Consider the following 144,179-nt stretch of genomic DNA (forward strand, 5'->3'; position numbering starts at 1 on the left):
GATCAACATATGGTCTTGTCTCTAGAATCCTTACTATACTGTATAAGGGTTAAAATAGGGGTTTTAACAAAATAAGAGTACTTTTAATAATTTAAGTTTTAGTGAGAATATAGTAGAGTTGTAAATTAATATTATCCCTTTAAGGCAGAAAAAAGAAAACTTCTAGCAGCTTTTAACAATTAACAATTTAGTTTAATTAAAAGAGGTAGTAAAAGAATATAGTAAAGGAGGGAAAGATAAGAAAAGAGGAAAGAGAGATTACTAATCTTAGACCCTATAAATATTCCTAAAAGTTCTAATAACTACCTCTAACTGTCTTCTGAGGACCGTTTCTTCTTGCGTGGTAAACAGCAGGCCTATCTAACCTACACTATATATAAATGATTCACTAATTACCTAACTCCCTAAAATAATAGACAGCTGCCACTCACTCACTCCTTCAATCTGTTTTTTTATAGCAGCCCAAAATGTCAGTAGCCTACTGACAGCAGATCCTTGCCTATGAGACAGACCTCTTCCTCTCTACAGATCCCAGAGGCAAAAAACCCTTTAAAGGCTAAAGCCAAAAGTCCTCTCAATAAGCTCAGGCCTGCCTTTATATTCCAGCAACTAAATGCCAGCCCATACTACCAGCAACCAACCCCAGCTCCCAACTCATGCCCAGCAGCTAACTTCCCCACAAATGCCAGCCCTAACTATCAGCAACTGATGCTCAGGTAGCATGAGACTCCATGGTTCTACTTCCTGTCACTGTGAGCTGGTTAATCCCTACACATCTCTATGGTAAAGAGGACCTCCAGGTCCCCCATTAATTTAAAGAAATTAAAGAATTCCTTTTTTACAACTGGTTATCTTCCTCTAGATTAAATTTATCCTAAACACAGTGCCTTAGTATTCTTATAGCCCTTCTTTTTGTCCTTCCACTAAGTCCATGTTGGGAAACCTATGGCATGTGTGCTAGAGGGAGGTGCTCCCTTTCCCCTCTCCATTGTGCCTGAGGACATTTTTTCGTATTACCCATTCCTCTGCCTAGAAGCCCAATGGGAGTGCTTCCTCCCTCCCCTGTCTGGGGTAAGGGAGCAGTTCACAGGTGGTGTGAGGGTGATGTTTGGGCACTCAGTCTTTAAAAAGTTTGCCATTACTGCCCTAAGTCATCCTGTTTTGGACTAAACCAAATCTCAAAATCAGAAAGTGACCACCCTGAAGTCCCTATTAGGTGATACTAAACTCAAACTATTCTAGACAAACAGCTGCTTTTTCTTTTTCTTTCTTTCTTTCTTTCTTTCTCATTCTTTCTTTTTTTCTTTCTCATTCTTTCTTTTTCTTTCTTTCTTTCTTTCTTTCTTTCTTTCTTTCTTTCTTTCTTTTCTTTCTTTCTTTCTCTTCCTCCCTCCCTCCCTTTCTTCCTTCCTTCCTTCCTTCCTCTTTTCCTTCCTTTATTCCTCCCCTCCCTCCCCTCTCTTCTGTTTTGAGCCTAGACATCTCTTTTCTCCCACCAGTATGATCAATCATTCAATGAAGAAGCATTTGTGTGCTAGGTACTGGGTCAGGAAGCCTTTCCCAACCCCTTAGGACCTTCTCTCTGTTAATTATTTCCTATTTTTTCCTATTACAAAGTATATAGGTTACTTTGCTCATATTTATTCACCTGTTATCTCTCCCATTAGATTGTAAGTTCCTTGAAGGCAGACTATCTTTTGATTCTTTTTGAATCCCCAGTGTTTACCACAGTGCCTGGTGCATAATAGGAGCTTACTAAATGCTTACAGATTAATTAGGACAAAAATATGAGACCAATAGATATCGTGGGCTATATTTATATGTAAATGTTTAATATATGTATCAAATAAAATCACATGTAACCTGCTTTTAAAATCTCAATGACAGCTATTGGTTACATGTGTATATGTCTGTATATATCTGCATATGTGTATAGAGGTGCATACAAGTATATACATCCACATATCCATATACCAAGACTCTCCATTCCATATCTTCTTCAGGCTTGAGGAGTTCCTTATGAGTTCACAGTAAAGGATATGGGATGAACTATAAGGGGCTTTCTGTATCCTATCTTCTTCCTATGACACTAAATTGGCAAACTGAAAGGGAGTACACATGCATGTGTGATTTGTAGTATACAGAATTGGGGGTTATAGTTTTTTCTAGCTTTGGCTGAGTTCCAAAAAGCTGTTAGAGGTTTTAGAATCTTGAGAGAGGCAGTTGACTGATCTTCCGTGAAGGGAGGAAGTCAATGAGCGAGCTCTTAGATTATCTAGCTTCAATATTGAAATTTAGCCTAGCATTAATATATTTACTAGAGAAATTATTATTTTAGATAGACCCTTTATATCTTCCTTTCCTAATACCACCCTGCCTTCCCTCCCTTACCTTAGTGGCTGTGGAGTTTATAAGGAGAGAAATTAGAGAGGAGTTAAATCTGTGAAGAGTTATCTAATTGACAGCATTATTTATAATTTAATCAAATCATCATTTATTTTCTTTAGATAGATTTTGTAAAACTGAGTAAGGCAGGTCCTTACTCAGATTCCATCTTCACTTCCCTTCCCCCACCTGAGGTTCCTGAGATAACTGATAGGGCTTTCCTTTAATCCACCTTCCTAACAACATCCTTCAAATAAATAAATCCTTTGTGTTTCAATAGTTCTATTTAGTGTAATTTTGTCTGTTAGTTAACAAGAGGGAAGAAGAGGGAAAGAGAAACATACTCTGGGTTTAGAGGGTAGCTGGGCATCCATCTTGAAGGAAGGTGTTACTTCAAAATAGGTCCCTTCCTGTGAAATTAACTAAAGCCTGTTTGTTAATTTCAGTCTAGTCTATTTCCTTCAACTTGTGTTTGAGTCTAAGTCCCAGTCTGTAAGCCTGCTGTGTTAGCCTGTTTAGTTTAACTTCTTTCTCCCAAGAAGATCTCTGTTTCCCTTCTGTGTTATGCTCCTGACTTCAGTCCTATTATACCCTGAATCTCCTTTAATTTCAGCTTATGTATGTGCATATACACACATATAAACATGTATATGATGGAGACATGGTTAGGCAGAGGGGGTGGACTTATTTGTCACAAATGGCAAAACCAAAAATTTGGGGCATAAATAATAATAAGAGGTTGGCTATAGCTAGCCAAAAGAAGAATGGGCTGTGCCAGCAATTAGAAGATTCGAAGTGGAAATTAAACCTATTATTTGTTCTCGTACAGTTTGGGGCCAGTAACATGGGGAGGTATATAGGGAGCTTCTCTTTTATATGACTGCTCAGAGAAAAAAGTGTGAAACCAAGTAGTTTCCTTTTCTAGATCTTGCATAGGAAGCTTTCAGTTACAATGTGGAAATGTATTTTTGTCCTCTTTCACACTGTGAAAACCCTAAGCTATTTTAACATCAAACAGGATCTTTCCCTGTTTAAACTCTGTGTTGGGACATTGAGGCTTCTGATGAAAGCCTGGCATTTAGGCCAAGATCAGAAATCAGCTCAGTGAACTAAAATAAATCAATTTCCCGCTGAGGAGAATATCAGCTGACTCTAAACCAAGGTTCCAAAACTTTAACTGAATTTTACTTTTATTCTAGACATAGAATTCAATAGTCAATAGCTCTTACTAAGTGCCAGGCATTGTGCTAAGTAGAAATGCAAGTTTTAAAAAATAGTTCCTGCTTCAGGGAGCTTATAATCTAATGGGGAAAGACAAAACATGAACTTTATTGTTTGGGATGTTACTTTGAGGAATTAATGTATTATTCTCCTCCACATATCATTTTTCCTGACCCAACCTGGTCTGCAGAAAGTAACCAAAATTTTCATTCGATCAACAGACATTTCTTGGATCCTAAAGCTGTGCCAAGCACTGTGCTAGGTGCTGGGGAAGATGCAGAAAGAAACAAGGGGCATTTGGTTTGTTCTTGAAGAGCTTACAGTCTAAGACTTCTCTGCATTTTTCTCCCTATGCATTTGTCTTCCCTATCAGCTCAGAAAGCAGTGAGCAATCCAAGAATTCTTTGTATCCAAGGATACCAGACAAGCTAAGTCAGCATCTATACAGTAAGCTAATAAGGAAATGTGGTTAACCACAGATGCAAGCAGTTTTTACAGTCCTGTGTGGACATCAGGTATCTTAAGGGTATTAATGGAGAGAAATCCAAAAATGCTAGGGAAAGAGGGCAAAGCATCAGTTAAAAACAAAACAGCACCCTCAGCCTACTTGGGAGGCTCCAGTTGCTCCTCTCTCTCACCCCCAGGTACCCAGTTACCTTGCAAGGGAGGAGTAGAAGAGTTGAGAGTGTTTAGCACAGATCTTTATTCAGCTAGGGCCAATATTGTTCATTCACCTCTAACTCCATTTGAGACATTGGAGCAGGTAGGTGGTGGTGGATAGAGGATTACACTTAGAATCAGGAAGACTCTTCTTCCTGAGTTCAAATCTAGTTTACTAGCTGTGTGACCCTGGGCAAGTCATTTAACCCCATTTGCCCAAGTTTCCCCATGGGTCAAATGAGCTTGAGAAGGAAATAATCCATTTCAGATTTTTGCCAAGAAGTCCCAAATGGGGTTATGAAGAGTCAGACATGACTGAACAACAAAAGCCCTTTTACCCTCAACAACCTTATTTCTTGATGGATTTAGGATAAAATAGAGGAACAGAAGGGATCTTAGTCCAAACCCTCATTTTACTGGTGAAAGAAGTTAGCTGATTTGCCTGTGGTCACTCAGGTAATATAGGAATGGGGTTTCAAAGGTCTCCAGAAAGCAGTATTATAGCTCTGCCTTCTACAAGAAGCCTATCTTGACCTTCTCTGGGTTGATTATCTCCAAATTATCCTGTGTGATTATACAGAGTTTGTGTGTTGTCTCCCCATTAGACTGTGTGTCCCTCAGCAACAAGGACTAATTTTTTCTTTTCTTTTTTCTTAAAATGTGTTTGTTTGCTACATTAAAGTTCCCAGGGATCTCCCTCCCTTTCTCTCCTCTCCCCATTAGAAAAGGCATCATTTGACAAAAAAAATGTGTATGTCTTGTTTATTTCTAGTTGTTGCTATATAGAAATGTTCTCTTGGTGCTGCTTGTTTCACTCTTCATAATTTCATGCATGAAGGTCTTTCCATATTTTTAAAATTAACTTGCTTGTCATTTCTTACACACAGTAGCATTCTATCACATTCATATGCCATAACTTATTTAGCCATTTCTCAATTGATGGACATCCCCTCAATTTCGAGTTCTTTCAAAGCCTTCATTGTACTATAACCCACTGACTGACAAATTGGGAGAACCTTGATTCAGTTAACTGGGGAGGAAACATGAATTTATAAAGTGTGTACTATGTACCAGGCACTGTGCTATTAGGATCCCCATTTTACAGTTATAGAAATTGAGGCAAACGGGTAATGATTATGCTCAGGGTCACATAATTAGTAATGAGTCAGCCCCACTCTTGTCCCTGTGTCCTCATTCTTTTTGAGGACTCTCAGAGTTTGCAGTCACAATATCTGATGAGTCAATGATGTTAAGGGAAGAGATCACGGAAAGTTCTTCCCTCTGAGACTATGTGGCCATGTGAAATAGCTCTTGGTCCTTAGCTTCTGTAGTCTTTTTCCTTTTTAGGTGAAAGGATAGAAGCTTCTGATCCTATGAATTTCAAAAGATCAGGAGGGCACCTCACATTTTCACATTCCAGAGTTTGAGTCTGTTACCAGGGGAGCATTACTGCCAGGAAAAGCAAGAAGTGAATTTTGGTACTCAGCCCAGTGTGGCTGAGATAAAGACTTACTCGGCAATCATTCCATATCTAGATGTGAACTTGGCGAGACCAGTGCTTTGTAGGAACTGAGCCAAGTTTGAGCCCACTCCTCTCTGAGTGGTATAGGAGATAGTATAGGGGTATTATAGGGGGGAGTCTTGAAGTTTTGGGAGAAATGTTTGTATATTGGTTCTTGCTATATCTTTGAAGTAACTATCCCTTTGTAAAAGCTAATTGATGTTAAGTGATTAAATAAAATTGGAGTTAATCATTTGCATTAAATGGTGAGGAACCAGGGAAGGCAGGAGTTGAGGGAGATGGGGGTAGGGTTCTGAGCTGATGACAGTAGAGAAGAGAGGCATCTCCATCCCCACTCCTTCAGAGCCAGAGAATACTTGCTAAACTTTGCATCACAATTCTGTCCCAATTGAATATTGAACTATTTCAATGCATGGTTCCTGCCAGATCTGTTAGGAAGCTGCAAACTGAATTTAAGTGACTTTTTAAATTACCAGAAAACTGTGCAGAGGTTTCAGATGAATGAAATATATAATTATTCAAAATCCCTCCCCACATTGAATCCATGTGCATCTTTCTTTTCTTCTTTTTTTTTTTTGGCAACACTATCAGCATCTCTTCTCTACCCCACACCCCACTGCCAGCCACAACCAAATTTCAAACCACCTTTATAACATGAGCAAAAAACTTTTAAATCCCAATATATGTCTCATTCTGCTTCTTGAATCAATTATATTTCTATCATGAGGTTTGTAACATGTTTCATCAATGGTCCCCTAGAGTAGTGGATAGTTATTGTATTGCCTGGGATTCTTTTTCAAAGTGATTTTTATTTACAGTGTTGTAGTTATAGAAATTGTTCTCTTGGTTCTGCTCATTTTACCCTGCATCAGTTTGCGCAAGTTTTCCAAGATTTCTTTGAACCCATTCCTTTAAGTCATTTCTTTTGATGCAATAATATTGTTACATTCACATACAATTATTTGTTCATCAGTGGGTATCTCTTTAGTGTCCAGTTCTTTGCTACAACAAAAAGTGCTAGTGTAAATGAATAATTTCCCTTTTTTTCTTTGATTTCTTAAGGAAATATGCATAACAGCAGTACTTCTGACTAAAAGAATATATATCATTTAGTGAACTTTGGGATATAGTTCTGAATTGCTTTGGGGTATAGTTCTGAATTGTTGGATCAATTCATAATTCTACTGATAGTTCATTAATGTGTTTATCCTCCCACAGCTCCTCCAATAAATGTCATTTTCATTTTTTTATTTCATTGCCAATGTGATGGAGATGAAGCAGAGTTATTTTAATTCTTATTTCTCTTATTATTAGTGATTTGAGACTTTATTTACATTTTGTTCAACCAACCGCTCCCAGATTGTGTTATTTAAAGGATTTATTTCTTGCTCTGCTAAGCTGGGTATTCTATATCTTTGGAAATATTCATCCATTTGATTTAAATTGTCAGTGTTGTTGGCATATTTTTAGTGATTTCCTTTTCCCATTTCTTTTAGATATTGGTAATTTGGTTTTCCTTTTTAAAAATCAGGTTATCTAACAGTTTATTTATTTTAAAAGTTCCTCTACCCCCCCCCCCAAAAAAAATCAGATCCCAAATTTATCAGTTGCAGGATTTTTGCTTTAAATTTTGTTAACCTCTTCTTTTATTTTCATAATTTATATTTTTAAATGGTTTGTATTTGTTTTTCTTATTCTTTTTAGTTGTTTACCCAAGTAATTAATCTATTATTTTTCTCTTTTGTTAATGAAAGTATTTAGAGATATGCATTTCCCCCTAAAGATTGAGTTGGATGCGTCCCAAAAGTTTTGGTATGGTATCTCATTGTAATTTTATTTGGTGTTTGTATGATTTGTTCTTTGACTCACCATTTTTTTTTTTTTAGGATTAAATTCATCCCTAATCTTTTTTTTCAAAGGCTGTTGATTTTAATTTTTCTTGCCTCAGTGATTAAAGGATGCTTAATATTCTTTCTTTTCTTCTTTCATTTGTGAGAATTTTATGCTCTAGCATAGGGACAATTTTTGCAAAGGTATCAAACAACTGACAATACATACAGTCCTTTCTGTTCCCATTCAGTAATCACTAGAGATCTATCATATATCTTTTTAAAAAACCTATCCAAGTCACTCATAACATCCTTTACTCTGAGCATTCTGTCCTGTTTGTATTTTTGTTGGATTTGTCTAGCTCTGAAAGGAGCACACTGAGGTCTTCAACTAATATGGTTCTGCTGTTAATAGATGCATCAGAACTCATATTTTTGCTTTGAAAACAGTATGATACTCATCTAGAATAATAACAATAGATAGCATTTATGTAGTGCTATAGCATTTGCAAAGATTTTTACAAGTGCTATCTCCTGTGAGTACATAATATCAACCTAAAAAGGGTTTCAAGTAGGACTGTAAAAATTATTTCTCTTATTAAACAAATATTTTGTACAAAGCATGGTACTAGGCACGAATACAAAAAAATGACAGCATTTTTCCTTCAAGATCTTCCACTTTAGCATAGAAATATTAGAGAAAATTACATAGGAGAAAACAGAAACATGACATATTGGTCAGGGAGAGAGTTCCTTCTCTAGTTGGAGAATTTGAGAAAAAGGTCTCTATGGAATAGTTTGCTGTTGAGCTAGACTTGTAGTAAGCAGAGAGATAGAGATCCATTTTAATGGATTGTGTGTTAAGAACACTGGATTGGAATTTATAATACCTGTATTTGTACTCTAATTCTTCTCCTTTAATTATTTGGGTGACTTTGGGCAAGTACCCAGTGGCCTCAGTTTCCTCACTTGTAAATGGAAGAGTTTGAATAGATATTTCTAAGGTCCCTTCCAACTTGAAATCTATGATCACAATAATGGGGGTGGTTTGTGCAAATGCATGGACATTTAAACTGGAGTTTAAGAGTTTGTAAAGGAAAGTAATGGTATGAATAAGGCTGGAAAAATTAGATCAAATAATAAAAGGCCTTGAATACTAGAAAATGTTTTTTTTTCTATAGGTAATGTGGAACCAGTGAATATTTTTGAGCATAAGAGTAGTCAAAAATGTGCTTTAAGAACATAACTGATAAGTATGTGAAGAGTAGATAAAACAAAGGGAAGAATGCAAACCAGGAATATATGAGGATAAATAGTATCAAGATTTCAGGGTATTTGAATAACATAGTAAGTCATATTTGATAACTATAATTAATTTTTTTCACTTGTTCCAACATGGCTTCCAACTTTATCACTCAACTGCAACAGCTCTCTAAAGGTTACTAATAATTTCATGATTCCTTAATTTAATGGCTTTTCTCAGTTTTCATCTTTCTTAATTACTTTTCAGTGTTTTAGGCTGTTGACCATTTCCTCCTCAGGGACACCTCTCTTTCCTTGGTTCTCTGCCAGTCTCTCTGCCCTCTCTTCCTCTCTGTCAGTCTCCTGTGAAATGTCATCACCCACTTCTAGCTCTTAATTGTGGGTATCCCTCAAAGCTCTATCATGGACCCTTTTCTCTTACCTCTAGGTGACTTAATTGGCTCCAACTGGTTTGATTATCATCCCTGCGAAGATGATTCCTAAATCTATATATTCAGCTAGCTCTAGTCTCTCTCCTAATCACAAGCTACATATTAGACATCTCCAAGTAGGTATTCCATAGGCATTTTAAACTCACTATGTCCCAAATGGCTCATCTATGTTCCTTCCCAAATCTACCTCATTTCCTTTAAAAAATAAACAAACCAAAAACCTTACCTTCTATCTTAGAATCAATTCTGTATATTGGTTCCAAGGCAGAAAAGTTGCAAGGGTAATGGGGGTTAAATGACTTACTCAGTCACACAGGTAGGAATGTCTGAGAACAAATTTGAACCCAGGACCTCTCGCCACTATGCCTGGCTCTCAATCCACTGAACTACCTACCTGCCCCCCAGAGTAGGTAATTAATAAATAAATCCTTGTTCAATAAATGGATGAATTCAGAGGTCTGAGGTAGAATCAGCCCTGGTATTCCTCTCTATAGTGATCTTGGCAAACCTGTAAAATGGGCATCAAATTTGCACAATCTCCTATCCAAGTCTGTGGTGAGGAAAATGTCATGTAAACCAGAGATCATTTTCTACATGAGTTTTATTTTGGATAAATTTTATTTAAATACGAAAATTTCATTTTACTTATTTCCACAAATATTTATAGATTTATTACACATGCAACTATGAGCAAAGTACTGTGCAGTATTGCATCTGTATGTGAAAAGACCAGGAATATGGGTTGGGTGGTGGAAGAGACAATGACTAATCCCCGACCTTCATTGATTTCTCTCTGTGCCTTTTCTCCACCCACTTATCTACATGGGAAAACAGGAGAAACAAAAGGTATAAAACTGGGGAATCAATCAGTAGTTATTGGGCAAGAATGGTTCCAGAGATTAGAATCTAGCCTTCAGAGACTGAAAATATCGAGTGCTCACCATCAGCTGGGGTGAGGTTTATGAGAGAAGGATCAGGATGAGTTTTCCAAAGGAAGGATTAAGCCTGAGTGCATTAGCTAGCTGGACAGACTCTGCTCTCTCATCTGAAGAATCTGGCACTTGGGATGCAGAATATTTTGTTGTAGAGGTGACAGAGGGAAGCATTCCCCACCCCCCCTCTATGCAAATGTATGCCTTTTCTTTAAAGAGCCAGGAAAAGCCTGTGGGCTTTATTTTAGCTGAAACAACTTGGCAGCCCTTATTCCTGAAGATCTTAGTAGAACAGCAGCCACAAAGCACCATCCAGTGAAGCAGTGTCTAGAGAAGAGTCGCCCACAGCGACTCTAAGACCCATCCAGCAGAGACCAAAAGACCAGGTCCAGGGCAGATTGCAGGATCAGTGGTCTAGAGGTATCCAATGGTGACAGGAAGAAAACTACAAGACCAAGGAGAACAAGTAGTGATAACATCACTAAGAAGGCAATGGTCCTATGGCAAAGGAAGCAGGTAGATGGCACAGTGGATAGTGATGGGTCTGGAGTTAGAAGACCCGAGTTAAAATCCATCTTCAGACACTTTTGAGCTGTGTGACTCTGGACAAGTCACTTGACCCTTTTGCCTTGGTTTTCTCCTCTGTAAAATGAGCTGGAGAAGGAAATGGCAAACCACTCCAATATCTTTGCCAAGAAAACCTCAGGAGTCATGGAGAGTCAGTTGACTAAACACTATTGGCAGCAGGAATTGCCTCTCCATCTTTGGGTCCTTTCATTCCCTTTGTGTCTCTATTCTTTCCATTGAAGTTGTGGGCAGTTGAGGGAGAACATTGCCCAGATTTACTCTGGCTATTTTTCACGCATGTAAGGCACTCGCTTTCAGCATTACCTTTTAGAAATCTCTTGCTTCAAGGCTCATGGCTCAGCTCAGACACCGCCTCCATGAAACCACCCATTGATTCCCATGGATGTCTCCTTTGCCCTCTCAAACTCTACCTTTCCTTCTATTAATTTGTGAACATTCTGCATTATCAGTCTTTGTGGTCACCTGTTACATTTCTTATTGGCTTCTGATTACATTATTGTCATTTCTCTCATATTAAAAAAGCCAGCTGACAAGTGTCTGTGGTCTTTTACATCCATTACCTCACCCAGTCCTCACAATAACCTGGAGAGTACTACACCAAGTATTAAAAGTCATTTTAGAAGGTGCCTCTCACTTTGAAATGGGAAAGATGGAAAATTTAGATTTAGAAAAAATTTTAAAAGGAAATCAATTTTTAATTTCTACCAAACCTTAAATTACGGAGCTCTCTGGACTGGGTAGGATGAGGACAGGAAACTGGGGCTTCAGAATCAAGACTCTGCTCACTAGAGACTAAAGGGGGCAAAGTAGATAAGAGTCCTGAAGCTAAAATCAGAAAGCCTTTCAACTGCTTGCACGACCCTGAGCAAGTCACTTAACTTTCACCTGCCTCAGTTTCCTCAAATACAAAATGGGGATATTAATAACACTTACTCCCAGGGTTACTGTGAGGATCAAATGAGAGGATATTTGTAAGACTCTGCAAATCTTAAATTTTTATATTAAATTTATAAAAATCTTATATTTTATATTTACATATAAATTTATATACCATATATTAACACACGTTATATCAATATATTATTAAACTGTAAAGTCCCTAATTTGTAATCAAAGATACACCAAGTATAGTATAGGGTTGCACCTCTTAAGCACTGGGATGATTCATCCTTCTTTGGGGCAACAGGGGAGGGAAAAAAAGGGAGCTTTGGGTCCAGAATGGATTTGGGAGCTTGATTCTATCTGTCACCATGTGGCACATTTGTTGAAACATTTATTCTCTATCTGCAAAGTAAAAGGGGAGACTATGTTTACCTTATAAGAGAGCATCTCTGGGGTTACAGAAAGCACAAACCCAGAATGTCTAAGAGCCCCACCACAAATGCCCACACAGCATCCAAGATGAGGGAAGTCGTACAGGTGATGTTTCCCCAATAGCGTTTTGGTGGAAGAGAAGGAGAAGCTGCGTGCAAACAAGTGTTTTCTTGTGGAGAACTCAATCCCTGAAAGGTCATCTAATTGCATCCCATTTGGCCCCAGCTCTGAGAAGTCTACCACTCATTCCAGTTGGGTGAGAATGGAACATTTTGTTCTGGAAGATACTTAACATATCACTAGCAGCAGATTCAGATGTTTCAAATTCTCCATCTCCTTCGTAACCTTAACCCAACACCCTGACCCAGATTCATGCAAGTGACTCAAATTGATCCAGAACTGACCAGTTCACCATTTTGGTGGGGAGGGATTAATATGTAATTCTGGGATGCTGATCTGCATTTTCTATTCAGTTTTGGCTAAGGCAGAGTTCTCAAAAGTGTGGTCCAGGGGTCCCTGAAGATTTCTAAGACCCTTTCTGGGGGGAGTCCATGAGAACAAAACAATTTTTACAATGTTTTCGGTTCAAATTTGGTCAATATCAATAGATATAACTCAGAAAACCAAAAGCTCTTTGGAGCCTCGATGATTTTGAAGAGTGTAAAGGGATCCTGAGACCAAAAAGTCTGAGAACCACTGGCCTGAAGTACAGTTCCAAAAGCAAAGTCAAAGATCAAAAATGAAAAGGGCCATTTCTCCCAATTTTAAATGCAAAAAACGTTTCCATAGAAACATATTGTAAAAATAATAATAGTTAGCATTTATTTGGCACTTTAAATTTTGCAAAGTGCTTTACGAATTATATTTAATTTTATCCTCACGATGGTGGAGGTTAGGTGCTATTAATTATCACCCTCAATTTACAGATGAGGAAGCTTTGATTCCAAATAAATATAAAAACATGAAAGTGCATTATAGGAAATATGGCTTTATTGTCTCACTCAAAATTGATTTATTTCATTCACTTTCCATTTCCTCCCACATAACTATATCAAATGATTTTTGAAAAGCTTTTTTCCCCAGGACCTTAATTTTTAAAATTCAGATTTAGCAACAGGAAAAAATGTAGCTAAAGCAATGTTAATCTAAGGTAACTTACCCCTACCCTGGCTCCAAAGTAGCTTGAATTTTTGACTCCTTGAGCAAATCAGTGATTTGGGGAACCAGTAAAAGAGCCGGGCTATCCTTCGGACGGTTTTGCTAAAGTCATTTCTTATGGCCATAGCTATAGCTAGGAGCAGTCCAGGGTGACATCAAGAATTACTCTACAGAAAGGATAAAGGAAGAAAACCCATAAACACCCACATATGACACATTAGCTGTGAACTAAGCTTCAGCCAGCATGTCTCTTGACCACCTGTTAGCCCTAAATCCCTTTCCTCTTGTCATTCTTTTGGTTTGTCCTTTAGACCTCGCTCCTTGTAACAAGAAGTTGTATTAACAGATGTTCTTTCTAAAGAAAGATTTTAAAGCTTCAGAAACTCTAACCTGGTTCAACCGTTTAAGAACATTTTAAAGTAAAGTGCCCCCTGTTTTTTTTGGTTTTTTTTGCATGCATGGATGTACTGGTCATTCTAGTGAGAAATTCAAGAAGTCAGTAACCCATAAATCCAGTTTTGAAGCAAAGAATTGTCCATAGGATTTATTATTATTCAAAGCCACAGAGAATCAGTTCATCCTTTTTTGTGCATATAAGGCTCCATAAAAATACCTTTTTGGACCATCAATACTATTAGGAGTGGAAGAAAGTATACAAATAATCCACTTGAATTACAAAGCACTCCAAGGATTACAAAATATGTTCCTTTCCATTCAATGAGGAAAGGCATGGAAGCATCACTACCTCTCTTTTGTACCAAGGAAACTGGTTTGTTAATGAAGAATATGCAAATGGTAGCAAGACTGGAACTCAAAACCAGATTCTTTTTAGTTGGTAATGTATTGTGAAAGGAAGACAAAAAAACTTGGTGAAATCTATTGTTATCATGTATGCCTGGAGTTGGGAAGACCTGGGTTCAAAAGTGGCCTCACTTTCTAGCAGTGTGGCCCTGGGCAAGTCACTTAACCTTGTTTGCATAGCCCTTGCCCTTCTGTCTTAAGGATTTGAAAAAAAAATTGTATTGTATTCACGCGTCCTGTTTCCTTGTAAGGACATTCAGATTTCATTCTTTTCCTTGTTCCCTTGTCCCAGTCTTCTTGGGTCTTCAGAGTTCTTCTAGTTCTTTATGACTATATTTTTCCTTTTCAAGCTGCTTTCTGCCCAGGGATTCAGTTTTTAACTCTTGATTCTTTCAGTGAGGCCACATTCAAAATCACTTTAATTTGTAATATCTCAACAGATAAACTCAACCAAAAACATTTAACAAGTATTTCTTGCGCACCTACTGTGTGATTCTCAAAATGATGCTCTATTGGTATTCTGCTATTTGTTTCATTGCAGGGCTTTTAAAAAATCAATTAATCGTATCTCTAAGATAGTCTGACATAATCTTAAGTTCTGTATTCAAAGATTTTGAAGATATGTATATATATATACATATATATATACATAAAAATTTTTTTAAGAAAAAAAAGGATGCAGCAATAGAGTACCACTGACTCTAGTTTATTTGCTTTCTTCATAGTTCCTTCAAGATTTAAGAATTTTGACCTTAAGTTTTAAGTGGAGAGCAGAGGGGAAGAAGGTAGTCTTTTAAAAAGCAGCTAAAACAACAGGGAAATACTTGAAATTTATTTTGAGCACAGACCTATTGGTTGACATCTCCCCCTGCCCTCTAAATTCCTACCAATTTCTGGCTTTTAAAAGCCTCTTTGAAGAAAAGAAATTATCTTGAACTTCCTCAGACATAAGGAAAAAACATCTTTTGTTTCCTGTGGATTTGGGGTAAAATCTAGAATTTAAAAAACAAAACAAAAGCCTGATTAGTTGGAGCTAAAAAGAGAAGGAATAACTCAGATTTGAGATCACTTGTTCCTGCTAAAGTTAGACTAGAACATTTTCTCAAATTTTCATCATCAATTTCTACCAGCATTAACCTCTTTGTCCTGTACACAATCCACAGAGAAGATAAAATTTGCTGCTTACAGAATAAGGCATCATGACTTTCTGGGGTCTTTAGCAATGGAGATAACTTCAGGATTTTTTGAAGGCCCTTTACATTTACACAATTAGGTTAAAATGTAATAATTCCTTGACACGAGTAGACTGAGATTTGCAAGGCAAACCACCTATCATTAGAATTTGGTGGATTTTAGCAAGGAATGTTTTTTTTTATTGGAATTATAAAATTGGAAGATGTTAAAGGATTTTTTCATATATTTCCATTCTCTGATATTACTTAATTGAAACTAGGTCAAGAAGGCATGAAGTAATACCTGTTTTCTTATGATTAAAAAGCCAGCCATCTCTTTTTGTGATGGCAAAGAATTGGAAATTGAAGGGATGGTCTATCCACTGGGAAATGGCTTAACAAATCGTGGTACATGTTGAAGATGGAATACTATGTGATATGTGAGAATGATGAACAGGATGACTTCAGAAGAAGCTGGAAAAACCTCCATGAACTGAGGCAGAGTGAAATAAGCAGAACCAGCAGAACATTATTCACAATAACAGAAATATTGTGGGATGATCAACTGCGAAAGATTTGGTACTCTCAGCAAGCCAAAGATCCAGGACAATTCTGAGGAACTGATGAAAGACAATGCTAACCACCTCCAGGACAGAACTATTGGGAATCAGATGCAGATCAAAGCATATTATTTTTCACATTAGTTTCCTTATGGCTTTGTTTTGGGGTTTTGGTTTTGTATGAGTATACTCTTAAAATGACTAATATGGAAGTATGTTTTGCATAATACATGTATAACCTAAATCAAATTGCTTACCACTTCTGGGAAAAGGAGGGAGATAATTTGGATCTTATAATTTCAGAAAATAGGTTAAAAGTTGTTTTTCTATGTATTTGGGAAAATAAAATCTTTGATAAGAGAAAAAAAAAGGCCTGCTAGTTTCTACTGCATTTATATGAATATTTAAAGCTGTACTATTTTTTAGGATTCTGACAATTTACTATATGCAAAACAAAAAAACTTCAAAAAGTAGGTCCAATTTTAGAAGAAAAAAAATCTGTTTTTTATTTACCTATTAAACACATTGTTTTCCTCATTAGGCCATAGCCAGTCTTTTAAATGTGCTTTAAAAAAAAAGTTATATGTAGAAACCCTTTTTGACAATTGTCTTTTGATATTTTAAAAATCAGGTTCTCTCCACCCATCCTCCCCTGCCCTGAGGCAGTAAATAGTTGGATATAGGTTATACCTGTACTTTCATATAATACATATTTCCCTATTGCTCATGTCATGATAGATACATCACACAGAACAGAAATCTCATGAGGGAAATCTAGTAGAAGATGCAGGCACGCTTTGACGTGTGCTCAAACTCCAACAGTCTCTGAGATCTGTTCTTTCTCTGGTTCAAAGCCTTGGCCCTCGTTCAGGCCCTGTGCTTGGGTGTAGCTACACCTGGCTACGTCCCAGACTCAGGGTCTTGTAGATCACGTCTCTCTATGTTGACTTGAGCTGAAAAAGTTTACTTGTACTTTTTTTCTTGTATTTCCTTTTCAGAGTCTGACACATTTTCAAGATCTTTATGGAAGAGTGATGGGGAAGAGCTTGCCTGAACAACTTCCTTCCCCACCACTTTGGATGGTCTCCCTGCACTCTGTGAAATTAAGTTTTAGAAGCAAAAAAACCACACATACAAAAAAAAATATAGAGCAGCTGAATGGTTCAGTGGATTGAGAGCCAGGCCTAGAGACATGAGGTCAGGGATGCAAATCTGGTCCCATACACTTCTTAGCTGTGTGACCCTGGACCAGTCATTTAACTCCTACTGCCTAGCCCTCACCATTCTTCTGCCTTAAAACCAATACACAGAGAAAAAAAAAACAAAAACCAATACACAGGGGGGCAGCTGGGTAGCTCAGTGGATTGAGAGTCAGGCCTAGAGACAGGAGGTCCTAGGTTCAAATCCGGCCTCAGACACTTCCCAGCTGTGTGACCCTGGGCAAGTCACTTGACCCCCATTGCCCACCCTTACCACTCTTCCACCTATGAGACAATACACTGAAAGTTAAGGGTTAAAAAAAAACAACAAAAAAACCCAATACACAGTACTGATTCTAAGACAGAAGGTAGGGTTTAAAAAAAAAAAAGGGCAAAAAACAGTCATAAATACTTTGGACTATAATTATATATTTGAGGGGTAGTTTACATGACACCAAATCCTGTAGTGAAAAAATTCATCAAGACACTGGTACAAATTCTCAGTCTACAGCATTTGCAGTCCTCCCTTACGATTGATAATATAAAATCTGAAGACATTTTTCATGAAATTAATTATAATAAAACAGAATATTCAATAGCATCAAGTTTTAAAACATAAAGGTAAAATTTATATGGCAAAGTGACCTTGAGAAAAAGTCAACAAAAGTAAATTGTGTTATTTGAAGAAAAAAAACACTCAGACCATAAAATTGATTGGCTGTCAATTTCAGCAAATAAAGCCATTCACTCATGCATTTATTTAATGAATACGTGGGCATCTCAGAACTGTCCCCATACAACAATGCATCATCTTTTCCAAATAAAATCTTAATACAATTTCAGTTTTTAAAAATGGTTTATTTTCCACTGCTATTTTTGTCAAGGAATCATGATACACAGACTAATGAAAACAACACTCACAGATCTGATATGTCTGAGACCAAACAAATCATTACAAAAATTATTGATGGAACAATAAAATTAAGTGCAGAACACAACCATTCAGTTTGCAATTCTTGGAATTCCTTTCAGTGAGAACACTCTTTCTGGATTACAGAATTACTTTTTCAAAGACTTAGTTTGGCTCCAAAGTAGCTTATGTTCCAGGCAAACTACTTGTCCCTTTATTGGGAGGACTCTTTTTGTGTCTTGGCCCTTTACCTGAATGCCCTTCCCCTAGCTGTACTTAGTTCTTATTGATTCCTCAAGGCTTAGTTGAAATGTCACCTCTTCCATGAAGCATTTCCTGATTTATTCCTTTCCATTTCTCTTAGCCTTCTCTTCACACTTTTTAAAAAAAGTCTACTCCATATTAGTTATGCATTTCAGGTCTAATCTCCCTTACTAGACTATGAATTCAGTGAGAGCAAGGATAGTATTTTTTTCTTTCCTATATTCCCTATAAGGTCAGTGCTCAATAATTATCTGTCGAATGAATGAATCTTTATGACATTTTCAAATCCTCTGGAGATATGAGACAGAAAATTGTTCTTATAGGACACAAGAGTATCATTTACCATCATCACCCATATCATATTATTTCTTTTAAAAAAATAAGAATTTTTCTCACATGAACTATACGCACATATACATTCTTCTCATAAAAACAAGTAAATTCACTAGTGTTCTTAAAATTTTGAGCAAAATTAGTTTTAGAAAAGATGATAGGAAATGACTACAATAGTTAATTTCAGCAGACCCTGTGTTGGGGTCTGTATTGAAATCACCACTAAGTTTTATGGCTATCAGAGGTGGATGGTTTTAATGATTAAATTGCTAAAAATTTTGCTTTAGACTTTATCCTAAAGTAACCAGATGATTTTCCTAAACGGGGATCTCGGCAACTTGTATCCTGAAAATAGTCATTTCATTTTCTAACTAAAAAGTCTGGTCCTAGAGATACACCATTTTGATTCCTCAATTCCCCACAAAACAAGTCAAGACAGGAGAAACAATTCGCAACCTTGCCCTTGTCCCCCAAATTACAATCCAAAGTCTGAACAGCAATAAAAACAGATTCCATCTCTGAATTTTAAGGATGCAATACAGTAATATACAATGTAGATTTGGTTCTGTCTAAAAATTCTCCCGCAGAAGCTAGAGTAAGCTATGGCTTATCTAGTCTTTTGTCAAAGTAGCTGAGAAACCTCAATGCCTGCATATTTATCATGGCCATGTACAAGTGCTCACTGAGGTAAATTTCCTCACTTGATTATAAATGTTAAAAGAGAAAAAGTACATTATAGCAGCAGCCAAAAATTTATATATTTTATGTATTTACAATATAGTACATATTTACATGCTTGTGTCAAATACTGAAATATAGAAACAAGAGGACACCTGCAGAGTCACTAACATTTAATGCCCCCAAAACATTTTTTTTCTTGTGCAAATTGAATATTGTTTTTTTTTTTAAACCTTCGCAGAAAGTTAAAGGCAATCAACATTCCGAAGGCCACCATCCATGGTCAAAGCGCCAAATCTGAAACAGAAGAAAAAGTAAATCTCCCAAAACTTAATTATTAAAATATATTTGGCAGGGAGCAACTAGATGGCTCAGTGGATTGAGAGCCAGGCCTAGAAACTAGAGGTTCTGGGCTCCAATCTGACCTCAAACACTTCCTAGTTGTGTGACTCTGGATAAGTCATTTAACCCCCATTGGCTAGCTGCTCTTCTGGCTTAGAACCAATAATTGATTCTAAGATGGAAAGTAAAAAAAAAAAAAAAAAAGGGGGGGGGATACTTATAGGCAGCTATATGTATTTGTATATCTATATCGATTAAGATATAGACATCGATGTCTTGTCTTCCTCAGTTCAAATTCAGACTTAGATATTTACTAGCTGTGTGACTCTGAGCAAGTCACTTAACCTTGTTTGTCTCAGTTTTATTATCTCTAAAATGAACTGGAGAAGGAAATGGCAAACCACTACAGTATCTCTGCCAAGAAAAGCTCAAATGGGTTCACGAAGAGTGAGATATGACTAAAAAACAACAACAAAATATATTTGAGAACAGCACATATTTCTGAAAATATGGTTTTTAAAAATGAAGCTTCTTGGAATTCAAGAACCTGCAACCAAGAAATTCAGTTCTTCCTAAGTTTTATCCCAAATCAGTCAGAATATTTAAAAAGATTAAAATCAATAAGGCTTCAACAACAGGTTACCTGATTTTGATAAACAAGCTAAAAATAAACAGACTCTGTTTATTAGAATCACTTAAGAGAAATGGTAATCCTTTTCCCTTATCTTGATAATTAAAATTGGTAAAATCATTTTAGAAAGTATCATTACCTAATATTTGTAAAACACCACATTATTTAAAAAAAAAAGAAAACATTTTTGAATATAAAATGTATGTCTCTTTTTCCACAACACAAGTAATATGGAAATGTTTTCCATAATTGCAAACATATAACCTGTATCAAATTGTTTATTGCCTCAAGAGGGGAGAGGAGGGTAACAATTTAGAACTGAAAAAAATTTTTTAAAGGTTAGAGTGTTTGTATATGAAATTGGGAAAAAAGAAATTATTATTATATTATCTAATTAAACAAACATTTCAATATTCAAAGAAAAAACATGGACTATTTACAAAATTGTAGACTTGTTTTATATTGTTCTTTCCCCTCACTTTGTATTCTATTAAACACATAATCATTAAAACATTTAGGGAGAAGCAGCTAGGTGACTCAGTGCAAAGAGGCAGGCCTGGAGTTGGAAGAACCTGGGTTCAAATCTGGCCTCAGATTTGTGTGAGCCTGGGCAAGTCACTTAACCCCCATTGCCTACTCCTTACTGCTCCTTCTGGCTTGGGGCTGATATAGATTTTTTTTTTTTTACCCTTGTACTTCGGTGTATTGTCTCATAGGTGGAAGATTGGTAAGGGTGGGCAATGGGGGTCAAGTGACTTGCCCAGGGTCACACAGCTGGGAAGTGGCTGAGGCCGGGTTTGAACCTAGGACCTCCTGTCTCTAGGCCTGGCTCTCACTCCACTGAGCTACCCAGCTGCCCCTGATATAGATTTTAAGACAGAAAATAAGGATTTAAAACAAACCGAAAACTTATTTACATATAGCCTGAGAAAATGTCTCATTCAGCATTTCCAATCCATCACTCTTATGAAAAGAAATAGTTGATTCTGTTTTCAGGATGTCTTAATTCATTGTTTTGATCATAATTCTTATCTCTGAAAGTTGTTTTTCGTTCTGGTATTTGTAATCATTGGGTAATTATTCTCCTGATTCTCCTTATTTCACTCTTAATGAGCCCATACAAATCCTCTGATTTCACAGAATCAATCCCTAATATGCTGTAATACTCTTTAAAAAACTTTTAATAGATTTCTTCAGTGAACAAGTATGTTTTGACCCTCTTGGGGGAGAACACACCTTTGTAAAAAATATGCAGCCAAGCAAAACAGATGCTTGCATCAGTCCTGTCTAGTTCTGCATCTCAAGTTGGTTGTCTTCTTCTCAGGGGCTGGCGCATGGGATGCACACTGGACACTAACTTAATTAGAGCTTGTATAAATCTGCCTAAGCTGTTGTGTTTATATTGTAGTTTGCTCCTGGTTTCACTCGCTCCCCTATCCATCAATCCATACAAGTTTTTAGGGAACTCTTGAAACTGTCCCTCTAGGCCAGGGGTCGGCAACCTTTTTGGCCTTGAGAGCCATAAACACCACATTTTTTAAAATGTAATTTCGTGAGAGCCGTACAGTGCTCACAGTGCGCGCTCCTGTAACAGTGCCTGAAAAAAAAATGGACTGTTATAAAGATTTTTCCCCAATTTCTTGTTTCCCTTCTGATTTTGACTACATTGTTTTTGTTTGTACAAAAGCTTTTTAGCTTAATATAATCAAAACCATTTAACTTACATTTTGTAATTTTCTCTAACTCTTGCTTGGTTTTAAAATCTTTCCTTTCCCAGAGATCTGACAGGTATACTATTTTGTGTTCACTTAACTTATTTATAGTTTCCCTCTTTATATTCAGGTCATTCACCCATTCTGAATTTATCTTGGTGTAGGGTGTGAGATGTTGATCTAGACCTAATCTCTCCCATATTGTTTTCCAAATTTCCCAGCAGTTTTTGTTAAATAGTGGATTCATCTCCCAAAAGTTGGGCTCTTTGGGTTTATCATACACTGTCTTGCTGATGTCATTTATCCCAAGTCTATTCCATTGATCCTCCCTTCTATCTGTTAGCCAGTACCATATTGTTTTGATGACTGCTGCTTTATAGTATAGTTTAATATCTGGTACTGCTAGGCCCCCTTCCTTCACATTTTTTTTTCATTATTTCCCTTGATATTCTTGATCTTTTGTTATTCCAAATGAAATTTGTTATAGTTTTTCCTAATTCAGTAAAGAAGTTTTTTGGCAATTTGATAGGTATGGCACTAAATAGGTAAATTAATTTGGGTAGAATGTTCATTTTTATTATGTTAGCTCGTCCTACCCATGAACAATTAATGGTTTTCCAATTGTTGAGATCCAGTTTTATTTGTTTGGAAAGTGTTTTGTAGTTGTTTTCGTATAATTGCTGTGTTTGTTTTGGTAGGTAGATTCCCAAGTATTTTATATTGTCTAGGGTGATTTTAAATGGTGTTTCTCTTTCTACCTCTTGCTGCTCTAATGTGTTAGAAATATATAGAAATGCTGATGATTTATGTGCATTTATTTTGTATCCTGCAACTTTGCTAAAGTTGTTGATTATTTCTACAAGCTTCTTAGTTGATTCTCTAGGATTTCTTAAGTAGACCATCATATCATCTGCAAAGAGTGATAGCTTAGTCTCTTCCTTGCCTATTTTGATACCTTCAATTTCTTTTTCTTCTCTAATTGCTATTGCTAGTGTTTCTAGTACTATGTTGAATAATAGAGGTGATAATGGGCATCCTTGTTTCACTCCTGATCTTATTGGAAAGGCTTTTAATTTATCCCCATTGCATATAATGCTTGTTGATGGTTTTAGGAATATACTGTTTATTATTTTTAGGAAGGGTCCTTCTATTCCTATACTTTTCAATGTTTTCAATTTTTGAATTTCTTTGAATGTCTGATAGAATTCACTTGTGAATCCATCGGGTCCTGGTGATTTTTTTCTTAGGGAGTTCTTTGATGGCTTGTTCAATTTCTATTTCTGATATGGGATTATTTAGGTATTCTATTTCTTCTGCTGTTAATCTAGGCAATTTATATTTTTGTAAATATTCATCCATATCTCCTATAATTGGGTGAAATAGTTTTTAATGATTGCCTTAATTTCCCCTTCATTAGAGGTGAGGTCTCCCTTTTCATCTTTAATACTGTCAATTTGGTTTTCTTCTTTGCTTTTTCTTATTAGATTGACCAGTACTTTGTCTATTTTATCTGTTTTTTCAAAATACCGGCTTCTAGTCTTATTTATTAATTCAATAGTTCTTTTAATTTGGATTTTATTAATTTCTCCCTTAATTTTTAGTATTTCTAATTTAGTTTTCATCTGGGGGTTTTTAATTTGCTCGCTTTCTAATTTTTTGTTGCATGCCCAATTCATTAATCTCTGCCCTCCTTAATTTGCTAATATATGCACTCAAGGATATAAATTTCCCCCTGAGTACTGCCTTGGCTGCATCCCACAGAGTTTGGTAGGATGTCTCATCATTGTCATTCTCTTCAATGAAATTGTTGATTGTTTCTATGATTTCTTCTTTGACAAATTGGTATTGGAGAATCATATTGTTTAATTTCCAATTGGTTTTTGATTTGCCTGTCCAGGTGCCCTTACTAATTATTATTTTTATTGGTTTTGATTATATTAAGCTAAAAAGCTTTTGTACAAACAAAAACAATGTAGTCAAAATCAGAAGGGAAACAACAAATTGGGAAAAAATCTTTATAACGAAAAACTCTAACAGGGGTCTAATTACTCAAATATACAAGGGGTTAAATCAATTGTATAAAAAAATCAAGCCATTCCCCAATTGAAAAATGGGCAAGAAACATGAATAGGCAATTCTCAGGTAAAGAAATCAAAAGCATCAATAAGCACATGAGAAAGTGTTCTAAATCTCTAATAATTAGAGAAATATAAATCAAAACAACTCTGAGGTATCACCTCACACCTAGCAGATTGGCTAAAATGAAAGAAGGGGAGAGTAATGAATGCTGGAGGGGATGTGGCAAAATTGGGACATTAATGCATTGCTGGTGGAGTTGTGAAATGATCCAACCATTCTGGCTGGCAATTTGGAACCATGCTCAAAGGGCTATAAAAGAATGCCTGCCCTTTGATCCAGCCATACCATTGTTGGGTTTGTACCCCAAAGAGATCATAGATAAACAGACTTGTATGAAAATATTTATAGCTGCGCTTTTTGTAGTGGCAAAGAATTGGAAAAGGAGGGTATGTCCTTCGATTGGGGAATGGTTGAACAAACTGTGGTATATGCTGGTGATGGAATACTATAGCGCTCAAAGGAATAATAAATAGGAGGAGTTCCAGGTGAACTGGAGAGACCTCCAGGAACTGATGCAGAGCGAAAGGAGCAGAGCCAGAAGAACATTGTACACAGAGACTGATATACTATGATAAAATCGAATGTAATGGACTTCTGTACTAGCAGCAATGCAATGACACAAGACAGCTCTGCAGGAGAGGAAACATAGAAGATAAACAACTGTTTGAATGCATGGGCTGAGGCGGACATGATTGAGGATGTGGACTAGAAACTACCACACCAATGCAACTATCAACAATATGGAAATAGGCCCTGAACAAGGACACATGTTACAACCAGTGGAAATGTGCGCTGGCCATGGGTGGGGGGGGAGCAGGGGCTGAAGGGGAAAGTAGGGGCATTAATAAATTTTTAAAAAATTTTTTTAAAATGGACTTCATGGCTCCTGCAGAAAGAGCCATATCTGGCCCTCAAAAGAGCCAGATATGGCTCGAGAGCCATACGTTGCCGACCGCTGCTCTAGGCATTTCTTATGGCACAACATTCCCTCATTATATCCTGTGTCTTGTACATGTCTTATATGACAGTTGGCTCAGCATTTCCCCCAACACCCTCATGGTCACTTAGCCGCTTCTGGCTGCACTTCCCTTCTGAGGTTTCTCTCAGCTCCCCGTTGTGATTTCAAAGTTTCTACTTGGCCCCAGCCTTTTTTTTTTTTATCAAGAATGACCCAAAGTCCTCTTATCTATTAAAAGAGCATGCCATCCTTGTAGGATTAAGCTCAGCTTTCAGCATACATTATTACTGAGCCATTAAAACAAACCGAAAACTATTACCTTTTGGAATACTGTAAGATTTTTCTCTTCTTTTTTGTAGCAATATCATAGGTCTCTGTGATCCTGACTGTGGCCCAATGGTGCTTAAATTCTTTGTTTCTGGAAGCTTTCAAGCATTTTTTTCTTTGACTCGCAAAGCTCTAGATTTTGCCTATGATATTTCTGGGTATTTTCAGTTTGGGGTTCCTTTTTTAGGAGATGGGTTCTTCCTAATTTCATTTGACCTCTGCTTCTATTAGAGCTAGGCATTTTTCTTTTATGATATTTGATTATCTTAAATTTATAAAACAGGGAATCTAGATTGCTTTTTTTAAAATGAAGTTATGTTTTCAAGGATTCTTATATTCTTAAATCATCTGGTATTCCTAGCAAGACTTCTCTACTTACAACTGCTTGGCTCTACACATCTTTTTGTAGAATTCTGGACTAAATGAGCAGCTTGCTTCTGTTTCTTTTTTATTGTCTTTATCTTAAGATATTTGCCTAGATTTATGTGGGAGAGCTGGACTTTTCTACATATTACTATCATATTACTATCATAACTAGAAGTCATTGCCTTAAAATTTTGAAAGCACTAAAAAGAAAAGTCAATATACATTATATAATTGTTTTCACAATGACCAAGTAGATGGAATAATATTCATTTCACTTTTAAGTATTCAGAAAGATTCACAGCAGTATAGACTTAGAAGAGAACTTAGAAATTATTTTGGTCTTTAATTTTATAAATGAGGATGCCAAGGCTTGAATTGTTAAATGATTTGTCCAAGGTCACATATAGCTATTAGATACAGAGCCAGAATTAGAACTCAAGTCTCTTAGAATGTTTTTCTATCACACTAGATTCTGAATTCTGAATTTATAATATGAGCTCAGGGTTTAGCTAAGGTAAGCCTTATGTTTACAGAGGTCTTGGGTATTAAGGTCTTTGATAAATTTCTACATATACTACATACAACTTAAAAAACAAGACAAAACTATTAAGTTGTTCTCTGTGGAACCCAAATCTTATCATTTTCTCCTGTTCTTAATAATTAGTTAAGAGCTTTAAGGACCAACAAAAATGTGTTCGAAAGCAGCCAAGGGATTATTCTGGTGGAAGAATCAAATGTGGTATAACAGTCTTGGGCTCAGGAGATCTATTTTAAGTCCAACTAGATGACATATAAGCTCCATGACCAAGTTTCTTTCTTCTTATTACAGAGGCAACTACTACTGGCATATTGACTGGCAGTAATAGATCCTCAATAACTACTTGTTGAAATCAATTCACGAGGGGCCAGGCCCACTTACAGAGAACTTTTTAAAGGTTTAGCACACACCAACAAGTGAAAACTGTGAAGTAAGCACTGCCCCAGACAGATGAGGGCAGCATACTGGCTCTTAATACTGATCTTTTTATACTTTTAAGGTGAACATTTAGTTGGCTTAACAAAATAATTGTGCATGCATACAATAATCTAGCACCAAACAAACCAAAGTATTCCAGAACAGCACCTCATAAGGAAGGAGCTTTGATTTCAGGAACTGAAAATGACTGTTCAAATGAGCACAAAATACATTCCTCAACTGACAAATGATCAAGGGGCATAAATAGACAGTTTTCAGATGAAGAAATCAAAACTATCAGTAATCACATGAAAAAATGTTCTAAACCTCTCATAATTAGAGAAATACAAATCAAAACAATTCTGAGGTACCACCTCATACTTAGCAGATTAGCCAATATGACAGTAAAAAAAAAAATAATAATAAATGCTATAAGGGATCTGGCAAAAGTGGGACACTAATACACTGCTGGTGGAGTTGTGAATTGATCCAACCATTCTGGAAGACAATTTGGAATCATGCCCAAAGGGCTTTAAAAGACTGCCTGCTGATCCAGCAATACCACTACTAGGTTTGTACCCCAAAGAGATAAAAAATGTTTATACAAAAATATTCATAATTGCACTCTTTATGGTGGTAAAAAATGGGAAAATGAGGGGGTGTCTCTTGATTAGGGAATGGCTGAACAAATTATGGTATATGATGGTGATGGAATACTATTGTGCTATAAAGAATGATGAACTGCTTGATTTCCATATGAACTAGAAAGACCTCCATTAACTGATGAGTAGTGAAATAAGCAGAACCAGGGTGACACTGTACACAGAAAGTGAAATGCTGAGGAATGATCAAATGTAATCGACTTTGCTACTAATAACAATGCAGTGATCCAGGACAATCCTGAGGGACTTATGAGAAAGAATGCTATCCACATCAAGAGAAAGAACTATGGGAGCAGAAATGCAGAAGAAAAACATGATTTTTCACTTGTTTATATGGGGATAGGATTTGGGGTTTTGGTTTTAAAAGATTACTCTATTACAAAAATGAATAATATGGAAATAGGTATCAAGTGTTAACACATGTATAACACATGTATAATCCAGTGGAATTGCTTACCAGCTCCAAGAGCGGGGTGGGAGGGAGAAAAGAGGGCAGGGAAAGAAAATGAACTACATAACCATGGAAAAATCTTTAAAAAAATTTTTTAAGTGAATAAAAAAAATGAGCACAACATTAAGATGGATTTGAATCAAAGAGACTGATTTAGAGAGCTGGTGTTATAAACAAATAATTATATTACATGTAATCTACTGTAAAATTGTTTATAATATGAATTTTATCCATGGCAACTGTGAGAAGTAGACAGGTATTACCATCTCTTAAGATAAATACTAAGCAGTGAAAAGGGTTAAATACTTACATCAAGTTAGAGAAAAGCCTGAATTAGACTTGTGCCCACATAGCCCCCATTACTGCTAAATGATCTAGGAATATGAAAGTATATGCCTATGTTTAATTTGGTAGAAATTTGGGGAGAGGGAGAGGGAGAGGGAGAGGGAGAGAGAAGAACCTTACCTCTCTAGAATATGATTATTTTCGGCAAGTTCTTTAACAACACCTTCCATCTCTTCCTTCAATTTCTTCATGCTATAAAACACAAACCAGTAAGTTATTAATATTTCTCAGAAATGAAGTTTCTCTATACAATGAAGTTTCCATCTCTAGATCTAACGAATTCATAAGTAATGCCAAGACAGTAATTCTCAAGCAAATGATCATAGAATTATTTACTGATATCAAATACTCAGAGTTAAAAATGATGATAAACTGAAAATTAATCACTCCAATGTGAATTTCTTACCCAAGAGTCATCTCCACTAATGTGTTGGAGCTTGGATAAATTGGGGCCATGGTATGTTTTATTCCACTGGAAGCTGCCAACAATTTCTGGGGCAAAGTTTCCTGTAACTGATATATAGAAAAGGTATGTATGAAACACAAAACAATGAGCCACAGAATTTTCTACTACAGAGCTTGTTATACTTTTTTTTTAAATTAAATTTTAAACATTTATTAATATTCATTTTTAACATGGTTACATGATTCATGCTCCTACTTTCCCCTTCACCCCCCGCTTCCCCCCCCACCCATGGCCGACACACATTTCCACTGGTTTTATCATGTGTCCTTGATCAAGACCTATTTCCAAACTGTTGGTAGTTGCATTGGTGTTATAGCCTCAAGTCCACATCCTCAATCATGCCCACCCCAACCCATGTGTTCAAGCAGTTGCTTTTCTTATATGTTTCCTCTCCTGCAGTCCTTCCTCTGAATGTGGGTAGCATCTTTACCATAAATCCCTCAGAATTGTCCTGTGTCATTGCATTGCTGCTGGTACAGAAGTCCATTACGCTTGTTATACTTTTTAGATAAACATTCTAATTATGTTTGGAATCAAAACTTCTAGTGTTAATATTTATGATTCATACACAAATCTCCTAACTTTTAAGATGAAATATATGGATAAACATGTTTCCAATCAAGAAATTTTAATTATACAAATGTTTTCTTTTTTGAAACCCCAATTCCTAAAGAACAATAATTATTTCTTTATAAAAAACTTTTTACCTTCTTTCTTAGTATCAATTCAACAATAGAAGAGTGGTAAGGGAAAGGCAATGGGAAGCAAGTGATCTGTCTAGGGTCACACAGCTAGGAAGTGTCTAAAAGTCACATTTAAATCCAGGTTCTCCCAACTTATTTCCCAGCTGCCCCAGTAATTAATTACTTCTAAATAGAATTGAACATCTGGATATTTTGAAACATAGGTATGGATGTAAATGATCCACCTTTAGTTCCTAGAGTATTATTCAACCCAATAAGCCTATTTTTTATTTCTTTACTTTGTTTTCCAATTACATATAACAACAGATTTCCACACAAATTTTCCACAAATTGTCTCCCTCCCTTCTTCTTTCCCCACTCCCAGAGCTGGCACATAATTTAATCTGGGTTAAACATGTATCATCACACAAAATGTACTTCCATATTATTCATTTTTGTAAGTGAATAATCTTATAGAACCAAAAACCCAAACAAACAAGTGAAAACCAGTATGCTTTTATCCTCATTCTGCCTCCAACAGTCCTTTCTCTGGAGGTGGATAGCATCCTTTGTCATCAATCCCTCAGAAATGTCCTGGATCGTTATACTGTTGAATGTAGCTAAGTCTGTCACAGCTGATCTTTCCACAATATTGCTGTTACTGTGTAATGTTTTTCTGAAGCCTATTTTCAGAGTACTGTGCCCAAGGTTGGAACCAATATAATATTTACATTAACAGTCTCTGCCAGGATCCTTAGATCACCATTGTCCACAGGGAGGAAGGACATTTGAGGCATTAGCTAGTCAGAAAATATAGGATGTTATGGGGAACAGAGTCACATAGTTTGGCTAGAATAAAATGAGATTTAGCTGGAAAGGTAAGGAGGTTAACAAACTATGGAGAACTTTCAATACTACTAGAAGAAATAGAAACCTTCCTCTGTATAAAGGAGCCATTAGTGATTTCTGGGCAGAGGCGAAGTATGAATATACCAGCCATAAAGAAGGCAGATCTGGCAAGAATGTGAAGGATGAATGGCACAGCAGAGACAATAGAGGCAGGAAGATCCTTCAGAGGTAGTTACCGCCATAGCCTGGGCTATAATTTTATTAGAGAATCATTACACTGCAGAGGTGGTCAATAATCTTTCAAGGTGATCTACGCCACCATCTCTCCATAGCCAGAAGTAGTCACCAAATCTCTGATGAGGCTTTGGAATTCCCACCCAGAAGCAGCCCACTTCATTTAAGAGCTGTCAGCCTGGATCTTTACTCAACCTATTTTCTACCTAACAGTAAAATGAACAGGCAAGGTGAAGATCACCCTAGGCTCTGGGGATGCTGCGTGTACATTTGTGAGTATCTCTGCTCCGTCATGCCTCCTGCCCGGTGCCCTCCTACCCTCCCTTCTTCTCTCCCGTCTCCTTTTCCATTTTTTGGTTATGTGCTGTTGCCCTCGTTAAAATGTAAATTCCTTGAGGGCAGGACTGCTACTGCCTCTTTTTGTATCCCAACTGTTTAGCAGTGAGTGGCAGAGTAGGTGCTTAATAAATGTTGATTAACTGAGAAATAAGAGTAAAGAGTTAGGCAAAGCCTGTGCTATTTCTCCTATTAATTGCTAAAATGAATATTCTTGGGACAGCTAAGTGGCTCAATGGATGGAGAGCAAATCCTAGAGACGGGAGGTCCTGGGTTCAAATTTTACCTCAAAACACTTCCCAGCTGTGTGACCCTGGGCAAGTCATTTAATTTTATTTATTTTAACTTTAATTTAATTCTCACTGCCAAGCCCTTAGAATTGATTTTAAGACAGAAGGTAAAAGTATAAAATGAATATTCTCAAACACTGACTATCCTCAGTGACCTCTGTTATAGGCGAATTTATAAACTAAGATTTTGGACATTTAGTGTAGATAGTCTTCAAGGAGGAAAGATCTTTTTCCCCCCCAACCAGAAAGACTCCTGTACCTCATTAGTATAGTCCTGGTACTTCGATACCTCTTCTTCCATATCAAAACACTGATTTGTCAGAGATGACAACTGTTTCCTTAGGTGAAGCATCTTTCTAAAAGTAAAATGAATTGACTTAAAACAAGTTATAAAATTAGATGCAAAATCTTTCTAGGAAAAAGTAAAATTATAAGTTGTCAAAAATCAATAAAAGGGTTCCTTTACCTCATCCACTCTTCTGCCTTATCCAAAAAAGTTTCATATTTTTCAACACATTCATCTGTGAAGTGGCTCATAGCTTTTGTTGCATAAAAATACAGTTTCTGCCTGTAATTTAAAAATAATCAATGGAATCTTCTCCCACAAATTTAGTAATCCCTATCATATACCTTAAAAGTTTATTAACTATATCATGTGAAAGAGTAAAATTACCATAAGGGGAAATGAGTTTTTCATCACCCTTAAAAAGGAGAAATGGGTGTTTCCATCAGCAAATCTTACATCAGTACACATTCCAACCTTTCTGCTTGATTTCTATACTTGAAAACTACTAGAAAAACACTAGAATTTAATAGGAAGAAAGAAGATTGGATCATATTTGGTCTTCTAATGATCTCAATCTGTTCTCGAGGGCCTGAGTGTATCTTTTTTAAGTTTAATTTTCTACTGAAAATCTGGCTGCCAATCATGTCATAACCCCAAAACCAGAAAAATAAAAGTTCCAATAGACATGAAGGGCACTGGCAAATGGTAAATGGGCTATACCAATATTGAATAACATACCAGAAGTGACAAAAAAATCTTCCAGGCATGTATAACTGGAAAAGGTAGGAAAGTCACCTAATGAACGTGAGCAATAACAGACTAACAACCAGAGAATATGAGACTCAAGAACGGCCAATCTGACTGGAACAGAATTTGGGACGAAGTGATCATACTGGAGAGGAAGGTGGGAGCCACACTATCAACATTAGGCTTTCAACATTAGGCTGAGGATTCAGTATTTTGTTTGGACAAGAGGGAATCACTAAAGATTTCTGGTTAGAGAAGTACATGAAATATCAATTTAGCAGCTGTGTGGACTAAGGATTAGGGATGGAAGCAGGGATACCAATCAAATCATATGGCTATGGGATAAACTTAGGCTACTTGCCATAGCTTCTTGGACAAGGATCTAGAGAGCAGCAAACATGCTCCTTTGAGTCATTCAGTCTCTGGCAGGACATTTTTTTTTTAAAGTATGTATGACTCAAAAAAACCCAAACCAAACTAAACCAAAAATACCAGGATGGTTCCTCATGTGATTTTATACCAGCTATAGTAGAAATCAAACGTTTGTGTTAATGATACTTGAAGCTTCAAATCTGACCTCACACAGTTCCTATATGGCCCCAGACAAGTCACTTTACCCCAATGCATAATCCTAATCACTCTTCTGCCTTGGAACTAATACACAGTATTGATTCTAGAACAGAAGGGAAGGGTTTAAAAAAAATTAGTAATCTGACAAAAATGTATTTTAGGCACTTACTTGTCAAATTTGTGAATCTGTTCTTCATTGTAAGCTAGTCCTAGAAATAAAAATTTATTATATTAATTTTGTTCATTGGAATCTCAAATGTTGCAGAACTTCTTCTGAGATTATGCAGGCTTAAAAAGTCTAAACATTTAAAATTTTCAAGAGACATTAATAAAATATTTCTCTTAAGCAGCCATTACTATTGCAAGTCATCTCTTAAAATAAAAACCACCATTAAAATCAACGAAAATTGATTCACCAAATATAGTAAGTTAAAATTTACTTACTACGTTCTGCTTTGTCTTTTTTGAACTGGTAGTAAATCTCTGTAATGCAGTTTAGCAGTACTTGCAGTTTTTCTACACTATTCAGGAAGAAAGATATCAACAGTTCTACTACAGTCAGAGTGGCAAAAGTCAGGTAACAAGGTAAAGCTGAGCAAACAAAGCTGTTACTTACTTTCGGTCTTCTGGATGTGTTCCTTCCTGGTTTGCCCAGGTGTCTGCCAACAACCCCCCAGGAGACAATTTGCTTTTGATATCCTGAAGACTAGTTTCTATTGTTCCCTGAGAGCTGGAGAGCTAGAGCAGAGTAACAGGTTTGAGATCAGAGTGGCCCAAGTCACAATAATGATACTATTGGAGACATGTCTGTGTGTTATTCGGCTTTTGCCTAGCAGACTTCACAATCAGTCATTTCCATCTGTAGGCACATGGATGGTCAGGACAAATTCATTATTTGTTTTCTTAAGATTTCTTCATTGCTTTAGTTTAAACTTTTATAGATAAGGAAGCCAAGGAATCTAAGGGAATACTAGACGAAGCCAAGAGTTGTTATATACACTGTCTAAGCAGTAAGAAGGCTGAAGTGGGAGCTGGAAGGCAGGTTCTGTGACATGAGGCAAACTACTTTTCTCTTTGTCTGGAAAACCTTGAAGATTCCTGTTAGCTCCAATTCTTGACCCATTAGTCTGTCAGAAGCCTGCACTGAAAGCCCTTCCAACCTGTGCTCCACTAACAGAGCCAGAGAGAACACAGTCTATTCCCTATGCCATGAGGCATTGAAACAGAACCTTGGATTAATTTCTCATTTATTATATGTTATTAATTTCTGGGTAATTTTGAGGAGTATATTCACTCCTGTCCATATGCTGGATTTATTTATCACAACAGGTTAAAATAAGGGAACATAATGGAGAGCATAAATGGTCAAGTGATTTGATACTGAGCAAATCACTGGCCCTTGGAGACAGTTTTCTTTTTTTGTAAAATAAAGGAGTTGGACTCTATGATCTCTAATATTGCCATCAATTCTAAAATGTTATAAGTTTAGGAAAAGGCTTAAATTGAATTACAATAGGAGGAACTTGGGTAGGAGAAAATATATCAATGAAGCTTTTCTTTGCTCTGGGATGATAGGGAAGACTTTTCCAGGTCTTTAAAATGGCTTAGATATAGGTAGACTAGGAACTAATCAACATGAATTCCCCCTATAGTCCAACAAGTAAAAGGCAGCCTATGGATTCATGATTTTAAGATTTGGTCAACTTACACGCAATAATTTAGTATGTATGTCTGAAACTTCACCCAGCTCTGCTGCTTCCAAGTCAATCTGCATCAATTTTTCATACCTGTTCATAACAAAATGTCACCAGAAAAAAAATTAAATGGTAATACATACATAGATATCGTTTTTAAAAGATATTTAGAAGAGTTACATTTAAAGTTTAATTATCAACATCAGATCCACTTACTAGTCTGTCTAAGAGTCAAAAAAAAAATGATACGTGCTGTTGCTACCAAACCCCCCAAAAAGAATGAGAGCTTTCTAAGAGAAAGAAAACTTCATATTACTCTAATGTAACCTTGTCAGTCAAGGGAGTAAAGTGGGCACATTAATAATAAAACAGCTTGAGGCTACATATTTGTTCAGATAGCTAATTTCAGGAAATATTAATGAAAGTGAAGGATAAACCCATTTTTAAAAAATTTTATTGTTGCCTCTGCCATTCATATAACTTAGATTATGAAGAAGAGTAAGCAATCATGGTAGTCTCAGATAGGGTTGAGATGAACAATAAGTGAAAAATCAGGATTATCACCCATCTCTAAAAAAAGGTATTAAAATTAGATTTTAGGGTGAGTATTCTATGAGTCAAGGCTTTAAGATTTTATTTTCAGGAGAGGGTTCATAGCTTAAGGTAGAAATAAAATGTCTGTTTTCAATTTTTTTTCCTTTTTAAAAAATGAAGAATGAAAACAAGAACCACGAATGCCTTAGTATTTAAATCTTCCTATATTTTATTTTCATATTATAGCTACTAGACTAACAGGAACTTTACCTTAAATACTATCAATAAAATAAATTCTTTTAAAAAGGTTATTAAAATGAAATTTCAGAAAACAGCAAATGATAAAATCAAAGTGATATGACAAAGATACCCAAGAAATGCAACTGAATCTAATATTTTAAAGACTAGAAGCAAGGAAGTGATCTTACTTACACTTTCACAGTTTTTTCAATGTTCCTGATACAGAAATCCAGAGCAATCACAACTTCTGTCTTTTTGTGTATGGTTTCATTATAATCTTCTTTAATCAGTTCACTGTAAAATAATACTAACTACATTAGCCTACTTAAAGAGTTATTAGATTTTCTCTTTCCTACCCCTTATAGTAACAACAGCTGTTAAGAGAAGTACCATTCTTACAGATAATATGATATACAGCAGGCATACTTTATAACAACATTCCTAACATATATGAAATCTGATTCAGATTCTGAGGATATTACTGAAAAAAAAAATTTACTTCTAAGCACAATTGTAGCAGTTAATTATGACATGTTTAATAACTGGCTGATTAATGTTTTAGAATTTGGGAATCTTATAAAATTCTATGAGGGTAAAGTTCACTAATGAATCTGCTTGGTATTCAATTTATGTTACTGTAGTTTATTTTCCCCCACTGGAAACACCTGACATTGTGATACACATTCCTTTTATAATTAAGCCATGAATTCTCCCTAGAAAAAGTAAAACCATATATGTAATATGAGTTTTCTTCTTTTCCATAACTTAAGAAGATCCTAAAATTTTCCTCCTCCTATGACTCATTAAGCTGATAAAGAAAAGAAAGAACAATTTCATTGGTCACTGGAAAATGCACTTGAGTGGAACAGGGAACAAGTGAAACTGAAAGTTTATTTCAACAGTATGACCTAAACGAATATAAAACCTTTCATGAAGTGTTTTCTTTTTCTGAATTAAAGGAATTAGTTATTAAAATCTTAGTGCAGATAAAACTTTCATTTCCTCACTACCTACTCTCTTCTTACCCCTTGTAATCAAGTTTCTGTTCCCACAACTCCACAGAATATATTCTCAAAGGCCACAAGACCATGACCTGATAAATCTAAAGGCCTTTTGGGGAGCTCATCGACTCTCATAACTTCAACAATCACTTCTATGCAGATGGTTCTAGCTCTCTCCCTCCAGTCCCAACTTCTGAATTTCAGGGCCTTACCTCTTGAATACCTACAGAAGGCTCCCATGTAACTGCCCCACTGACTCTTCAAACTCAAAGTCTTCAACACTGAGCCTTTTATGTTTTTCCCCAAATCTAAACTTTTCTGACTTCATTATCTGTCAGTGGTACCACCACATAGTCCCCTATTGTGAAACTTTGGTTTTATTTTTGGCCTTTTCCTCTCTTCCTTCACCATTCAACTACAAACAGCTGTCACTTTATAGAGATAATTCGGCAATGTTTTTCACTTCTATCCTTCTCATTGCCATCATCTTGGTCCCAATCACCACTGGCCTGGGCTACTACAAGAATTTCTTAACAGATTTCCTTGCCCATTGCTTTATCCTTCTGTCCAATAACCTTCACACTGCTGCCAGATTGATCAAAGAATCTGAAAGTTTGAAAGGAACACAAGTAACCCCACCCCATGCATGAAAGGAATTCTTATAATCACCTATCTGATGATAGCCAAGAAGGTGGAAACTTTCAACTCTCTAGGGAATCCATTCAACTTTTCCACGGTTCTAATTCTTAAAAGTTTTTCTTCAAATCAAGCCCAAATTATTACTCTTTTGTAAGTTCCACCCACGGGTTGTGATTCTTCCTTTTAATTACATATTTCCTTCATGCCATGATCTTTGGAAGAAATATTCTTGCCACTACATCATTTAAAAGAGTTAGAGACCCTTTAGATCAGGGGTCGGCAATGTATGGCTCTCGAGCCATATCTGGCTCTACCTCCTGACCTGCTAGTCTGGGCAGAGCTCCAGGATGTGCCCCAAGAGGCCTTCAGCTCCCGCCCCATATTCCAGTGCCTTCTGCCTCCATCCTCCTCCTTCCACATATGTTTGTGGCTCTCACCGCCAAAAAGGTTGCCGACCCCTGCTCTAGATGGAAACTTTTTAAGCATCATAAACTATCCATTCTCAGATTTGTATCATTTACAGATTTGAAGAGCATGAATAGATCATGGGATAATCTACTAAATATCTTATGTACTATATTAACAAAGTCTTTTTAAGTCCTAATATAAGTCTGGAAGGATATGGCCACAGTAACTTAATAAAAAGGATACTTTTTTTTTTTTTTAATACTGCAAGTCTAACCTTCTGAGATTGTCATGCTGGGGGATTAGCCTGCTTTCTAACAATGGCTGCTGGTGGCAGATTAATAGGAGGCACTTAAATGCTTGTTGAATGATGAATGAAAAAAAATCATACCTAATAGGGATATTTTCTTAAGAAATTAACTTAAGCAAGGCAGGTAGGTAGCTGAGTGGAAAGAGAACCAGGCCTGAAGTCAGGAGGTCCAAGTTCAAATATGACCCCAGATACATCCTAGCAGTGTGACCTCTGGCAATCACAAAACCCCAAATGTAGGCCCTTCCGCTCTTCTGTCTTAGAACTGATAATTTAGTGTCAATTTTAAGACAGAAGGAAAGGGTTAAAAAATTAAATCAACTAAGCTATTTATCTAAATTACTTGCTCAGCTAAAAGCATATCTGATTTGCTAAAAACCGAACAGTTAAGTGTAAAGTTCAGGGAAAGTATTTTGAGGAATTAAAATCATATCAAAAGGCAGCAATGAATAGACACTGAATTATCAAACAAAATCGTTTTCCAGTATGTACTCCATATCTGATAAGCAGGGACAATAAAGCCATGCCAATTTAATCTATTTTTTCTTATGACATGATCTGACAAAGATAGTCTTTCTTGATAAATGATCATTCTCAAAATTTAATGTATTACTTACATCAACCATCGTATTCCTTTTCTCATCAATTCCTGATAAAGCAGCAAAGAGCTGGCAATTCTACAGGCATAACAGACCACACCTGTTATTGTCTAATAAAAAAAAGGTTAGTGATAACTGGGCTTATTGTAATAAACTATAAACATGCAAAAATCTTCAAGCTTGTTATTAGTGTTATTGATATACTGAGTTGACTAAATGCACAAGAAACTTAAAAACAAACTTTTTAGGATACTAAAAATTAAAGTTTACAAGCACACATCAATTATTAAGAGAATTAAATCTGACAGGCATCAAAAGAAAGTCTAAGCTTTCCTTATCTTTAACATGATCTAAATATCTTGACCTGACTGAAGAGTATTTAAAATGAATGTTCTAAACTGAGAAGTTCATAATAAAATATGGGACAAAGTACTGGAAAGTGTATTAAACACTGCACAAAAGAGAAAAGCCAAAGGCTAGCAAAGGAGAATTTCCCTTGTTGTATCAGGAGTACATTTAATTTATTCCTCTTTTCCAAGGCTTTGGATTTTGGTCTCTTTTTCTTTTAACTTTTGTAACTGAGTAGAAAAATGTCTCTATTTTTGGAATGGTCTATATTTTAAAAATGAACTCAGAGCTCTGTTTAGAACATTCTTTTTTGTAGAATTGTACCTCAGGTAGGTCAATATATCTTTAAAGAATTACATTCTGGGCTGGGTAAATATAAGGACAAAGGTCATACAATGTTATTCATCACTTCAACAGATTATTTTTGAATTTAAATCAAAATCCTTAAGAATAAAAAAATTCTAATTAAATACTAACCTTAGCCATACTAGCATCACCATCCAAATCATAACGTGGATGTACTTTAGGGAGTGAAACTAAAACAGGAAATAAACAATGCTCAGACACTAAAAAAGTAGTGAACATAACTTCTAAAATGTTTTTTCCTCTGCCCAGTTCAGAACAACTTATAATGTAATTGATGTTAACTACACTCAAGTGAATTTCCTTAGGAAAAAAACAAATCACTTAAATAATACCATCATTAAATTAAATCTTACTAGTTATTTAAATACTTAATAGGTGCCTGTTATTTCCAAGACATTGTGGTAGGTTGTCCATTCAGAGATCCTATTCTCACCAATTCTCAAATTTACTTTTTCCAAAATTACTTTATAATTTCATTAATATCTCTAAATAATAGGCTCAACTCTACTGTTTAAAAAAAATGTAATGGAGGCAGCTAGGTGGCTCAGTGGATTGAAAGAGGCCTAGAGACAGGAGGTCCAGGATTCAAATCTGGTCTCAAGACACTTTGTGTGACCTTGGGAAAGTCACTAAACCCCCATTGCCTAGCCCTTGTCATTCTTCTGCCTTGGAACCAATACACAGTATTGATTCTGAGATGGAAGATAAGGGTTTTAAAAAAGTTTATGATGATGAGAACTGCATTTACAAATTATATTATATTCTAGGAGACACTTTAAGTCAACTATATGATGCAGAAAAAATTTAGCTCAATACTTTAGTTTTTATCATGGAAACTTTCCAATAATTTACATAAATGAATTCTTTACACAAAGTTCTACCTTTCTATCATTAATTCTTATAAGGCTCATGCAATAATTAAAAAAAAACAGCCCCCTCATCCCGTATAAAATAAGAAATCAGCATACTTTTTTCATACATCAATCCTACAGTGCTTATAGGCTCCCGGCTTACTACAATGATAGGATTTTCTTCAGTAGTTTTAGGGAAATTCTGTGCCAGTCTTCCAGGTTCAAGCATTAATCGCCGCCCTTCATAAATCAATTCTTGATTTGAAGAAACAATTTTGGTCTGTTTATAAACTAAATCATGGAACACAGTAGCACTGTGGGGGAAAATCCACAAAGATTATAATACAGTGACAAATTCTTACTAGTAGTATTTTAACAACCACACTAACCACACTATAACCTCTGGTTCTATAAAATGGGCTTATTTTCATATTCTGATAAACATATATGACACTGCTATAAACTGAACAAATTCTATTAAGTAAAAAAATAATCACAGACATAGTCACCAAGTTCCATTCATTTAGCAGACAATTTTGTTATACGAATACTCACATTATATGAAAAATCTTAATAGCTAAGGACTTAATAGCTAAGGATTCATCAATCATAACCACTTCTGTAAACAGACTTCAAAGTCACTAGTTCCAGGTCAACCAAAGGCCATCTCAGCTGAGGCTTTCTACCTGCTACCCCAGAGGCTCAGTCAGCATCATCTCAGGGGCCTTCAATAGGTCACAAGACCCTAGTGTTAAGGAAGTTGTGGTTTTAAAGCAAAGGTCACTTAGGGAATGGGCAGCAATGATTCACTGGGATAAAAAACATTGCTGCTATAATAACAAGCTCCAGGATTACAGACAACACGATTTTATCTTATCTACAATGACATCACAAATATATAATATCACTAATATATAGGTTATTTAGTTCCAATATACATAACTTTTAATCTAACAGTATATCTATCAATCTTAACTCTATTCAATCTAACAGAATCACTGATCCCCTTGAAATCACTATAAACCGAGGAAATACTGATTTAAACAAGTAAAGGCATCAAAATTATCCTCACAATTTAAGAATGCAAAATAAATACTTACGTATTACAACTATGAATATAAATCTTGTGGGCTGTCATTTGTTGTAATGAAAAAACATGCACTATCATTCGGTGAAGTATATCACTAGTTTCAGCAAAAAATTGGTCAAAACCCCAGCATTTTTCCTGGTCAGCTTCAAGAATGTTTGCCAGAACAGGAGTAAGCAGTACTTGTAGACCTCTGAAATAACATTGATTTATAAGTTCAATGTTTCATTTTTAGCAATAATAATAATATAATACACTTATAAGATACAGCTTCAAACCTAAGATAAAATGTCGATTTCAATGCTCCCAAAATCATTAGTGCTTTACATATACCAAAAATAATAGATCATTTAAAATGTTAAATTTATTCCTTTTTCAAGTGAGGCTACTGATAATCCCTCATGAAAATAGTTACCTTGGGATTTAGCACTCAAAGCTATTTAAATAACCTTTGAATAAAGAATGTGCTTTACTCAGGCACAGTATTAATTTTAAACATTTTCACAGCCAAGGATGTAGAGTTTAGTGATTAGCCATGGAACAATCTGTATGAGAAGGTAGACAGAGTCAAACTTTTGTGGTCTATTACATTTTTGGAACATATATTGTTATAATGATCCTGGCGTAATGAGGAGCTGAAGCTGAGTGTGTGTGGGTGATACCTAAGTGTAACACTTAAGTTGTGATAGTAAGAAACAAAGGACCCCACAGAAACAGTTGTTGTGAATCTGCTGAACTCAACTTCAGAACAGCGTCCCAGAATAGCCACAAATGAAGAATCTGTGATTAGAATTGTACAGCTACTTCTAACTGACTCTTCTAGCCTAGAAAGGATAATGCTAAAGTTGACTGCAGATTATATCTTGCTATGACTCATATTATTTTCCTTTCCCTCAAATGTCCCAGGGGTATAATCACTAAGCCCTAAGATAGAGTTGACACCAAATAAAGATTTAATGTTATCAGGCTTAGGAGGGGAAGCAAGGTAATAACTGGGAAGGAGGGAAAGGGGAAGTCCTTAACCTAAGCTAATGATAAAGATGGTGTAATCAGGCTTGTCAGTTGTCAGTTGCTAATTGCCAGTTGCCAGTCTGGCTGAGTCAGACTGGATTTAACCTAAATCAGGTTATTTGTTTCTAGATGTTGTTGCTTCTTCTTGGTGGACAAATCAGGATCAGGTTATTCAGTATAAGGATAACACAGGATCTGGGACTGTGAAATTGGTTGGTGCAGATTGCTGGCAACTCAAGTTGACCTATGGCCTATCCTCACCACCACAACCTTCCACTTCCCCAAGTATCTCAGATTGAGGTCGAATTCCCAGTTCAAATCCTTCCTTATATACCTGAGTTTTAACTGTCCTGGCACATGGCACTTCCTGCCAGGCTCAGCTCATTCTATGTTCTAGGTTCTAATCAGGTAACTGTCTGTCATCTTGTTTTCCATATTGCTGTGCAAAATATCATTACAATATGCACAGTCCATTTGAACCAGAAGACCCCAGTATTAAGATTCTGTATTCATGTATACATGCTCTTTGTAGCTGAGATATTCCAATTTTTATCACAGAACACTTACTGAATACCCAGTGTTATTTATAGATTAATTAGATAAGGTCTTATAGAAGTTTACTATATGTGCTTCATTGCCCAAATTGGTAGTCAGCCATCTATATTAAAAAGCAAGTTTCAATGCTCTAATTATTAAACAGCATGTTTTTATTTTAAGGTATTGAAATTCTATCAGCCTAGGTTATAGGTAAGTTATAGAGCAGACATAGATTTAAGTTAGGATAGAAAGCTGACAGCTAAAAGCAAGCCATGACTGAGTGCATGGACATTCCAAGGACAGAATGAAAAGTGAGGTTTGAAAAGGAGAATGGACTTCTTGGCTAAGCTGGAAGAAGGAGGGTGGATTTTGTGGTCCAGCTTGCTGAGCAACTCAAGTAGCTGTGAAGTTTTGGGATTTTAAAGAAGATTGAAGAGATCATCAATCAACACAGCCTAGGGTTGAGAAAAGGTTTCAGATCTGCAGCTGGTGGACGGCTGTCAGATAGCCTTTCTCCCTAAAGCTTCATTTAGATTTACTAGCTTTTAAAGGATTTGTTCCCGTTCCTGTCATCATCTAGAATCAGCCTGAGCCGTGAGAAAACCAAACTCCAGCCCACTCCAACATAGCTAGAAGCTGTGTGTTAGTGAAGTAAGGGAAGAGCCAGCTGAACTCCTTATATTCTAAAGGCAGTTGAGGCAGTTGGTTTGTTCCTTCAGTGTTAGAAATCCTTCACCCACTTTTCCACCTAATCCACATTAAAATCTGTTTTAATATTCTTCCTGTGTCTCCTCTACGCCAACAAGAACCCACTATTGAGTTACCTTAATATCCCTGGTATCCCTGGCTATTTGGTAGACAGTTAAACTGTCAACTGTCATTGCTCATTCCCACACATTCCCTGTGTGGTATATTCAGTATTTCTAGTCAATCTTTGTGGGGTGTGTTCCCATTATTCCCTGGCTGACACCCAGTCTAGTCCAGTCCATCTTACCCCTTCCACCTTATTTCATTTTTTCAGGGGCCAGTCCAACTTCTGTCCAATGCTACTTAGTTCTTGACCCTAATTCTTCAGACTCCTATTCCAACATAATGATCTCACCAGGTAGTGGGGATAGAGATGTTCCCTATTTCTGGACCAATGCCAGGTCAACATTTTCTGTTTCTATGCCCTTTTAAAAAAAAAAAGTCTGAGATTTTCAATGAACAACTTTAAACAACAAAAGGGAAATCCTATTAGGAGGATCTGAGAAAGGAGAGCTCAAGATAGGTTACAATGTGTTGTAATCTCAATTTTTTGCAGAAGGACATTAAACCATAAATTCCAAGTGATCAAAATGTTACCTTGGCTTTAATAACTAAAGACACTGTAATGTAATTCTCTATTATTTTAAAAGTTTCCTTCAACTTAGTGCTTTGTTGATTATTATTTTTATCTGACAAAATAATTTTTCTAGCTGTGGCAGCTCAATGACCCAACAATTACCAGAATGTGAACTATTAGAAAAGTTCTAGAAACAAAAAGTGCTTTATAATTTCTCAGCCTTGAGGAAACTTGCTATAGGGTTCTGGACAAATGTTTCGCAAAAATAAAAGCAGTGTCACAATCCTTTCTCTGAATCCCCAACCCCAAGCCTATGTACATTTATGGTGTGGCTGCTTTTGGCAGGCACTGTGCTAGGGGCTCCCTATTCTTATTGGATCTTGGATTTGACAAGTGTAGGATGCTCCTATAGAGGAATTCTTCTAAAACACAGACTGGCTCTTTCTGAAACTTAACTGACTTGGGGAGTTGTCTGGGGCACCGAAAGCTTAAATGACTTTCCTGGGGTCACATGATCAATAGTTGGCAGAGATGAGCCTTGAACCCATGCTTTTCTGACTTTGAGACTAGATTTCCATCTCATATATCTATGCCATGCTGCCTCAGAGGCCAGGGATAAAAAGATAAAAACTCCTGTGGAGAAAAAATGTGTATGTGGATAAGGAAATACAAAGTATTTTGGCAGGTTTTTTCTGTTTCTGTTTTTTTTGTGTGTGTGTGTGGTGAGGGATAGCGGGGAGGCCCACACTGCCAGGAAATAGAAAACACTAACTAGAGAGAAAGTTTACAAAAAGCTGAGCACTTGAGCTGGACTTTGGAGAGCTACAGTTACCTGGATACTTCATAAATTTTAAATAGTTGCTGAATTTGAATTGAGTAATATTATCTGTGGCCAGTCACTTCACTCAGGTGAAGTATGGGTCTACTAAGACTAGCATCCTGAGCTAACTTCCTTATTATTTCAAAGTCAGAACTTCAAACCCTGACTAGTCATTTCAGAAGTGTAGTTATAAGTCTAAGCAATCATGTGAAGGATAACTGCAAATCTATTACAAATGGAAAAAAAAAACAATTCAAAATAAATGCACTATAAATGGCAGGTGAGTAGCAACATCTTTAAAGGGAATAATATGGATTAGAGAATATTTGTAGATTTAGGAGCTGGAAAAATTATGGTGTTAACCAACTAGGGTCATGAAGATTAGTTAAGTGCAATATACTTACCTAGAAAGGCTACAAGAAATAGGCATGTCTGCACTCCAGTCAATTGGTCCATTTTCTGCTTTTTGTACTCCCGATATTGCACCAGAAGGTTTTCCAGTAATTATTTTATACCTTTGAGATAGCAAAAGCAGGCAAAAACAAATAGTTCATTATGTCATGGCTATTAATCAGTAATGTAAAAGCCTTTTTCATATGAGTGTCTCTGACAAATGTCCTAGAACTTTGTACTATGCACAAAAATCACAAATGGGTAAAAATATGTTGGCTAGGAGTGAAGGGCAAAGAGGCTATAATAATGTTTTCATTACTGTTATAAAGAAACCTTAACTCCACTAGAGCACTTAGAGGGAGAGAAGGAAGAAGCCTGTAGGAGGCAGCACTGTACTCTTTCCTAGAGCCACACTGCCTCCTCTGAGCCATTGTCTTGCTCTCCTCTTAATCCTTTCTTTTAATATAATTTTAGATTTAGACCTGGAAGGGACCTTAGAAGCTCTCTTATCCAAGCTTCTCTTTTTACAGATGAGGACCTGGGGTCCAGAAAAATTGAATTACCTGACTAAGGTTATATAGGAAGCAAGCTGCCCAAGGTCCTTGTAAGAAATAAAATGGATATAAAAGGATAGATTTAGAAATATTATGGTTTTTAGAAAAATGAAGCCACATGCCATATTAAAGAGTTAGTTTGAAAGACCCGCCATACTTCCATCACTATCTTCCTTCAGCATCCAAAGAGAGCATGCCCTTCCAGGCACTTCCTTTTTATTATTCTCTCTACGTCATTATACTTCCTGTCTACGTGATTATACAAGAGGAATCATGGGAAATGTAATTTGAAAGAGCCCTAAATGTCCAGAGGAAGTTTAGATCAGGGACCTCAAAATTAGTTCAAGACCCCCAAATTTCCAATATCACATCCTCTAAATGAGAGTTCACAAACAAAAACAATGCAACCAAAATCAGAAGGGAAACAACAAACTGGGAAAAAAATCTTTATAACAAAAAACTCTGACAGAGGTCTAATTACTTAAATATACAAGGAGCTAAATCAATTGTATAAAAAAATCAAGCCATTCCACAATTGATAAATGGGCAAGGGACACGAATAGGCAATTTTCAGATAAAGAAATCAAAACTATCAATAAGCACATGAGAAAAATGTTCTAAATCTCTAATAATTAGAGAAATCCAAATCAAAACAACTCTGAGGTATTACCTCACACCTAGCAGATTGGCTAAAATGACAATAGAGGAGAGTAATGAATATTGGAGGGGATGTGGCAAAATTGGGACATGAATGCATTGCTGATAGAGTTGTGAACTGATTCAACCATTCTGGATGGCAATTTGGAACTATGCCCAAAGAGAGCTAAAAGACTGCCTTTGATCCAGCCATAGCATTGTTGGGTCTGTACCCCGAAGAGATCATAGGGAAAAAGACTTGTACAAAAATATTTATAGCTGTGCTTTTTGTGGTGGCAAAAAACTGGAAAATGAGGGTATGCCCTTCAATTGGGGATGGCTGAACAAATTGTGGTATATGCTAGTGATGGAATACTATTGTGCTCAAAGGAATAATAAACTGGAGGAATTCCATGTGAACTGGAAAGACCTCCAGGAACTGATGCAGAGTGAAAGGAGCAGAGCCAGAAGAACATTGTACACAAAGATGGATACACTGTGGTAAAACTGAAAGTAATGGACTTCTGTACTAGCAGCAATGCAATGACCCAGGACAATTCTGAGGGATTTATGGAAAAGAACACTACCCACATTCAGAGGAAGAACTACAGGAGTGGAAACAGAAGAAAAACAACTACTTGAACACATGCGTTGAGGTGGACATGATTGGGGATGTAGACTCTAAATGACCATCCCAGTGCAACTATCAATAATATGGAAATAGGTCTTGATTGATGACACATGTTAAAATTAGTAGAAATGTGTGTTCGGCTATGGGGGTGAGGTGGGGTGGTGGTGGGGTGGTGGAGGAGAAAGTAAGAATATGAATCATGTAACCATGGAAAATTTTTCTAAAAAATAAAAATAATAAATGAATAGAGAGTCCAATTCAATTTCCATTATACAATGTTAGCAATTACCACTTCCAGTGTCTTCCAACTTTCTTCTTAAAAGTATTGCTGCTATATAAGCATGAATGCCTTCTCAATAATCTAGAAGCTTTTCATATTCTAAGGCATTCTGATTTCAGTTAGGAGAGTCTTGCTGTATTTTTCATGGAATTTCTTTACTACTTCCTCCTCTGCAGTAGATGCTGACTCATGTTGTTCCAGTGGTATATAACCCTTTGTGACCCCATCACCTTGTTGCTGGGCCTCAATGAAGTGGACCTTTTATATGTAATTGCAGCTCCTCAATTCATTTACAGTGATGTCAGTATTGATATGATCATTTCAGTAGGTGAGTCACCTAGCTGTTCACTGGAAACAGGCCACTGAGTGCCAGGAGCCATATTATTAGTGTTTGTAGGTGGCTAAGATCTCTGTAATTCTTAGCATTCTGTGTTTCAAATGCTGGAGGCACAAAATGGTTGCAAAGAACTGAAGGTCATTATATTTTCCCAGGTCCCCATGATCAAAAGCTCTTTATCTAACCCCCAGTATTTCTGGCAAAGACACATTCTGTTCTTAGACTGGTCTGTGGATAGCAGGCAGTCACCACACCCATACATAAAGATTTTTCAACTTAGAAGAACTTGCCAGTGCTTGTTTTCCATTTGCATAAAAAGTCTTTGAAAAAACAGGGTAATCATTGGGCCATAATGAGAAATCAAAGTATTAGTTCTGTAAGAAATGCATATGGATATGGACAGGGACTGACCCTTGATTTCTTTGGCAGAGGGAATTTCAGACTAAAGAAGCTTTCTCTCCCAAAACAGGCTGGCACCTTCTCTACAGCTACAATACTGCCCAGAGAACTTAAAGCTTGGTGATTTGCACAGAGTTAGAGTCACTATGTGTCAGAGGTGGATTTCAAATCCTGGTCTTTGTCTGGAAACAATCTTTTTATTCCCCTTTGCGGTGTGGCTTATATTAAGTATGATTTTTTAAAATTATTTTTCCCTTTTCTGCTGTTCAACAACACATTCATCTTTTCTTCTTTCCTCACTAGTAAAAAGAGAAAAAAAAACCCTTTGTAACAAATATGCAGTCAAGCAGAACAGATTCCCTCCCAGGCCTTGTCCAAACTCACTCATTCTGCCTCTGCCTACCACTGTCTAACAAGGGGAGGGGAGCATGTTTCAATATGTCTCCTTTAGAACAAGGATTTGCCATTGTGTCGATGAGCATGGTTAGATCATTCAGAACTGTTTGCTTTAATGGTACTGTTTTATCAGTGTATAAGCTCTCTTGGTTCTGCTTCTTTCACTCTACATCCAAGGCTTTCCAGGTTTCTCTGAAACCAACTTTTCTTACATCACATTTGTATTTCATTACATTTAAGCTATCATTTGCTCAGCCACTACCCACACGATGGACTCTCCCTTAGATTCCAAGTTTATATTATATATTATATTATAGTTTTGCCACCACAAAGAGAGTTGCTTTAAATATTCTTGTACATATAGGACCACTTTCCTCTTTTTTTAATCTCTTTGAGGCTTAGTATAGTATTGCTGGATGAAAGGGTATATAATACATAGTTTGTTAACTTTCAGGGTACAGTTACAAATTACTTTCTAAAATGTCTGGGTCATAACACTACCAAAGGTGCCATGGTGTGGTCCCTCTAACATTTACCTTTGCTAATAGGGTAGTTGTGGGGCAGAATCTCTGACTTGCTTTAATTGATATTTCTCTAATTATTAGCTATTTAGAGCATTTTTTCACATGACTATAGATAACTTATATTTCTTCTCTTAAAATAAGATATTTTCTAACAATATAAACGATAGTGCCAAATAAGGTTATACTATACTGGTAAATTGCAACCAATTTGAAAGAGTCTCTTTAGGATGAGAATCAAATGTTTAGCATCATATGTCAAAATATCATTTTTGGTAACATAAAACAGATCAGTTCCTCACATGACACTTTTGTCAAAATGGTTACCATGCTCTAATGCTACAAAGAAGCTATAAGGATAAAAAATACTTCCCTGTTCCCATCCCAGGCAAAAAAAAAATTATTAATACAAAAGGTGCAATGATAATGAAAAGAAATTTACAAAAACTATAGATTTCATGGTAGTGCAAAGGACCTAAGATGAAAAACTGAAATTGCTAAAAAGGCAGGAAAACAATTTCAGTGAAATACCACCTGCCATTTAAAATTTGTACAGAAAAAAAATTTAAGTTTATTATCAGTTCTGAAACATGTTCGTATAATGCCCATATTCTATAGAATGTGTATGTATACCTAGACCCAAAAATTATACATATTAAATCAATCATGCACGGGTACACACACACAAAAAATGGCTTAAAAACTTATGATTGGGGCAGCTGGGTAGCTCAGTGGATTGAGAGCCAGGCCTAGAGACGGGAGGTTCTAGGTTCAAATCCGGCCTCAGACACTTCCCAGCTGTGTGACCCTGGGCAAGTCACTTGACCCCCATTGCCCACCCTCACCATTCTTCCAACAAGGAGCCAATACACAGAAATTAAGGGTTAAAAAAAAAGAAAACTTATGATTTACTAACCTAATATTTAGAATTCTAAATGAAACAACAACCTACATTACTTCTTTGTTTCGTCGAGGTCCTTCGAAAGGGCGAAAGGGTAGAGACCCTGTGGCAGCATGATAAAATGTTACTCCAATGCTCCAAAGATCAACTGTTGCACCATATTTCTTCTGATGATCTTTCCTTAGGACTGCTCGTTCATACATATCAGGATGCTGAGAGGAAAAATTGAAAATATAGATAAGACATACATTCCGTAGACAAAAATGTTCTGTGTACTCATCATTCATACAAAAGATCAAGGAAACTCCCAAGTTAGCTATAAGTATTCATATATATCCTCTCTGAAGCAAATATACTACAGGCATATACTATACACTACTGTTTATATTCATAGACATATTACATAGAGTGAGAGTGAATCAAAACATTATTCAATTTAATTCAATAAATATTTACTAAACACGCAGAATATTCAAGGCACTGAGAACACCAAGATAAAAATAATCCCTTATCTCAAAGAGTTTATAATTCATTTGGGAATACAGCACTAATGCAAGTAGGTAATTACAAATCAATTTGAGGAGGGAGAGAACTGTAACAATGGGGGATTCAGGATGGTTTCATGAAAGGCAACACCCTTAGCTGAAAATAAGGATACTGAAAGAGATGACAGGAGAGCACGTTTTGAATATGGGGACTGGCTTGACTGAAAGCATGGATAAAGGAGATGGAATAGTGTTTGAGGAATAACTGGTCATCTAGCTTTGCTGAAATGTGGAGTATAAAGGTGAGTTTTAAAAATAAATTGCAAAAACAAATAGAATTTTAGAGAGGCTTAGAAACATGCATAAGAGTTTGTATTTTATTTTAAAACTAAGAGGAATCAGTGAAGCTTTTTGAGGTGAAGTCAAACTTGGTCAGACACAATGAGACATGTTATGGTAAAAGAATTAAACAAATCTAAGGAAGAGCATTTAGAAAGCTAAATGATAAAATGTACATAAAAGAAATCTGTCCTTTATATTTCAAGCTACAGTTATCAGATATAATAATAAAAAAAATTTTAGAGGCATATAGAAATTACATAACCCAACCAATTTTTAAATTATTTATCAAGTTTATTTATTCTCAATTTTGATAATCTGGCAAATGTTTTCCTCTACTGACATCTTCACTGTGGCAAGTAAATGATCCTGGATCTAGAGTTTAAGTTCAACCAGGTCTCCCCAAATGGATAAGTTTTCCTTTAAAAAAAAAAAATTAGTGGGGACAACTGCATGGCTCAATGGATTGAGTGCCAGGCTCAGAGATGGGAGATCATGGGTTCAAATACGGCCTCAGACACTTCCTAGCTGTGTACCCCTGGGCAAGCCGCTTAGCCCCCATTGCCTAGCCCTTACTACTCTTCTGCTTTAGAACCAGAATTGGTGAAGGTTAAAAAAATATTAAATTTTATTTTTTTCCCCAATTACATGTAAAAACAGTTTCCAACATTTTTCAAAGAATACTGAGTCTCAAAATCTCCCTCTCCCTCCACTTCTTTTGAGTGGTAAGCGGTTTCATGTAGATTTCACATATGCAATCATGTAAAACATTTTTCCATATTAGTCCTTTTGTGGAAGGAACCGCACCCCCCCCCCCAATTAAGAAAGTGAAAAAAGTTTGCTTTTGTCTGGATTCAGAGCCCATCAGTTCTTTGGAAGTAGATGACCTTTTTGATCATGAGTCCTTTTGGATAGTTTTGGATCATCATATTGCTGAGAATAGCTGTTATTTATAGTTGTTCACTGTAAAGTATTCCTGTCATGGTGCACAATGTTCTCCTTATTCTGCTTATTTCACTCTGCTTCAGTACAAGTTAAATCCTTCCAGGTTTTTCTGAGCTCCACCTGCTCACCATTTCTTACAGCACAACAGTATTCCATTACAATCATATACTCTTACTCAGCCATTACCCAATTGATGGGTATCCCCTCATTTTCCAAATCTTTGCCTCCCTAAAAGGAGCCGCTTTAAATATTTTTGTACATGTAGGTTCCCTCTCCCCCCTTTTTTTTATCTCTTTGGGATACAAATCTAGTAATGATATTGTTGAGTCAATGGCCCTTTGGGCCTAGTTCCAAATTGCTCTTCTGAATGACTGAATCAGTTCATACCGCCCCCAACAATGCATATGTGTCTCATTTTTCCCATATCCCCTCCAAGTTTTGTCATTTTCTTTTTTTTTGTCTTAACAGCCAATCTGATAGGTGTAGAGATGGTAGCTCAGAGTTATTTTAATCTGCTCTTCTCTAATTAATAGGGATTTAGAGCATTTGGGGGGGGGGGGGCAAGACTACAGAGAGCTGTAATTACTTTGAGAATCATTCATATCCTTTGGCCATTGATCAATTGGTTAATGATTTGTATTCTTGAATGTATTCAACTCATTTCTCTATGTACTTGAGAAGTGAGGCCTTTATTAAAGAAACTTGCAAAAAAAAATTTGAACCATTATGGTTACTATTTTTTATTACTCTCTATCCTATTTACCTTTGTTTAGTTTCTGACTTCCACCCCACCCCTCCACTACCCCCACTCCACAATTTGCCCCCCTCTATTGTTGGAATCCAGGCATGAACAAATAATGTAAATATTATAGATGTACCCAAAAGCTGACTCTGATGAGAAATCTGCTCATGTACCAGACTTATGGATATAATTCTTGTATTTCACATGATTGATTTCTTGATCCTTGTTATAAAGTGACACTCTAATCTTATGGTATTCTGACCACTCCTCAAGCCCACAGTCCAAAGGTCAAATGCACCCCAGGGTGGGGCGCTGACTTCTACATTGCCTTAACCTCCACCTCTTTATCTTGTGGTTGTTAAGGGAGCCAAAGTTAAATTCTTCATTAACTACCTCCCATCCCCATTCCTTGATTCTGCAATAAAAACTGGATTCACATGTGGCTCTCTCTTTACCATCAGAGGAACAAGACAGACTGAATCCCATGTTGTTGAACCCTTCATCTCTGTGTCTTCCTTCTAACTTTATGTTCTATCTTAATCTCTAAATCTCTTCACCCATTTTCCCACAGTCTTCAGCTTCCCTTGCTCACCCGCAAGAAAATATAGTGTAGCTGCTGGTAAGTAAGCTTCATCTATCAGGTCTACCCCTCCCCTCTTATCCTTTCCTCTCCTACTTTCTTATAGGGCCATGGTGGTGAACCTATAGCACATGTGCCAGAGGGGGCACTCAAAGCCCTCTCTGAGCACATCCACTGTCGCTCTAGCACAGAGTTTATCAGAGTTCATTAGCAGACAAAGGGACATGAGGCCAGGCTGCTCCCCTCTCCCTTTCAACATGTACCTGAGGACACCACTCACCCCTCTAAAAGGTTCACCATCATCATTATAGGGCAAGATAGCTTTCTATACACAACTGATTATGTATACTCTTCCCTTATTGAGCCAATTCCAATGAAAGTAAGGTGTTGTAACAGATTGATTGAACTTAAACGAAGAAAACCAAGCAAGGCATGCACCTCTGAGGTGGAATTCAGAACAAGCCCAGGAAGAATCTTGAAGAAATGACTGTTGGGGAGGGGCCAGAGTAAAGAGGAGAATTCTATGAAAGATATCCCATCTGACACACTTCTCACTGAACCTTGGATGGGTCAGAGAGGGAGGTAGGTGGTGGTGATCCTGTGAGAACAGGGTGCTCCTGAACCCCAAAAAGAGGATTTCTTTGAGTATCACAACTGCTATAACTAGCCAATCATCTCAATTGATCTGCCAACATCATTTGCCATCTGAGAAGAGATATACATAGCAGTTACTCCATTTGGCTAAAGAGTCTGGACTCCTGGGGGGAGTGGGCTCTGAGGGCCTTTATGAATCTGCTTTATCCACATCCCTATTATTCCCTCAGTTTAGTTAATTAGTCTATTGGTTAGGAGTTACTGGGGCTTGAGACAGTTACTGGACAAGAACTACAGAAGAATCTAAGACTGCTCATCCCAGAGAGAGAAACTTACTTTGATAGAGAAGCTGACCCATTACCCTCTATCCTGAATCCCCATAATCCTTCCTTCAATCCTTGAATTCCTCTAACCTCAAATAAATCCCTGGTTGGTTATCTTACTCAAGTTTGGAACAGTGACTTGGGAGAGGGTGGCGTATTGGGTGGCTGAAGGGTGGAAAAGAACATTTTACTCCATCTTGGAGGGAAGACCAATTTGAAGGTACTGGGGAGGTTTTAGTTTATATCAGTGGCTCTGGGTCCATTTAGGTCTCAAACAATTCCTAGCACATTTATCATCTCAATAGCCCTTCCATTTTGGGGACCCCCCCCTCACAAATTACACCCCCAAAGGTCTTCCCAGTAAGAGGAGGTAGTGAGTAGATTTGGCTATATATTCCAGTCAGGTGGGGGTCACCAGAGCTCACCCCATCTATATGATACCCCTCCCCCATACAACGTATTTCCTTCTCCAGATCTCCCACCTTTCCCTATACTGTAAAAGCACTTTTATGCCTCTTTTATGTGTGAAAATTTATCCCATTTTATTTTTCCCTTCCCTCTCCTCCCAAGGCATTCCTTTCTCAAACTTTAATTTTATACATTTTTACATATCCTATCATATTCAATTTACACCCTTGCCCTCTATGTATACTCCTTTAATAGCCCTAATAATGACAAAGTTCTTTGGAGTTACAAGAATCATTCTCTTACGTAGGGTTATACATAGTTTAACTTTATTGAATGTCTTTTAAATTCTCTTTCTTGTTTACCTTTTTACACTTCTCTTCAGGGTTGTATTTGAGTGGAATTTTCCATTAAGCTTGAGTCTTTTCATCAGGAAAAGTTTAAAAGTCTTCTATCTCATTGAACACCCATTTTTTTCCATAAAGGATTACACTATTTTGCTGGATAAGTGATTCTTGGTTTAAAGCCTCGCTCCTTTGGTCCCTGGAATATTATAACCTGTGCCCTCCAATCCTTTAATATAAATGCTGCTAATCTTGTGTTAGCTTGACTATGCCTCCATGATATCTGAATTTTCTTTTTGGCTGTTTGCAATATTTTCTCCTTCACCCAGGAGTTTTGGAATTTGGATACAAAATTCATGAGAATTATCCTTTTAGGGAGCTCTTTTAGGAGGTGATCCTAGTAGTCTTTCTATTTCTATTTTACCCTCTAGTTCTAGATTGAACATCAATCAGGGCAGTTTTCCTTGATATTTTCTCTGTCTAAAGTCATTTTTTTTATCCTGGCTTTCCCTTACTCCCATAATTCTAAGATTATCTCTCTTGGATTTATTTTCCATTGTCAGTTGTTTTTCCAATGAGACATTTCATATTTTCTTCTATTTTTTCATTCTTTTGAGTTTGATTGTTTCTCGATGTCTCATGGAGTCATTTCATTGGCTTCCATTCACCTAAGTCTAATTCTTGAGGCATGATTTTTTTGAGTGAGCTTTTGTATCTCCTTTTTCACTTGGCCAATTCTACTTTTTAAAAAGTACTTTTCCTCATGGAATTTCTGTCCCTTTTTCCTATAAGGCCAATTTTGCCTTTCAAGAAATTCTTCTCAATGCATTTTTGTATATCTTTTTTCTATTTGGTCAATTCTGTTTTTTAAAAAGCTCTTCTCTTCATTAAATTTTTGTGCCCTTTTTTTGCCAATTTATTAATTTTTTAGTATTTTTTTGCACCTCCTTTACCAACCTATATCTCTTTTTTCATGATTTCCTTGCATCACTCTTGTTTCTTTTTTTGTTTGCTCACTTTCCAGACTTTTTCTTAATACTAGTTTAAAAACCTGATAAAGTTGGGCTGTGTAACAGTGAAAGAAGCACTGTTTCAAGTTTCAGGTTTTTTGTGCAACTGCCTTCAGAGCTGGCTGTGGGGATCTATATGCTATCAGTTCTTGTAAGAAGTGTGTTTACTGACAGAGCCTGTGCTCTGTCAGTAATCCCAGGCACTCTTTCCTTCCTGTGCCCAGGGTCTCTTGTTCCTCTATGGATACAAACAATGGTGTCTATTAGTGCTCCTCCTCACCCTGAGATCGTGCCTATGGACTGCAACCTGATTATGTACATGGGCAATGTGACAAGAGTCTTGCACCCAGAACCAGCAAAGGGAGCCATGTAATCTTCCCCATACCATCTGTGGCTGAGAGCTCCAGAAGCCTTTGCTGCTAGTTAAGCTGCACCCAAGTCCTATTGCTGTGGTGGGGCCTGCCCTTATCTCCACCCAGGTGCACTAGATCCCTTCAAGCCAATCTTATAAGTTGTTTTGGCCTGAAAAATTATGTGGATTCAGAATTCAGAATTCAATCTGAATAGTTTTTTGGAGGGTCATTTGGTAGCGATCAGATGAGTATGTACTTTCTCCACCATCTTGGAGCTGTCCCTTGGGTAAATTTTCAAGTAGAGATTGCAGGAAATCATTCAAGGGCCATGGTGAGAGGCAATGTGGCCTTAGTGTTGGAATCAGGGGCTCTAAGTTCAAATTTAGCCTAAAATTTATTACTAACTAGTATAACTCTGGGTAAATCGCTTAACTTCTCTGGGCGTGAAGTTTCTTCAGCTGCAAAATGAACAAGTAGAACTAGATGATTGTGAAAGTCCCTTCAAATCCTAAACTGACAATCCTACATGGGCCAATGATCAGGAGACAAAATCTGTAAATGCTCATTACCAGTTTAGACATAAAATGGTGAAATTTTCAGCCACAGTAAATTGTGATGGCTCTCAACCAATTCATAGCCTGAGTCATAACACGAGTCAGTAGTCAGAGGTCAAGTTTAATTAAATAGTTCTAACTTCATAAAGAAAAAATTTAGAGTTTTTCAGCTGGAAAACTATTCAGCACTGCCCTAGGCAGGTCTTCTCAGTATGGCTTTGTTAATTCTGTGGAAAATAACTTCTCATATTCAATTATAAGTCTGAAATAAATCAGAACCTTGGCTTAACAATGTTTTCAGGGTCTATACAATGGATCAGGTGAAAAATGATTCATCTTGGTAAATTCCCTTGGATGAGGTCCAAGACTAACTTCATAATGAATTATTCTCCAGAGCAAAAGTTTTAGTTAGGGAGTGCCAGTGTATAAAAAGCTTTTATCATAAACAGAATATTTCATTAAGACAGTAAGGTAAGTGAGGACAAGAAAAGATATAATAGTTAGACTTTTTAAAATAGTAGTTCTAACTAGCTAAAAAGAGCATTAGTGGTGCTAAAAATCAGAGAATCCTTCTAAACCTTTTTTTTCATTTTTCAAATGATTATTCATAAAAGATGGACTCCTCATTCCCTACATTTTTATGGATGATAGAAGGCATTTTATGGATAATGAATCTCCTTTTCCCAGAATTCCTCTGTGAATTTATTCTCCTGGTTGATAAATTATATTTTAGAGCAATTTCTTTAGCTAACAGTGATTATGACAAATAGCTTACCAAATATTCTTCTGTGCCATACAAAGAAACAAATTGCTCGTCATCTTCTAATTCTCTAGCAGCACCAAAATCTGTCAGTTTGTAAACAGACTGTCCATCTTCTCCTATAACACGCATGATATTTCCAGGCTTGATGTCACGATGCACTATTCCATTTTCTCGAAGATGATTCATTCCACCCACTTTGAGCCCAAATACAAAACAAAACAAAGGTGGTTATGTAGCAATCTGTATGTTCTCTCTATGTGTAGGTGTATGTGTGTGTATGTAATTCAGTATTACAACTCATTAAAAGCAAAGTTTTCTCAATATTTCAAGCCAGAAGAGTGGTGAGCGTATTTTAAAAAATTAACATTTTGTACTTTCCTATAATCTTAACCAATTTTCTCTGAGTGAGATTCAAATTTTAAGTATGGAAAGAAAACTATAGCAGAGCAGAATAAAGAATATTTTAATTGTACAACATTATTCTGGGGAAATATATAAGAATCTGGTTTTGTCTAAGAATTAGAGAATTCCTTCCTAGAATTATGTCTAACCGCAGACTTACATATTTCATGTGTTCAAGAATAACAAATAAATTATGAGAGACTATTATGTAGGAATATGAGGAGAGAAGAGTACCAGAATTATTATTTTCCTGGGCCTTTATCTGTCCTAAAATCAACCTATCTAAAAACATTTATTAAGTATTTATTAAGTATTATTATATCCCAGGTACTTTGCTAGGGATACAAATACAAAAAAAGGGAACAATAATTCTTATTCTCAAGGAGCTTATATTTGATCAGGAAAGACAATGTGTATGTGTACACAAAACAAATATAATTTAGGGAGGGAAGGTAATAGAAAGTAAAAAGGAACAGGAATAAAATATAATTCTGTGCTCAGCACTACCTTATTCATTCATTCATTTGTTCGTTTATTTATTTATTTATTTTAGGTTTTGGTGTCTTGTTTTTTTAGAAAAATTTTCCATGGTTACATGATTCCTGTTTTTACTTTCCCCTTCACCACTCCCCCCATCCTCCCCCAGTATCTAACACACATTTCCACTGGTTTTAACATGTGTCATCAGTCAACCCAACACTACTTTAAAAGCAATCTAAGACTGTGAATGGGAAAGATATAAAAACATCTAGGAATTAAGATTCAATTTTAAAAACTCATTTAACATACCCACATCTCTCAACACGATTAAAAACTCCGATTCCGGCAGTCCATAGGCATTAGATGGTTCTTCTAAAACAGTGTATAAACTACCACATGGGCAAAATTCCATAACAAGTACTTTATGTCTTGTGGTTGTCTGAGAAAAACAAACAAGCAACCATTGGCTGAAACAGTATAAGATCACAAAACACCACGGCTTTATTAATATCCCAGGACATTACAATAATTTGTAAGAAGAGATTTTCTTTTACTGAGTTATACAATGAAAACACTTTTTTTTTTTAAACCCTTTTACTTCGGTGTATTGTCTCATAGGTGGAAGATTGGTAAGGTGGGCAATGGGGGTCAAGTGACTTGCCCAGGGTCACACAGCTGGGAAGTGGCTGAGGCCGGGTTTGAACCTAGGACCTCCTGTCTCTAGGCCCGACTCTCACTCCACTGAGCTACCCAGCTGCCCCTGAAAACACTTTTTAACAAAACATTTTTTTTAAGTTTAATTATTCCTATTGACAAATACCTCCTGCTCCACGGATGGTACCATACCTTTAAACTTAATGGCCAGTGCATCATCTAAATAGCCCCCATTTGTGTAGCCAGAGACTAGCCTGTATCATGCTGCTTCACTGATGACAAATGTTAAAAGGAATTTTGCTTTTTTGCCTTTTAATACTTTTTAATTTTTATTGCTCCTAAAAGCATATAAGATATAGCCATAAAATACTTAGTTTCAATGCCACAGTATCAGATTTTTAACCAAAAAATTCCTTAGAGATCATGTGAGTCAGTGTTCTCATTTTACAGATGGAGTAATAGGTCCATAAAGTTTCAGTGATTTGCCCAAGATCATATAACTAGCAGGTGGTAGAGGTAAGATTTGAACGCAAATCCAGTGTTCTTTCTACTGGAAGGTACTGCCAGTAGTGATATAAATGCATGTAGAGAACTAAGAGTAGTTGTAGTTGCAGTTAAGGGTAGTTGTTTAAAAAAAATTTTTAAGTATATTTTACTTCATTGAAATTATGATTGTTTCCAAAATATCTGTTACTTTATCAGGTATTTGAACTTGTTATTGAATATGGTTATAAAATTAATATGGTACCCAGTTAGAATGGAAAACTTTATAATTCAGCTTATATCAGCTTATGTTAAGGAAAAAGCACCATCTAAATTTGTTTAGCTGTATTAAAGCCATGTGTGATTGGAGGAATAATTTTCTACATAAGGTAATTTGGGAATACATTTGACTAAATTATTATCTGATTAGCAGAGTCTTATTTAAAGCAGCTTCTCTTTAATCTGGATGCTGTAGATTATGAACTGAACTTATAAAAGAAGGTGAAAAGAAAAAATATGTCTATATTTGGAAAATTTGGGTTTTTTATCAGCCCTGCTGATCATATGTTGTAATATCATGAGGCTTCAACTAAAACTATCTGGCTATCACTTATGAAAATTGTGAAACTACTGATTAAATGATATGAGGTTACTGTATGATATTGAATATACTGAAATATTTTCAACTTCTTGTTCATGATGTCTGGTGCAAGTAGAGGCACACCATTGTGTGTGTAGCTTTTATTTATTGGTTAAAATTCTAGGTGCTACAAAGAAACCAAGCTCCTCCATCCATTCTGGACCTTCATGTGCACAACACAAATATGCAAACATTAAGCACCAGCAAGAAGAGGTGAGAGCAAGGGTCCTAGGACACTAGTGCAACCCAGGGTAAACAATTCTATATCTCAAGGACTTGGAGTTACCAGTAAGTGAGCTTGGACATCTGAGAGTGGGTAACACCAGTGAAGCCAGAGTCAGTTCTGTTAAATGGATCTAAAGTCTGAAGCAAGCAGATATTCCAAACAAGGATGACCAAGGAAGGTTTACAAGTGATTATAATCTCTAGTACTATGAGTCTGAAAATAGATTGCAGAACAGAACCAGTGGACAGAACCTTCCCCTGTAAGTAACTGCACAAGGAGGCAGAACCTACCTGGGCAATCAGAGCAAGTCATAGCAGGGTCAAATGTAGATCTGTCTGTCCCTGGCTTCCATGTGTCATCCATCCTGTCCTATGTCTGAGTCAGGCCTCACGAATGTTCTTCCTCTCAATTCTGGCCAAGCCACCGTGTGGCTGGCCTTGGCCTCCACAGGTCCCTCCTCTTGCTTCTCTCTCTAGCCTCCACATGTCCTTGAAAATGTGCCTGATCTCTCCCTCCAACAGCTGGTCCCTTCTTGTCTCCCTTACTTCCTCATGTTGATAAGAATTCTGTGGAATGATTCACTTAGTAAAGTGAGAACTGCATATACACATGTATTTTAAAAGTTAAATATGCTTTAAAAATAGTAAATATATGTATATATATATTTTAAAGTATATTTGTATATGCTTTGAAAAAACTACATTTGCATAAAAGAACAATGCTTTCCTATACAATCTTTTCTTCTGTTCCTTGAATAAGGAAATACTAGTGTTTGTTGATGTCTGTCAAGTTCATAATAATTTTAAAAAACATAAAATTATCCCCCTTTCTGTTAGTTTCCTTTACTAAGTCCTATTCTTCTCATTTTCTTCCCATCTTCAAATTTTGTTCTCATGCTTATTCCTCTTATCTCCTCCATGGGCTTCTTGTACTTAACTGACTTTCCCCTGTACTTAGTGGAAAGAGGACTGAGACAGAAGTCAGAAGACTGGATTCTGCCCTCTATATAAGCTGTGTGACCGTAGGCAGTCATTTACCTTTAGACCCTCAGGCTATCAATTAGAGTTAATGCCTGCCTCAAAATACTGCAGTGAAGATAAACTGAAAGTACTCTGTAAACTGTAATGTATTCTAGAAATAGTATTAAAATTATAAAACATATTAAGATATACCTACTAATACTCAGAACTTACAAAAGATATGGTTGATTAAAATACAACAAATACTTACCTCCTCCTCAATAGCAAACAATTTGACAATATTCTTGTGGTTTAATTTTTTTAAGACTTCAAATTCTCTCATCTGAACATCCACAGGACGAAGGAAACTTATGCTATTAAATACTTTGACAGCAAATAAATCACCAGTTTTCTAAAGAGAAAACATTTAATTAAAAATATTACACCAAAAATTAAAATAATCACAAATATCATGTCTTCATGAATTTGGCACAAAGGCCAAAATACATTTACATTTAAAAACTATAAGATTCTTCGCTAATGGGACATAAACACTCCTAGTTTCTATCATAACTATCATAGCTCAGAAGGTAATTTACTCACAATAAAGACTTATCAAAATCTACTTTTAAGTATGACATGCTTAATATAATTGAAAGCACCCTGTAGCTAGTGTGGGATACTAGTAGCTTTTGTACCATCAGAAACTTCATGCTCTCACTCTGAGTAAATTCATACATACTGAAACATAGCACAAGAAAATCAATCAATATAAAAAACAACATTGAAGATAGCAAAAGAAATTGTAGTATGTTAATTGAATGGAATATTACATTAGAAATACATATGAGAAATATATATACTAGATGAGAAAAAAGGAATGATTGATACAGAGAAGCAGAGTAAAATTCATATGAATTTGACCCTCAAGAAGAGAAGGTACCTCCCCTTAACCACTTTTTTTTTTTTTTTTTTTTTTGCAAAACTTAGAGACTATCAGTGAGGAATAATGGTTATAATGTCAGGCTTCTATATATTGGTTAGTTTTGTTTAACTGTTCCCCTGCTGCCGCCCACCACCCCTCCCCGCCGCTCCATTTTTATTCTTTGTTATAAGAGAAAACTTTATGGAAAAGGGGGATATGCTAGAAAATGATATCACTAAAAATGTACTTTAAAAAAACACACAAAAATCACAATGAGCTGTTTGGAAAGCAGCAGACCAAAATACCCAAAGTAACAATGAATGAGAATCATAAAATTCCAGAATTATAAGGGATCTTGGAAATCATAAGAGTCCGACTACAACTGAGCAGTAATTTTCAAGTCATCATTCAGGCCCTACCTGAAGATCTTTCAGTGGAGGGAAACTCATTACATTTCATGAAAATCCATCTCTTTTTGCAGCAGCTTTAATGGTAACAACATTCTTCCTCAAATTGTGCCATAATTTGCTTCTCTAATTTGCACTTCCTTGTTCTGCCTTTAGAAGCTAACTAAAACAAATCTCATCTCTTCCACATGACAGTCATTCATTCAAATATATGAAAACAGTCATCATATGTCTCCCCTACAAAGTCTTCTCTTTTCCAGGTTAAATAACTACAACTAATATTAATTTATGTCTTCATCTTGTAGAAAGTTTTAATTTTCAGATTAGGCCACTTCTATAGGACTACAACTTGTATTTTTAAAAAGCTTCAGTTAATCAGTCAGGGTTTCTTTTCTATTCAATGGTTACTCAAGTTTGATCTTGTATGCCTAGTTTGGACTGCTTTTGGTAAACATATTAAACCTATGATCCTGGTGCAGATGGCAATTTATGACAAGGTAAGAGTTTCTACTCTAAATAAATATTGAATCACAAGAAAACAGAAAATGAAACTCATCTATTTCACCTCAAACGAAACCTTAACTGCCAATAGCAACTGAATGAGCAGGGGTTCTTAACTTGGTGTCTGTGGCTTATTTTTTAAAATACTCTGAGAAAACCATGTTATAATCTAATTTTTTTTTGTAATCCTCTATTTATTTTACATATTTACAAACATTTTTCTGACAAAGGGTCCATTGGCTTCACTAGACTGACAGCCAAAGGATCCCTGACACACACAAATAAGAATCCTTACAATAGATTTTTTAACATACATTCAAATATGCCTTCAAAATGTACAAAATTCACAGATAATTCAATCAACAAAGGAGAGACCTTCCAAACTGACGACCAAAACAGCCTCCATGATAGCCTTTAAAAAATGTTTTGCTACCAAGAAACTTTTTTACTGAATTAGAAAAAATTATAACAAAGTTCATTTGTAAGAACAAAAGATCAAGAATATCAAGGAAAAAACCATGAAGGAGGGGGACCTAGCAGTACCAGATCTTTTTTTTTGTTTGTTTTATTTTTTATTTTTTTTAAACCCTTAACTTCTGTGTATTGGCTCATAGGTGGAAGAGTGGTAAGGGTGGGCAATGGGGGTCAAGTGACTTGCCCAGGGTCACACAGCTGGGAAGTGTCTGAGGCTAGATTTGAACCTAAGACCTCCTGTCTCTAGGTCTGACTCTCAATCCACTGAGCAGTACAAGATCTTAAACTGTACTTAAAACAGTGTCATCAAAACAATATGGTACTGGCTAACAGACAGAGAGAGGATCAATGGAACAGACTTGGGGTAAATGATCTCAGCAAGACAGTGTACAATAAACCCAAAGATCTCAGCTTTGAGGACAAAAACCCACTATCTGACAAAAACTTCCTAGGAAAATTGGAAAACAGTATGAGAGAGATTAGGTTTAGATAAACATCTCACACCCTAAACCAAGATAAATTCAGAATGGACAAATATAAAGAAAGAAACCATAAGTAAATTAGGTGAACATAGAATAGTAAACCTGTCAGATCTATGGGAAAGGAAAGACTTTAAGACCAAGCAAGAGATAAAGAATATTACAAAATATAAAATGAATAATTTTGATTACATTAAATTAAGAAGTTTTTGTACAAACAAAACCAATGCAACCAAAATTAGAAGGGAAGCAAACTGGGAAAAAAATCTTTATAACAAAAACCTCTGACAAAGGTCTAATTATTCAAATTTATAGGGAGTTTAATCAATTGTACAAAAAAAAAAAAAAATCAAGCCATTCCCCAAATGGGAAAGGGACATGAATAGGCAATTTTCAAATAAAGAAATCAAAACTATCAATAAGCACACGAAAAAGTGTTCTAAATCTTATAATTAGAGAAATGCAAATCAAAACAACCCTGAAGTACCATCTCACACCTGGCAGATTGGCTAATATGACAGCAAAGGAAAGTAATAAATGTTGGAGGGGATGTGGCAAAATTGGGACATGAATGCATTGCTGGTGGAGTTGTGAATTGATCCAATCATTCTCGAAGGCAATATGGAACTATGGCCAAAGGTCTTTAAAAGACTTCCTGCCCTTTAATCCAGCCATACCACTGCTGGGTTTGTACCCCAAAGAGATAACAAGGGAAAAGACTTATACAAAAAATATTTATAGCCATGCTCTTTGTGGTGGCAAAAAAAAATTAGAAAATGAGGGGATGCCCTTCGATTGGGGATATTGTGAGGGTTTATTTAGTAATTTATTTAGCAATAGTGTTGGACCTAGCAGGAAGGGCTGGAGGATTCCAAGATGGAATGAAGGAGCAGGAAGTAGGGCTTGTGCTCTGAGAAAGATTCCATTAGTGGTGGGCACAAACTGTTGCTAGTCCTGGGAGATCTCAGAGTTAAGGAAACCCTGCATCCAGATTCCCTGGAATCCTGAGAGGTGGAGGCTTTCAGCAAGTGAACAAGACCTGCAGAGCTGCTCCAAGTGGAAAAGGGGTTTGGGATCTGGTGGACAGCATCTCAAGCACACTCTCTCTACTTGGGTAACTTGGACCACCTTGGCTCTTGGCATCCTGTGATCATTGAGAACCCTCAAAGCCACCCTAAGGCCCTTTAGCTGTGTTGGCCTTCCCAGTGACTCCAGTATTGCTCCTTTGGGCCCTGTATGACTTAGGTCAATTAGATTAGTCAAGTCCTGCCCTTTGCCCTGTGGTTTGCCCTTTAGGTTTTCAAGTGCAGAATCCCCTATCCCATCTTTTATTTAGTTATTCACAACTAAACTGTTTAAAACCTTTACCTTGCATGCTGGTTCCATAGACCCTGGCCTAGTGGTGAGCTGGGTGACCGTTGGCCAACTGCCATTCTTGACTGTTACCAGCTTAGTAGTGAACTTTGGTCTCCCTATCACAATCACTCTAGTACAAATAATAATATGGAAATAGGTCTTGATCAAATGCACATGTAAAACTTAATTGTCACATAGTTCTTTCTTGGTCCTCATCCCTGGATATCTCTGCTGCATTTGACAGTGATAACCACTCTCATCTCCTGAATACTCTATAATACTCTTTCTTCTCTGTGTTTTCATGACTTTCTTTCTTGGTTCTTTTCCTACCTATCTCATTGTTCTTTCTCAGGTTCTTTTGGGGTTATTCTTAATATTATGCCCTCTACCAGTGAATGTTCCTAAAGGTTTTGTTCCTGGGTCTCTTCTCCCTCTACACAATCTTGGTAACGACATAAGCTCCTATAAATTTAAATGTCACCTCTATGGAGATGACATCCTTGAAAGTCCAAGTGTCTCCCCAAGCAGGAGAACTACACCATCAAACAACTATTGGACATTTCAAACTGGATATCCCCCAAATACTTAAACATAAACATAGTATTTCCCCAACTGAACTTATCTTTCTCCCTAAATCCTCCCCATATCTAAACTTTCTTATTCTTGCTGAAGGCACCACCATCTTTCTGGTCTCATAGGTAGAAAAAAAAATCATTTGGAAAGTTTTGTGAATTAACAGAGAAGGGAAAGATCCAAGACAGAGATTATGAAAAGTTTGTGGCCAAGTCAAGAAAAGGGGACATAATGTAAAAACATTGTGAAATGAGATGAACTCTTAGCTTGTGAACCACATTGATCAGAAGGGGGTGGTCAACAGACTGAGAAAGGTCACAAGAGCAATAAATTTGGTGGCCAAGATAGTAAGTTCTGTTGGCAGTGCTTAGGAGAACTCTAGCTTAAAATATCCAACAGGCAGTTGGTGACTTCAGGAAGAAGTCTAATGTGAATATATAAATCTGGTCATCATTTGATTAGAGATAATTGAACTATGGGGGCAAATGAGGTTATCAATAATGAGCAGTGAAGTAGAGAAATCCACCCAGAATTATGGTAGGAAATCCATTTTAGGATGTATCATTACTCCCCTAATACCTGAATATTATTTCCCTTGAATCTGCGTCTCTATTCTTTCTAATGTTACATATTATTCTCTATAGCAGCCTTGGTGAACCTTTTAGAGATCACATGCCCAAACTGTGCCTTTAAGCTGTCTGAGTCTCCCACATTATCTCAGACAGGGCATTACCACAGAGAGTAGAGGAGGAAGTGCTTGAGTTGGGGAGTTGGGCTGTCCGGCAGAAGGGCAGAGCATGCAAAAAATGTCCTTAGATGCAATGGAGAGGGAGGACTGAGGAGTCCCCTTCGACACACTGGGGCATGTGTGTGACATCTTTGCCAACATGGCTCTAAAACAATTGCCTTGGCATTTTATAGGTACTGATTTCTCTCTCCTCTTCAATATTCATATCCAAGTCCTTTTGATCAGTTCTGTAAATTTCCAATTTTCTCTTGTGACTCTTGGATATTCTCCCTCCCATACCTTACCTTAAGCCACAGACATACAATCCAAGTCTTATTTTAACACCAGCTACTTTTTCCATATCTTCTGTTCTCTTTAAAGTCTATACCTTCAATTAATTATGTTGCTGTTCAGTTATCTCCAGTCATGTTTGAATTTTCATGACTCTAGATGGGGTTTTCTTGGGAAAGGTAATGGAGGGGTTGGCCATTTCCTTCTCTAGTTCATTTTCCAGATGAGGAAACTGAGGCCAACATGGTTAAGTGACTTGGCCAGAATCATCTAGTTATTAAGTGTCTGAGGTCAGATTTAAACTCAAAAAGAGTTTTCCTGACTCCAGGCCCAGCACTCTATTTACTGCACCATCTAGCTTTCCCTACTACCCCTTCAAATCAACAGCAACGGATGAAATTATTTTCATTTTTATTTCTACAGTGTTCAATTTACTGCTGAGTACTTTATGATCCCTAGAGATGCTTCACAGGTTTCTTCTAGCAGAATCACATGTTCCTTCTTTAATCACCAGGAATGGGTATTGGTTGTCAGATATGACAAGTCTTATGAGGACCTAGTTACATACCAGGTAAGTATCTGGGCAAAAGAATAAGACAGAATCCCCATATTCAGTTTCATTTATGTTTTCAGTTATCCTCTAGCAACCTGAAGCATCTGAAATCCACCTACTGGTCTGCTCCATGGTAATTTCCTCTGCTTCTGCTTTTATTTTTATTAAATGGTGGGGGGAGGGAAGGGAGAAGCCTCAGTGTGCCAAAATGAGGGAGAGAAGAGTTGGGAAGTGGGGGAGAGTGTGTATGTATAAAAAATATGTAGGAGTCAGCAAGTGTTCACTTACATCTAAAGTTTCCACTATCCAAATTAGAACTTGAAAACTACCCTGTGGACACAAGGGCCCTACTGTATTAAGCTGACAAAAGACCCTCAGCAATAGGCCAATAACCACGTTTTTTTTCTTGTAGCCAGCAGATATACTTCTCTCTGGTGACATCTACAAGCTCTCTCATAATTGTTCTTTCTGCTTTTCCTTCAGAGCATCCAGTTCTACCTTCAATCAGGAAAGCATCAAACTATTACATAATTGTACTGGTTCAGTGTTCCTTGTTTCCTTCTTTTTGGGGGCAACATCCCTTTACTCTCTAACCCCCTAACAGTGGTTCAGGACTTTGATTCTTCTGTTTCTTCTTAAAAGTATTTTTTCCCATTCTTGAATGGAACATTTCCTTCTCTCTGGTAATCAAGAGAAGAAAATGGTGTTGCTCCAGTCATTCCACCTTCTCAAAAGGAGAGCAACCTACATTTTCTACACACAGAGCTATTAATCGTTTGTTTGTTTTTTTAATTTTAAACCCTTACCTTCTGTGTATTGACTTATAGGTGGAAGAGTGGTAAGGGTAGGCAATGGGGGTCAAGTGACTTGCCCAGGGTCACACAGCTGGGAAGTGTCTGAGGCCAGATTTGAACCTAGGACCTCCCGTCTCTAGGCCTGGCTCTCAATCCAATGAGCTACCCAGCTGCCCCCTTTCTTTCTTTCTTTCTTTTTTCTTTTTTTTTTTTTTTATTATCCCCTGCATATCAAAAAAAGGTTTCTTTTATCCCCTACCTATGGAAATGAAGGCTCTTACTGACTTTTTTTTTTTTTTAAACCTTTACCTTCCATGTTAGTATTAATACTGTGTATTGGTTCCAAGGCAGAAGAGCAGTAAGGGCTAGGAAATGGGGATTAAATGACATGCCCAGGGTCACACGCCTAGGATGTATCTGAGGCCAGATTTAAACCCAGGATGTCCTGTTTCTAGGCCTGGCTCTCAATCTAATGAACCATCTAGCCTTCCCCTAGCAACTCTTTAGTAAAGCATTACAACAAATTGCCTGTTCCCACAAAGAAAAGACTTATTGGAAGAAAATGTAATTTCAAAATATCTGAAAGCCTGACATAGGATTCAGATATCAGATTTGAGCTTTTTGGTCCCCATAGGTAGAAGTATTTTACAACAGGCAGAAATTATGGAGATTTTAAACAACGGTTTATAGGGCTCAAAATATGGAAGAATTTCTAAGCAATTAGAACTGTCCAAAAGTGCAATGGGCTTCTTTCAGAAGTGTGAATTCTATGGTACTGAATGCCCTCAAGCAGAGGAAGCAACATAAGTACCAAATTCTATGACACTGTCATGTCTTTGCCTTGATTTGTAAGAACTTGAGCAAATACACAAAGTCAGTTTTGAAGCAGCAACAACCAATGTCAACCAGTTCATTATAAAATACTTTATTATATTATTATAAAATAACTCTGACTTACAAAAGGCTAAACGTTCAATTTCCTCCATTCTTATATAGTGATACCACCTTTTTTCCTGGCTAGAATTCTGTAAGGCTGTCATTATGTAAACCACAAAAGTGATTCCAGCCCCAATCCTCCCTGAGGAAATGTCCAGTTTGTAAGTGTTCACCTACCTATCCCCCAAGATTTAAGATATAGTCTTCTCTCTGATTTTTACACATGGCACAGTAAATCTCAACCCCCTGCCATTGCACTGCCAATACCCTAAAATGTAGCACTTTACTCCTTAAATCTTTTTTTCTTTCAAGACATAGTTCAAGCAATATTTTTTACATGAATACTTTCCTAATAACCCCAACCATTAGCATCATTCCTAACAAACTATTTTCTATGTGTTCTTTTCATATTTATCCTGCATATGTTTTTATGTGTATATATTATGGTTTACTCTGTTCATCTTTTTGTATTTATATCTCCAGCCCTCATACTGTGCCCAACCTCAAAAACCAACCAGTCCATATTTTCATTTAGCAGACCCTATAAAAATGGCTAGAGTCCAAATATAAGGGATGATTATTTAAAAGGTTCTAAATACAAAGGGAGACTAAAGACTAAAAGGAGGGCAGCTGGGTGGCTCAGTGGATTGAGAGCCAGGCCTAGAGACTGGAGGTCCTAGGTTCAAGTCCGGCCTCGGACACTTCCAGCTGTGTGACCTTGGGCAAGTCACTTGACCCCTATCGCCCACCCTTACCACTCCTGGGCTAAGGACGGTCCCTAGCCCGGATGAAAAGGGAGGGTTGGGCGTGGGGCTAGCAACCCCACCCTGTAAAAACTACATCTGCTAAAGAAACTGCAACCTAAAGTAGGGGCAGCTGGGTTAGCTCAGTGGATTGAGAGCCAGGCCTAGAGACGAAAGGTCCTAGGTTCAAGTCCGGGCTCAGACACTTCCCAGCTGAGTGACCCTGAGCAACTGTGTGACCCATTGCCTACTGGTTGTGGCCCTATGCTCCTAGAATGGAGTCCCAGGATAAATAAAATAAAAAAATAAATAAAATACAATCTAGCACTAGAGGTTTTTATGACAAGTAGTATCATGTTGTGTTTTTTTTTTGAAGTCCTATGTACACAATTCCAGACACTCAAAACTGACAAATGAGTGGTGAGTTTTATCAATATAAAAGGATTGTTTGACTTACAAAAAGAATGATTCCAGTTTATATACACTATATATATTTTATTTTCTTTGATACTTGCCTCTCTTTTATCCCTTTTATCTAATGTCACCAAATTCTATTATTTTTTCCTTTGAAATCTCTTGAATCACATCATTTTCTTTCCTAATTTTCCTAACATATTCCAAGTTGTTCAGGATTACTCTACAAATCTTCCCAATTGGTCTCTCTATTTCTTTCTACTTCCAATCCATTCTGTAGGCTGTTGCCAACTAATCTGTTTTCTAATAGTAGTTTCATTATTTCACTCTGAAGTTCAACAACCTATGAAAGACTGTTTATTGCCTGAAATCCAAACTTCTACCCTGATTTTAAAAATTCTCTACCTATCCAATCTTATGTCCCCAAAACCTTCACCATTAACCCTCCCCTCTCAGGGAGACTTTTGTCCCCACTTTCATTCAGAAAACAAGTATTATTTAAGATATAACACTTTAACACCCCCCCCCCCAAACCTTACCTTCCATTTTAGACTCTTACTGTGTATTGGTTCCAAGACAAAAGAGTAGTAAGGACTAGGCAATGGGGGTTAAGTGACTTGCCCAGGGTTAGACAGTTAGGAAATGTCTGAGATCAGAGTGGAAGCCAGGACCTCCTAACTTTCAATCAACTGAGCCAATTAGCTGCCCCCTAAGATATACCACTTTAAATGAAATAACCAAATTGCTACATTTTCGGATGAGTAGGCTTCCTGTTAAGAGTATTTATACAAAAATAAATTACATACTGAAAATAATGAATAAAACTCTAAAATTCTAAAATTTTCTCTCCATACTAACCTTATGTCTTCCACGAAAAACATTTGCAGTAGCTCCTTGCCCTAGGATATCAGATAGGAGCCACAGATGATTAGAAGTACTCTGCATTTCTGCTTGATTAGAAGATCCTCTTCAAATACTGAGGGAAAAAGATTACAACACGTATCATAGGTATCTATTACACATGTATATATTTAAAGCATATTTTAAATTATGGTATCTTGACAGCCTATACAGATTCAAAGTAACCTATCAAAGGCACTAATCTATGTGCTCTAACATTACATGGCAATTTCGGAGAAAACCATAATTACGCTTAGATTTTTTTCCCCATAAAACAGGTTAAAGGAATATTTCTTCCAAACTCACTTTGCCAAGATTTTTGTGAAGAATAATTTTTAAAATCATTTACTTCTGGAATCTTCAAAAAATAGAAGATAAAAGCCTAAAAAGATGAGGGTAGTGAAATTAATACTAAAATGGTATAAATGCGAATTAAGTTAGGAATACCATATACAAAATCATGAAGGCACAGCATTCATCCCATGTTGGAATGCTGCCAATCTTCTGCCATGCTTCTGCCACCTTCTCTACATCTAATAGAAAGTGAAGTTTTGCTGGAAGTGGTAGGGGAGGGGATAAAATTGCCTTCCTATGTCCAGAATCTATTTCCCCCTCATTCATCCACTAGAAAATAAAAAGGTGCTCAAAATCTGGTGATATCTTTCACTTAAACTCTGCTTCCAGCTTTATGAAAAGTAACCCTCCCTTTTCAGTATCATCACCAAGTAGTAGTATTAGGTTCTTGAAATATATTAGGCAGTATACTATAGTATATACTATATGCAGTATGGCATATAATATTTAGTTTATTTTTTAAAGTACAGAATATAGTACAGAAACAAAGTGTCAAAGTGCACTGGGCTTGGAATCAGGAAGACTCATCTTCCTGTATTCAAATCTGGCCTCAGACACAAGCTGGGTGACCTCAGGCAAGTTACTTGACCGTTTGCCTCAGTTTACTCATCTGTAAAATGAGCCAGAGAAGGAAATGGCAAACCATTTCCGTGTCTTTGTGAAGAAACCCCAATAGGGTCACGGAAGTGTCAGACACAATTGAAAAACATACTATATGTAACATACTATTAGGTATTATACTTTAATATACTATACAGAATATAACTATTACATATAATATGCTATTGGGCACCATACTATTCTATTTAGTATATAACTTATTTTTGGTATGCTGTCTAATTTATGACTAAGTTATACACAATATAAACTATTAGGCACTATACTGTAGTATACTATATAACATAGTCTACTATACAGCATATAATTATTATATTATTAGACACTATAGTATACTCTAGTATATGAATGTTACATACAATGTATTAATAAGAATTATAGTATACCATAAAGTATGTTACATATAGTATACTTTTTAGTCTGCAGCTGTTATAGGCACTATAGCATATTCAGCAGTACATATCTATGCTCTATGTCAAGCTCTATACTAGAGTACATTATTATGTTCTATCTAACACACCATTAGGCACTATAGTAGAGTGACAGTAACAGCAAGTTATGTAAAGAGCAGGCATAGGAAACAAGCCTTCAACACACCACCTGGCAAAGAATTCAAAGGTCCCCTGTGCCACCAGCGCAGCTGTGATTCAGCACTCTCCCATGGCCAAGCCTGTCTTCTCGCGTGGCATAGCCAGGATGGGCAGGGTTTGTAAAGCCCCGAAAGGGGGATGGGGCGGACAGGGGCGGACGGTACCTGCCAGGTGGGCCGGCTCGGGGGCTCTAGCACCTCCGGCACACGCCAGTTCTCCACAGGTAGGAAGAGGTTAGAGGGAGGGCTCCAGGAGAAAGATGCCCATGGTCCACGAGTAAATGCGCCGGGCAGACTGTAGGAGCACCCAAGTGAGAAGCTGAAAGGGCCAAAAGGACCAATTAGGGGGAGACCCGAGGAGAACACGTGCAAGTACAGACCCTATATGCGACATGAAAAGCTGCTCTGGCTTCCAGAGACTGTGACGTTCCCGATACGCCCTAAGGAGATTCTGCCTGGACCCTCATGACCAAGGTCCGCTTTAAGCTCTCAATTTCCCTGGGTGGCCCGCGGGGTCCAAGGTGGGGGTGGGGACAGAGCTCCAGGGCTGGACCGCACTCGGAGGGGGTGGGTGGGGCACGCCCCGTAGTACCCCGCCACGGCTCGTGGGGTGGGGGGGAAGGGGGAGCCGTCCCGTGGACTGGAGAACAGAGCCTCCAGCCCCGCCCCCCACTCTGGCTAGGGCCTGACTCAGCATTCCCTTCTCAGCCCCATCCGGGGCCTCATTCATGGGAGCGCTCCAAGGTCCGGCCTAACCCTACATTGCCGCCTTACTCACCAGGTCCGGGTCTCGGACACGACGAGGCTTCTGCGGGCCTCCGCCTCCACCTCCTCCGGCTCCGGGACACTTCCTGTTAGGCGAGCCGAGCCCGGGCAACCACGTGACCGTCCATTGCGTTCACGTGCGCGCGCGCGTCGTCCCGCCCTCCAGGCTGGTCGCCCGACGTAGCGTAGCTCGGCTCCTCCCCCTCGCACAACTCCTCCTTACCCGTCGTCCCCTCCCCAGATTGGTATGACTGGGGGAACGCCCCCAAGAAAGGGCTGCGCATGTGGAGCTAAGGTGGGCGGTGTGTCTGGCGGAAATGCAGCCCCTCCCGCCACAACACCCAGGGCCAAGCTATAGGTATCCCACACTGACACACCTCTTCCACTCCCCCTCTCTCTCAGGGAGTCCAGGTTCCAGGCTGATTTAGAAGCAGTGATCACTGAGAGTACCCAAGAACCAAGAGCCTGGAAGGCGGGGCGGCGGGGCCCACTTCCTTCTCTTAACTGGGGCTTAATGAGAGTCGGGAGCGGTGAGGGTACCCCCCCCCCAACACACGACAAAATAACGCTTCCAACTCAGGGCCTCCTAATCAGTCAGCTCTACACAGGAACCTTTAAGATCAGAGGGAACCTACGCGGACCGCAGGGAGCTGGAACAATCTCTGATACCTTCGCGGTTCATAAAGCAGCTTCTTCCCTCAGGCCCGCCTGCACGTTCCCCTGGGCAGCACCTGGGGGATTCTTTCTATGGCCTTTAACCTCGGGACTTTCCACAAATGGATAAACCAGTGCCTTAAACTATCATCAGGTACAGACAAGCGGCTTAAACTGTGATGTTACAGATCCAGGGCCTTAAAACCTCTGACCAGGTATAGACTAGTGCCTTAAACTGATAAGATTAGACTAGGGGCTAAAACTGTCAAAAGGTATAAAGCTAGTGCCTTAAAAGCTGACCAGGTATAAACTAGTAGCTTAAACTGATTAGGTATAGATCTAGTGCTTTAAACTCTGATCAGGTATGGACTAGCTCCTTAAACTCAAGCACTAGCCCAGTTAAAGGAGAATTAAGGGATCTAGGACGGCGAAATGTCACCCCAGCACCTCCTCCTCAAAGCTGTCCCCCAAAAATAATAGATTCCTGTGTAATACATTTTATAAGTTCCTGCAGGTGAACTTATGAAGGGAGGTGTTAAGTATGCACCCTCCCATTATCATCACTAGGAAGTTCTGAACCTAGAAGAGGAAGACCTGAAAATCAAACACAGGTAGCAGGTAGGTCAGGAAGAAACCTCGGGCACTAATGGTGTGACTAGGGGAGACATTTAAAAGCTCAGCTTCAGTTTCCCCATCTGCAAAATGGGAATAGGACAGCTAGGTGGTGCAGTAGATAGAATGCCTATCCAGCAGTAGGGAAAATTCCTCCAGATGAATCAAATATGGCCTCAGACACTTCCTAGCTTGATGACCCCAGGCAAGTCACTGAATCTATTTGCCTCAGTTTCCTAACATGTAAAATTAGGAAGGGAAGAAAATGGCAAACCACTCTAACAATCTGCCAAGAAAACCCTAAGTGGGTTATGAAGAGTCAGACATGACTGAACAGCAACAAAATGGGAGAAATAATAGCACCTATCTTCCAGAATTTCTGTGAGGATAAAATGAGATATTTATAAAGTATTTTTGCAAACATTAAAGCACTATATAAATGCTACCTATTATTATATGAGGAAAGAGAAAACATATCAAGAATAATTCTTGCCCTACCAAACCCATCCTTATTTTGGACATAAGTCCACAAGCCTAAGGCATAGATATCAAGATGTTTTCTAACACAAATCTATTTTAAACACAACTGACACAACTCATTCCTTTCTTTGCTGAATTCCAACCATCTGGTAAAGCCCACTCTGACAAATTTTTTGAGGTTCTAGTAATAACACATAATGCACACATACTCTACTACAGAAAAACCTTATTCATTTCTTACAATTTTCAATTATTTTTGACATAAATATAATGACCTTTTATTAGCAATGAAGTCTACAAATATAAGAATGCATGAAAATTACATATTTGCATAAAGTTTACAAAAGCACATTCCCTAAAATATCCACATGGGACAGAGTATAAGGATCATTACTTTCATCATACAGATGTCAAAAGACAGACAATTGATAATAAATCCCTTGACTAAAAGTCCGGGGGGGAGAGGGGGGGCGCCTTCTGGGGCTCTTTAAGCTGTGGTCTGGGAACTTTTGATTTTGTATAATTAGTTTAATTTCAACACAATTATTCTCCTTTGTAATTCCATCTTACTTAATATTATTTGAAAACATGATCCTGAGTAATCCACAGATTACTACTACCATACACTAATAAAGGGGTTCAGGACAGGAAAAAGTAATTAAAGAAGATCCTTTAAAAAAGGTTAAGAGGACAGAGCAAGGTGGCTCAGTGTAGTGAGAAAGCTAAGACTAGAAACAGGAGGTCCTGATTTCAAACCTGACTTAAAAGACTAAAGGTAACAGTTTTAAAACAAAAGACTAAGGCTCTCTTTCAATGGGGCTATGTGTCTAAAGTCCCAGTTATGAATTCATTCTGTAATATTAACAAAATGGTACATGTGAAAAAGAAAATATTGTGACAAATTGCTAAATGTATGGAAGACATCAATTAAATGACACCTGACAAAAGTTTCTTCCAAGTAGTAGAGTAAATTACACCCCACCCCACCTTGAGCTTTTATTTCCCAGGACATATTAGTAGCCATTTTGCAGGTACATGCTCCAAAAAACTGTTGACTAAATCCTTTTATCAGATCAATTAGATGGAAATTTATTACTCAAAGCAATGCTATTTACACTAGGAAATTGTACAATCCCAGCTCCAACTGTCCTGTAGGTATGGATTTCATGTTAGCCAAGAAAGGGGCACTTCTCTGAATTCTAAAGCAATTATCTGAATCAAGTTTCTATTACTGCAGCTCTTTAAATCATTCACTAATATTTTTTTTGTTTTCCAGAAGTGCCTGTGAAAAAATGATTTTTTTCCCCACAAATAATTTGAATGAGCCAAATATTCTCACAATTATGGAAAATCCAAGTGATTCATTCTGCCAGCTGCTACCCTCCTCATAGATTTAGAACTGAAAGGGTTCTTCCAGGCCACCTAATCCAACCCCCTTATTTTGAGAAGAGAGAATCTAGAAGCTACATCAGATCCCTCCCTGTCAGACTACCAGGATAGGACAGCTTCTGGCCAGGCTCCATACTCCAGGCCAACCTTCTTTCAGCTGCCAAAGTGGTCAAAGAGTGAGTCTGCACAAGGCACCACCTTACACTCAGTAATCCCCAGCCCATCTTCACAACCTACTTCCTATCTCTGCATACTTCTTCCACTTTACTGGCTTCTGTATTCTCTTCAAGAGGATGACATTGGCTGACTGTTCCTAGCAGAAGACACTCAAGATCCCCACTGTAGTCATTTGTGGAAGGCTCCTCTCTCTCATATCTAATTCTGTCCCAGCTTCCTTCAAATCCTAACTTTCTGCCAAGAGCCTCAGGGTTTCACACTCCACCTCCTCAAACCTCAATGTTGGTGCCTTCTCTGAGACAAACTCTCAGATCTTGAGTTCTCTCACAGGCACCCACACACACTCCTTATGGGGAGGGAGTCTTTTAATTGTTTTCCCTAGGGCTTTGCTCAGTGCCCCAGTCTTTCCTGAGCTCCAATCAAACCGCCTGAATGTCCCTGTAGCAATCTCATATTAGACATACCTAAACTGAGTCACTTATTCTTGCTCCCCACCAAATTTCCCTATTTGCATCAAAGGCATCCTTATTCTTTCATTACATAACTTCATAAAGAGGATGTCATCCTCAATATCTATTCTGACTCCAACATCTTTGGAATCCATCCCCTTCTCCATTCTCACATAACCAACCACCTTTGGGTCCTCCAAATGGGCCTCCTTACCACAAAAGGCTTTTTCTTTGTTTGAATTCAAACCTGAAAAAATTGCTGGTAATTTTCCCAAAGTGCAAAACTCTGTGTCACCCCCCCCCCCCAAATAATAAAGTCCAGTGACTTCCCCAAAGCAGGAGCCCAACCTCTCCATCCAGGTTCTGGTTGTACACTAGTACACTTCAGTTCAAATGGCTTCATACACACAAACAAGGTAATCCATTTTCAGCCTGTGTGCTTTCCCCATTTGTCCCCTTATGCCTGGAACCCATTTTCCCTGCTTGAATCCATATCTCAAAACTCAAAATTCAATGCCACTTTCTATGAAGCCTATTTCTGGCCTGTCTTTCCCCCCATTTCTGTTGTGTCTCTATTGCAAAGGTAGGGACTGTCTTTGTCCTTGTATGCCAATGCCAGAGGCAGATTCAGAGCCTGGCACAAAAAGTACTTGGTGAGGGATTATCTGGAAGCTCATTTTTACTCTCCAATTCTTCCAAGATTGCTAAAATCAGTTAAACATTTGCATCTAAGTTTGTTTTCTTTCAGCACCAAGTGGTAGATTTGTTTTGGTAAAGCAATGTGAATTAGTGTACCTGGCCCCAAATCTTGAGATTTTGCTCAGACATCCTCTTGACATTCTGAATAAGGGAAGGAACAGCCAATTTCAGTTCATTTGGTACAGGTCTTTTGACCTGAGGGGGATTAGTCCTGTAAGAGTTAAAATAGGGGTTTGACAAAATAAGAAAGCAGCTTTTAATAATTTAAGTTTTAATGAGAATATATGTAGAATTGTAAATTAATATCCCTTTAAGCCAGAGAAAAGAAAACTTTTAGCAGCTTTTAACAATTAACAATTTAGTTCAATTAAAATAGAGATAGTAAAAGTAGAGATAGTAAAGTAAATATAGTAAAGGAGAGAAATATAGGAAATAGGTAGAGAAAGAAAATTTCCTAATGTCTATATTAGTTATCCTACAACTACCTATAATCACTACCTAAAAAAGCCTATATCTATAACAACTACCCCACCAAGTTCCAACCTAGTCCAATCAGTCCAATCAGTGTTTAATCCAACCCCAATTAGGTCTGTCAATGAAGATCAAAAAACAACTTCCCAAAAAACAACTTCCAACCCCCAAAAAGGTCAAAAAGCCCTCTAAAGGCTAAAGTGATTAAAAAAAAAAAAAAAAAAAAAAAAAAAAAAGCCCTCTCAGTAAGCTCAGGCCCACCTTTATATCCAATAACTAAATGTCAACCACCAACCCAACACACTCCTAGCAGCCAACTTCCCCGCAACTGCCAGCCCCAACTGTCAGCAACGGACTCCTTTTATAACCTTTTCCTACCTCACTTCCTGTCTCTATGGTTTCTACTTCCTGTCACTATGGGCTGGTTAATCCCTACACATGTCTATGGTAAGAGGATCTCCAGGTCCCCTGTTAAATTAAAAAAAGGAATAAAGAATTCCTTTTTGCAGTCCACAATTCTGAACATGATTGGCTTCTTTCCCTTCCCTAATTCATTCCAAGTGGTTCTGCCATCTTTACCATTGCTCCCCCCTTCCTACAAAACTCAACAAGGAGCTCATAGTGCTGGGGAAAAAGATGTGGAGAGTGGAAGAGAGGTGACAAGTATAAATAAGGCTGAGAGTTTAATCACAGATGGCTATGGCCATTAGTTTCAGGGCAACTGAAAGTTTAGTTGAATGAAAATGATTGCCACGTGGGGAAAAAAATATTGCTTCTTATAGTCCTTGGATCACTATTATTTGGAAGCACCATGAACGAAACGAAAATACAGGCATAGGCTGTCTTGACCCAAGTCCTATATTAAAAAAGGATAGAGGTCAGATAAAAGTAGGCCTGGCTTTACACACATTTACATAATATTCCCTAAAACAGAAACACCTGTAGTACTTAAAATTTTATAGATTCATACACAATTTTTTGGGAAAACAGCTCCTGAATGTGAGGAGAGTTCATATCTTCAAAAGCACTTTATAGTTTTCCACAGAACAACACTTTGGATGTCCATAGCAAAAATGTCATCATGAAGGAAGATATACCAGTTATGGATAGGTAGGGAGCAGGTAGCCAATAAGTGACAAAGTCAGGATCTGAATGTAAACCCTCAGGCTCCAGACTAAAGCCTCCCCAGTTCCTGGCCTGGCCCCCAGAATATTTCAGGAAATATTAGATGACTTAAGACACACAAGAAAATAAGTATAAATAGTTTTTAAAAATGGCAGAATTCACTACATAAAATTTATTTTTTATATAAAAATGTATAACCAGCACCTACTCTCAAATCAATTAATTTATGAAATCATTGTGTTCTGTAATAAACACGTTAGCATTAAAATAGCTTAAAGAAATGCCATGGCTATCTACCAAAAAAAAAAAAATCAGTTTTGATTTTTTTTCCTTCAGATTTTAATATTGGCATACATGAGGGAAAATTAAATTCTTGGGTTGAACATGTTATAGTCGATAATTTTTTAAAAGAATATACATTACTTAATCACTGGTATGGTTTTTAAAGATTTCAATTAATTTTCAAATAAAAAATTAAAGATACCATAACAACTTTTGTTATATACCTGTATTTAAGCCAACTCAGCCATACCCCATTCTTACAGAAAAATGCTAAAATACACATTGCAGTAAGCACAGAGCAATTTTAAAAAGACCACCAGTATGATGAATGGCACAAAAAATGCCATTTGTATAAATTAGTAACTGGAGGTCCTGATCATGGAAATTGGTACAGGGATTTCCAGTATGATCCTTAGGGCTTTGCTCTCTGAAAGAATACCTGCAAAATAAAATAAAATAAAGTTATAAGGTCTTGAAAGGAGTGGTCCCTGTTATTGGTGTTTGGCCTATTTACTTCAAAGAGAAGCAAATGTGCTTTCTCCCCTAAACATTCATTACTTAAGACCACTCATTCACCACCAATTGAATGCAGTCACTCCTCTGTGGTGAAATATGGCAGCTGCCTAAAATTAATACTTCACATAACCCAGAATCCAAAAAGTAAATCGAGGCAGACCAAGAACTTTACATATTACCGAGTAGCTAAGGCAGCAGACAGTAAGAAATCTGTCCCATGAATGGTCTAGTACAAAAAAAAGTAGCACTTCTTTCCTGGAGCTGCTGGGCACTGAGCAGCGAAGCCATGTGAATAAGGTGACCAGAAAGAGGACTAGCCAGCCCTCTCCCAACAAGGCAAAGAGCTCAACCATTAATGACATCATCACCAGATAAATATTTTGAGTACCTATCATAAAAAGGGCCCTCTGCTAGCTACTGAATGCCAAAGAGCGCTGACCACCATTTGTGGCTTTCGGTCTGGCTGTGTCTCCTACACTGCATTGTTGGAGAAGTGCCAACCAGTGATCACAGTAACTAGTGTCGGGTCTGGCAGTAAGGAGTTGATCTGGGGTGAAGGTAGTCTGGCAGAAACTAACAGAGGGTGGAACTCTGGTCAAACCTCACAGACAGGAATATGGAGGAAGAAGCAGTATTGAGACAAGGCCACAAACACCGGGATGTCCTGTTGGAAGAGGGCTGTCTCAGGAAGAACATGTTAAGAGTGAGCCCTCTGAATTGGGTGTTGGCGTTAAGTTAACACGCCGACTCCTCCAATACATGTCTTAGCTTCCCACAAAGTTGGGCTGACTCAAGCTGCCCTTATAGAAATGGTGCTGGTGCTCACAAAAGGGACCCTGGGTCTTGGGAGCTGAACAAATAGTCCCAACAAAAGCCGCCTTCCACATTTCCTTAGCTTTCCAACACAGATGAAAGAAAACAAAAGAACAAGAAATAAAGGACAGGCAGGTACCATTCTGGGTTTAGAATAGTGTCCATAAAAAATTCCAAGGTGTGTGACTTCTGTTTTGCAAACCAGAACTTGCTTCTCTTGAGCAATGGTGGCCAACCTTTGAGTTTTGAGCTTCTCATCACTTATGAGGACTAATCCTTGGGACAGGACAGAATCCCTACCTGAGCCTGTGCCCAGAGCTGTTTTAGCTTTGTCCAATCTACCAGGGCTTGTAAGACTTCTGCTGGCCTAGTCTTTAGGACCATGGCAAAATATTAGACTAATAAGATGCTTAAGAGGTAGAACACTGAAAATACTGCTTACTCCCACATTGAAAACCAATAACCAAATAAAAAATATATTATCATCAAGCTTTTGGTTCCCCAACATTCTACTTCATTTTAGTGCTTTTAGGAAGAAGGATCATTGGGAGATCTTAACCTGAAAGATAGGTCAATAAGGTACATTTCATCCTAAGTCAAAATAAAAAATGTTTTCTATAAAGGATAAACACAAAACTTTATCCCTTTCACTTAACTTCCCTGTTCTTCCTAGTTCTTCTTTCTTCTCAATAATCAGTGGTATCTATTCTTATTGATATTTCTACTTTTTTCCTCAATATACTGTCAAGTACTTGTAGTGAAGGGTCAATACAGAGCTACTAACTTGAACGACATTAACAAAATTATCTTTCAAAAAACCTATTCACACAAAAATTTTACCTGTTTTCCTTCTTCTGCCACAAAATTTGGAAGTCAACAATATTCATCAAAAGTTGTATTAGACATGCAACCACACACATAACAAAACAGGTCTCCAAAATATTTCTTAGTGTCAGTATTTCAGTGAGGGGCAGGAATTTCAACGAACATTTTAAAATATCTCCCACAAGAGAGCTAGGAGGCTCAGTGAATACAGCCTGGCCTGGAGACAGGAGGATCCAGCATTAAAATCCAGCCTCAGACACTTCCTAGTGTGACCTTGGGCAAGTCACTTAACCCCCCAACTACCTTGCCCTTTCCACTCTTCTACCTTAGAATTAATACTTAGTATTAATCCTACAATAGAAGGTATGGGTTTAAAAAAAATATATTATCTCCTATAAATTGTCCTTTTCACTCTGAGGATACACAAAGTATCAACTACCTTTAAAAACTTACCTTTAAGTAATTTTTAAACACTTTAGCATCAGGCTGCTGAAGGGCTTGACAGAACTCCTATGGGAAAAATGGAACATATAGGTGAATGCCATCATAGAACTCCAGGAGTCACTTATAAAAATTGGATCTAGGATCCAGTTCACCTCTAACCACAGCAGCACCATGTTGCCAAGTGTTGAGAAACATTTGAACGTCTTTGTTCTAATTTCATGTGAATTCAGTCCTGAAGCAGTCAGAGCAGCTGTTTGAGGTTCGTTAAAATACAGCTTTCTTGACTAAGATCCCTCCTCACCATCCTGGAATGGGGGTTGCTGCTGAAGGTCTCTCTTCTTATTCCTCAGAGTCAAGAACCTAAGACTTCAAATCTGTACCTTTCTAGCAGCAGCCTTTCTGCAGAAGACTTGGCAAGAGGAAAAAGGAACAATGACTAGGAAAAGGCAAGGATCCTGACAGGTCCTTCATGAGAGAAGGGTCTTCCTTGGCCAGGTCCCACTTTGTTTCTTAGCAAAGTGTACACTTGGGACAAGGAAATGAAGCATGAGGACACAAGTCAAGGCTAACTGAAACCGGAATGGGAACTTCCAGATACATCCAAACACATTCTTCTACAATTAAGAGTCCCCAGGTTTCACAAACATTAATTAGAAAAAGATAAAGAAATCCTGAAACCCATATAAAAATGGTAGACCATGGATGTCGACAGGTGTGTCCACCACACACCTCTTGCTGTAGAATATTCTCTACTTATTTGGAAAATTGCACACCAACAAGTCCCAGTGCTGTATCACACAAATACAGTTTTATTTAATCTCCCCACCTTGTATTGCTTCTGCATGGACTTGTCACTCATGCTTCTGGGTACTTGCTGGCATCAGACTTTTGTCCTTTTCTCTCTACATATCCCGGGTGCACTGCAGCACCTCTAGGCACCTAATAAATTCCTGCTGACTGACTGAGGCAAGATAGCCTACTTTTCTTGACAAATGGTTTATGGTGATAAAAAACTAATTGCATGTCAAACATTTAACTGTTCCAACTGGCCAGGCTATCTATATGATTTTAATGTGAAATGTTTATAATATTAACTTTTACTTTCTTAAATCAACGTCTGAATTGACAGAAAAACTTTTGTTCCCATAGTTAAATTATAAAATAAGGTTTTTACCTGGATTATTTCAGGAGCTACCTGCAGAGAAGGGAGGTATTCCTGCTGAAGATACTGAATACATTCTGGGCCCTAAAAATGTAATCAAATGTAAATACAACCAGACTTCAACTCTGTGGTTGAAATAGCAGTTTAAAAAACCAAAAAAACAAAAGCAAACCCCCAAGCCCCTCACTTTTTTATATATTAGGCAAAAAACATATGTCCTAGAAAAATTCTTTTAAAAAAGACAAGTCTGTAAGCAGAAACTGCCAAAATCTTATTAATTCTGCTTCTGTTCTTGTGCTCCTCAGTGGGAGCTTTGTGAACCTTTTGGAAAGCCACTAGCAACAACTATATGGGCACCAGCAACAGGAGCATTTCCTTCTTAACTCTATGGATGAGCAATCAGAGAATGATGGGGTCTCAAACCTAAATGGAACCTCAAGAGATCATTTAGTTCACACTTCTGTTCTAAAGATAAAAGAAACTGCAGATCAGAAAGATGACCTGTCTTTGTCCACCTTTGTTATTCACCTAATGGGGGCTCAATAACCATTTACAAAGGTTTGGGGATAGAACAAATTGGATTTAAGAGGATTAAAGTTCATCTTCTTTTGGACAAATATCTCAACATAATTATTAGGAAAACCTTACCCTTTTGAGATGAATTGTTTTTAGAGTCACTGCACACTCAGATAAAGCCTGTGGAAAAACAAAACGGGTCAGTCCCTGCTTATTCCTCTTCCAAATGGACAAATGGCCAGTAGTTTGTCTGGAGATATTTCCTCCTTCCCCTTTTCTGTCTCTTTCCCACTGTTCTCACCTGGAAAAGGTAATAGATAAGAAGGGGTAGGGAGAAAAGAGGCAGGGCAAGGAGAGGAGGTGGGAGTCCAATAGTCTATTCCTTGTACAAGTTCACCCTTTCACAGTTCCCTAGTCAATGTTATAATGTGGAGAAAAGTTGCAGAGAAACCATGAGAAGGACAACCATGTTAGCCATGATCTAGGGGAAAAAAATCCCCTGAGATTCTGAAATAACATGGCAAAAGAGGTGGAGTAGCTCTCACAGCTCTGACTATAAGGGCAGTTCTTCACTAAAACCAGAAAAGGAGGCAATTACAAAGCATAAAGTAAAAAATTCTGATTAAAGAGCTGTAAATTAGGAAAAAAGTTTTTGTACCAAAATGCTTTAAGGGATTGATATGACACACACAGGGAATAAACACACATATAATACTGAAATGCACCAAAAACAGTCTGCAGAGAAAAGGAACACTGCTTGAAAAATATTTGAGGGTATTTAGGCTATATGGGTAAGCATTAAGAAGGGAGGACCAGGTACATTGAGTGCTAAGCATCTTAAACAGATATTCTCTTCTTTGATCCCTCACAACCACCCTTATTTGGGGGGTGGGGAGAACATGATCATCAAGGAAACAAGTACTATTATGTCCCTCATTTTACAGTTGAGAAAGCTAAGGTTAAATGACTTGCCCAGGATCACAATTGTCTTCCTGACTCTATGGCTAGTGCCCTATCCACTGTGCCTCTATCTCCAATCTATAGAAGATAGATTTAAAAAAAATTCTGAATGAGGAAAACAAATCTTTAGAAAGAAAACAAATGAAGCTGGGTTGAGGGTCCCCTTTAAGAAGAAAGTATACAACTGTAACTGGAAGAAGCTATAGGAAATGTTTAAACACTACGGGGCAGGAGGTTTTAGGGACACTCTATGGTCTTCTCATCAGCACAAAAAACATACAAGTCCTATGAGCTGCTAAAATACATGGATTTTTAGTAAGACAAAGGCTGGTTGGTTTGAATCGACATGTTTCTGAAATGAACCTAATTTCAATTAAAAACCCCAACAGCCAAATTGGCCTTTTTAAAAGACAACATGACTTAGGCAAAGATTCCTGGGGGCTTACATACCAGAACTGTCTGTGCATCCGCCAGGTCAAAAGTTTGTTTTAAAGGTGCTAAGAAACAGGCAGGAACGATGTGTTTATAGACAAAATCAGCAAATCCTACTGGTCCATCTTTGCCTCCTGTGAGGAGAATTCACATTTTCATTTCACGAAAAGACATTAGTTATGAATGTGTCATGGTGGTAACTAAGTGGTAATTTAAGGAAGAGACCAGGACTAAGGAGTTGGGGGAGAGAAATTTCAGAGCAGGAGGCAAAAGACAGATGATGATGAGCCACTGTACATACCCCAGAGGTCCACAAGCTTTGAGAGGATGATAAAGCATGTTTTCTGGGCAATTGGATCAGGATAGTCTACTGCTCCTTGAATGACAGTCACCAGCACTCGCTCAACATTCTCTGCACCTGAAGAGGTTGAAAAAACATTCGTTTCAAAGTGGTTTCAACAGAACTACCTACAAGGGGCAGCTGGGTAGCTCAGTGGAGTGAGAGTCAGGCCTAGAGACAGGAAGGTCCTAGGTTCAAACCTGGCCTCAGCCACTTCCCAGCTGTGTGACCCTGGGCAAGTCACTTGACCCCCATTGCCCACCCTTACCAATCTTCCACCTATGAGACAATACACCGAAGTACAAGGGTTTAAAAAAAAAAAAAAAAAAAGAACTACCTACCACTTGGGTTTGTTAAAAGCTCCCATTTCAGACACGACTCAAAAACCCAAAAGAAGATCACTTTTCACTTCTAATCAAGATGATATGATGCACATGCTTGGAAAAAACTCTAACCCCCCAAAAGGAAGTCACAATAAGATGCACACTTATTATTATTAACCACTTCATACACACACACCCTTCTAGTTTATCATCAGAATTTGATTGGCTGGAAATAAATAAATAAGCAAGCAAATAATGTTGATGATGATGATTTATTAGGCACTGTGCTAAGCATTAAACAATTAGCTCATCTGATCCTCACAACCTTGAGAGGTAGGTGCTATTATGATTCTATTGAACAACTGCAAAAACTGAGACAGAAGTGAAGTAATTCATCCAGTCTGAGATTAGATTTGAACTTGGGTCTCCCAGATTCCAAGTTCAGCGTTCTATCCAGCCACCCCTAGCTGGATTTCTACAAAAGTATGAAAATAAATCACTGATCAGTATAATTTCCATATGTTTTACTCCTTAATATTTTTTCTTTTCAAATTAAAGCAAAACTCACTATTCAAAATATAGACCAAGGAGGTGAGATTCTATTTAGGAGAGGAAAAGAGAATTATTCCAATCTTAGGAAAATCTGTTGGCAAGAGAGCAAATCTGCCACAGTAGAACCAAAAAGAGAAACTATTCCCTGTCTAAAACTCTGAAGTAGAGATTTCCAATTTCTTTAAAAAGTGATTTTCAAAGAATTTTACAACTGCGCTCCTACACGATCCTAGCTGCTGTTTATATACACTCCCAGCAGGCTCAGCCTGCCTGGCAGCTCATACAGTTTTGCCACATCTCTCAGCTCACCTCCAATCATGGCTCTTGAGCTGCCTTTCAGCCTTTTCCCCTCCCAATCACTGCGGAGGGCCCCACTATCTTGCCAGTCCCTCCCTGGACTCCTCGCTATCTCTCACCTTCTCCATATCCCAGCTGTTTCCAAGCCATGTCCACTGTACGAAGCCTCTCAAGATAGGGCCACCTCAACAGTGCAGTCCCCATACTGTCACAATTGGGGAGTCGCCTGCCTCAGGTCTCTCCCTGTCCCACTCCTCTGGCCCTTCAGCCACTAACGTGATTTCCCTCAAGCACACAGCAGGCCACATATTCCCCCCACTCCTGATGAATAAACTAGTGTTTCCCCACTGCCCCCCAATCCATACAGAATGCTACACCTGGCATTCAAAGCCCTTCATAAGCAGCCCCCAGCTTCCTTAACGGCTTTACCGGTCCTCTTCAGCCTCTTCAGTGACACAGGCCTGCCAGCTATTTCTTGAACAAGAAACCCTACCTATGGGTTCAAGGCATTTCACTCAACTAGCGACTTCCATGGCTTCTTTAGTCTCAACTAAACCTGTCTTGTCTAGGAGCCTTCCCCAGCCTGGCCCCTGCCGCTCCCAATAGGGAGCCGGGGCCAGAGCTCTCTGGTGCCTCTGTTAGAACCGGAGCCCCTGCCTCCTTGCTCAGCCCAGGGCCCACCCTGCCAAGCAGGACAGATGGAGCCGAGCTTTGTTCTCACCCTGATTGGCAATGACCTCGCTCATCCCACTCCCCGTGACCGTCTGCAGGAAGGCAAAGTAACTCCTCCTCAGCATCTGCTTCTCCAAAGCAGCAGACTGGTCATTCTCCTCTGCGGGGCGAAGCAGCACCTCAAAGATGGCGTGAAGCAAAGGCATGAACATCTGCTGCAAAAACGGCGACACCTGCGTCTGGAAGAGAAGCTGCGGTTACCCTCTGTGCCAGCAAACGTGAGGTAGCAGGGCCCCTGGGAAGGGCCCTGACCGGCAGCAACAGCCACCTCTGAGACAATCCCATAGAAAATCTGACAACAAGTTTCAGCCCCTTTGCAAGGCTGAGTCCAGCACAGGCACAAGGGGGTTCTCTGAAGCCCAGGGGGGCCCACCTGATCTAGCTCTAGTTCACACAGTAGGGGTGGGGACTCTTCTCTGGTTCTGGCCCAGTGACCCACATCAGTCCAGGATCAGTTAAAAACAATGTTCATAGGCAGCAGTGCACAATAAGCATTCTCTAATCTTTCCTTCCTCCCAGAAATATCAAATTCCTAGAAACCTAAATTCATACTGGATTATCAGTTATCAGAGAGAAAACTCTGTGAATTGTAGTCTTTTTTGAGTCAGCTGAGGGAGAATTCCCCCTGTTCAGTTCTACATTTGCTTCCCCTGAAAAAATATACAAAACTTTGTTGGATTTTAAAAATACTAGTAAGAAACAACATTTGACTTCTATACATGAAGGTAAAGTGATTAGGGCTAACACAACAAATCTTTATGAAGATGCAATTTGTCTTCGTGAATGACAAGGACTAATAAACTATAATTTGCACGAAAATTATTTATTAAACTACTTTGGGCAAAACAAATAAAAAACCATAAACTCTAATAACCTAAAATGCCTAGGCTGCTGGCAATTTCTTAGTAATATAAATGAATTGGCTGATGCCCTGAGGCATTTTTGCTATATTAATCATGTGATCGTAAACCTTGAATTACTGTGCTAAGTAAGTCTGTGATGTCACAGTGTAGACATTTCTGCATCAAAGCAGACTCCACTCTCTCTCTAGGCCCCAAGGGACAGTTTGGATGGGCTATTCAGTGGCCAAGAGAGGTGATCACCCTAGTTTGCAGATGACGTATGAAGTCTTTCAAACTTAATAGGAACTGCTACAGCTCCAGATTCATTACCTGGCCTCACCTTTGGAGATCCATAATCACATCTACAGTATAATCAAGCCATGGTACAGGGCATCTGCATGAGACCACCCAGAGACCCCTAGTTCTGAACTTCCTACTTAAAACAGAATTCTTCTGGCCACTAGACTTAAACAAGAGATGTTCCCTCTACTGCCATTGTTAAAGGAAGGAGGAATGCAGAAAAAAAGTGTGAAGCACATTCTTTAAATCAGGCAAAACAAAATAGAGACTACAACAGGCTGGAAGATAACCTCACCACCAGCCTCCTGCACCTGGAAGAATCCCTACCTTGAACTTGGCTGTAATCTGATTGATGAGAGGAATGAATTCCTGAAGGTCCTTGGCTTCACAGTCTTTAAGCATGTGTTCTGAGGCTGAAGGGATGAAGGGAAGAACTTCTTCCTCAAGACAAATGATCATTCGATGAAGAAAAGTACGGACACCACTTCTGAGAATCTCCTTCTGTAAAGGACAGCTGAGGGCTGGCAGAAATGTCTGTAAACAGTCCAAATAAACCTCAGAACAGCCACACTGTTTCACAGTCTGTTTGTTGCTGAAAGCTTTACTTGTTCGGCTGTGTAAATAATAAAATCAAAAGCTTAATTGAAACTTTTTTTTAATCAATCGCACTTATCATCCACAGATTAGAAAATGGTAAAGGCAATGGACAAAATATGCTCTACTAAAAACAAGGGGGGAAATGAGCTATTTTTGAAATACAATGATTTCTGGCAGAAGTGCCAAATACATGGCCGCTACCCAACCAACTAGATTAAAATAGAATTGAGAAAGTCAATAAAAAGACAATACATATTAATAATTATGTATTGTGATTAATATAATAAAATAATGCAAAATAAAATTTTAAAAAGATGTTTTCTCAGTCAATATATGCCTGCAGAGATCCACATGTTATAACATTCCCATCTGAATCCTTCTCATTCTTGGAATTATGGGGTATTTGAGGGAATATAATATACTGAAAAATGTAAAGTAGGATAAATGATAATTATATTCCAAGATAGTCCACTTTACTGCAAGGTGTTAAAAAGTACTCTCTAAGAAAATATAACAACCTTCTGGGTAGACAGGGACTATTTTTTTTTTTTTTTACTCAAAAGCTGCAACTAAAGTATAGCTTCATTATCATGTGGCTTCTATCTAGATCAGGTTTTCATTGAGGAGACTAAATGTACCTATCTTTGATAACAAATCTCAGACATCTGACCCTTCAGCTAGGGTGATCCTGGGAATCCTTTCACATATGTGTTGGAATAGTCACAGGGATTTTTACCTCTCAAATTGTGTGATTCATGTGTTACTTGTATCTTGTTTCTTCTTGAATTAGTATCAAGAACTACAATCTTTAGAAAAAGGGGTAGAAGAAGAGAGGATTCTCATATGACCTCTTGGTTGAGTAATGATCCAGTCTTAATACAGTAAACACAAGTGTTTAAGTAACTCTCTGGACCCCCTATTTACCAGTGTTAAGGCAAAAGTATAAGGTTCCAAAATCCAGCACTAACATACACATGTATACTTTTTAAATGTTCCTAAAAACATGCAGATTCTAATGACCCCAAGAGATCAACATAATAAAAACTCAATCATAAAGGCCAGAACAATTTAAGGATTGTGAATAAAATGGGATTACCTTGTAACATTTTTGGATTCCATATATATATTCCATATATAATCCAGAATTTGCAAGCCTGTACTTCTTCCCACAAGATCAAATGGCTACTCACCTGGCAAATCCAACAGCATGGTTGAGACAGTCTGCTAGGGCAGCCTGCCTTTCTTCATCTTGTGCCAGCATCAATTTTTCTAACAAAATTTTAAACTTTTCCATTAATGGAGTCAACAGATTCCTCATTAAAGCCTGTTTCCTTTCTGCTGGGTAGTCACTGTTGACAATTAGTACTCCTGCAGTCTCATAAATAAAGAGCTGATCATCACTGCTCAACAAAGACTGGTAACCATTTTCCTAGAAGGAAATGTAGGTCCTTTAAGTAATATATGTTAGTTTCTTATTTAAAAAAATTTTTGTGGCAATGTTAAAGGGTTGACATATTTAAGATGAAAATAGGGTACTAGTGTTTGGGAAAGCAAAACACAAATTCAAATGCTCACTCAAATATACTCAATACTAAAAATTAGAGTCTTCAGAACTAGTTTTAAAGTAGTAACTAAAATAGAAACACCATTGCAAGTCATTTCTGAAAGATTATAAACAATTCAAGTAAATTCAATTTGTGAGAAAGTTTTCAGATAAACCTGGAAAGACCTATATGAACTGATGCATTACACATAGCCATAGTAATAGTATCTGATAAACGACTATTTTCACGAAATACAATATAAAAGACAATCCCCCAAAAGGGGTAATGAAGAAAAACACTATCCACTTCCAGACAAAGAACTGATGGAGGAGCCTGAAAGAGCATCAAAGCAGGCCATTCTTCACTTTATTTTCTTCATGGTTCTTTCTTTTTTAAATATGTCTTTTCCCACAACATCAGGAATATGCAAATCCTTTGTATGACAACATGTGTATAACTAATATAAAATTGCCTGCCATCTCAGGGTAAGGGAGTGTAGAACTCAAAATGTTAGAAAATGAATGTCAAAAATGTTTTTATATGTAATTTAGAAAAAAATGCTGTAACATGGGGAAAAGTTTCTCTCCAAGTTGCTTTACTAGATATTCCTTTGTAAAATTTTTAAATAGCTAATTTGTATTAATTTGAGTTTTGCATTTATACTTTTCACAAAATTTAGAGAAAAAAAATCAAATACCACTAGACTTTTAAGAAAAAAATTACACAAGTTCAATCCTCTAAGATAGTGATGGGCAAACTACGATGTGGCCTCCTGAAATGTTCTATCCGACGGTGACATTATTCCTAATCTGACAAATGCAATGAGTAGGATACAATACAATGAAACTTCGAAAGAGTTGCCTTAGAAACAGACTGACAGATGAGCATTTCCTTTCCTTTGGCCCCCTCTTTAAAAAGTTTGCCCATCAATGCTTTAAATGATTAAACATACTTAAAATCATATATCATTTCCAGAAATATATCTATTGCATAAAATGAAAAGCCAAATTATTTTGGAACATCTTTGTTAAAACTTCAGAAATCAAATTCTTGAAACAAGACTTTCTCAACTAAGTACAAATCATTACTTATTATCCAAAGATGCACTTCTAATAAGCATATCTTCCATTAATGGGCTCTTATTAGTACCTACTTTCACATCAAAGCCCTGAGCCCAAGGAGAGGCTGCCAAGGAACTTTCTAGGAAATGGAAATAAACTTGTGTAGTTTATCTTAGGAGACAAGAAAAGAAAAGAAGGTGTAACAGTTGATTGACTAGGTTGTTTTTTTTTTTTTTTAAGAGACTATGGGAGAGCTAAGAAGATGCCCAAATGTATCTAATGAGCCTTGCTATAAACAAAAGAGGTAAGTGCAATTTTTTATTATGTTGCAGAGCACTGGAATTGGCAAAGCAAGAATAAATTTGAGTAAGAGTTCAGTTAGCCAAGCCTTCTGACCCAAGTCTCATTAATTAGTAATTGTATTATTGAGCTAAATGCAGTAATCACTGTCAGAGAGATAGATCCCCATACAAAGTAGTGGTTCCCGGTATCACTGATATTTCAAACAATGAAAGGATTCTGAGATAAAAAATAATCAGCCACCACTAGGATCAAAAGGTTTTTGTCTCTCTATAGTTACCATTTCTGTGCTCCTAAGTGGTAGTTCAGCATTAAATACTAGGGAAAAATTTGTCCGCATAAGAACTGATACTTACAGGGGGAGAAAGCTCCAGCAGGTCTTGTATTCTGTTCAAAATATCCTCAATGAAAGCATTCATTTGTTTGCTGAATGTTAGAAGGAAACAAAGAAGATAAAATGTTTTAAACAAAAAACTTTAAAGCCTTAGTAAATCAATAGCTATTTTGGAAGCAGCATAACTTTTTAGTAAATGAGGGGAATCCTAAACTTTTATTTGCTGCACTTAAGATGTTTGGTCAAAATAGGATCCATAATCATATGAAGTCAATAGGAAGAATATTATCCACAGAATTCAGAACATGGATTAAACCAGCTCTTTCTCCTGACTGGATTTCCAACAGACCCCTGACTGATGCAAAGCAGCAAATGAGACTTCTGGTTTGTTTAATGGCTGGCAATTGAGACTGGGAACAGACACTATGAGCACAATGGAAAGAAAGATATTTAAAAAAAAAAAACTGTAGTAGCCACAATGTTGAAAAGAACATAAAATAAAGATAGAAGAAAGATTTCATCCAATAGTAAATATGTTACATGGGAAAAACTAAGATCAACCTATAATTTTAGAAGAATTTAAGCAACTATTTCAGCCAAAATGTTATTATACTGATTAAAAGTTATCTAAATAAAAAAAATATTAAAACAAAAACAGCAATAGAGGGAAAGTTTCTACTTACTTGAGAGACTTGACAAATCTAGAGAAAAGATATGCTGTTCTGCTCCTTACTTTTGGACTAGAGTGACGCAGGCCTCTCTGATCTAAGAATGCCATCTAGAGGGCAAAAACAAGTACTTTTTATACTTTACATGCACTTACTTGCAGAATATATAATCTGTTATCTCATGTCCTTATCATTTTATTATGATATCACAGTATCATAAGTTCCAAGAAGATAAAGATCTGGTCTAACTGAATTACTCTGCACAAAAGCTAGCAACACACAAGGAGGTACTTGTAGATTCATTTAGTAAGGTACAAGTTATCCAAAGTTTAGAGAGCAAAAGTCTTAGGAAAAGACTCTGCTCTGGGAGAAACTAGAAAGCATAGACAACACACAAAAAAGAAACAAATTCAGAATTAATGCTACTTACTAGAACACAAGGAATGTGCTGAGGTTCAACAGCAAAAAACTTTTCATATCGCACTACAGTTTCAAAGAACTCTAATGTCACTGATGTATGCTGATAGGCACTGACACCAGATGTTACCAACTGCAGTGGGGAAAAAAATGAGAAACCAAGTCAAGGAATTCCATTAATTCATAGTAAAATAATTTTTTTTTTTAAGGAAAATAAAACTCCATAATCTCCAACATACTCACAGTTCGAATCATGTCCTGCAAAGCAGTAGCTTTTGAAACATCACCTGAGAAGTGGGCACCGTGAGATACTGGAAGAGCTTCTGCCAACATATACAGCAATCTTATTGCTACTTCGACTTCCATAAACCTAGTAGCTTGCCAATTCCTGACAAAACAATACAGTGTCAATATGCTCTACTCAAATACTCTATAAGGTTAGAATTCTACAACTCTGTCTCCCAGGGAACAAAGTTCCTTCAAGGGTTAACAATGAAGGTTGTGATGTGCAGTTGTACTTAAAATAAGGAATACACTAGAGTGGAATTCTAGAAGTTGAGGCAAAAGATATTTTTCTAAGCCCTCCAGGGAGTGGTTTGGCATAGAACTCTATGACACTGGTCCAAATGAAGGGGTCAGGAGAATTCACATCTTGTAATAAAACTTAAACCAAATAAAGAGAACAAAAAAGGACCACATTAATGTAGTCAGTGACTTGCTCCCAGTCTGTTAGTGAGCAAAGGAGCTAGAAATGAAACCCACAATTTCTGGCTCCAAGTGCAGGGAAGCTATCTCATTTGTGCCTCACGTTCTATTCCCCTCCCTCATACCCCTTTGGTGTCAATCCCACATCAATTCTAGCCAAGAATGATCCAAAGTAAAATGGCCACTAACCCTGTTTTCTGTTTAAAATATATAATCTTTCAAACTAAAGTCACGAAAAACTTACTGAAGTGTAGTGCTAAAGACTCTACGAACAGAAGCCAACAGCAGCTCTGGTGAGACTTGAGCAAGGCGATCCAACAATAATTTCAGTTGTTTTCTATATTCTACAAACATAGCTTCATCTTCACCCTAAAATGATTTTTCATTTACATGTCTAAAACATAGTACGTTCTAAAACAAACTTCTATTATATAAGCATGATCCTGGATGAGACTTGGCCTTGAGGCACCAATATGTATCACTAGATACACAGGAGATACTGTTCACCTCTCTAAAATCAAATGTTTCCTCGATTTTCACTAGATTTTAAAAAGTAATTCTCTCTATACACAAGGGAATTTAAAATCAATGCAACATTATACTAGATGCTGGGGATACAAACAAAAAATCAAAAAGGTTTTGCTCTCCAAGAACTTGCATTCAACAGAATGAAGGGTGGAAGTGGAGATATATGTGTGCACATGTATATGCATACATATATGTAACATACATGTGTGTATATTATAGATAAATTAAAGTAGGAAAAACAATTAGGTAGCCAAGCAGTTGAAAAACAAGAGATCTAATGGAAAGGATGGAGCCCCGAAGAAAGATAATGATTTAAAGGCAGCTAGGTGGTTCAGTGGATAGAGAGCCAAACATAGAGACTATGTAGGTCCCTGGTTCAAATCCGGCCTTAGACAAGTCATTTAAACCCCATTGCCTATCTCTTACTGCTCTTCTACCTGGGAACCAAAACACAGTACTGATTCTAAGACAGAAGGTCAGGGTTTAAAAAAAAAAAAAATTCAAACACTAAGAAAATGTAACCTAGGTAACGAGGCAAATAAAGTTGGAAACTACATCTTACACAAATTATTCCCCCCAAACATATAAAAAGCTTACCTCATTCTCAAAGTTATATTCTTCATCATAGGTCAATTTTTTCATAACAGCCAACATGATTGCCTATAATGAAACATGAAGTTCTTTGAGCTAAAGGTCTCTAGTGTGACTTTAATGTCTTATAGTCACTTTATAAAACACTCAGCCCTAGAGACGGGAGGTCCTAGGTTCAAATCTGACCTCAGACACTTCCCAGCTGAGTGACCCTGGGCAAGTCACTTGACCCCCATTGCCTAGCCCTTACCACTCTTCTGCCTTGGAACCAATACACAAGGTAAGGGTTTAATAATATAATATGAAATGAAATGAAATAATGAAATGAAATGAAATGAAATAAAATAAAATAAAATAAGATAAAATAAATAAAATAAATGAAATGAAATGAAATGAAACACTAAACACAAAGGAAAGCTTTCATAGCCTTACCTCCACATTAGCTTTTTGTTGATCAGTGAGCATTGTAAGCTATAAAAAACAAACAAAAGAAGCAGTAAATCCAACGGTGTATTGGTGCAAATACTATTCTTTTTTCACTAGTCATGATGACTCATTTAGTTTTCCATTCACTTCACCTTCATCTGTCTCCCCTGCAGTAAACTTTCCTTGAATGAAGCAGACTCCACTTTTTCCCACATTAGTAAGCAGTCTGTTGTGTGAATTCTGTGGCCAAGCCACCCCTAGAGGCCGCCCTTCTCTATAATGAGCTAGGCTGGTCCTTTGGCCCCACTGGGAGTGCTTCCAGTTTGAGTGACAGCAGCCAGGCTCTAGAGGTCATCTGTACTCCCAGTATGGAAGTCCTGGAATACTACTTAAGCAGAATTCTACCAGATAGACATAAATACCACATAGAACAATTGTTCCATGGCCTCATTTATTAGCTCGAAGTTTTTACCATCCCATCTTTATCAAAATGCAAAACAGCTAACAATTGTCCCCAGACTTTCTCTACTCTGCATCTCACTGAAACCGAATCATCTCAGATGTCTCCCATTGCAGGTCCCCTCGGCCCCTCTCTCATTGGTTGGTTCCTCCTAGAATCTCCATTTTATAGAAGATGCTGAGCCTGCCAGGGGCTCTAGGACTCTCTACTCTGAACCCTTGACTTGCTGGGTTCTATCTGCCACGAAGGCCACAGAAGGCCCACAAATGCCAGGCTGGGCTTTTACTACCACATTCCTTTCAAGGTTCTTCTTTCCTTCCCTTCAGCTTCCTCTCATGCATTGCCCTCCTCCGTGAGGATGGAAGGCCCCTTGAGGGCAGGACTCTGTTCATTTGGGTGTTCCTGGGGTTTAATACCATACCTAGCACACAGAAGTACTTATTCACTTGGCCTCCAAAGACGAGGAATTTGGGGATTCTTAATTTGCCCCAGAGAACATGATGCCTTAGGCCTGAGGGGCCAATGGGAGCACACAGGGGGACGGGTAAGGTGGGCAGCCCACAGGCAGCAGATGGCTGGGCCCTTCCCCCTCCCCCCTTCTCTACACTGGCTGAGGCTGTTCCTCCTTTCTCCCGTCACACGCCCAGCCATCCAATGGGAGCACTTCCTCCCTCCCCTATGTGGGGCACCCTCATTACTTTGGCATACAACTGTATCTGAAACTTAACGAAGAGGATCCTACCTGTTTCAAAATGTGAAGGTAATCGTAACAAAAGCCAATGATGTTGGAGGAGATGTCATCGTCCTCATGAATGAGCAGCTGCAACATCAGAGCTATCTTTGTTTCAATGGCCTGCAGGGCCTCCTGAGCATTCTTCATATCTCCATTCTTAATTAGTTTAGTCCAGCTGACGATCAATGACTGCCCCATTCCATTTACTAGTTTAGAAAATCTGGCTAAGAAGTCTACATCTTCTTCCTGTCAGCAATTAAAATGATATATGGAAATCTGATGTAAAAATTATTCTAAATATACTAAATATTTTTAGAAATTAATGCCAGTGACATATAGCCACAAAAAAGAACTAATTATTTTAGGAGGAAAAACTCTACTAGGTGGGACAGTGGATATAGTGTGAACATAGAGTTTGGAAGACTTCTCTTCCAAAGTTCAAATCTGGCCTCAGACATTTGATCCTGGGCAAGCCACTTAACCTGTTGGCCTCAGTTTCCTCCTCTGTAAGATGAGCTGGAGAAGGAAAAGGCAAACCACTAAGGACAAGTAGGTGCTCACTACATAGGCCTGGAAACAGGAGGACCTGGGTTCAAATTTGGCCTCATGACACTACCTGGCTTTGTGATTGTAACCCCAGGCAAGTCACTTAAACCAAATTTTCTAGGCCTTACCACCCTTCTATCCTGGAAATGTTGATACTCAGTATAGATTTTTTCCCCTCTCCCTTTCCCTCTCTCTCCCACGCTCTCCTTTTAACCCTTACCTTCCACCTTAGAATCAATACTGTGTATTGGTTCCGAGGCAGAAGATCCATGGTTCCTGGGATAGATAAAGGGAGGACTCCACAAATCTGTTGTGTATATATATTTTAAACCTTTACCTTTGTCATATTTGAACAAAGACTTCCTATCTCTAGACAAGGCTCTCAATCCACTGAGCCACCTAGCTGCTCCTCTTTACACACACACACACACACACACCCCTTACCTTCTGCCTTGGAAGATTCCAAGGCAGAAGAGTGGTAGGGGCTAGGCAATGGGGGTAAGTAAGTCACTTGCCCAGGGTCATACAGCTGGGAAGTATCTGAGGCCAGATTTGAACTAGGACCTCCTGTCTTTAGGCCTGGCTCTCAATCCACTGAACCACCCAGCTGCTCCCTCAGCATAGATTTTCTAAGACAAAAGGTAGGGGATGAAAAAAAAATTTACATTGAAATGTTCTGGAAGGCTAATATGACAAAAAAGGAAAATGACAAATCTTGGAGGGGATAAAGGAAAATTAGGACATTAATGCACTATTGGTAGAACTGGAAACTGATCAAACCATTTTGGAGAACAATTTGGAATCCAAAAGGCTATTATCAATCAAACCACGCGTACCCAGAGATACTACTACTATGTCTGTAGCTCAGAGATACTATAAAAAAAGAGGGCTAATATGTACAAAAATATTTATAACAGTTCTGTACATGGCGGCAAAGGATTGGAAAATAAGGGAATACCTATAAATTCAGGATAGCAAAATAGGTTGTGGTATATGATTGTGATGGATTATTGTGCTATACAAAATGACAAGGTAAATGGTTTCAGAAAAACCTAGGAAGTTATATGAACTGATGAAAACTGAAGTGAACAGAATCAGAACGCTGTACCTAGTAATAGCAATACTATTTGATGATTAACTATGAAAGTTTAGCCATTTCTCAGCAATATAATGATCCAAGACAACTCCCAACAACTCAGTATAAAAAATGCTATATATCTCCAGAGAAAGAACTGATGGGAGTCTAAATGAAGATCAAAGCACACTCTTAAACTATATTTCTTTCATTTTTAAAGGGGGGAGGTGCCTGTTTTACCCCACATGACTAATATGGAAATGTTTTGCATGATAGTACATGTATAACACATGAAACTATTTGCCTGCTCAATGAGGGGGGCAGGGAGAGAGAATTTAGAACTCAAAATTTGTAAAAAAAAAAAATTTTTTTTAAAGAAATATTCTGGAAAAATTGCTATCTTATGAAAATTTTCTCTATCAATTAATACTCATCATTTTAGGTCACTTAAATGACAACTATTCAATTAGGAAAATCAGGAGTATTAAATGACAGAAGAACAAAGGGTGTGAGAAGAAATAAAAATTATAGCATCATTATATGTATTCAAAAATACTTTAAGAAGTTGTTAAACATTATACAACTCTTGTAAACCTCTTAATATACAAAAATTTCTCTAAGCCTCTGGAAAAAATTTAAAAAACTAAAAAAATTAGTATTTAAAAATTCCACAACTTCTTATAAACAATAAATAAACATGTCAGTTTAACACAACTAATACCAAACCACCAACCAAAGGTGAATTAAGACCCCTTTTCAAGTTTGAAAGGAAAGGTAAAATTATGGAGCTGAAAAAAAATTTAAACTCACAACTTTTAAAAATTTAGAAATATCTTTTGAAATATTTTTAGCACCAAAAGCAATGCATGTTATTTTCTTGTCCTCTCTTTTAAAAACTAAATTTAAAAAGCCTACTTTGCTTTTCAAAAATTAATTTAGCAACTCAAAGGTCTCTCTCAAGCAATGAATAACACGACCCAGTTCAACGATTAAAACTGTCTTCAGTAGCTGCTCTGGCTAAGCAAAACAACAAAAACTTGTGGCTGACCTAACAACCAAGCCTTTCATCATGTTATCAAGGCTGGTCCTCAGAAGGAAGAAATAGTATCTATAATCAGGCCCAGAATCAGTCTTTTCTGCTCAATAGAACTTAATTCAAAAATATTTTACAAGCTAGCTTTTTTCCTCCAGCATGAAAGGCAGAATGCCCAAGTAAGGTCTCAAAACATAAGTGTATCACATGTTATTTTTCCCTGTTCAAAATTAAGTCCCTTAACCTCTCACGGGATCTTGGGCTATTAAGACTGTAAGCTGCAGAGAAGCTGGTATACATTGGCAGAGGTAGTTTCCTTACCTGGAAGTTCCCCATACTAATAAAATCATTAGTTCCTATTTCAATGACAGAAATCTGCAAGGTTTCTTAAATGATTTTTATGTACCCATTTAAGAATATTGGTTTTAAAAAACTGAGTACAGAAAATGAGATTATATTGAAAATGTTTCCCTGGTTTGTTATGTCTAGGACTGAAGAGCCTAAATTAATTGGGCTAAATTAATGTTACACGCCATTTGTTTCTTTAACATCTAACTATGTTTCCTAGTTATAATTAGGGCTGTATTGAAATTAAAGCATGTTGGATTAATGATATGGCTCAATGTCAAAGTCTATAGCTGTTGCCATGACCCTCTGGACTACAAGGGATTGTTCTTTATGACCACAAATACCGACTTTAATTTCCATCCCAAGCAAGCCCATCCAATACAGTTTCAAGTCACCTTACTGACCTGTTCAATGCTGAAAAACCCTGCAGACTGTAACACTTGACATAAGGATTCCACTAGTTTCATTTTATCAATTGGGTCCATTCCCTTATTTACAATTTCAAACAAACAGTCACATGCTTCCTCACGGAGAACTTCTATTGACATATGACCTAGCAGCATATTTATAAACCTGAAGAGGCATAAAATGGTTAGCATATATGCAAATTCATGATTCCAAAAGACATTTTTAAACCATGCATTTTGCAAGTTAATAAAAAAAGATGAACAGCTTACCTATCATTGGCTATCAGGGTCAAGTCTATCCAGGAGACATAGGCCCCAACTACTTCAAGGCACTGGCATGTTACCTCTGAATTAGTATACTGATAATTTTGTAAGATTTGGTACCATGATTCCACCAGATTTGGAATGCACTGCTCCCTCATGGTATCTTTTATTAAGGTATTCCTACGAGCCTCCTAGAACAAAAACATTTCAACAAAGTAAAGACAGCAAGTTATAAAATTGTGAACTTCCACTCCTGTCTTTATGTAATACATTTTCCAATTTGTGAGGGACTTTTTTCTGGCTTATTTTCTATCTTAAGGTTAGATTTTGAACATAGCTAAGATGTAAATGTTTTTGCATGACTCCCCATGTGTGATAGCATAAAGGATAGGGGAGGGGCAGGAGAGAATTTGATTGCTGAAAACTTAAAAAAAATCTAACTGGTGTACACAGAAAGTAAAACACTATGGAACAATCCAATGTAATGAACTTTGCTACTAGTAGCAATGCAGCAAGTCAGGACACTTCTGAAGGACTTATGGGAAAGAATGCTATCCATACTGAGAGAAAGAACTATGGGAGTAGAAATGCAAAAGCAAAACATATGACATCACTTATCACATGTATATGTGGGTATGTGATTTGGGGTTTAGGCTTTAAAAAAATCATTCTATAGCAAAAATGAATAATGTGGAAATGGGGATCAAGTGAAAACACTTGTACAACCCAATGGAGGTGCTTGTGGCTCTGGGAATGGGAAAAGAAGAGAAGAAGGAAAGAAAATGAATCATGTAAACATGGGAAAATATTTTTAATCTAATTGGGAAATATTTAACAAAATAAATCTAAATAGTTTTTTAAAAGATTAGGTTTTTGGCAGACCTATGGAGAAGGAAAGAATGCATTACCAACCAAGAGATAAGAGAGCATCATAGGATGTACAATGAATCATTTTGATTAAATTAAATAGCTTCTTTTTTTTTTTTAAACCCTTAACTTCTGTGTATTGACTTATAGGGTGGAAGAGTGGTATGGGTAGGCAATGGGGGTCAAGGGACTTGCCCAGGGTCACACAGCTGGGAAGTGTCTGAGGCCAGATTTGAACCCAGGACCTCCTGTCTCTAGGCCTGGCTCTCAATCCACTAAGCTACCCAGCTGCCCCCATTAAATAGCTTTTTGTACAAACAAAACCAATGTAACTAAAGATTAGAAGGGAAACTGAAAAAAAATTTTTAAATAAATTTCTGATAAAGGTCTCATTTCTCAAATTTACAGAAAATTAAGTCGAATTTATAATACAAGTCATTCATTTGACACAAATGAGCAATTTTCAGATGAAATCAAAGCAATCAATAATCATATGGAAATGGGAAATAAAACAACACTGAGGTACCACTTCACACTTCTGTCAGCCTGGACAATATGATGGTAAAGGAAAATGATAAATGTTGGAAGGGATGTGGCAAAACTGGGACACTAATGCATTGTTGGTGGAGTTATGAACTGATCCAACTGATCTGGAAGGCAATTTGGAACTATGCCCGAAGGGCTATAAAACAATGATCCTGTAATACCACTTCTGGAAATCATAAAAAAGGGGAAAGGACCTAATTGTACAAAAATATTTCTAGCAGTTCTTTTCCTAGTGGCAAAGAATTGGAAATTGAGGGGATGTCCATCAACTGGGGAATGGCTGAACAAATTGTGGTATATGATGGTGATGGAATACTATTGTGCTATAAGGAATCATAAAGCAAGATGATTTCAGAAAGACCAAGAAAAATCTACAAGAACTGATACAAAGCAAAATAAGTAGGACTGAAAAGACATCGTACACAGTAACAGCAATATTTTATGATGATCAACTGTGAATGGTAACTATTCTCGGCAATGCAGTGCTACAGGAAAGTTCTGAAGGACTTATGACAGAATGCTATTGGGGGCATCTGGGTAGCTCAGTGGAGTGAGAGTCAGGCCTAGAGACAGGAGGTCCTAGGTTCAAACCCGGCCTCAGCCACTTCCCAGCTGTGTGACCCTGGGCAAGTCACTTGACCCCCATTGCCCACCCTTACCAATCTTCCACCTATGAGACAATACACCGAAGTACAAGGGTTTAAAAAAAAAAAAAAAAAAGAATGCTATTCACCTCCAGAGAAAGAATTACTAAAGTCAGAATGCAGATCAAAGCATATTATCTTTCACATTACTTTACTTATGGTTATATTTTGGGGTTTTAGCTTTATATGAATATTCTCTCACAACAGGGACCAACATGAAATTATGTTTTTACATGTCTAATCCCGATCAAGTGGCTTACCATCTCTGACAGGAGAGGGAGACAATTTGCCTCTTATAAATTTGGAAATGTCATGTTAAAAATTGTTATTACATGTAACTGGGAAAATATATTGGAATAAAAATAAACAAATAAGATACTGGGGGAAAAAAGATTAGGCTTTGAACCATTTTGACAGACTCCACTACTTATCGGCTCTGAGACTACAGGTCCTGTAATTCTTTGAATATCCTCTTTCTTTTCTACTTCTCAGTGCCAAATACTAAACTATAAATAAACATCATTTAGATTTCAAAGTGCAATTGTAGGGCAAAAAGGAAAAGCTATAAATAAAATTAGTTCAAAATGCTTTTAAAACACTACATTTGGGGGCAGCTGGGTGGTTCAGTAGATTAAGAGCCAGGCCTAGAAAAGAGATCCTAGGTTCAAATCTGGCCTCACACACTTCCTAGCTGTGTGACCTTGGGCAAGTCACTTAACCCCTTAACCCCCATTGCCTAGCCCTTACTGCTCTTGCCTTGGAATTGATAGACAGTATTGATTCTAAGATGGAAGGTAAGGGTTTTGTTTTGTTTTTGTTTTAAATAGCTCTCTAATATAAAATACAAAGCTCTCTGTTGCCCAACACTTGGTCCCAACTAATCTCTTCAGCTTCATGATAGAGGGCTTCCTTCCCTGTACTGATGGACCAGCAAAACTGACCTGTTCTTTACACATCGAGCATTTGATCTCTGTCCCTTTGTACAAATCAGTGCTTATGCCTGAAATGTGCTCTCTCCTTCCTTATCCCCACCTCATAGAACTACTCATTTAAAACTCAGCTTATTGGGTCAGCTGGGTGATTCAGTGGATTGAGAGCCAGACCTAGAGACAGGAGGTCCTGGGTTCAAATCTGGCCTCAGACACTTCCTAGCTTTGTGACCCTGGGCAAGTCACTTAACTTCTGCCTTGGAAGGGATACATAGTACTGATTCTAAAACAGAAGGCCAGGGCCCTCAAAACAAACAAACAAACAAATAAATAAATGGAAGTAAAAACACTTCCTTTGAGTTTTCTGTTGTGTAATCATACTTATGATAATGGGAGAAAGACCATGAGGTCATAGGATCCTAGATTTAGAGCTAGAAGGGAACTTGGAGATCCTCTAGTCTAGTGGGTCAGACTTAAATAGAAATGGGGATGGGGGAAGTAGACTGGGGAGGTGTCACTAAATCAATCACTAAACCATGAGGATGATCCCTGTGGGTGCACATTCATATATGTTTTTATTCATTTTTAGGTTCAGAATGTACTCAGGTACATACTTGTACTGTCAGTCAATCCCCACATTGGCTAAGAGGAGGTGACTTGCCCTGGGCCAGATAACTAGTAGGTGACAAATTGAGACACAAATTCATATTCTCTAAATTCAGTATTCCTTTCATTTCAATGCAGAACAGTGACCATTGTGCTTTCCTAAACTTTTATGAGGATTCCCTTTCTAAATTACATTCTAAATTACATGATAATTGCTATATATTTTGTTAGAAATAAAGGTTACAGTAACAACATCTGGTGTATCCCAGAGTCCTTGATCCATAGGTGAGAAGATCTAGCTGAGAGAGGGAGGGGTCTTGGGGAAAGAGTTCAGCTCCTAGTCCCAGATGTCCTGAATTTAAATATGGTTGCAAACATTTCCTAGCTGTGTGACTTTTGGATAAATACCTTCACCTCTGGTTGCCTTGATTTCTTCATCTGTAAAATGGGTTAGTAAAAGCACCCACCTCTTACAGCATTGTTGTGAGGTTCAAATGAGGATAATTGTAAAACAATGTGCCCCCAACATAGAGAAGGCCCTATATAAAAACCTATTCCCTAACAATGTATCACATAATCTTATGCAATTTTAAAGTCTAATTTCACAATATACCTTATTGGTGCTGCTATTAAACCAGCGTCAAATTACGCCTCTCATCGGTTTATTTATAGCTCACTCCTATAGTATGAGATTTTATGTTTCCCCAAGGTCAGGTGATGCCTCATTTCTTCAGCTTAGGAACCATAGACCTTATCCCAGTACCATGTACATATTCAAATATGCAAATGAATGATATAGGCAGAGAAAATACTTTGCCATGAAATTAACACCTCACCCAGCAAGCAAACGAGGAATCTTCCATTCTTGCTGTGATGCATCCACATTAAGAGCACAAAGCACCCATTTCTCCAGCATTTAAACTGTTGCCACTTTCCACACAAAAGTTGACTCTAGTACTGACACCAGGATTGCAGGCTATATATAAATTCTATACAAGCCAGATTTGGGGAAGAGGCTAAAATTCTGTATTTGAACTAACACAATACATTCCATAATCTAAGCGGGTAACATTCAAAGCATCAATTTATAGAACTTCTGAGTTATTTAAAAAAAATTTAAGAAAAGTAAACTCAGGACGGATCTAAAATGTTACTTCATCTAAAAGAGAAATACACTTCAAAACAATTTTGTATCTTTTCTTATCTTCTACTAAGATATGGCCATTTCACTGTAAACAAAATCCATAAAGCTAAAAATCAATACATTTAAGTTACTTGCCTCTGATGTATGAACTACATCCCGATCCACCAATTCTGCATCAATAGCCATGAGGATTCTGAGGTATAAATCTACTCCTCTGGGGTTAAGGTCCACTACTGACAGAATATCAAAGAAATACTTGGGCCATTTGGTGAGATATTCTGTAACAAAGAGTAACGCGAAGACTTGCGCTGCTTTGTTTCGAATGAAAGTCTTCTCCGGTTGGGGATTCAGCATCTACAAGAAGCAAGTAACACCTTGAGTACAGGACAAGCTCAGTGACAGTTCATAGCACAAGCTGATTTCATAATTTATCTACTTTAAGGATGTAAAATTATCTTCACCTAAACTTTCCACTGTTAAATAGGAGTTGCTTCGAGAATACTGAACATTATGCCCCAAAGAATTAACATGATTAACAGATTAACATGTTAGGTCAAAAAATGGGCTTGGTATTAAAGGGCTAGCCAAAAATGACTCAACAAAACTGGGGATTGTAGAAGGGGGGGAAGGTGGAAATAAAAGGATGTGAGGTCATGAGCTCCCTTTTACCATCTATGCAAGAACTACAAAGGGAATTCTAAATCATTCCTTATATGAAAATACTCTTTCAAAGTTTTTCTTAATTACTTGGTAATTAAATGTCTTCATTTTACACAACTGCTTCAAACATATCAGAGATGACCTAAAACAGACCAAAAAAAAAAAAAAAGAACTTTCCATATATAATCAGGGCAGATGAGGTCCTTTTTAAAAATTACTCTCCAGGTCCTTTGAATGAGATTCTTTGCAATAAAACAGAACACTAGTGCTCTTTCAAGAACATAATGAAAACTCTTCTAAATTTACTGAAACTAAAAATGACTCATTTAGCCTATCAGGATGCCACTAGGTTATGTTCACATCATGCAATATTATTTGCTTAAATTCATTCAAGCACCCAGATACTGTAACAAAAAAGCCCTTACTTTCAACTTTCAAATGGCCAAATCTGAGAACCCATTTCTTTGAGTTTCAAAGTAAGAATTGGTGCAGGCCTTCCTTTACAAACATATTTATCTCAGCTGTACTATGAAGTTTTAGCTTATTCCTTGTGGATTTGTCAAATGCAGTCAAATGTGTACATCAAGCACCATGGAAACCAGAGAGCACAAGCACTGACACTGTCTGGCCACTTCATGAATTGTCAGGGCAGGATATAGTTAGGATGTACTATGGAGTCTAATTTAAAATCAGAATACTAAAAATGTCATTTTTTACAGAATTTCAAAAGTGCTTATAAAGTTGTTGCTTTCATTTCCCCTCATTTTTAAAAACAATCTTTACCTTCCCAATACAATGTATTGGTTCTAAGTCAGAAGTGCAGTATGGGGGGCAGCTGGGTAGCTCAGTGGATTGAGAGCCAGACCTAGAGACAGGAGGTCCTAGGTTCAAATCTGGCCTCGGACACTTCCCACCTGTACGACTCTGGGCAAGTCACTTAATCCCCATTGCCTAGCCAATACACAGTATTGACTCCAAGACTGGAAGGTAAGGGTTTAAAAAACAATTAAAAATAAAATTTTAAATTTTATGGGCTAGGGAATGGGCTACCCTCAATTCTTTTCTTTCAAAAGAGAATACTTCTAGGGGCAGGTAAGTGGCAGAGTGGGCAAAACGCAGAGCCTTAGTCAGAAGGTCCTGGGCTCAAATCTGGCCTCAGACACTTACTTGCTAGCTGTGTGACCCTGGGCACATATCCCTCTTTTGCTCAGCCCTTGCTCTTCTGCCTTAAAAGCTGTTACTAAGTCAGAATGTAAGGATTAAAAAAAAAAAAAAAAAAAGAATACTTCTGAAAGATTATTTAGCTCTATCAAAGCCCTCAATGGAAAATGGAAATCCAGCAACAGATATTGGTTTAAAGACTTAGTGGTTGTGTGGCTGTGTGCGGGTGATGTTGGGAAACCTTTTATTGCTATTGTAAGATTTAAATCAATATCAATAACTCTAAGTATTAATTTTATAAAGCTTACTAATGATCACTTGAAGTAGAAAGAATAAAAAGGAAATAGAAGTATAAAAACCTAATTATCTAACAAAAATAAGACCACGTAAGTTCTCCTGCCTGGCCCAAAAGCCCACTTCTGCAGCTGCGCTCACAGAAAGAGAGCAAGGGGTGGCGCCTCCCTAAGTTAGCACATAGCATAAGAGGGAACATGGGAAGCTGGGATTTAAGGTTCTGGGGAGCAAATCCTCATTCCACAGCATCACTTCCTTACCTGAGCTTGGAGCCAAGTTATAAGAGTTTCCCTAATTAGCTGCTGTTGAGCTGCAGTAAGTTCCGAATACCTGAAACAAAGCACAAGAAAAGTGAGACTGCCTCCTGGCTGAGGAGAAAGATTACAAGATTACCAGATCTGGAGCCAGAAGAGTCCTGGGCTGGAATTCTGCCTTTGACAATTCCTAGCTAAGGTAGGCAAAGTCTGAGGCTAGGTTTCCTCACTGGTGAAATAGGTAATAACTAGGTTGTTGTGAAGATCAAAGGTGATCACATAAAGCAAGCTCTATATAAACATCACAATTAAACAATCTTCAAAGGCTCAGTGGGTTAGTCTATGAGAACAACTGGGGAAGCAATTCATATACAATAAAGTGCTTGTCATTCAAGATAAATTTCACATTTCACAAAGGCAATATTTCTCCAGTTGTTAAGCGAAACCCTCAGATGATGTGTGGGCAGAGCAGAAGCCCTGGGTCCTGGTCTCTTGTGACTCCTTCCCCACCCCCCCAAGTATAGCTCCACAGCTCAGTCTCTGTCCACCTTACAAATGCTATCTCCCTCCCTCCCCAGTCTTCCCCTCACACTGTCCCACTAGCCCTCCTCATCCATTGTCCTTCATCTGTCTCCTCTGTCATCCCTGATACATACCCACAACCCCCTTCCACCCCACCCCCACCTCTGGCAGGAGAACACATGAGCCGTCACTTTTCTTTCCATGGCATCCCCCACCTCTTTGTTTGCGTTAATTTCCTGTTTTCCCTTCATACTAGGAGACATGAAAGAACCCAAGAACAGTGAAATGTTTTAAGATTCAAAGAATATAAAATTTTAGGAAAACTTTATCCATAGCTAGTAATGGCAAACCTTTTACAGAGTGCCCAAACCACCAACTGTGTGGAGAGGGGGAGGGAAGCAGCCTCACACTGTGTCCCTCTGGTTTTCTAGTAAGGAATTCTGTGCTGAAGCGAGAGCAGCGTGCCAAGAGAGGGCTCCAAGTGCCCCACCCCAACACGCTGTGCCAGAGGCTCACCAACAAGCTATGCAGTCTCTAGTGTAAAACATTTAAAACTTAACCCCTTTTATTAATTTATCTGAAGTCTTTTCTTAATCCAAAACTTCAATTCTTTCCTCCCTTCTAAATTACTAAGTAAATATGAAGAGGCAACTGACCGTAATTAAAATCAGTGAGTAGGATTTGATTATTTTCTAACTTGAACTCAGACCTCTCCTTTGACTCTAGGCTCAATTTGTGACATTGCATTTCCACAGCACAGCACTCAGTTGCCTCTGATAAGGGGGAGGTGAGTAGGCCAAGAACCATTTCCATGGCTGACAGGCATCAGTGTATGCATGGCTACATGCATAGTAAAGAGAATCCTCTTTACTATGTCTGACCATATAATAGTATTTCTACAACATGAAATTAATAATGTTTTGTTCTAGTTCTAAAAATAACTCTTGAAGATGCTCCTGCATTTGGCCTTCTTTCTCCTGTTTCTCATTGAAATAGGTATTGATTTCACTTTGAGGCTTGTCTGAAGGTGCCACAAGAGGCATTTTGTTCCCTAACTTAGTGGCGGTCATAGCTATCCAAGGTGACAAAGTGCTCTCCTCACCACACCCCTGAGAGGTAAACCCTAGTACCTTGGAAATGGCCCTGGATCAGAAGACTTGGATTTCAATCTGACTCTTTCACTGGGAGAGAAATTAGCAAAGTGACTTGGCCTTTATAAGCTTCAATTTCCTTCCTGTTCAATTAGGGAGTTGTTTGATGGTTTCTAGATCTGGAATTTGTGAGTCTGAATTTAACTAATTTTGACCAAATTTACTATGCTGAAGAGTCCAAGATATTTTGTGTCCGATGAATTGTGTGGAGGTCTACAGTTCACAGAAAGCCCAGATGAACCATTTAAAATGAGAGAAGTCACAGCAGAAACAAAATCAGAAAGCCAGGGCCTTGTGAAAACTTATTTGCCATTGCATTAATGACACCAATTTTTGTTCTAATTTTCTGAAGAAGAAAAGCTAAAAAATGATAAACTGTATGATGAGGTGAACAAAAAACAGTCTATCTCCTCCATGGTAAGAAGGGAGAGGGAGGGAAAATCTCACTTGAATTTCACTTGGTGTTCTAGAACTTGAAAGCAGAAGAACTTGACATGATCATCGCTGCAAAAAAAAGGGAAAAAAATAATTGGAACATGGACAAAAAAAAAAAACAAAGGTAAAAAAAAGCAACAACACATTTAACAGTAAAATCTATTCCTGAATCTTGAGATGTTAATAAGTTTGGTGGATTGAAGGGTCAACTGAAAATACAAAGTATTCATATCACCAATTAACCAGTTTAAAATACTGGGCTTTTAAAAATAATCTTTCGGTTTTCTATAAAACTGCACTTTTAAAAATCATGTAAGCTAACCTAAATTCTAGAATTTCACTCATATACCAAAACAAAATTTCTCCTTTTAGTTTAACAAACATGGGACAAAAAAAAACACCTATCAATTTGATGTGAAAAAAATTCTTGACAACTAAGAAATATCTTAAGATACTAAAACCACTAGGTCTCTAAAAGTAGAATGACATGCTGAGAAACCTAAAGACTGAGACTAAGTCACTGATGGGAACTCTAGTCTTCCTATCCACATCCCAAGCCTGTCCTCACTAAGTAAATGAAGCTCCACCACCAAAGAAAAACCAGGATGGGGAGGCTCCCAGAAACATTGCTGTTTGTAAAGTGTCAAAATTATAACAAGCACAGTGCTCATAAGCTAAGGAGAATCATTCCCCCCACACCTCCCCTCCCACCACAACTCCTCCCCCATCTTCCATATTAGAATCAATACTGTGTGAACATGTTCTCTGAAGCCAGGTCAAATGTGAGCCCTTCCTCCAGGGCAAGAGTGCTTCATATTAGGTTGGGAGGAAGAGAGAGGTGGAAGAAGGTCTGTCAGCATGTTTTAGTGTTCTGATAATTTTTTTTCAGTATAATTGGTTTCTTTTCTTTTTTATTTTATGCATTTAAAAACATCATTCTAAGATAGGGTTCAACAATTTTCCTCAGACAGTTGTTAAAAGGGCTAAGAACCTTTACGAAGCAGCTGCCTGGCTATTGACTCAGACAACCACAAACTACTATTATCTAGTTTGTATTGTATTGGCTAAACATTTCCCAATTACACTGTAATCTGGTTCCAGCAGGATGTGTCAGCATTCTGCTCTCTTGCTACCACAGGAGCTAGCCCTCAGCCAGGTGACTGTGTCATGAATCACTATTAAAAGCTTCTTTAAAAGTCACAAGGAAGGGGTAGCCAGGTGGCTCAGTGGTTAAAGTGCTAGGCCTGGATCCTGAGTTTAAATCCGACTCTAGACATTGCCTAGCTGTGTTACCCTGGGCAAGTCACTTAACTCTAATTGTCTAGTCTTTCCTGCTCTTCTGCCTTAGAACTGATACTTAGAATGGATTCTGTTAAAGTTTATTTAAAAAAAAAAAAAAAAGACATAAACGACATAGAACACATATATGTGTTGGATCAGAAAAGGATCTGGGCTCAAATCCCAGTTCTGATACTCATAATCCATGTGGCTCATTTTCCCTCATCTGCAAAAAGAGGAACATTGACTAGGTGAAATTTAAGGTCCTCTTCAGTTCTAAATCTACTCCCTCCTTTAATTATATTTCAAGACCAATATTTATATCAGATATTATTTCCCTCCATAACTGCAAGTGAACCCAATTCCATGGGTTCTTGCATGACCTACAACATTTCAAACTCAAAAACTGATAATATAAAGTTCCTTTAATTGAAGACTAATATCACCTATGCCTGTAATCTATTCCATTTTTTAAACCCTAGAATTTGTAGTTATTTATGGGCGTCCTCAGTTTATTAATTTGTTCCTTAGTGTCCCTATCTATTTGATGGTTGTATGTGAAGTCATTCAAATTATAAAGCTCCATGAAACGTTTTTGAACAGAACTAGAAATGTCAGAAAAACCTTGATTTCTTCTTAAAATTTAGCGAGGTTTCAATTTAAATCCTTCTGAGATGAAGGGACTGGCAAAGCCTAAAAAAGTTCTACAAAAGTATGATGTTTTAATTACCTATATGTCCTTTGGGCCAGAGCTTCTGCACACACCTGCCAGGCATCTGGGGAAATCTTTAACTGTTCAAAATAGGCCAGTGCCTATATCAAAAAAGAGAAATTCGCTTAAGAATTAAGATCAGTGTTGCACCATTTCCAAAACAAAAATTCGGCAAACACTACCTAATTCATTATGGATCAGAAAATTTACTAGAATTCCTTTTATACCAATTTGCTATCCAATTTTATCTAAATATCTAATCTAATAATTTATAAACTTAAAATAAAAAGATTTTTGTGTTCAGAATACAAAGTCATCTCTCCCCCAACTTTTACCAATAAGCATCAGTTTGAAATCTTAACCCTTTCCTTGTTGGGGCCTAAGAGTTGTTTAATAGGATATAATAACAACTGAACAGGAAATACAGCACTAAAGAAGAACAAACAAGCCTCTACTATATCATTTGAACTCCCACAAGACAGAGGAGATAGCATATTTTGTCAACAAAATCTTTAGGAAAAACTAATTAAAACTTTAGAAAATACAGAATCTAAGAGGTGGTCAATCACCAATCCAATTTGAGAAGGAATTTCTTCCCTTCTAACTTAAAAGTCATACTTGGGATACTCTCAGTTTTAAATGAACCACATTTGTATGGAAACAAGTTTAACATTTTGTGAAACTTGCTTCAAAGAGTACTTGGGGAAAATAAACTTGAATTTAAGATATGACAGCATGAATGAAATTCTGCAATAATGAAAAAAACAACAAGTATTGTAACAACAAACGTGCTGTTAGTATCTTTGAAGTGAGTATAATTTTATATACTGTCATACTGTTGTTTCCAAAGAGCAGCAGCAACAATTCAATTTATAGCACAAAGCACACGTGAAAGCAGAGACCCAATGAACACTATGATAAAATGACTCAACAGTAACTGGATACAAATTATACTGCTTTTAGTCCAATACAGAAAATCAGGAACCTTTGCAAACTGAGATAATCTGGCTGATCCAGAGACACAAAATTAAAACAATTAAACTTGTTACCCATCTCTCCAGATAATGACAGGTCACACAAATGAGACACTAGATTTTCTAAAGTGATCTGACAAAACATTCCTCATTCTTTAACTGGAGAGTTTTTGGTTGCTCTTGCCAATCATTTTGAATCCATTTCTACCTGTATGTTCTTTTTTTGAAGACATAGTGAAGTTATCAACTTCCCACAAAGCTCTCTTCTAGTCCTACTTTACTCTTTTGTTCACTCTAAGCAAGCAGCAGCTCAATCAGGTCCATTACCGTCACTCAAGAAAACTCAAGAACTCTGGATGGACAAAGTGCGGAAAGAACAGCAGAGGATGTGACTTCTGGCCTATGACCTTAGAAAAGTCACTTAACCTCAGTGGGCCTCAGTACCTCATCTGTAAAATAAAGAGTCTGGACTCAACGGTTTATAAAACTATAATTTACTCACGTACCCCCTTGCTCCGGCCTCCCTCCAATAAACCAGAGATAGACAATGAAATCATAAGGAAATAAATGAGTCTCCATAATTCCTTTCCTCTGCTTTTGTGGCCAACACTAGAACTATAATCATTTGCAACCCAAACCTCTCCTCCTCTCTATCCTTTCCATCTAATTCTAGTATACTTGCTAGCTGTGTGATTCCGGGCAAAACACAATCCTATCTGCTTCAGTTCCTCATTGATAAAATGAGCTTGAGAAAGAAATGGCAAAGCACTCCAGTATCTTTCCCAAGAAATCCCCAAATGTGGTTATGAAAAGTCAGGCACAGCTGAAAAAACTGAACATACAGAACTGTATACAATTTCTCAAGAGTTTTCACATAGTGTGTAATCTATTTTAAATGTGGATTTCTATTGATGATCTTTGACAATTAAGCAATAACTATTCCTGTAAGGCACTGAAGGGTTTAGTCACTAATCAGAAAGTAGCTTCTAACTTCTTTTTATTTGTTTGTTTTTAGGCCTTTACCTTCGGTCTTAGAATCAATACTATATATTAGTTCCAAGGCAGAAGAGTGGTAAGGGCTAGGCAATGGGAGTCAAATCTAGGGCCTCCCATCTCTAGGCCTGGCTCTCAATCCAATGAGCCACCCAGCTGCCCCCTCAGACTTCTTTTAACCTCAAACCATCTGCTGTTTCCTCAGTGTAGGTACTCTCTCCATGGCAAACCACAACTCTTCTACCCCTTAGTAGCAGATCCCAAGTATTTCAGGGGTCAAGCAAAATTGGTCAGCTAGTGATCAACTTCTGATAATGAGGATCTGCCAATTTAATTCATCCTTGTCACAGAATAGGTACCTCAAAAGTGTCTCAAGGTTGGTAAAGAATTGCCATCACTGGCACTCTGGTGGGAGAGCCTTTAAGAAACTCAAGATCATCTCTATGCTACAATGAGATTTCGAAATAGGACTTCAGTAAAGGAATTGCCTACTATCCTATTAAAAACTGGGTCATTATAGGCAAGCAAAGCTGTTATTTTAAAAAAGCAAGGGAAAACCAACACCTGTTCAAGTAAGAGACAAAAATGTGACCATAGTTACATGAATTATTAGTATCGTAAATGCCCTGTGCATATGGTGCTTCCCACTGCAATAGGAAACTGAAAGAAAAAGGGAGTGAGAAAGAAGTCCTTTCCTCCTCAGAATAACTGAAGCTTCAAAAGGCCTGGAGGCATGGAAAAATTAATTACATTTATTCTTTTGGCTTTTTTTTGGTATCATGTTTGCATTCAGGATGAATTCCTTCTAGTTTGGATTCCTTAAAGAACTCTATTAGATGATTAAGTTTCCTAAATACAATACCACCTCATTATTTTATCATCCTTTGGATTCACATCAAAGAATCATTTTACCTTTGAGGTGCTTCAAGAACTAAATTTCTTAGGATAGAGCCCAGGATAAAACCACCTCATATCAAATTCTACTCTGTGCCAAATACTGATAACACCAAGATACATATTTTTTTTTAAATCTTAGGTTGTAAATGAATAGAACTAATTTAGTGAGACACTTTACTAAAACTTTAGATATACAGCAATTAAGTGGAAGATTCCCTTTATACCTTTAAACAATTTAACAGTTTGTAACCTTAAATAGAAAAAAGGAAAGGATACAATATAATATCCCAAGTTTCTACACTCTCACATAAATCTCTACGAATTCTTTTAAAAGGACAGATCTCAGTTTGATTTCAGCACTCCCAATGAAGCAGATTTCAAATCACCTTAATCCTAAATTTTCTACACAAATATTCAGCATTGTTTATTCAGAGCATTATATATTAAAAGATTAGTATAATCCATTATCTAATGAAGATGCAAGATCATGCTACATTTTAATATTTTTTTTAAAGATTAGCCAAATTTAACATACCCTTTGTCTGAAGTCTGCATCAGCATTTGGATTTAGCCCTAAGAGGGCCTGTTCATCCATGCCTGCTGCTATACTCGGAGTTTTCGAATCTTAATAGGCTTGCCCCCTGATCTCACAGTGGAATTCACAAACATCTACAGACAAAAAAAGGTGCATGTCAAAAGCATGACAAATGAAATTGTCACAAAATGTTGCAAAAAAATCTTTTACAATCTAAGTTTGTAAATATGATTTTATTGAGTCCCCTTTTTGTTTTTATGGATATATGGGTTTAAATCAAATTAGAATAATCAAATTTTAAGAGAAAGTAATTTCCAAAAATCCAATACATTCCCCATTATCTTGTTTTTCCAAGATATGATTCTAAGTAAATATATAAAAACATGTTATAGATAACAGTAAATCTGGTATTTCCCATAACTGTACCTTATAACTATAGTAATCTAGTTGTTTTAATACTTGAAAGTTTCACACAAGCTAAAGCAGAGGGAAAAAATTCAAGTTTTCAAATAAAAAAATCAACACATTAGCAGCATGGTTAGGGAAAAGTCATTTAAATCTCTTTGAGACTTAGTTTTTTCACCTGTAAATGGAGATAATAATACCCTGTACTCATTTGGTTACTAGAAAGATCAAATGTGAAATTTTACAAACCCTTACAGGGTCTCTATGCAAGCATCTGCTATTATTACACAATCCTGCAGTACCCAGGGAGGGGAGGCAGTACCCAGAACATGGAGGCAGAGGGGCCTTGGATCTGAGTCTCGGTTCTTTTCATTACCTGTTAGTTGGGGAGCTAAGGCAACTCAAAACCTGAGCTACTCTTTGCAAGATGAGGGAGCTGGACTGGAGGACTCTCAGCTCTAAACTTGGGAGCAATTTAAGAATTAAAACTACATAGTATTCCCTCTCACACCCAAATCTTTTCATCAGAGTGGCTGACAGAGTGAGCCTGATCTGTAGCATTACCTTTCCTTGAGGACCTGAGTAGTCAAAAGAAAAAAGAAAAAAGAGAACCAGAAGCTCATTTGAATTGAACCCCTTGAATTAATGAACCATTAATTCTACTGAAATTGATTAAGGCTTTTCACCACCTAATGCTAGAAATATACAAAACATACAGAATCTGAATACTTAAATCTTACAATTAAGTAATGACTACCCTTATCCTGTGAGCCTTAGTTCAATACCTTGTGAAAATGCAACATATGTACTTCTTCTATCAACTTTCTAGTTTATGAGTGATTAGGAAAGGCTAAGTTAATAATCTAGAGCAGTGGTTCCCAAACTTTTTTGGCCTACCACCCTCTTTCCAGAAAAAAATATGACTTAGTGCCCCTGGAAATTATGAAACTATTTATTGAACTCAGAATAGAATGTAATATCAAAAAAAAACAAAGTGGCCATCACCACTCCCCCTGGATCGCTGGGGGGGGGAGGGGAGGAAAGGGAGCACCCACTTTGGGAATCACTGATCTAGAGGAAGAGAAAATGAGAAACATTAAAATAATGTGTAATAGTCACTAAGATGATGCCTCTAATTTGAAAGACCAAAGGTTCAAATTTGTTTTTCACAATTATGGAGTTACCCTTCTTAATTAAATTACAGGAATGAGATCTCTTCTAGCACAGGAATGGCAGGCACTAAGCTAAAAGGCAGTCACTATTAAGAAAATATACACTTCTGCACTTCAGGGTGTTAAGGAACAAAATAAGTGGATGAGCTACTTGGGCTAGAAGTAAATGAGAAGCCAGATGATAAGAACTTCTCTCCAATTCTAGATTAACAACGTTTGAATGGACTACAGGATCCGCATGGGTTTAAATCTATCAAGACCTGGCAACCAGTTTTTGACAGAGTATCACATGGCTACAGCTAAAAGCTGAAGAATACTCTGAATTTACTCTGTAGGAGTCAAACTTAAGACTGCAGTCACCACCGACAACCTAATATTACCATTTCTGAAGTCCTAATTCACTTAAATAACTGAAATAAATATCTTCGATTCATCTTTCCTAGTATTTCATTAACTTAAAAAAAATCAATGGATAGGGATTACATGGCTTACATTATGTCTCAAGTAACTAAATCTCCTTTTAGTTCACTAAACAATTCACTAACAGATAGATTATTAACTGGTGATGGGGTCTAGCAGAGGCTGTTCTAGCTTGTTGGGAACAGTGGAAAGGGAATGTATTTAGGCTTCAGATAACCTCCAGGGTTCTAAAGCCTCTTCTAAGAGTCTGAATGAACTCTGAAGGAGCTTTCGGGTCTTTATCATAATAGGCCATGCACACCTAATTAATATGAAGCTAAAATCATTGGCCTCTATCTATTGGGGAGTTGAGTGGGGCCTTAGTTCCAGTCACTAGCTGACATGTTGTTTTGCTGCAAATTTTGTCCCCAAGTTCTAGCCCTCAGGTGGGGGAGGAGGTGCATAGATACCTCTCAAAAGTGCATTGGCACAATGTAACTAGTACTAGATTTGGAGCTGACTAATGACTGTCACCTCTGGCATTTTGGAGAAATCATATCATTTATCTGGTCCTCAATTTTGTCTGAAAAATGATGGGGTTGGACTGGGTGACCTTCCAAGGTCTCTTCTAAATCTAAAGTTGTAATAGAATGTGAGAGAAAAAAAAAAATAAAATTCTCAGGGTCTGAAATTCTCACCTCACCATTACTGTTATTTATTTTGTGATCCTGGGAAAAGTACTTCCAATTGATTTAAAAGATGCTAGGGCCTTAAAGATCACTTAGTATAACTGTGATACAATCGAACATAACAGACTTCTCTACTGGCAGCAATGCAAGAATCCAGAGCAAGGCTGAGGGACTCATGAGAAAGAAAACGAGCCACATTTAGAGGAAGAACTGTGGGAGGAGAAACACAGAAGAAAAACTGCTTGAACACAAGGGCTGATGGGGATATTATTGGGGATGAAGACACTAAACGATAACTCTAGTCCAACTATAAATAATATGGAATTAGGTCTTGATCAATGATACATGTAAAAACCCAGTAGAATTGTGCATTGGCTAAGGGGGGTTGGAGGGAAGAGGGAAAGAACATGAAATATGTAGCTATGGGAAAATATTCAAAATTTAAAATTAAAAAAAAAAATCATTTAGTATAATCCTCTCAGTTTTACAGATTTGGAAACTGAGGCCCAAAGGGGAGAAAAGTGACTTGCCAAAGGTCACACAGGCAAAAATCGGAAGATCCAGGAGTTCCCATAACTCTTAAGTTCAATATCCTTTCCACAACTCCAGAATTCAGGTAGTTAGTGTGGAATACTGCACACCTGGCCTTTTATAAAAGAGATCAGAAAATCCTTTAAAAAAAAAGGAGGGGGGGGAATCAAGAGTTTTTTGACCCAAATGCCAACACTGACCTGAAAGATAACAATTGCTAGCTTTGATATAGGACTTTCTTGTTTGCAGGAGGCCCTTTCCATAGATTACTTCAATTGCTCTTCACAACAGCCCTTATAGTTAGGTACTAGTCTCATTCCCAGTGTACGACTGATGGAACTCAAGATGACAAGAGTTCAAGTCAATTAGTAAACATTTATTAAGTGACTTGCTCTGGAGATAGCTAGTGGCTCATGACTGAGAGAAGTTCTCAGATACTTCCTAGCTGAGTGACCTTGGCCAAGTCTCTTCGCCCCCCACTGCCTAGCCCTTACCGCTCTTCTACCTTGGAACCAACACACAATAAGATATGGGTTTAAAAAAAAAAAGTGACTTGAGCCCAGGGTCACTAGCGTTCAGAGGCAGGACCTTAATCCTGGTCTTCTTTATTCCCAGGGGTATTAAGCAGCCTAAAAGGTGGTAATAATTCTATTTCTGGGAAATCAAGAGCTCACAATATACCCAAAAGTATATAAAAATTGAATTAGTGCAAACTCAACCTCCTGGTTTTAAGGAAAAAGTGGAAAAGATCCCTCCCAAGTTGCAGGTGATGACAATAAGGTGCGTTCCGGTGTCCACTAATATGGAAATGCTTTTTTTTTTTTTTTTTTAAAAACCTTCTTAGCCGCGAAAATGTTAAGTCAATAACGAAATCTCTCGGGAAGAAACACTACAGCTTCTCGAAGACAGCGGGGTCGGCTCTCTGGCCTCACCTCGGAGTGTGTGGGATTTTACATCCCATCATTACCAGAGTGACAAGTTCCTAATTGCTTGGATGAGACTCCCAGACCCCCGCGAGTCCCCGTCTCCCCGCCCCCACCCAGCCCACTAATGAGCACTTTCAGAGGTGGCCCAGGACTCGTTTTTCTGGTCGCGGGAGCATCTTACCTGCGCCGAAAAAGAGAGGAAAAAAAGGATTAAGCGAGGAGCCAGGAGGCTGCTTGGAACGCTGCGGGGCCGCTCTCTCTCCGGCCCTGGGGAGATCCGGTCCCCCAAATCTCGGGCGGGGCGGGCTGCGGTGGGGGGGAAGGAGTAGGGGTCCACGTGCTACTCGCGTGGGAGGGGGGAGGGGGCGCACCGGATGAAACGGGGTGAAGGGTACGCTTCCCCGGGAGGCGAGCCCACCTACCCTGGCCGCTCACTCCATTCCCTCCACGCCTTCTTCAGCCCCAGGAGCAGGTCGCGCCGTGGAGCCTCGGAGGAAGGGAGGCGGCGAGGTCCGCAGCACCGGCAGCCGCTGCTGGGGGCTGGCCGCTCGCTGCTCCTCCGACTCTCCTACTGCGTGGCGCCCGACGAGCGGGCGGGGTCACCGCCGCCGCGGCAGGAAGGGGAGAGCGCACGCCGCGCGAGCCCCGGGGCGCCCACGCCGCCTCCGCCTCCGCCGCCTCAGCTCCCGCTCCGTAGAACTCCTCTCGCGGAAATCCAGCTCGGGCAAACGCTGGCAACCTCATGGGCGGCCCCGATGGTGGCCCGCGGGGCGGAGGAAGCCTACGATTCCCAGAATGCCACGCAGTGGAGGATGACGGTTGTTCCGGAAAGGAGGATGGAGAGAAAAAAAGTTCACCAATAGCTGTGGTTTACCATCACCCCTGCAGCGGTGCCTTTTGGGAAATGTAGTCTTCTCTGTCACTTCCCACAGGCCCCGTTCAGCTTGAGTTCACAAGCGCATTCCAGGGATGCACCTTTTGGTAAATATAGTATTCTTCGCCGCTCCCCTGGTTCTGCAATATCTGGGTTCATGAGCGCCTGCCAAGGGTGTCTTCTGGGAATTGTAGTATTCTCCCCCGCCCCTCTTCGCCATCAGGCCCCGGACTGCGCAGGGTCATAAACGCATGCTAGCGGTGTCTTCTGGGGAAACGTAGTATTTCCCCCCCTCCCCCGTCGCCACCTTTTCCAGGCCCGGACCGCCCAGATTCATAAGTGTATGTTAGTGGTGTCTTCTGGAAAATGTAGTATTCTCTGCCATCTCCCCCCGCCCCCCACTACCCTTAGCGCATTCCAGCGGTGCAGCTGGCTGATTTATACAAACTCGTAATCCCGCAGCGCTAAGTGGTTTGAGCGTTTTGTCTTTCTGTTTCGTGGCCGCGGATGGATTCTTGGGCTGCATGGAGATTTTCATGGAAATTCACAGAGGTGGAGACAAGGCGCGCAAACCCATCCTGAAAGTTCAATTCGATGCACATGCCTTAAGACATTCACTCAAACCATTTAAGTAATCAAATTGGTTGCGAGTCTGATCAATGAGTATTAAAATAGCGATCATTGTGTGCCAGGATGCTGTGCAAGGCAGAATGTTAGGTTAGGAAGACAGAGGGGAGAGTGCGTTTAAGTATTTAACAACTTGCTCTTGGTTAAATTTAATGTGCATTTGTCTCCACTTTCTCAAGGCTATACAATCAATGAGCAATAAGTAAAGCCCAGATGAGATGTGCATTTGCCTATTTCTGCGTGTATATGTCTACATTGAAAATTTAACATTCGACTTTTTGAGTTGGCTCCAGAATATTAAGGGGGGGAAATTGCACTAATCAAATTCAAGTAACTTACGTTTTTTGTTTTGATTTTGAGGCAATGCTGACACCAACATATTAGAAATATGTCCAAATAAGAAAAATGTCTAGGAAAGGAACAGCTGGGGAGGGGCAAAAAAAGTGTTTAAATTCACCTTATGGCTATCTAACCCCCGCCCCCCCTCCCGCCTCCACTCACTGCTGGGGGCGGGGGGGGGGGGGGGGGCGCACCAACTTTCCTGCTTTCAGCCCACCTCTCCTCTGCATTCAAGTCAACCATTCAAGTCTCCTATTCAGAGCCAGGTATAGTGCCTAGGATGAGGAATACCAAGAAGGCGGGGTGGGGGGAATCCCTCCTCACAAGAAGTTTACAGCCTAAGGTGAGAGAGGCAGGAGAGAAAACATGCATAGAAATAAGACAAAATACAATACAACTAAGAAGACTAAGCACTATGCCTGCGTTGAGAAAGAATTCTAATTAGATAAACCTGCTGGGGTAACAGTGAGTTTTAGAAATTGTGATTTCTCCTAAGTCAAGCAGGTAGCAGAACTTGGACCCTTGACTTTAAATTCAGGGCACACTTCTACTCCCATAAGAAAATCAATCCAAATAAATGTTGATATCACATTCCAAGGTCAACAACAACCTGGTTATCTGGGGAGAAATTTTTTTTTCTTTGAAGAAAATAAATGGTTATGGCCAAGGGTTCTTTTCAGTCCTCCCCTTTAAAATGAGTCAGCTAAAAATGGAGAGAGAAAACTGATCTTCAAGGCAGGAAGACTTGAATTTTTATCCAATTAGTATCACTCATCTAGAAATCTGAATCTAATGTTTTCTCAACCGTCAACCATTTTTAGTTTCCTGAACCAAACTTTACCAACACTCTCTGGAGCATCGAACTGTAAACTGGCCAGTAACTCAACTCTCCAAGCTTAATCCAGTTGCGGCAGAGACTGGCCATTGAGGAGAAAATGGAGCTCCAAAGAGGAGTTTTCTTCAAGTCCCAGCTCAAATCCCTTCTATACAAAACCTTTCCTGGTTGACCTAAATGCCTCCCCTCTCTTGATTACTTCCAATTGACTCTGTCTCTATCTTTTTGTGCTCGTTTGCACTGTTATTTCCCCCATTAGACTAGGAGCTCCTCTACAGTTATGATGGGTTTTGGGGCCCCCCCCCTTTTAATTTACCCAGTCTTTAGCACAGTGCCTGAAGAAGGGCAGACACTTAATGCAGGCTTGTTAACTGATAAAGTTATTGTGGAGTGGGACGGGAAAGGGATGAGAACAGAGACTAAAGCCCAGACTTCTGGCAATTTCCTACTTTAATTACTATTCACCTGCTAACCAGATGCTGAACTCAGCTGTTTCTAAGCTGTCCATGGAGAATTGGCCTCTAAAGTTCTTACGTTTAAAATGTTTCTTGTTTTAGAGGCAGAGAGGATATAGAATGTCAAGAAAGTTGTTATTGTGTACAACTCTCCATGACCCCATTTTGGAGTTTTCTTGGCAGAGATACTGGAGTGGTTTGCCTTTTCCTTCTCCAGCTCATTTTACAGATAAGGAACTGAGCCAAACAAGGTTAAGTGAGTTGTCCAGGGTCACACAGCTAGCAAATATCTGAAGCTGGATTTGAACTTTTGAAGATGAGTCTGATTGCAAGCCCAGTGTTCTATCCACTTCAACACCCAGAGTCAGAAAGATCTGAGTTATAATACAGCCTTAGACACTAGCTGTCGGACTCTCAGCAAATCATTTCACAACTGTCTGCATTGTAAAATAGGAATGATGGCAATAGAATCCACCTTTGTGAGGATTAAATGCAGTATTTATATAACTGCTCGGCATAGCAATGGGTACATCATAATGGCATGGGCATTGTACAGAGATGCCATGGACACTGTACCCCTTAACTCAGGCAAACTGTAAACAGGGAAATTCCCCATCTCCTTTCTGTCCTTGTGTCCCAATCCAAGAACATCTGATAGCTACTAAGACCCTGAGATTACTATCATCCTTGGATTGGCCTTTAGGTTAAGATGGACAAAGAGATGCACCTTCAGGCTATACCTTGATACCATTGGGCTGTATCTCAGGCATCCATCTGTTCCCCAAACCATGAGGGTCTCCAGGCAGACCCCACACCCCACCAGATACCTAAGCACTTACCACTCTAAAGTCATGATACATGCCATGACATAATATCACGTACTCACTGTTGTAAAGGGTATAAAAACCCCTGAATCAAGGCATTCAGGGAGCAACCCCCAGGGTGTTCCCCTCATGCTGTCTTGCTGGCCATTAATCCTATCTTACTAATAAATCTTTCTTTTTACTGTTAAGCTAAGTTTCAGTCTTGCATTCTTGCAAAAGGTATCCTTCCCAAACCCAGGGGTTCACCATTGTACCCAACAATACCCGGTTGTAACCCCATAACAATAATATTAAGTAAACTGCTTAGTAAATGCTTATTCCCTTCCCATTTTGAACTGAGACATTCTCTGTGCTTGGGACTTCTTTCACAAAAAGAGGAACCTAATTTAAAAAAACCCAATGTTGACTAAATTCATATGAATGAGAGTTGATGTTTATACATAGTTAAAATGAAGTTGTCAACCTGAAAAGAGGACTACCAAAGTAGCAGCAAGGGTCTTTAATTGGGTGGGAGGAACCATAGTTTGGGGTCATTACACAACTTAGACAACTGGAGCTTCCCTCTGAGGAAGAAGGAGCAGGTTTATAAATAAACTTCAACAAGGAAGAGTGTTATAATAATACTCCTCTAGATGTATATGTAGATGAAGTATAGAGAGAGGATGGGATGACACTTCCCTCCTTTATAACAGTTGCCCAGGCAGGATCCTTTAGGTCAATGGATGATATCCCTTCAGGACCCACCTGGGGTTAATTGATATTATTTAATGGGCTCTTTAGCTGGTATCAGACTTCTCTCTCTTCCCAAAGAAGCTTTGAATAACCACTTCAGGAAGGTACTTTAAACTTTGCTTGTATTTAACAAAGGAGGATAATGGGATTGGATAGAGGTATTGGGAGACCCTAATTAAAATGATAATGATGAATCTCTAAACTGTAGGCAAGTAAATGAATTAGGATGGTTAGCTTTTCTTTGGTACAGCCTGGCCACAGCCACACCAGAGTAGACAAACTGCTGTATAATCTTTCAGCTTCTTCTTCACTAGATGATATGCCTAACCAGTTTGAGATATCCACCCCTTTTCCACCCTCTTCTTCTTCTCCTGCCCACTTCCCGGATCTCTCCCAGGCCCTGGCAAACCTAAATAACTAAGATGATTGAATTCCTAATATCTAGGGGCAGTAGAATCAGAGATGATGGTCTGGGTACAGGTTGTTGATGGTACAGGAACAAACAGGAGGATCTTGCAAGGTTGAGCCCACAAGTCTCAATCCCACAAAAGACCAGGATCCACTGATCTCAGATCTCAGAGAAAGAAAGGAACCCCTGCCAGGGCTGCCAGGGAGGTTTTATACCCCCCTGGGCCAACTGCCCTCTCCTGTGTCCGTACGCCCCTCTGGGAACATTCCAACATCCAACGGATCCACCTGCCAATCACAGTGTGGACTCCTGGCTCCCAGAGATTCAATATAACATGAGAGATCAGAGAGGACAGCCACAGGAAAGAATGATTAACATTTGATGAGACTAAAGGATCTGGATATGATTAAGTGGCAACTGGGAGGAGTGTCCAGGAGGAGCTATGAGATCACAGTAATTAAAGTCTGAACAAATCAAAGGCTCTAGGTTTAGATCAGGAGATAAGTGGTGGTGTCTAGGTAGTCCATACTCCATTGAACATTTCCCTCTTTTGGGCAAGATGAGTTCCCTCACGCTGACCAAAAGAGGGGTCATGGAGTTCTTTGAGCTGCTGAACCTGACAACTCAACCCAGGTCCAGAGACTTGGGGAAATGGTCTACTATTGTTGTCTGCTTCTTTTTTTCAATCATATGGAGCTTGAAATCAACACTGTCCACTCAGGGGCTGGGGCCTTCTTTAGATGTGACATATGTACCCAGCTTTCGACTACTTTCAGCTTTGCAGTGGAGGAACTGGTTAGGAAGACTTTGGGTAGGGTTCCTTCCACCTGGCTGCAAGGGCATCCTTGTATGGGGGTCTTCTCCAACAGACCTAGTTTCTGGGTTCCAGCTGCAAGGCAGATTGGTTCTGATGTGGGTTGACAGTGGAAAATTGTTCCTATAAAATCTTAATGCTTTGAAATAATTTTTCTTTAAAGGTGCTTTTAGGTCTTATGCTTTTATTAATTAGCAGATATTAGAATATAGACTCCAACCCTGTGTTTTCCCTTTGCCCTTCCTCCCATTTGCCAAACCTGAAGAGAGAGGGGAGTACCCTGGATGTTATGACTTTACCTCTTTGATAAAGAGTTTTCAAGGGTGAGAAAAGACCACAAAGCACCCAAAACAACTTTGAAAACTTGACAAACAGGACGTGGGAGAGAACATCATCCAAGCACACTGGGGATCTTTGCACTCTTTCCCTGTCCCTTCTGGAACACTCATGGAAGGAATAATCTGAGGGAGGGCAGAGAATTCCCAGGATGGGAGGAGGACAATACCCCAGAACTATAATAAAACTAGAAACCTAAAATCCCCACTATGACTTTTCCATCACCATGGGCTTTTCTATTGCCTGGCTACAATCTCTGTAAGGTCCTTGAATAAACACTTTCATGCCTTAAGATGAAGGAGTCTGACCTGCAATTCTTTGGGTCAGAAACAGTGTTTGGTCTTGTAGATTTTAAAATTAATATCCAATACTTCAAGTATTGTATTTATAAAGATTTGTTAATATTTAACTAGAGAGCTAGAGAAAACAGTTGGTGCTTACCCAAACCACTCACATCAAAGAGAGGAGGTGGGGCAGTGCAAACCAAAACTATATACAGACAATACAAAGCAACAAGGCACGCATATATGAAAGGCAAAAGGAATTGTGGGTAATACACAAAGGAATTTTGGGTAGTGTAGTTTTTAGGGGTTTGAGATATTCCACCTATACATTCCCCCTATGATCCTTTGGGAGACCAGTCTCCCCAATGGATCATGGAAACATAATCAAATTAAAACTTACAATAATTCGGGGATAAAAGGGAAATAAAAGAGAGAGAACAAAACCAATGTTAGGTGAATTGACAAAAAGCCAATTAGGGGACACTCCCCTTTGGCGTAAGAGTGTACGTTCAAAATAAATACATTCAACCCCCCCAAAGTTCAAATTCGCCATATTTCAAAGTTCACTCTGGATCTTCTGGTGCAGCATGTGCTGCAGGCATCTTCATGGTGCCTTCTCCAAAAAGTTCACATTCTGGATTCTGGGAGATAGTCTCTCATTCTAAATTAGGCTCAAATTGAAATCAAAGTTCACATAATAACATAGTCCTCCCTGAGGAGAATAATAAGACATATGGATACACATAGGAATCACACAGGGATACATGGTCAAGTCATAAGACATATGAATCAATTATCAAAAATATTTTTAAAATCCAAAGAAATTAAAAAATAATAATTTTTGAGTGAAGTATAGGATATCAAAACAGTGAAAAAAAAGAAAAAATAATAGGGCAAAAAGGGAAAAAATTCACAAATCACAACAGATTCTTGTAGCAATCCATGTCCCATAAGCATTTCAATGTACAATTACTCACTAACCCAATTTAGCAGTCTGGACTACAGTAAGTTGACACACCATGAAAGAAAAAAGAAAAAAAAAAAGAAACTAGATCTTGAAACAAATGGGAAATGGCACTTCCTGGTTTGACTCTTTTCTTCATTTTCAGGGATAATGAAGCCAGAACAAGCCATGTTATATACTTGATATAGAAAGTGCTACAAAGAAGTCCTGCATCTTAATATATGTTAAGCGCCGCAAACTTGAGTCTCATACATGATCAAGTCCTTGTGCTCTTGCGCAGAATGATATCAATCTCCATAGGATTAGTTTGGTTTCTTTTACCTTTTGTGCTCATTTGGCACTTTGCAGGTCAACTTCTGTGCTCCTTTGTGGTCTGTTTCTCTTAGGATTAGACATATTCATCTAGCAAAAGTCTCATAATATTTAAATAACTAGTGTCAGGTCGCAATAGTCCAAAGCTTTTTGGGTACACATTTATATGCTAGGCAAATGGACATTTTATATTATTCTATTGCAAAAACCAAAACATTCAGAACATCTTTTCAATGCTGGTAACATATGCTTCAAATTTTAAAAATGAGAGAAAAAAGCCAAATACTGTAAGAGGGGAAAACTAGATATTTAAGGTATGGTGGCCAGAAATTGATTAACTTGATTTCAAAATAAAATAGACCCAAGTTAGGATGACTTTTATGGTGGTTTATTTACAATTAGGAAGTTTGAAGATAGGGAAGTTGAGAGAAACTCTGGCCCAGACCTGAGGTCTGAACCAGGTAGGTATTTAGAGGCCCCAGCAGAGAGGCACAGAGGTTAATTAAACAAGGCTTCTAGCCACAAGGCCTCCTCCAATAAGAGAGACCTCTTTAAGGCTAGAGCTTCCAGAAACTCCAAGGGAAGAGAAAGAGAGTCAGCCTAACTTACCCACGTGACAATGCAAAGGGCAGCAGTCTGAGGTCTCACCAGAGATCCTTCTACAACAAGTTTAAAACACCAACTGCCTCCACAGGAAGTTACCATCATATTTAAAAGATAGCATCTTTTGTCACTTCCTGCATCCACCTCCAATTTCAAGTGGACAAATGGCAGCCTTGACACTGTTTTGGACTGCCCAAAGGGCAGTCCCTTGTTTCTGATTTGTTACTTATTATAATGTGTGGGTAACAAACCCTCTCCTCCCCACTTAAGAATAAGTTGGGTGGGGTGACATTATTCCTGGTGGCTAAGTCTACACAAATGATTGAGAGTGAGCTAATTCCATTCACACAATACTGTATAGCACATGTAGGAAGAAAACAAAAATATTAAAAAGTTGTATATTTCACAATCACAGAGATAAAGTATATAGGCTAATTTCCAAAAAATAAAATTCATTTCCTCTTTAACTTGCTATGATCCGCAGTGTGAGTGCAAATGAGATAGATAAAGCAATAATACATTAAAAAAAATAAATTACAAAAGGCATGAAAATGTTACAAAAGGCACATCAAGTCAATATAGGTCACTAATACAGATATTCTCTTTTGAGGTAGTATATGCGTTTTTCAAGTATAAGGATTAACCAAATAAAGTGCAACAAAATAGTATAAATCCAGCAATAGGGAAGTCTTATCACAATAAAAAGTCAAATACAGTCAGCACAGGCAATTATAATAAGTACAGGCAATTATTCATTATCAATAGAGGGTACTCATTTTACATGACTATAATGAATCCAGGAGTTCCTTTCCCCAATTTTAATAGCTGTTGGTTTAGTCAATAGGACTTGGAACAGTCCATCATAAACAGATTCAGTCAACCCAGTATGTTTGAAATTCTTTATGTATACCCTATCACCTGGGTTTAAATCATGAAGTGAGAAATCTATGGGGCCTGCCTGAACAGCAGCTCCAGAATTGTGGAGTTCTCACAATTTTGTTTGTAATTGTATGATATCCGTGGCATTGTTTGTATCCCCTCCAAACAATGAGGTATAAGCAGGGGTAAATGGTTGTGCCTGAATAGGTGAGTGTACAAATAGCATCTCAAATGGTGAGATGTGTAAATCACCTCTGGGTCTGCTTCTGAGATAAAATAGGGCCAGAGGTAGAATTTTGGGCCATTTTAAACGAGTCTCTGTGCATAATTTTCCAATCATAGTTTTAAGTTCTTTATTCATTCTTTCAACTTGGCCAGAGCTCTGGGGATGATAAGGTGTATGAAATTTAAGTTATTCCCAAACATGAATAAATTTGCGATAAGACTGAAGCAGTAAAATGACTCCCTTTTTCTGAATCAATATGTGCTGGCAGGTCAAAATAAGGAATAATTTCTTTTAAAAGGACTTTGGCAACAAAAGCCACTATGGCTTGAGCAGTAGGAAATGTTTCAGGCTACCTGGTCAGATGATTGACTATGACCAGACAAATTTATACTGTCCAGCTTTTGCTAGAGAGATAAAATCAATTTGTAAATGCTCAAATGTTGTGTAAGTGAGAGGACATCCACCAAAGACTTTTCCTCAAAAAGCATGCTTATTAAAGGCCTGGCAGGTAGGACAAGCTATAAATACTTTGGAGGCAATTGTAGTTATTCCAGGTGCTATCTATCCATACTCTTTTAACAGAGGACCTAGAAGTTAAAATGAAATCTAAATTTTGTTCTTTGGGGATACTTTGGGGAGACACCATTGAACTTTGTCTTTGGAGACCTTGTGGCCTCTCTTATGTAGCTTCAAAAGGAGATGCTTGCTATCCTCTTGGCATACTTTAGCATTTGGTGAAGGCAAGAGAAAATCATCCATGTATTGGATAAAACGGCTGTATTTCGATTTAATGGCATCCATATCAGCAGTTAAGAGTTGTGTAAACAATGTAGGGCTGTCTATAAACCCCTGGGGCAGACAGGCCTGGGTCCTCTGGGAACCCTTCCAGGTGAAAGCAAAGATATGCCTGGAATCCTCATGTATAGGTATGGAAAAGAAGGCTGAGCACAAGTCTACTACTGTAAAGTATGTACCTGTGCTAGGAATTAAAGAAATAATATTTATGTTGAAAACTACAGGATGTCTATAACCCAATCATTCATAGCCCTCAAATCTTGGACAAATCGATAGAGATGTTTGCCATAAGGCCCCAATTTCGGCTTTTTAATAAGCAGGATGGGTGCATTATATTCAAATTTGCAGGGAATTATGATACCTTGGTCATTTAATGAATTTATCACTATTGCCTCCTTTGAGAGAGGGTACTGAGGAATGGAAGGAGGTGGGCTAGATTTAGTTTTAATTTGGACAGGAACACCCGATTTAAGTAGGCCAACATCAGAAGATGATATGGCCCAGAGAGACTCAGGTATATCTGTTGGGATTTTAAAAGTGGGAGACTCCTTCATCTCATGACTATCTGAAAGAAGTACAGGGAGAAAAGTTAAGGATTTCTCAGGCAATTCCATGACATAGAGCCATCTAGAGAGCAAATTATTGTGGCTCTAAGCTTATATAAAAGATCCCTCTCAAGCAAATTTATAGGGGAGTCAGGCATCAAGAGGAAAGAGTATTCCACAGACAAGGGTCCTACAGACACCATTCTAGGGGAAATCTTTGGAACCTTTTGGGGTGTCTCAGATACCCCCACTACATTTATTGATCCAATGGAATTGCAATCTGTATCAGGTATACTCTTCAATACAGACCTGGAAGCTCCGGTGTCCAAAAGACAATCATAATAGGTGTTACCAACCTTTAGTTACGTGGGTCTCATCAGTATGGGTAGGGCAGGATAGGGACAACAGGTGTCTGGAAAACGAAAGGTTGTATCCTCTGATTCTTGTGCCCCAACCTTCTCCCCCCCCCATCCCCATACACCTTCATAATCTTTGGGTAGTTCCTTGGGCTCCCTATTGAGGGGTAGTAGCAACCTGGGTGGTTCAGGGATGAGCTCCACTCAAGATATACTGTTGAGGAGTCATTTGGTATGAACTATCAATTGCCTGATACATATTCCTAGAATTGTTATCAGTCCTAAAGTTGTGATTCCTGAAATCATTATTGTAATTATTATTTTCATAATTGTCATTATTTCTATAATTGTTATTATTTCAAAAGTTGTAATTTCTGAAGTTATTTCTTTTTTTATTTTATTTTTATTTTTTTTAACCCTTAACTTCTGTGCATTGGCTCATAGGTGGAAGAGTGGTAAGGGTAGGCAATGGGGGTCAAGTGACTTGCCAAGGGTCACACAGCTGGGAAGTGTCTGAGGCCGGATTTGAACCTAGGACCTCCCGTCTCTAGGCCTGACTCTCAATCCACTGAGCTACCCAGCGGCCCCCTGAAGTTATTATTTCTAATTGCTTGTTTCCAATTCCTAAGGTTCATCATTATGTGACCCCTTTTTTGCACAGAAGTGGCATATAAGGGACTGATAGTTAGATTCTTGGAGAGGGGCAAGAGCTATTGGTAGAGTATTATGCCCTTTTTCTTGTTTATCAATTCTATAGCTTAATGAGTCTAGTTTCTCCTAAAATGTCCATTAAATTATTAGTCTCTTCCTGTTTTCTTTATACCCTTTAGAGATATAAACAGCAGTTTTCCTCAACTGGTCCAGATCCATCTGAGGCCACCTTGGGCAATGCGTTTTAAAATAATCCTGGACCACTTTGTAGTGGTCTCCAGTTGTAGACAAAGTGTCACCTTATTTGCTTGATATCTCTTTCTTTAGAAAGATCAAGATCAAGATATCTGCCCCCAAGCTCAATGAGCCTACTCATGAATTGGGAGGGTGTTTCATCATCAGATTGTTTAAGGCTTTCAAAGTTGGTCCATGCATCCGTATTTTTAGAGCATTCTCACATTGCATTTATAATGGCTTCCCTACAATGATATAATTGTAAACAATCCTCAGATATGTTATAGTCTCATTCAGGATCCTGAGATGGCCAGTGTGCTGCATTGTGCTCTCAGACTTTATTAACATGAGAGCTGATCTTATTTTTCTCACATTTTGTTAGAAAAGCCTTGAGCAAATTTTCTACATCTTTATAAAATGGATTATATTGAGACAATATGTCGGCCATCTTTTTTGTTATCAGATATGGTTATTCTTCAAAACTGGGAACATTAGATGTCAATTCTTTATATCTTGAGGTATGAAAGGTATATGTTGTCTTAGGTTTACCACATCCTTGTTGCATCTTATTATGGCACTTCCTTTAAGGGGAAAAAGCCCATGAATTGGTCAATGGTTGTATTTTTTTTTTAAAGTTGACTATGGGAACAACAAATTGGGAAAAAATCTTTATAACAAAAAACTCTGACAGGGGTCTAATTACTCAAATATACAAGGAGTTAAACCAATTGCATAAAAAATCAAGCCATTCCCCAATTGATAAATGGGCAAGAGACATAAATAGGCAATTTTCAGATAAAGACATCAAAAGTATCAATAAGCACATGAGAAAGTGTTCTAAATCTCTAATAATTAGAGAAATGCAAATCAAAACAACTCTGAGATATCACCTCACACCTAGCAGATTGGCTAAAATGAAAGAAGGGGAGAGTAATGAATGCTGGAGGGGATGTGGCAAAATTGGGACATTAATGCATTGCTGGTGGAGTTGTGAACTGATCCAACCATTCTGGCTGGCAATTTGGAACCATGCTCAAAGGGCTATAAAAGAATGCCTGCCCATTGATCCAGCCCTACCATTGTTGGGTTTGTACCCCAAAGAGATCATAGATAAACAGACTTGTACGAAAATATTTATAGCCTCACTTTTTGTGGTGGCAAAAAACTGGAAAATGAGGGTATGCCCTTCAATTGGGGAATGGCTGAGCAAATTGCGGTATATACTGGTAATGGAATACTATTGTGCTCAAAGGAATAATAAACTGGAGGAATTGCATGTGAATTGGAAAGACCTCCAGGAATTGATGCAGAGAGAAAGGAGCAGAGCCAGAAGAACATTATACACAGAGACTGATATACTGTGGTAAAATAGAATGTAATGGACTTCTGCACTAGCAGCAATGCAATGACCCAGGACAATTCTGAGGGACTTATGGAAAAGAATGCTACCCACAATCAGAGGAAGAACTACAGGAGTAGAAATAGAAGAAAAACAACTGCTTGAACATATGGGTTGATGAGGACATGATTGGGGATGTAGACTTGAAACTACCACACCAATGCAACTATCGACAATTTGGAAATAGGTCTTGATCAATGACACATGTTAAAACCAGTGGAAATACGCATCAGCCATGGTGGGGGGGGGAGCTTTAGGGGTGAAGGGGGAAGTAAGAGCATGAATTATATAACCATGTTAACTTTTCTAAAAAATAAATATTAATAAATGTTTTTAAAAAAAAGTTGACTGTGGAGATACTGGGGCAGCATAGGTAGGAACAGGTATAGTAGGAGGATAACTCCTACTATACTTGTGGGGTAGGAGAAGGGACAGGAGAGGATGGGTCATCAGAAGAAGGATCAGGGGAGGTAAGGTTAGCCAGGAGTTGCAGAGCATGAGAGAGGTGGTTATACATCTGAGAAAGAAGAGAGGGGTCTTCCAACTCTATTTGAGGAGAAATAGGATTTTCCTCTCTTAGTGTTTCAGAAACAGGTTTGCAAAAATCAGACATGTGTTGGAGAGAATCTTCCTTTGCCATTAGACCATGGAAGAAATGCATGAAATTGTCCAATTGAATTTGCACGTTGGCCTGCATTCTCCTTTGAGAAGCTTGTGACTTAACAGTCACAAACTGAAAAAGGAAAATTCCAAGCAACATAAGGAAAAGAGGCAATGTAGAACCTTAAAGTTTCCTAATTGGGCAAAAGCCATATTCATGTTGCTCGGTGTTGTAATTAAAAAGGGTAGATTATATATCTACATAGATATATTATATTATATATTATGTTATATTATATATATAGAGAATAATTTTCAATGTGTATATATGTATTTATTTATAATTTATATTTAAATTAAAAAAATTTTAATTTGGGATAGGGGTAGTGCAAGGGGTATTTTGTCTTATTTTATTTCATTTTATATGGTGTTATATGATTTTGTTGGATTTTATTTGCAAAAAAATGTATCTATTTGCAATGTTTTTATTTATTTTTGAGTGTTGCTGCCCTCTGGTGGCAAAAAACAGTCACTGCGGTTCAGCAGGAAAAGGGGGGAAATTAAGTGCTCAATACTGGCCTCTGGTGGCCAAGAGGCAACACTACAACAGGGAGGGGTAAAGGGCATGATTAGGGTAGGGGGTGGGGTTGGATACTGCAGGTTTGCTGCTCAGTGGTCTAAAAGGGTCAAAAAGCCACCTCAGCTGCAAACTGAGAGTTGAAACTACTACCTTGATTTTTGAAACCCAAGTTGGAGCAGGAAGGGGGATGGGGATGTTACCTTTTCAGCAGGACCTATTATCCCTTATCTGGGATAAGTTGGATGCTACCTTGACTGACAGGGATGGCCCTTGAGAGATTTGGAATGTTCCCAGGTGCTGTGAGACAGGGGCAAAAGTCGGTTGGCCCTACCCACTAGGAACTACAGTTCGGGGTTTCAGAACTCAGAGTCGAGACTTGAGCAAACTTCTCTTGGAGCAAGGACTGGGACAGAGGGAGGTGAAGGGTGAAAGAAGAAGAGGATAGGCCTGAACCTGAACCTGTAACCTGTGCTTGACTGAAAGAAAGCTAATGATTCATCAATATTATTGGTAGTAGAGTTGAGAGAATATACAGATCATCATTAATCAATATCTACATCAATACCCTGCATCAATAGGTCAGAGTTAGTGAGAGGGTGAAGACCTCAAGCCTCTACCAGCCTAGCAATCTCCAGTCCTGATCAACAATTAGCTTAGTAGCCAAACAATAGCAATAGGGTTTCCAATCCCCAAACCTATTCCCTTGTTATCCTTTCCTATCAATAGTTAATTCAGTGATTTAACAACAAGTACCTTCCTGAGTGGTCATTCTATCACAGCCCTTAGGGAGGGAGAATCAATATGCAGTCAGATACCAATGTTTCCAAAGCAAATCAATAGCCTATTAACAATCAATCCAACCCCAGGTTGAGCTTAGTGAGGTTAACCATCTACCTAACCTCTCAAGGGGTTCCAACCTGGGCAACTGTTAGAAGGAAGCAACTAATAGGCCTAACCAACCAAACCTGTAAGAGAGAGAGAAGAGGGATAAATCAAATCAATAGCCATTGTGAGAGGAGTGGGTGTTCCTCCTTTACTAACAATAGCTGGCTTAGGCCTTGGACACCTGATCCCTCCTTCATCCATACTGTCCCTAAGATTTACACACCAGCCATCCTCCCAGATCTAGAGAGGAAGATCTAGTAGGAGATATATACAAGGATATCTCCTAGCTTCATTCCTTTTTAACAGACCAAAGAAAATACTTCCAAACAGCTCTCAGACCTTCCAGGCAGCGGCAGGGTCAGAAGCAGGCAGGAAGAAGGGAACAGGAAGCAAGGAGCCTGGGGATTTTCCAGGCAGAAGGGATGAAGTTGAGGGAAGGGGTGTTGGGGAGCCTCAGAGTGGAGAGGCTCAGCCAGGGTCTAGGCAGGAAGGGAGAAAGAGGAAAAGAGCAATAGTAGCAAGAAGCAGGAGGTCTGGATCTGGCAAAGGAAGGAGGAGGAAAAAGTAGAGGAGGGGAAGGAAGACAGCAGGAAAGCAAGGAGAGAGGGGGTCAATTAGAGGATTTGGTAGGAAAGGAGTGCTCAGTGGGGGAGCTGGGAAGCTCAGCTCTGCAGAGAGTCTGGAGGGAAGAAGGAGGGAGGTGGATGGGAAGGAAGAGGGGGACAAGGGATCAAAAGGCAGTAGATGGAGTGGAGAAGTCTGTGGTGGTTTCCTGCCTTTTGCCTGTGTGGGAAGCCCAGGAGACTGGGGAGAGGGGGGTTTCCTACTTACCTGTGGGTTAGGTTCTGGGGTCCTTTCGTAGGTCACCAAAATGTGGATTTTAAAATTAATATGCAATACTCCAAGTATTATACTTATAAAGATTTATTAATATTTAACTAGAGAGTTAGAGAAAACAGGCAGCGCTAATCCAAGCCACTCACATTGAAGAGAGGAGGTGGGGCTGCATGAACCAAAACTATAGACAATGTAACAACACACTTATACCAAAGGCAAAAGGAATTTTCGGTAATGTAGTTTTTAGGGGTTTAAGATTTTCTAACTATGCAGTCTTCAATCACAGAGCTCTCTCTCCCACAACAATTCAGGGATGGATCCTTGGAAAATGACCGAGAAACAAGATGGTTATAGTCTTGAAGGTTTTGAGTGAGTCTCCCCAAATAGGACAGAAGGGAAACCTTGGTGATGAGGGAGTAGCCATGAGGCAAAAGAAGAAGTATCAGGCACTCAGTGACAATCTCAAAGGGTGAAAGGGAAAACTTTCAATAACAGGTTGCTGATAGTTCAAAATGACTAAGAGAAGGGTTCTGACTCTAGCTCTGAAAACCTCCAAGTGATATTGGGGAGATCAGTCTTTTAGGAAATTAAAAGATTCTGCTCTACCAGTCACAGTCCCTTGGAAAAAAAGAATGGGTGTCTGGTCCATTCTTTTTGTCTCTGGCACTTGGTATTTTCCATGAAAATATGTGATCGACATGGAATGATTTAGCAACGCTGTTATTGTTATATAATTTTAATAAAAGGCATTATGTACCATCTTTGTGACTATGGAAGGCAGTGAAATATACAGATAATTTCTCTGAGGATCTGTTAAATCTACAACCAAATTCTCAAGGAGCAACAGCAGAACCCTGGTGAGGTTCTTTAAATTTTTAAAATGAATCCCATAGTCTAATGGTATTTGATTTTCAATTATTGTGTCAACTTGAAAAACACAGAACTACTAAAGTAGTCAGAAAAACCAAGTCTTTAATCAGGAAAGAGATAGGTCCATAATAATTGGCCTCTACACAGAGCCAGGCGCCAAAATGCTAGAGAGTTCAAAACCCTGGGGCTCTGGGAGGATCAACCGCAAGAAGATTCTCCAGAGAATAATAGAACTTGGGGAACTTATATACCATTTGGGGAACTCAGGAAAGGGAAATATGACTGATTGGCTTTACTATGGCTACAGGGAAATGAGAAGTCAAGATTATCAGGATTATTAGGGATATCAGGGAGATATCAGGATATAAAGCTATCAAGGAATAATTGTACAAAATACCATTATTTTGTATTTGCATTAAATACAAAAATAATGTATTTAATCAGGATACATTAAAGCATGTTTCTGATGCTTTACAATAGATACAAAAGGAAAGGGTCCAGCCAAGGGCTGGGCTGCCTGGGAGAGGACTTTGACACAACATGAGAAACTACTGGGACAAAAGGGCACTTAACATTTGATTTAGGCCTATAGTCCCACCTAAACTGGTACCATTAAGAATTTTAAAGTCTATTGTTCAGTCTGAAATGGGTGAGTCTGGGACTTCCCCTGAGTGGATTCTCAGAGGACAGGGGCAGTCTTGGGATACCCAAAAAAACCCTGTTGACAATTCAGTGAAACACTTACTGACCCACACTTTTGGTTTTAATAGGCATGCATCATAACTGGCGTGCTGACTGGGAAAAAACACAGAACTATTAAATAGTCAGAAAAGCCACTCTTTAATTAAGGACAGGGGTCACAGGGCTGAGGAGGCCCCTACACAGAGCTGCACGATACAAGCCTACGAGAGTTTGAGGATTGAACTCAGGATGTTCTGGTCCCTGGCCCCTGGGAGTGCCACAAGGCTAGATGAAGACTCCAAGGAACCAAAGAAATTGGGGAACCTATACCATTTGGGAAGATCCAGGGGCAGGAAAAGAAGACTGACAGGGGAACAGGGAACAAGTACAAGCTTTGGGGTCTCCAATGTACAAGCTAGTTCCAAAACTTGGGGTTCATCAGATCTCACAAGGCTACAAGTTTGGAGGCTTCTAGATTCCATGTTGACTGGCAAAATAAAAATTTTAAAACTGATTAAAATGTTTCATTACAACATTATGTTAAGACTGTGGTGGACTCCAATCCTAGTAGAGGGCACAGGAAAAAAAAATGGACTTGGGACCTTTAGGTACACAATTTAATAGCCAACCACTGACAAATACTAATTTAAAGAAGCTTTGATAAAAGTTCACTATCTTTTTGTGCTCATTGAGAAATACAGAAAGATTCTGGATGTAGCTTAAGGAGTAGTTGCTAAATATAAAATTATCTAAACACATGGCATCTCTAGTTTTGACATCTCCATTTGGCAATGCTTCTTAGCATAACTACAAGGTCTACCTGTGTGACCTTGGGCAAATCACTTAACCCCGATTGCCTAGCCCTTGCCCCTTTCTGTCTTAGAACCAATGCAAAGATATTAAGTAAGGCTTTAAAAAAATTCATTGTAACAATAGTCATCAGAAATTTCTTGAGCAGGTACACATATCATGAAGGATGCTTCATTTTAGTATTGGGGTAGGCTTAGAGTCCCTTAATTACCTTTCAGAGAGGAAAAGGAGGAGGAAAAAAGGTAGAAGGTGCTCATTAAAGTTGAATTTGACATGTCACACTTGGTATGAAAAATGCAGTTTGCCTAAAAATATCTTAAGAGTGACAGAGTTAAAGCAATGTTTAAAGAGTACTTAGATACAAAGCTATAAAAAAAAAGAAGAAAAGAAGCTAAAAAGGTTAACCTGGCAAAGGAACAAAACAATATCAGGAGGCGGTAAAAGGTTAAAATATAGTTTAAATGTGCCTTTAACAAAAACACCAGATAGTAAGAAAACAAGTTCTAATAGAATTTCCTTTATGAAACAAAAAGAAGTATCCAAGAAATACACAAAGCCATCATAATGCTGGAATACTAAGAGCAGGAAATGCCTGTGAAGCTTACCAAAAAAAATAGAGAGGGTAGTAAACGTTTTAACTACTGTACCATTATCGGTATATGTAATACCAATAATAATATAATATAAATTAATATTAATATAATGATGATGATTATACAATCACTCATTTGATTCCAAGTCACTCATTTTAGTTAAATAAAATTCAAAGTATTCCTGGAAAAAATGCTTCCAATCTTAGATAGACCTGGACTGGAAACAGCTCAAACAACAAAATTCCAGGCTGTTGTACAACTGGCTATTTCCCCTTATTATCCATGGTAGAATCAGTAAGGTTCCAAAGAATACAACAACAGCCACTGTCACAACAATGAAAAGAACAAATATGTACCATAAAAGAACAAAATAGGAGAGTTTTTCAAGTGTATTGCTTTGGATCCAATTTTTTTGGACACTCAGAAATTTAGATGCATTCATCTTATTTTAGATTTAGAAAACTATTTAACAGAGCTATTGAGAAAAACTGTCAAACCTCCAATTTCCAGTTTTTTTTTTTGCTTGTATTAAAATAAGAGGCCAAGTGATCTGTCCAAAGTCACACAGTCATTATACCAAGAGGAATATCTCAGGAGAGACTTAAACTCAAATTTAGAATCTATTTAGAAGTCATTCAGCTTGGTCTTTCTTGGATGAAGATTTTACATTATTTTATAAAGGACAAGTACTTAACAAGGTTAAGAAAACTAGGGCTGGGAAATTCTCAGTCCAGTAGCTTCTCTCCTCCCTAGAACTATTCAAGAATATAACTAATGTAAATAATATGTAAAAAATAATGTAAACAAATGTAAATGTAAAAGAAATCTTTTGTAAATGTAAAAAAATTGTAAATGTAAAAAAAAATTAACTTTCAGTCTTAGATACTAAATATTAGTTTTAAAGCAGAAGAGCTGTAAGGGCTAGGCAATTGGGGTTAAGTGACTTGCCCAAGCCACGCAGTAGTGTCTGAGGTCAAATTTAAACCCAGAACCTCCCCTCTCCAGGACTGGCTCTCTATCCACTGAGCTGCCCAAAGGGACTTTGCTTTTTAAATTAAGAATGGCTTTGGTATGACTAAAGAAATGTGGGTGAAGTTGGTCATAAGTTGATTTGTAAATTTCCCCATAGTTCTTTCACCAATTTTGCAACCCTTTTATTGACTCGTTTTGAGGTCTTATCCCATGTCAGCAACAGAACTAATGCAACCTTCTATCTGTGTGGAACAGCACTAAAAAATATAGGTTGTAAAAAGTCAGGGCAAATTTGATGTATGGGTCATCCATCTAAATTCATTTGTAATAGGCTAAGCCATTAAGGCTTTAAAAACTGCTTAGGACAGTGTTGTAAAAATAAAATAGGTGAGCCAGATAGGAGGAAAATAAAGGTTCAAAATGGATTCTGATACTTTTGATAAATGTTGTTCAAAAGTATCTTCAGTGGTAAAGTAAAGTGAAGCTCAAAGATGAACTTCCCTTCAGGGCCAGGTGTAAGGAACTCTAAAGAGACTCTTGTATAGAAAATTAAACTTTTTATTTAAAATATACATAAGGATAAAAAGATTTCTAATTCTAAGGGATTCTAACTCCACCCAAATAAACTTCTCCTGTGGTTCACAGGCTACGCTAAACCTCCCTGAATCTAACAAACAAAAATTTATACTATTCTAACTAAAACTACCACTATAATTCTTAACTTTGCCTTTAAGTTATAAAGATAGCCAAAGCTAGCTAGTTGAGTCTCAACAAGAATCAAGTTTGGATCAGGTTAAGACTCTGAGCCTTAACAGACTCAGAGACCAAAGCAAAGACCAGGTTTTCTTTGGTCTTTTCAGAGTTTAACCAATCTATACACGGTAACAGATAAATGAATAGTGTTTCCCAAGTTGGAAAAGAAAAGACACCACTCCCTCAAGTCTTTCACTTAGATAGAAATAGAGAGAGGCAAAGATGTTACCTTCTCTAGCTCTGCGAGAGAATAGATTTTTGGAAAGGGAAGGAACAACATCCAGATTTCCTGAATTCACAAAAGCCTGTTAAAGACATAATAGCCAGGGAGCAACTAGGGGGCTCAGTGGATTGAGAGCCAGGTTTAGACTTGAGGTCCTAGGTTCAAATTTGGTCTCAGTCACTTCCTCTCTTTGTGAACCTGGGTAAATCACTTAACCCCCATTGACTAGGCCTTATCACTCTTCTGCCAGTACACAAAATCAATTCCAAGATGGAAGGTAAGGGATTAAAAAAAAGAACAATAAAAGACATAATAGCCAAAGGCTAGGGTAGCTGGGAAGGGTCTTGGGTTCTTTAGGTTTGGTGCTCCTCTAGCTTAGGTAGTTAGTTCAAGAAGCAAGACCAATTCACAGTCATTATCTGTCTCTTAAAATCTTTTTTTTTTGTAGTACCCTAGGAAGGTCAATAGGGAGATTCTCTCAGAATAAGATGCTGTCACCAACCTTCTGCATAACCATGTTTCTATTAAATTTGGTCCATTCTAGATGTCCCCAGAGGTCATTCTGGGAGCGTTCATAAACACACCACACAAATTACACTCTACAAAGACAGAGAAAAGAGAGCAAATTGTGGTGATGATTATTAAAATTATTATTTTATCATTATGTTATACATATATTATATATTAAAATTAATAAAATAATCCAGTGTGCACAAAAGTAAATTCCCCTCTAGAGCCTCAGAACCTCATCAATTTGAGCCAGACTAATTGGTCTTTTTTTCTTTTTTTTATTGGGGTCCTCTAGTTTGAAGAAGAAAGGAGTGCCTGAGGGATTCTTAGTTTATGCTGTAGCTTGTGGAGATTTTTCTAATAGGAACATACCTTGTTACTCGGTGGGCTTCTGGCTTGCTCAGAACAGAGAAGTCTGTTTCAAGGTCTCTTTAAGGTTCACTATATCTTGGGGTAAAGCTTTCATTTGATTTTTGTTGATTTTTTTTCCTCCTTTAATTTAGAGAGATCTGAAGGTCACAGACTTCATAATCAATTTTCCTTTTTCCTTACCTCAATTGTTATGTATTCCCTTGAAAGGAGGAGAATTTAGATTTAGATTCCTGCTTGGATGTTTCAAGGATCCATTGTAAAAAAAGATGTTTGACTCAAGGCCCTCAATCTCTGGACCAGTGGAATCAAGAGACAATCATTAAAAAGTTCATTTTGATTTATAACCATGCTCTTTGTGGTGGCAAAAAATTGGAAAATGAGGGTATGCCCTTCAATTGGGGAATGGCTGAACAAATTGTGGTATCTGTTGGTGATGGAATACTATTGTGTTAAAAGGAATAATGAACTGGAAGAATTCCATGTGAACTGGAATGACCTCCAGGAATTGATGCAAAGTGAAAGGAGCAGAGCCAGAAGAACATTGTACAGAGAGACTGATACACTGTGGTACAATCGAATGTAATGGACTTCTCTACTAGCAGCAATGCAATGACCCAAGACAACTCTGAGGGACTTATGAGAAAGAACACTATCCACCTTCAGAGGAAGAACTGTGGGAGTAGAAACACAGAAGAAAAACAACTGCTTGATCACATGGTTCTATGGGGATATGATTGAGGATGTAGACTTTAAAGGATCATCCTAGTGCAAATACTAATAATATGGAAATAGGTCTTGATCAATGACATGTAAAACCCACTGGAATTGCTTGTTGGCTACGGGAGGGGAGTGGAAGGAGGGGAGGGAAAGAACATGAATCTTGTAACCATGGAAAAATATTCTAAATCAACTAATTAAAAATTTTCAAATAAAAACAAAATTCATTTTGTTGTGATTATAGGAGTCCCACTATGGCTAGCCACAAATTCAAATTTGTTAAATTCTACCAGTTATACAAGTACTTTCAAGAAGCTGGTTCATAATTTGAAATCATGTACCTGACAGCTATCCTTTTAAGGGGTCCTGTCAGCAAGGACCCCAAATTGCCCATGAATATTAATAATTTTCTATTAAAGGGCCAGGAACTAAACCAAAAAAAGAAAGGGGAGTTTGAAAATTTTAGAGACTCATTTATCCAAACAGGTTACCTAATAAAATATGGACAGGATGCAAGGCGGTCCTGTGTTGGTGGTACCTGGCAACTGAGGTAAAAAATGAGGGTTGGTAGGGGGCAACAAGGTGAATCAGCGAATTGAGAGCCAGGTGCTGGGTTCAAATATGGCCTCAGGTACTTCCCAACTGTATGACCCTGGATAAGCCACTTAATACCTAATGCCTAGCCCTTATTGGTTCACTTTCTCTAACTGGAGGTTAGAATAGCTGGAGATCCTAGCTGGGTATTTAGGAGGATCCCTAAGTAGATCTACTACTATCTCATCTGGTCTTTCTCCTCCCTACTCTTTTTCTATCCCTTGGAACCAATGGTTCTTAATGAAAGTTAAGCGTTTTTTAAAATGGTGGCCATTTTTTATGGTGGGCTTTAAATTCTACTCACTGACACCAGATATACCAACCTGAAAACAAAGACCACCCCAAAGTAGCAATAAGGGTCTCTAATCAGGACAAAGGAACTGCAGTTCAGTGACAGCACAATAGGAGAGCATCTAGAAGCACCCACTCTGAGGCAGAGAGAATTGATTTAAATAAACTTCTACCAGAAAAAATGATCAGAGGAGCCATTAAGAGCTGAAGGACCAGCTGAATCCAATCTTGAATGACCTTTTTCCTTTTGGGACTACTGGTGCATGACCTAACTCAATGGACAACTCTGGATGAAGGGTGACAGTATGGTATTGCATTATCGATTCAGTAGCAATTGAACCTGCAAGCCATTGCTTTTCAAAAGTAGCATAGCAGGTAGCTACTTCAGGGAGCTTACAGCTCTCCAGGGTCATTTGGTCTATCAAAGGCTCCATTCGGTCTAGTTGTCCAAATACATGGGCCTCGTGGAGTAAAAACTGTTGGGTAGCTCCCATTAGATCTTCCAGATCTTCTAAGCCTTGTTTGAGAGACAATTTTTTTTCAGATAATTCAGTAAATAGCAGTCTTCAGGAAACTGGTAAAACAGGGTAAAGTGAGCTCAGAAATGACTGACCAGTCCAATAAACCTCCGGTATTCCATTATAGATTGTAAAATGTATCAATCATTTGTTCAAACTGTTTTTAGAACCAATTGAATTCTCTCTATCCACTGTATTCCCCAAAATGTGACTAAGGACCCTGGGCCAGAGTTTTCTCAGTGTGAACCCTCATACCTGACCCCTCACATGGGCCATCATTCAGGGGCTCTGCCACTGTGGCTTCATTCCGTCATGTCATGACATTAGAGTGATTTATTTGAAGCTCTAAGGAAATGGACCCTTTTTCAGGTTTCTGAGAGACCCACCAGACTATGGCAGTACAAGGGAGACTTTAGAAAGTCGTGGGGAAGGACAGTGAAGTATATGGCACTCTTCATGGGAAAATGAACTGCTCCTAATTAATCTCAGGAAAAAAAAGGAAGAAAAAGAAAAAAAGGCATTGTTGATGACAACCTTGTTTTATAAAACCCCAAAATGACCATTGTCCATTGAGAATTTGCCTTCAAGAAAACCAAACTGACCCTTGTCTTAGATCCCTGATGGCAAACCTATGACATGCATGTTAGCACTGACACGCATAGCC

At 38.1% G+C, this 144,179-nt stretch overlaps 2 protein-coding genes across 2 annotated transcripts; both read right to left on the reverse strand.

The window, feature by feature from the left end:
* Positions 1-17,872: 17,872 nt before the first annotated feature.
* Positions 17,873-73,126, reverse strand: TBK1 (TANK binding kinase 1). The gene is made up of 22 exons (XM_044679321.1): positions 73,077-73,126; positions 72,464-72,617; positions 70,696-70,813; positions 60,936-61,076; positions 58,012-58,141; positions 56,833-57,014; positions 49,435-49,595; positions 44,740-44,850; positions 40,657-40,836; positions 39,674-39,870; positions 38,817-38,875; positions 38,010-38,101; positions 35,230-35,331; positions 34,278-34,356; positions 33,186-33,307; positions 33,014-33,090; positions 32,739-32,778; positions 31,433-31,534; positions 31,226-31,322; positions 28,515-28,621; positions 28,229-28,300; positions 17,873-19,517 (listed from the first exon to the last, which is right to left on the reverse strand). Exons 3-22 carry the CDS (start codon positions 70,780-70,782, stop codon positions 19,466-19,468), a joined length of 2,190 nt encoding a protein of 729 aa, XP_044535256.1. The 5' UTR covers positions 70,783-70,813; positions 72,464-72,617; positions 73,077-73,126; the 3' UTR covers positions 17,873-19,465.
* Positions 73,127-79,612: 6,486 nt separating this feature from the next.
* XPOT (exportin for tRNA) lies at positions 79,613-115,172 on the reverse strand. The gene is made up of 24 exons (XM_044678112.1): positions 115,095-115,172; positions 111,714-111,796; positions 109,718-109,774; positions 107,604-107,673; positions 105,364-105,582; positions 100,499-100,683; positions 100,226-100,394; positions 96,829-97,065; positions 95,633-95,671; positions 95,207-95,269; positions 94,326-94,450; positions 93,620-93,764; positions 93,390-93,509; positions 92,975-93,069; positions 92,314-92,383; positions 90,243-90,481; positions 88,783-89,068; positions 87,303-87,492; positions 85,371-85,487; positions 85,088-85,203; positions 83,810-83,857; positions 83,174-83,245; positions 82,009-82,065; positions 79,613-79,840 (listed from the first exon to the last, which is right to left on the reverse strand). Exons 1-24 carry the CDS (start codon positions 115,152-115,154, stop codon positions 79,814-79,816), a joined length of 2,889 nt encoding a protein of 962 aa, XP_044534047.1. The 5' UTR covers positions 115,155-115,172; the 3' UTR covers positions 79,613-79,813.
* Positions 115,173-144,179: the final 29,007 nt, after the last annotated feature.

This window comes from Gracilinanus agilis, chromosome 5, assembly GCF_016433145.1.
Source record: "Gracilinanus agilis isolate LMUSP501 chromosome 5, AgileGrace, whole genome shotgun sequence".
Lineage (NCBI taxonomy): Eukaryota > Metazoa > Chordata > Mammalia > Didelphimorphia > Didelphidae > Gracilinanus > Gracilinanus agilis.

Excerpts from the sequence above, each read along its gene's own strand:
- TBK1 (XM_044679321.1), bottom strand. The coding sequence starts at position 70,782 with ATGCAGAGTACTTCTAATCATCTGTGGCTCCTATCTGATATCCTAGGG. Across the intron at positions 44,851-49,434 it reads CGACGAAACAAAGAAGTAAT|GTATAAAATAATTACTGGAA; the intron begins GTAGGTTGTTGT and ends GCTATCTCAAAG. Across the intron at positions 33,308-34,277 it reads TACATACTAAATTATTGCGT|CTCTCCAGCTCTCAGGGAAC; the intron begins GTAAGTTGACCA and ends ACTCTGCTCTAG.
- XPOT (XM_044678112.1), bottom strand. The coding sequence starts at position 115,154 with ATGGATGAACAGGCCCTCTTAGGGCTAAATCCAAATGCTGATGCAGAC. Across the intron at positions 107,674-109,717 it reads GAACACCAAGTGAAATTCAA|GTATTCGGAACTTACTGCAG; the intron begins GTGAGATTTTCC and ends GCTTTGTTTCAG. Across the intron at positions 79,841-82,008 it reads TGTTTAAAAATTACTTAAAG|GTATTCTTTCAGAGAGCAAA; the intron begins GTAAGTTTTTAA and ends TTTATTTTGCAG.